The sequence below is a fragment of the Schistocerca nitens genome, chromosome 1 (assembly GCF_023898315.1).
Source record: "Schistocerca nitens isolate TAMUIC-IGC-003100 chromosome 1, iqSchNite1.1, whole genome shotgun sequence".
NCBI classification, from domain to species: Eukaryota; Metazoa; Arthropoda; class Insecta; order Orthoptera; family Acrididae; genus Schistocerca; species Schistocerca nitens.
The window spans coordinates 1,000,636,419-1,000,780,597 of record NC_064614.1 but is presented as its reverse complement, the minus strand read 5'-3'; the positions used below and the strand labels follow the sequence as shown (position 1 = coordinate 1,000,780,597).

Genomic DNA, 144,179 nt, shown 5'->3' with positions numbered 1-144,179 from the left:
GGGTTTTTCCCGTCCCTCACAGTTTTACTCGGCACGTACCTGTCTAAAACGCATTTTACGATTGCCTTGAACTTTTTCCATAAACACTCAACATTGTCAGTGTCGGAACAGAAATTTTCGTTTTGATCTGTTAGGTAGTCTGAAATCTGCCTTCTATTACTCTTGCTAAACGGATAAACCTTCCTCCCTTTTTTTATATTCCTATTAACTTCCATATTCAGGGATGCTGCAACGGCCTTATGATCACTGATTCCCTGTTCTGCACATACAGAGTCGAAAAGTTCGGGTCTGTTTGTTATCAGTAGGTCCAAGATGTTATCTCCACGAGTCGGTTCTCTGTTTAATTGCTCGAGGTAATTTTCGGATAGTGCACTCAGTATAATGTCACTCGGTGCTCTGTCCCTACCACCCGTCCTAAACATCTGAGTGTCCCAGTCTATATCTGGTAAATTGAAATCTCCACCTAAGACTATAACATGCTGAGAAAATTTATGTGCAATGTATTCCAAATTTTCTCTCAGTTGTTCTGCCACTAATGCTGCTGGGTCGGGAGGTCGGTAAAAGGAGCCAATTATTAACCTAGCTCGGTTGTTGAGTGTAACCTCCACCCATAATAATTCACAGGAACTATCCACTTCTACTTCACTACAGGATAAGCTACTACTAACAGCGACGAACACTCCACCACCGGTTACATGCAATCTATCCTTTCTAAACACCGTCTGTACCTTTGTAAAAATTTCGGCAGAAGTTATCTCTGGCTTCAGCCAGCTTTCTGTACCCTATTAGGGTATGTGCGGTTGAGATGGTCCCTCACAAGCAAGGTAACATGTAGAGGGGTCCCATCATGTTGAAAGCACATTCCAGTTCTTTTGGCTAAAGGAACGTCTCCCAATAGTGCCACAAATGAATTTTCCAAAACAATGTAGGTACCTCTCTCCCGTCAATCGCTGATTGATAATAAATGGACCCATCGAAAGGTTACCGATCATGCAGCACCAAACATTTATGGCAAATGGAACTTGGAAATTGCAATCCACTAAAGTGTGTGTATTTTCCCGTGACCATCGATGATTATTGCTTGTGTTGTTTTTTCCACGTCGTGAAAACTGGACTTCGTCAGTGAATAGTAGTACGAAATCAAATGACTATTCTTAATTACCCAGTGACAGAATTGAAGTTGTTGGGCATTTTGGCCAACGTGCAGATTTTCGACACGCTGTATGTGAAATGGGTACAGGTTTTCCGCATGTAGTGTTCTCCATACACGTGTCTATGGAACATTCATACGCAGGGACAGTCTCCGTATGCTCGTACTGGGACTTCGCTTACACTTGTGATAATTTCTTCCTGTTCTTGCAAAGTTTGTTAACGTGCACGCTCGGACGAAAATGTCGATTTGGAAGAGAGCCTGTTGCACGCAAAGTGATAAACACTTTGGTAGACACCCTGCGATCAGGTAATCGTCAAATCGATAAGCGTCAGTGGTATTCTTCTCTTGAAGCGGTAACACTACCATCTCAGAAGCCATAAACATACACCATATCAGCGTATTCCTCATTACTGCAGAAGTGTAGCAGTGTTAGCAGCACTTGTACGAACGCAGTTAACACCATACACTAAACAGCTAACCGATCCGTCGCCGCCGGCCGTGGTGGCCAAGCGGTTAAAGGCGCTACAGTCTGGAACCGCGCGGCCTCTACGGTCGCAGGTTCGAATCCTGCCTTGGGCATGGATGTGTGTGATGTCCTTAGGTTAGTTAGGTTTAAGTAGTTCTAAGTTCTAGGGGACTGATGACCTTAGAAGTTAAGTCCCATAGTGCTCAGAGCCATTTTTTTTTGATCCGTCGCCGGTACACTACACAATGTGGCTTACACACCACAACTGCGCGAACAACGGGTGAGTGTATTACGTACGTCACATGACCATAACACATGGTAATTGTATTGCGTAAACATGGCATTTACCCGTGCATTGTTGACAAGAAAATCACGTTATGGCCCAGTTGTATTGCGTATACGTTCACTTTGTGCACATCAGTTTTGCAGAATTAAAGTTCCTTTCAGTACCCATACCTTCATAACGAAACATTTGCTGGCCTATGTTCATATATAATTTTTTGTTCAGAATTACTTATTCTAAATAATGATCTTTCCTTGCCAAACACCCTTAATATGCTGCTGTCTAAGTCTAAAAACCATTGCAGTCTCAATCTGCTTCCGCCACCAGAATGCATCGGGCCGCCTTCCTCTCCATCGGTCAGTCTCAAAGCCATTCCACAGTGTAACAGGCCAATTGTGGGAACCTTCCGTCCTCGACTCCCACCTGGGGCTTCCTGGACTTGGATGATGGCGAAGGAGACTGAAGGACGGTACTGGTAGCTGCAGCAAAACCATCAGTAAACATGGCAGTCCTTTATTTTTCTCTTAGGCTTGAACAATTGTATTAGAGGGGCGTCATTCTGCATTGTCTGTGCATCAGAACGGCATGGTAGCATACAGCCTGGTAGTGGTGGCACACAGCGGGAAGGGAAGCTGCTTATTCAGACAATGCCGACACAACAGTTATGGCGATGGCCAAGTAAAGTACTTGAAACTGCTCTGCTGCTGCCAAGAGGCAGCCGGTAGCGTCATGTAGTGTTGTGGCAGAGGACGGCGTCGCCCAGTCTAACAGTGGACCAATGGCTGCAGAGGAGTAGTGTGCAGCTGGCAGAGCCCAGTGGTATAGAGACGCGTGGTAGTCCGTTTGTGCTTTAGACCACGAGGTAGTGGTTGATGGTTCGCGGTCCAGCAGAGGCGGTAGTGGCTGCGTCATAAGTACAGCGTCATCTGGCACAGCATAGTCCAGCTGTAGAGAGATTATTATTTCGTTAGTACAACAGTGTCAGTCTCACAACAGGTTGCACAGCAGGCATCATAACGCAGCCCAGTCATGTCACAACTTATTAAACTGGGCCATGGGTTTGAATAAAGTTTCCTTGGGCTGACCATGGGGAAGACATACTGTAACATTGCTGAATTCCTATATCACACAGGTCTCCTGAATGGATGGTCAGTGTCCTGGGACACTATTGCTTTGTGGATGGGTATGACGTGGAAGTGCCTGCTTCTGCTGCAGTGCTGTGTTGGCAGGCCATTGAATGTGGCAGTCCATGGTAGTTGTGTCATAGTCACAGCTCTGGCATCTGGCAGTGGTCTATGTTATTACAGTATACCATACATTCAGCGCAATGGTCCTCAACATGATCAGGTAATGCAGTCACCATGTCAAATGACCATCATTACCGAAGTAATATTCACCATGCATTCATTGTGATGGTAATCACCATGATTGTGGAGGTAATGACAGTCTCCTTGTCAAATGGCCATCGTTACCCCAATAACATTCATTTTTATAATATCAAAGAATTAACAGCAACAGGGTTAAGATAAACTGTGATTCAGTACGCAAATAAAAGAATTGATCTTATCTGATGCTTATCGGTAACTGTCAGTTTAATTGGCAATTTATAAGAGATTCGTTTGGACTCATTTTTACTTAAAGTGTGGCACAAGGACTGAAGTGTTGTTGTCGAGAAATATGCCCTAACCTGTAAGTTAGAACGGTAGTGCCAATAAGCGAAACATTCTTTGAAGTGGAGTACAGTGCCTGAATTTTGCTTGTTGTCAGAGCAGCTTTAGTGCCAATTTGCAAGCTACTTATATTTTTCTACTGATACAGAACACATAAACGGCAGCAGTAGTGACACATGTGTTTCATACTATTATACAGGGTGTCCCTCTCAAAGGAGGTCCCAGAAACAAACATTTACTTAAATTACACTTAAAGGCTTTGCATAAAAATTACAAAATTAAATGAACATGTAATACGTTGTTCGTGGGTTAATAAAAGAGAATCACAAAATGTGCTGGAAATGACCGCTCTTCAGGTGTAAACACATTTGAACATGACGCTGCAGGTTCTCGAATGTTGCTACCAAAACCTCTTGTATCACTGCCTGGATTTCACGGATGGTATTCTCTCATTAGTATTCCAAGTTGTGTGGTTTGTTTCTGTAGATCTTGCCCTTTAGGTCATCCCAGAGAAGAATCAGTGGTGTTAAATCAGGTGATGTTGCGGGCTATAGTCCTTTCGAAATCACTCTGGTGGGGAAAATGATTAGATCTCATCCATGGTCGCGCGAGATGTGTGGCATTTGGCGCCATCCTTTTGGTAGCAGCCGAGTGTAAATTATTCATCGTCAAACAGATTCACAAATTTCCAAAACAATACGATGTAAACTGCGCTTGTCACAGTAAACTAGAAAAAAATTGGTCTGATGATACGACGATGTGATATTGCACAGAACACACCAATCTTTTGTGAATGCAGGGGTTGTTTGACGAGTGCATGTGGATTTTCATTTTCTGGGAGTTTGTATAGGCAGAGAGGTGGAACCACACCTCATCACTGAACCTCGTGTACTGCAGTATCTCTGGTCTCTGAGAAATAATTTCCTGACACCAACGGCAAAATGTAATGCGTTTGTCTCTGTCATTGACATTCAGTTTCTGTAGAACTGTAAACCTGTATGGATGCATGCTGGCTTTCTTCGCAGCTCTGCGACATGTGCTCCATGAAATCCCAAATTCCTGAGATTAATGTCAAAAGACTTTGTAGGACAGGCCAACAGTTATTTTTTCATATCAGTCACTTTTTTGTCAGAAACGTCGATATCAATTAGTCGATTGCTTTGAGCTTTAAATGAAGGCCGGACGTTGTGACCGAACGGTTCTAGGCGCTTCAGTCCGGAACCGCGCTGCTGCTACGGTCGCAGATTCGAATCCTGCCTCGGGCATGGATGTGTGTGATGTCCTTAGGTTAGTTGGGTTTAAGTAGTTATAGGTTCTAGGGGACTGATGACCTCAGCAGTTGAGTCCCATAGCGCTGAGAGCCATTTGTCTATGACATAAACAAAACATGTAGTGTTTGCTCGTTGTATTCGGTATATTTCGGCCCTCTACTTGTGCATTACGAAAATATTCAGATTAAGTGATATAACGCATTAAAGCTCACGTCAAAACGTGCCATTTTTAGTAAAGCTCATTGTCTGAAGTGTCGGGTAATCTGACGTTGGTGGATAAGCATGTTAGTGGAACATAATTACAGTGATGTACAAGATCAAAGGTAATAAATAAGCTACATTTTCCGGTCAGTAAGATCAACTGTATTTTTCTTGGTGCATTATCTTCTTCCTTAGCAAACGGGTACTTGGCCAGCTGATGAAACTTAGTTTCTGCACCATGAGTAACATAGCTTCATTTAGGCATAAGTAGAAATTCCAATTATTACAACTACCACATGTGTTTTGTGCTATTATAGAACATATATATGTGATAATAATTTGGGACTCCATTATTCCTTGCACTAAGTGTGGTATAATGCTCGAACTGTTTTCATTGTTCGGTACAGTTTAACCTGTAAGTTAAGTGAGCAGTTTCATGCGTATTTTGAGACATTTTATATGTGAAAATAATAAAACCCACACGCTTAATATTTTTTCGGGAGATATTTTATGATTGGAAATGATATTCACTTAAACAATGTGTCTATTGCCAGCATATTTGTGAAAAATAATACAGAAATTTTACACATGCAAATGGAAGTACTGTAAGATGCATTAGTAATGTCAAGTATCTTCACGTATTTCTCTTAAATAATTCAAGCCATTCGGATACTTTTGAACAAGATGTCAGTTTATACAAGTCAGGTCCGCTGTCTCGGATTGTGACATTAGAGAGGTTGCAAAGAATGCTGGTTTAACCAACTCAGATTGTTTTAAAAACATTTTGTTAGCGCAGTAGGGTTACTTACGCCATCTTGGACTTTTGAATTTCCCACCACTGCCATTAGGGATTCCCCCCTCATGCATTTTTGAATTTCCCACCCCCACCATCTTGATACTGAAAAGTCACTGTGGGGACATGGCAGTCATGTGCGCAGGGACTTGGAATGTCTGTAGCCATACTATGACTGCGATTTGGCCCAAAAATATGTAGAAGCGTAGCAATTTCACCATGTAAATTAACAAGTGTTCTATCCTGCTGCATTTTATAAGGGATGTAATGCAACACCACCATATAGAAATAACAAAACCCATCATTTACTTTTTGTTTCCCATGTCCTTATCCAATTATATGAGCATAACCAGTTTTAATTCACCTACCTTCCATTATCCTTGTTTTACCTTTATTGATGTTCATCTGATAACCACTTTACACAAGAAGTCTTTCAAGGGATCTGCTGCCATATTTGACACCCATGACTACACTTCTCTTTTTCCTTATTCCCACATCTCATGACATTTTTTCATATAACTGTAATAGCGTTTGAGGTAAAAAATTGTAAAAATGGTTCAAATGGCTCTGAGCACTATGGGACTCAACTGCTGAGGTCATTAGTCCCCTAGAACTTAGAACTAGTTAAACCTAACTAACCTAAGGACATCACAAACATCCATGCCCGAGGCAGGATTCGAACCTGCGACCGTAGCGGTCTTGCGGTTCCAGACTGCAGCGCCTTTAACCGCATGGCCACTTCGGCCGGCTAAAAAATTGTAACATAAGACAAAGTAGAGTAAAGTATATTGCAGTGAAGCAGCGGAGATGGGTTACATGCCTTACGTCGACACATAATATCTTGTCATTTATGAGCATTAATAACATCAACGTCTGAATTGGCTCATGCTGTACAGCATTTTGCGAGGTAAACATGTTTGCCAGTAGGTGGCGTCAGAGACAGCATCTAGATGCCAATGATGACAGACGTGTGTGACATCTCAGTGCTTCACTCTAGTAAATGTAATCTTATGGGTACACATCAAATTAGGAAGTATAATGCATTGCAGCCAAAAACATTTTTGGTTTGTAAACCATCATTGTATTTATATTACAGTTTTGCCAAAATGCAGTACAATTTAACTAAATTCTATTCAAGGAATTAAGAATGCAATACTATACAAGTTGTGTAACAAACATACAAACACTGTGTTAATGAGCCCTTGAGTTGCGTTACGCACGACAGTGTAGACTAACCAAGAGAGTGAGAAACCTTTTTAATCTGAAAAAGACCTAATATCTGGGCAACAACGTCTTGGTCACCCTTTCGGAGCCCTTCATAAATATCCAGAAAATTTGGCCATCAAGTAGCTTTCCTTTTATGGACCTCTTTAATATTATTTTTACCCAACCTCCCTTTTAACATCACCTTGCAGGTGGATCCCTTGACTCAAGGTAGGTCTGAGGTAGTCGTAGAATGTCAATTCACCCCATGTTATATCTGGAACAGAATTTAGATATGGATTCAAAATGCGCTATGTCCGGGACAGAGTTTGGAGACGGATCCACTACACATTATATCGGGAACGCTGTCTAGAGGATGATCCACAATGCGATACGCCTGGGGTAGGATTGGAAGGTAGATCCACCAGCGAGACGCCTGGCTGGGGTTTATTGGAGCCATCCACGATACATGCATGGACATAGACATACAGAAAATAGAGCGAATGCATTGCATCTGTAGAACATTTGGTTGTGGGTCACTGGATGGACTCGGGTACAGCTATACTATACCACCTGACTAATGTGCTGTTCAGTCTTGTACATAATATTCACGGTGCCCTGTCACCATCGAGCACAAAAAATAGCGGAATTGGGATGATCATGTATTGTCATCATAGATCTTTAAAAGTATAAAAGGATTGTACTAGGCGCAGCAGGATCCATTTGTTTGTTGTCATTACTGGAGAATGTAGACAATATTTTATGAAAAATCGGTAATGTAACTGGTATCGCGGATGTTATACTCTATAGAAGGATGAATTTAAATGTGCCTACATCCACTACAGAATTGTTTTGCGAAGAGATTTTTTGCTATTTGCGTGGCTGTTGCATTGTCGAAAATAACGTATTAGTGATTGAAATCGAGACTTCACGATTGGTAATATGCATGCATGGTCTCTATATATGTATGTGTGTAGAGCTGTCAGCGGTAGACGGTTACAGCTCTAATCCATAACTTGCTAACTGTTCATCTATAAATTACGTTGCCTCGGATGTGCACGCTGTATGTAGGGAGAAGGGAAACTCTCACGTTCTCATTCCTTACCCCACCAATGCGCTTAAATTTCAACATTCTTTTGTTGCACCACATCTGAAATGCTTCTATTCTCTAATGTTACGATTTTCCCCAGTCCATGTCCCTTTGCCAAACAATGCTATGGTTATTTACACTACTGGCCATTAAAATTGCTACAACATCAGTAAAGCAGATGATAAATGGGTATTCATGGGACAAATATATTATACTAGAACTGACATGTAATTACATTTTCACACAGTTTGGGTACATAGATCCTGAGAAATAAGTACCCAGAACAACCACCTCTGGCTGTAATAACGGCCCTGATACGCCTGGGCATTGAGTCAAACAGAGCTAGGATGGCGTGTACATGTACAGCTGTCCATGCAGCTTCAACAGGATAACACAGTTCATCAAGCGTAGTTACTGGCGTATTGTGACGATCCAGTTGCTCGGCCACCATTGCCCAGACGTTTTCAGTTGGTGAGAGATCTGGAGAATGTGCTGGCCAGGGCAGCAGTCGAACATTTTCTGTATCCAGAAAGGCCCGTATAGGGCCTGCAACATACGATCGTACATTATCCTGTTGAAATGTAGGGTTTCGCAGGGATCGAATGAAGGGTAGAGCCATGGGTCGTAACACATCTGATATCTAACGTCCACTGTTAAAAGTGCCGTCAATGCGAACAAGAGGTGACCGAGACGTGTAGCCAATGGCACCCCATACCATCACGCCGAGTGATACGCCAGTATGGCGATGACGAATACATGCTTCCAATGTGCGTTCACCGCGATGTCGCCAAACACGGATGCGACCATTATGATGTTGTAAACAGAACCTGGATTCATCCGAAAAAAACGACGTTTCGTGCACCCAGGTTCGGAGTACACCATCGAAGGCCCTCCTGTCTGTGATGCAGCGTCAAGGGTAACCGCAGCCATGGTCTCCGAGCTGATAGTCCATGCTGCTGCAAACGCCATCGAACTGTTCCTGCAGATGGTTGTTGTCTTGCAAACGTCCCCATCTATTGACTCAGGGATCGAGACGTTGCTGCACTATCCGTTACATCCATGCGGATAAGATGCCTGTCATCTCGACTATTAGTGTTACGAGGCCGTTGGGATCCAGCACGGCGTTCCGTATTACCCTCCTGAACCCACCGATTCCATATTCTGCTAACAGTCATTGAACCTCGACCAACGCGAGCAGCAATGTCGTGATACGATAAACCGCAATCGCGATAGGCTACAATCCGACCTTTATCAAAGTCGGAAACGTGATGATACCCATTTCTCCTCCTTACACGAGGCATCACAACAACGTTTCACCAGGCAACGCCGGTCAGCTGCTGTTTGTATATGAGAAATCGGTTGGAAACTTTCCTTATGTCAGCACGTTGTAGGTGTCGCCACCGGCGCCAACCTAGTGTGAGTGCTCTGAAAAGGTAATCATTTGAATATCACAATATCTTCTTCTCGTCGCTTAAATTTCGCGTCTGTAGCACGTCATCTTCGTGGTGTAGGAATTTTAATGGCCAGTAATGTAGATGCAAAAGAAACATAGTTGCACAAGACAGTTTTATTTAATCTTCATATGTGACGCACTTCGCCCGTTCTAGGCATCGTCAGACAATCTGGAGAAATTACAGACTGGTAAAAGTGCCACCGCGATAGTTATAAAGTGGAGTGATTTTAATTGCAATGCTGTGCTCCAAATCTACTTTCCCAGATATTTCTTCCTCAAATTAAGGCCTATGTTTGATACTAGCATACTTCTATTGGCCAGGAAAGCCCTTTTAGGCAGTGCAAGACTTTTGTCATGTTCTCCTTGCTAGGTCGAACATGGGTTATTTTGCTGCCTAGGTAGTGAAATTCTTTAAGTTCCTATAATTCGTGATCACTTTTCTCAGTTCAGGCTATTCAGTCTATTCCGCAGACTCTTTAATTCTTCTTCACTTTCACTGAGGATCGCAATGTCATCAGCGGATTTATATCGATGTATCCTGTCACCTTGTGTTTTTGTCTCATTCTTTAACCTACTTCCGTCATTGCTTCTTCGGTGTATAAACTGAACGGGAGGGCTGAAAGACGACATCCCTGCCAATAACTATTTTTAATCCAAGCACTTTGTTCTTGTTCTTCCACTTTTATTGTTCTTTCGTGGTTTTTGTACATTCTGTATATCACCCATCTTTCCTATAGCTTACGTCTACTTTCCCGGAATATCGGACATCTTGTACTGTTTTACATCGTGGAATGCTTTGTTCAGGTCGACAGATCCTATGAACGTGTCCCGATTTATCTTCAGTCTCGCTTCCATCATCAACCGCAACGTCAGAGCTGCTTGTCTTGTGCCTTTACCTTTCCTAAAGCCAAATGATCGTCATATAGCAGATACACAGTTTTCATTTACATTCTTCTCTATATTATTCTTGTCAGAAACTTGGCTGCATGGGCCGTTAAGCTGACTGTGTGATAATTTTCGCTCCTGACAGCTCTTGCATTTTTATGTAGCCATTTTTATATTCCTGAATTTTCCTCAACGTTAATTCCCTCTCTCGTCGATCAACTGAAGTATTTATTCTGTTACCCGTGGTTCCCTCACATTTACCTTTCTTATAGATGCGCTTTTTCCTCCAACTTCTGTAATTGTTTTTTTTTTGGACACATCCAGTCTTCTTCAACTGGACAGCCTACTGTGCTCTTTATTATCGCTATATCTATGGCCCCAGAAAACCTCAAGCTTCTCTTTCCATTCCATAGTACTTTCGTATCCAACTTGTTTGCGTATTGAACCTTCCTGCCTAGTCTCAGCTTCAGTCTACTCTTCATCACTACCAAATTGTGATCTGAGTCTATATCTGCCCCTGGATACGCCTTAAATCCAATATCTGATTTCGATACTTCTGTTTCACTATGATGTAATCTAATTGAAATCTTTCTGTATCTTCCGGCGTTTTCCAAGCATAATTCCTCCTCTTGTGATTGTTGAAGAGGGTATTGCAGAAATCAATTAGTCTTTCTCCATTCTCGTTCCTACTATCAAGAATCTACAACCGCATTCCAGACCCGCATGACTATTAGGTTTTCCTCTCCGTTTACGTACTGAATTATCTGTTCAATACCCTCATATATTTTCTCATCCTCTTAATCTTCAGCTTTTGAAGACTTGACTTGACTTGGACAGGATTTGTGATTGGTGTAAAGAATGGCACTTAACTCTAAATATAGATAAATGTAAATTAATGCAGATGAATAGGAAAAAGAATCCCGTAATGTTTGAATACTCCATTAGTAGTGTAGCGCTTGACACAGTCACGTCGATTAAATACTTAGACGTAACATTGCAGAGCGATATGAAGTGGGGCATGTATTTAATGGCAGTTGTGGGGAAGGCGGATAGTCGTCTTCGGTTCATTGGTAGAATTTTGGGAAGATGTGGTTCATCTGTATAGGAGACCGTTTATGAAACACTAATACGACCTATTCTTGAGTACTGCTCGAGCGTTTGGGATCCCTATGAGGTCGGATTGAGGGAGGACATAGAAGCAATTCAGAGGCGGGGTTTGATCATCACGCGAGTGTTACGGAAATGCTTCAGGAACTCGGGTGGGAGCCTCTAGAGGAAAGGAGGCGTTCTTTTCGTGAATCGCTATTGAGGAAATTTAGAGAAACAGCATTTGAGGCTGATTGCAGTACAATTTTACTGCCGCCAACTTACATTTCGCGGAAAGACCACAAAGATAAGATAAGAGAGATTAGGGCTCGTACAGAGGCTTATAGGCAGTCATTTTTCCCTCGTTCTGTTTGGGAGTGGAACAGGGAGAGAAGATGCTAGTTGTGGTACGAGGTACCCTCCGCCACGCACCGTATGGTGGATTGCGGAGTATGTATGTAGATGTAGATGTAGATATGTATACCTGAAATATTACTGTCGGCGTTGGATTGGTGTCGATTATAATGTGAGAAACCCTGTCACTGAAGTGTTCACGGTAACTCACTTCCCGTCCTATCTTTCTCTTTACAAAGAATCCTACTCCCGAGACACCATTTTCTTCTGCTGTTGATAGTACGCTGTACTCGAATGATCAGAAATTCTTGCCTTCTCATTTCACTGCTCTGAATCTTAACATTTCGTTTTTAAGATTTTCTACCTTGCCAATTACGTTCAAATCTCTGACATTTCACGTTCCGACTCGTAGAACATTATCCTTTATTTGGTTATTCAAACTTTTTCTCAGGGTTACCTCCCATTCGACAGTCCCATCCCAGAGATGGGGGACTGTCTTTCGCCAATGGAGAGATCATCATCACTACACTTTCTCAATTACAGGCGACATGTCCTATGGGTACATGTTATGTGTCTTTAATGCAATGGTTTCCATTGCCTTCTGCATTGTCATGCCGTGATCATTGCTGAATCAGCCACCTTTAGGGGTAGTTTCCCACCCCCAGGAAGGAGAGTGCCCTGTGAACATCTGTCCGCTCCTCCGGCATCTTTGAAAAGGTCATTTGCAAAATGAGGGTGATTTCTTATGTCTGACCTATTCGGCCACCATTGTTGATGATTTTTATTCAGAGTTCAAGCAGGGGTAGTTTGAACCTGTAATGGAGGACGTTTTGATTACTAGTCAAAGACGTTACAAGGGCACGACCAAAAAATTAGATATAATGGTTTTGTTTTTGGTGGATTTTGATGTTAAGGTACATTGAGTCTTGCTCCAACGACCTGCATCTAACATGATGCTTCTTACCTGCTTAGATTTGTTCGTTGTTGAGAGGTAATGTCTCTTTTGGCAACCACTTACCTTTGAGTGAGCTCGTGACCTAACTGTTCAAAATAATCTTCATAGACAGCATGGACTACGATTTCAGTGGACATTTATACCTACTGCTAACTTGACATATTTATTGTCGCCAACGTAGGAAACGTCCAGACCGCTCCAAACAGCCCCCAGTGACCGTATAGCCGCTTCCTGACCTATGAAGCGAAACATAAAAACCCAGCCCCAATGGCGCAAGTAGAGAAATCTGCAGCCTACATGGTTGCAGAACCGCCTGAGCCTCTGATTCAGATCCTCCGCTCGGCTCCACTCGGCTTCATCCACAGTTCATTGAGTAGTATTCAATGAACTGTGGATGAAGCCCGATCAACAGGCATAACATGCTAACATGCATTCACCAAAAATGATAGTGCATTGAGAATGGCTAGTTTCTAGCTGAAATCTAGATCTGCCAATAAAAATTGAAATAAGGGCGACTGATAGCTGTAATCTATTATTTACAATTCTCGACATCTTAGAGGAATTCAAGCCCATGCTTATATAACAATGATAAAAAATAATGATAGCTTTTACCGAATTTTTCACTAAATTACTGCTGACAGAAAAGTGTAATGGTGGCTCCAGCAACAACCCACACAAGAAACGTAACTGTTCAAACGAACGAATTTGACTACAATTGTAGGTACTTACACTGTCCATTTACATGACGTCTTCAGGATGCTGTTCTTGAGGTGGTAATATCAGGTCATGTCGTACCTGCTCTTATCTTGCGCTGCACTCAGAGGTTGATAGGTTAGGTGCCAATGCTTGTATTTTGTGAAAGAAAAATCAGTAGTTCAGAAAACTTGTTATGAAGCTTATATTCCCCTGAATAATCAACTTCTTTCTGAACTTGCATTACACAATTAATTCCCATTATTAGATGGTGACCCATAAGCCTTTTTATTCACAGTCTGCTCTCCAATATGGTAACAGTCTCGCATTAAATTGTTGACAGCTTTGCGACTGGGTCGCTTGCTTGTACAGTCTTGACATAATGAGCCGACTTTTCTCGTAATCTTAGCCGGAGACTGCCAGCCCTGCAGCTGATATCTTGCCGATGACGGCAGCTGGAGCCCGCGTGCTGGAGAACGTTGTCGGATTCAGAGAAGCGTTGTGGCCGCCCCTGATAAGTCTATCACCGAACAGATTGCTCAATTTGTATCCTTCAAAGCCGGCCGAAGTGGCCGTGCGGTTAAAGGCGCTGCAGTCTGGAACCGCAAGACCGCTACGGTCGCAGGTTCGAATCTTGCCTCGGGCATGGATGTTTGTGATGTCCTTAGGTTAGTTAGGTTTAACTAGTTCTAAGTTCTAGGGGACTAATGACCTCAGCAGTTGAGTCCCATAGTGCTCAGAGCCATTTTTTTTTGTATCCTTCAACCACCGTTTCCATCATCATGGACGCGGCACAGTATCACTTCCTCCAAGCCTTTCCCTAACAAGAGACATTCTATTTTCCTCTTTGTCCACCATTTTCCTCCTTTCTAGTATTAAACTGAACTTTATAATAACTCATGATTTACTACAAAGCGTACTTGTTGAATCTGCCTCACCCCGTCTCCTCCAGTGACAGGTTCCTTTTTTATTACTCTCTCTTCTCCCTGCCTCAGTTCACGATGCAAAAGCTGCTACCGAGTCCATCTTTGGTCTCTTGACGCCGTATTGCATTTAAGTAGAAAAGTTCTGAGCACACAGTGAGAATATAGAGATTTCTAGAACAATAGTGGCTCCCGCCAAGTACGGGTGTCCGCTGAGAGGTTTAGCCTGATTTCATGCACCCCCACATGAAGTACCGGTCACGCGTTTACTTCTTCATGACAATTCTCAGCCGCACACAGCAGGAGAAATTTAAAAAAAATGGTCCAAGTGACTCTAAGCACTGTGAAACTTAACAACTGACATCAGTTCCCGGGACTTAGAACTACTTAAACCAAACTAACCTAAGGAAATCACACATATCCATGCCCGAGACAGGATTCGAACCCGCGACCGTAGCAGCAGTGCGGTTCCGGACTGAAGCGCCTAGAACCGCTCAGCCACACAGACCGCAGAGCAATTTCGATGGGAAATGTTTGATCACCCAAAATGCAGCCCGGACTTGGCTCCCCCTGACGTTCATATCTGCTCAGAGCAGCCCCTTTATATGAAGACCACGTTTTGGCACAACGAACTGCCGACGAGAGTAGAGAAGTGGCGGTAAGCACATGAGTTGGCCGTCCATGATCAGGGCATTTGGAAGCTGGTACAACTCTACGAAAAACGTCTACATCGGAGGGGCGACTATGTGGAGAAATAGCTGGAAGGTGCAGCAAACTGTTACAAATAAAATATTTTTGATTTTCATTGTGGTTTCCATTTCGCCACTGATCGACCCTTACTTCTAGATTGCCATCGTAAACGAGGAACTAACATTTGGTCTTGGTTTAATCATGGGACAAATGTTATTAGGGAGAGGAGAAACCGGTGAGTCAAGTCTTCATTGTCCGCGGGAAATTGAACTACTGTCGGTAATCCTGCACAGCGCCGTTAGCCGCTTTGGCGCGCGCTCACGGCCGTGAGCCCAGAACTCTGGGCGTAATCCGGCGAGGATGTTAGAGCCCCTAGTGCCGTCGAAGAGCGTAGAAGGGGCCTTCACCCGCTATCACCTGTCATGTTGCGGAGAAGTGTACATTCGTGTTAACGGCTGACTAGCTTCGCTCATGTTGACTGTGTGCTATGTACAGATATTTTTTGTTTTTCTTTAATCGAATGTTTTTGTTGTTCACAAAGTACAATATCTTCTAATCTTTGCTCGCTAATTAAAACCGGATATGCACGGTCTTTTCCGAAAATGCTTATGACCAAAAGTCGATTCTGCAGGTAGAGTCGAAGGTCTTTGTTAATCCTGCCTTTTCTGTTCTTGTGGTGATATTGACATAGAAACTTTCATCCCCTACCACATATTTCTTTAGAAGTCAAGTACAAATTTTCATAGATTTAGCTTTAAGAATGTTTTAATGCTACGAAATATTTTCATAAAATTGTAATCCACTATTTCACCTCCTTAGGAGCTGAATTTCCAAATACACTGAAAAACGACTTTTTTTAATTTCCCATAGAGAAGTCAAATATCAAATTTCGTAGTTCTAGCTTCAAAACTGCATTAACAGCTACATGTTTTCATCCCCTGCTTCACGCTCTAAGGGGTGGAATTTAGAAGAATCCCTTCTTAAACGATGCAAAAAGCACAAGTTCGGCATCCTCTCCAAATTTCAAGTTTCTATCCCTAGCGGCTTGGGCTGGACGGTGATGAGACAGTCAGTACCGACATTGCCTTTTATATCCATCGGGATGTGAGGCGGTTCTTCTGCACTTCGTAGTCACCTGGTGGTTGCATACTACTGTGAGTCGTATGCATCAGGCAATCGGCCATGTTTAGAGCTCGGCTTTACGTTAGGAGCGATCTAGGTGACTTCCATGCGAAATTTGTTAATGTGTACTCTAGTGCGTTTTTCGGAGCACAGTGACATCAGGCTTTGAGAAATCGAGTTTTACTTGGTAGTGGTATTTTCACAATTACATGACGTTGGTGTTTCGAAGATATACTTTTGTCTTCGCATGAAACTGCTTGGAAGCTAAGTCGCTAGTTGTAGTTGTTAGTTACTGAGCAGTTTCAGCTGTTGACTGACGCCGTTGGATCACATGCATTTGCATTGGAGCTCGATGTTCTTCCTTATACGGTGGCTGCGAGTTCTGTTCAGGCTCTGCATCGATGAAAATATATTCAGCACGTCTTGCAGATTTGGTTCTTGGTTATCTGAAAACCTAGAAACATAGTAAGTATATTGAAGGACGTGAATGCTTGGATTCTGTTTTATGTACGGTGGTTATCTAATTTCGTCTGTGGTGAGAATCCTTGAGAAAGTGTCGCAAACATGTGGGTGGAAAATTTGTTTTTGTTCATCTGGCTGTGTGACTGCTTGGTGTTGGCTCAAATGGCTCTGAGCACTATGGGACTTAACATCTGAGGTCATCAGTCCCCTAGAACTTAGAACTACTTAAACCTAACTAACCTAAGGGCATCATACACATCCATGCTCGAGGCAGGATTCGAACCTGCGACCGTATCAGTTGCGCGGTTCCGGACTGAAGCGCCTGGCGACTGCTTGGTGTATTTCAGTCATTTCGTCCTTGGTGGAGATTTTGCCTACCTGTGAGGGTTGGTTCTTATGCACAACATGCGTTAGTTAGTGCGATATACTCACCGTATTTAATTCCAAGTGAATCTAAAGGGAAAGGCGCGGTGTCACATACTGTTTGTCAGTGGCAAACAGCATTAGTACACTCACCAAGGACTAGGACGAAATTAAGTTTGTATTGTAAAAGTTGATTGTCTTACACTAATATCAGAGTGGGAAGAAAGGACTACTCCCCAAATTTAACTAAAGTACGTTTAGTATCGTGGGTACTGCAACCTTAGAAAAACAGGTTAGTGCCCGAAAGCTTAAGTAAAACTTAGTAATAACGGCCATTGACGTCTTCTTAGCGATACTTGGTGCTAAGTCACGAATCATGTGATGCACGGTATAGAATCTGCACTAGTTCTGTCATAGCAAACGGTTGTTGCAGTAAAGTTATGTTAGAAGTAACTTTAATAACTGGAGACACTGTAGAGTTATTGTGTTTGATCTAATGAACATTGTTATTAATGGTTTGATCGGTAGTCGCTTCTGTTGATTATCCGTTTGTGCTGCATTGTGCTAGTCTCTTTGTGTGTCGGGCGGTTCTTCGGAAAATTTTGAGATATTGTAAATACGTTGCTACGGCTTCAAATTCGCCGTCCATCAGAGACTTGAGTGATGTTATTGTGGGCAGTGGCTTCGGCGTTTTGGCGAAACGTGTTTGTTTTAGACAATGCTAAATGATTTTAGTGAATGGTTTAAATCGTTGCTATTCATGGGAGCTTTCTTGTTTTATGCTGGCACTACAGTTTGAAAATATTTCCAACTCTCAAATCCACAGCGGCGCCGTAAGGAGAGTGTCACATTTTATTTATACAGTTCTAGGTTCCAGAGCACACTGTTCCTTGTGTCTGGTTGTATTCCTCCCGCAGCCATTCTGCAGCTGCGCAATAGATGGCCCAGATAACTAGGAAGCAGTCGTCCCGAAGACACAGGCGGACTTCATTCTAGTAAGAAATGATAATTAAATCAAAACCTTGCGCTGTCGACAGGCGTTGATATACATCAACGGGGACAGTTGAAAATGTGTGCCCCGACTGGGACTCGAACCCGGGATCTCCTGCTTACATGGCAGACGCTCTATCCACCTGAGCCAGCGAGGGCACAGAGGATAGTGCGACTGCAGGGATTTATCCCTTGTACGCCCCCTTTGAGGCCCACATTCCCAACTTAATGTCCACACACTACTTTCGTAGTGCCACTGCCCACTACACTTATTACTCGCGGCAGACAATCTGACCAAGCCCTTAAGAGTTCGGGCAATGCGTGTGCATCCGCACAGAAGAAGGTCATGGCCGATTAGCCTGAACTATATATGGAGACGGTATCTGTTCTTTCGGACATGTCTGAAAGAACAGATACCATCTCCACATATCTTTCTAGTAAAGATTTAAATAAAAGAATCATTCAGCTCAACCGACTATCTGTCAATAAAACAACCATGTTCTATGGTACACCGGCAGGAGTACTGAAATATATGATTGGGGCAGAAATGAAAGCAGCTGTCCATAGTTGACGCTTTGGCCATTCGAAACCATATACAAAACCATTAAGGGCTTTAGCAGGTGTTTTCAAATCAAAATGCCGTCATTTCCACACAGAGAATTTTACTAATGAAAATTTTGAGTTACGAATTAACGTTACAAATGAAAATCCTAGGCCACCGGCGCTTTTGGCCGAGCAGAAAAGCACTTCAAAAACATTAGTTCCGCGGCTGCTTGAGCTCACATGAAATTTTTAGCGGCGTGACAAAGCAGTAAAAACTGTAATATGTTTATCTACCCCATACAGTACCGTTTCCCAGTTTGATGATGCATGTTAAGCATGAAAAAAGGAAGTGCACTAGGGGAAAGAGAAAAGTAATATCAAAGAAACAGACAGGAGAGCTAATGAAGGAGAACAGAAAGCAAAGGGCAGATGATTTCTACTTCCTTGCACACTGCTACAAATGAAACGGCATTTTTTCCCCTCTAGCAGATAATATCCATTTTTTCGTGACTATGTAAAGAGTGTCTTTCTCCTTTTAATAAATATAGGGAATGAATAGTATGTCATGTGAAATGTTTTTTTTTTTTTTTTTTTGTTTCATCTATGGGACAAGCTCGTGATGAGGTAGCGATTTGGCTTGGAAATAGTTGGGGACAGGCTGCATCTTGAGCGGGCACCTACCTGGAGTCAGTCTTATACGTATTTCTGAGCTTACTCTCTAAGTTTAGTCTTTTTCACATCAAACGTTCCCTACTTTGGTATAAGTATTGGCTGTTATTGTTACAAAATAAAGGAGCAAATATTTTAATTTCCTACATACATCAGTGTTTTTTTCACCCGAAAGTAAATTTTCCTGTTCTTAGTTCAATGTTATTCCACTTATTCACAAATTAAAATTAATCTTAAATGGTTAATAATTATTATAGACATCTGTTTCAATAAACATGCTGTTAATTTTCCCGCCATTTTATTATTTATTATTTTTGGTTATGTTAACCATTTATTGAAGTGGGACGAAAATTGGGCCTGGAGCCAGCTGCTGATATTGTACTATGATAATGGTCTAAGGTACTTTGTAACACTAATTCGAAATATGGAAATAGAGCTCAACAATAAAAAATTGCTACAATTGCTGATATTGCTTAAAAGAATACAAGTAATATGTTACTTTTAAATGCTTATTAACATGAACTCTTAGGCCTAGTTTGTTAACCAGAAAAATTACTTTTATGGATGTTTATTTGGATGTTCGGTTTATTAGCCCTATGCTTATGTTCAATAAAATCTGTTCATAATATATGACTTGATAACTTATTTTAAGCTGTGGCTTGTGGGCTCATGGTACAGGACCACATTCTACTTCGAGTCAAATGCAACATTTTGAAAAATTATCTACATGGTACAGCCTTTTATTAAATTGATTATGTATTGTGATTCTTTTGATGGAAAATAAGAGAAATAATAAAGTGGTTAGATCTACATCTTCATCAGTACACCGCAAGAGTACTTCGAGTACCACTAACTGATCCACCCTTCCTCGTTCCACTCACGAATAGCGCACATCAAAAACCCAGTTATTACATCTTCTCTGACGATTCAAACAAACATATTCAAGGTACAAACCCTTCCCGTATACTATTACTAACATTGCAAAAAAAAAAAAAAAACAAACAAACCCTCTCTTGTTCTGTTTCCTAGCGTAGTACACAGTCAGGTCCCTGGGAGAACATTGTCAGTGTTGCCCCATTTACGTATTAAAATCTGAATAATTCATGTTATCCATTAGCAGCGTCTAACCACAAGATACAGAATGACTAAAATGCTCATTAGAGTAATATCAACCAGACAGCTACCTTGTACATACCTTGTATATTGAACCGGGGACCTAGAAACGGTGCAGGCGCTTCGTCCTGCCGTAGCCCTCAGTGGTTCACAACTCCGCAACACGCCATTGTGCCTCCCCCGCCCCCTCCCCTCTCCCTCCTCCGGGAGCGTCTCATACCAGACGAATGTAACCCCAAATGTTTGTGTGGTAGAGTAATTATGGTGTACGTGTACGTGGAGAAGGTGTTTGCGCAGCAATCGCCGACATAGTGTAACTGAGGTGGAATAAGGGAAACCAGCCCGCATTCTCCGAGGCAGATGGAAAACCGCCTAAAAACCATCCACAGGCTGGCTGGCACACCGGACCTCAACACTAAACCGCTGGGCGGATTCGTACCGGGGACCGGCACGCCTTCCCGCTCTGTAAGCAGCGCGTTAGGCAGGTCCTTGGTCCCATATGTTTTTTGTCCCTATTCATCCATTTGATACAGCACGTAATTCTTTCCAGTACTATGACGGTTGTCGTTGGAGATAGTATTGCAGTTTGAAATGATCCGCTGTGTGGCGTTTTGTAAAGTATGTCAGGTATTTTCTGCTAATGATAGCAACTTGTATGTTGCTGTCAAGTAAAACACTAATTGCATCAGAAAAGCTTTGTGTTCTTGTGAAGGCGCGTACACACTAGGCCAACGAATGCCAATGAACGAGAACAAACGGCTTTGCTGGCAGAGATATGCTTAATGTGTACGGCTGGCGAACTGGAGCCAATCAAGCGGTTGGTCTTGGTTACGGTTCAAACTATCGGCGATAACATAAAAGCGTTGGCACTGGGTTGGCCTTGAGACGCGTCTCCTAGTGAAATTTCAGTTCAGCTTTGAGGTCAGACATTAATTTTGCCCCACCAACTGCTCCCTACTTTTCAAAAGAGAGAACGTTTGCCATACTCGTTCTTTTTTTCCGATGACATGCTACGACTGCTGAATTCTCTTCTTCCCTCATAATATCGGCCGCCGAAATTACAATTGACACGACACTTTATAAGAATAACAAAACGGAAGCAATCTCGACACAGTATCAGAGTCAACTGCGGTTCAATATGGCCGAATCCCTTGTCTCTAACCCCTTGGTTTGGTTAGGATGAGAGGCCGAAAGCCAAAACGGTGGTGACCAAAGCTCGGCCGAGTCCATTGGCAGGTGTTCGTTGGCCTTCGCTGGCCTAGTGTGTGTGTGCATTAAATAAATTATCGAAAACCTTTGGAATGTTTTACAAAGCGAAACATTTTAGCTTTGGATTAAGTATTCAGAGCAAGTCTTATTAGAAACACTTGTATTTCCCACAAGGCGAAAGTATGAGGGATAGTGCATACCGATCTCCGTGTTCCACAGCCTTAAGTTCCGAACTGAGCACGCACGGTGGAACAGCACTAAGCTCAAAAATACTGCTAATTGAGCTACCGAAGTTGTATAGGTCAGATGCAAATACTTCCACAGGATACGAATGAGCGCGGGTAAGTAGGTTTATTTAAGAGGATGGAAGGCTCCACCCGCTGAGTCACATAGAAAATGCAGAGAACTCGCACATTATCAGGGCCTCGTACAAAAATGTGCTCTAAATACATTGACAGAAAAAATCGTACCATGCCTGTTGCACTTGGTCGGTCGGTCGGTCAATACACGGACGGTAAATGCTGTTTGTGATGTCCCATATCTGGCGATTAAGCAGGCCAAGGTACCATTTCAACTCTCTGTAGAGTATGCTGGGTTACAAGAGCGGTATGTGAGCGAGCGTTATCCTGTTGGAAACACAAAAAATGGTTCAAATGGCTCTGAGCACTATGGGACTTAACAGCTATGGTCATCAGTCCCCTAGAACTTAGAACTACTTAAACCTAACTAACCTAAGGACATCACACAACATCCAGCCATCACGAGGCAGAGAAAATCCCTGACCCCGCCGGGAATCGAACCCGGGAACCCGGGCGTGGGAAGCGAGAACGCTACCGCACGACGTTGGAAACACATTCCATCGAATTCGTTCATGAATGGCAGCAGGTCGAATCGCCAGACTGATGTAAAAATTTGCATTCAGAGTACGTGGGATAACCAAGAGAGTTGCAGAGAATTTTTCCGGGTTGTCTGAAGACTCAGCACAACCAGGAGCACCGACGAAGATGACCAACGTAGCCTTGGACGAAACGTCAGGGACTGAAGAGTTCCATGGACCACGGCCATACAACCCGGAAAAATTCTCACCAGCTGAAACATCTGCTCATGAAAGCCTTGTGGTATAAACACGAGAGTGCTCCTGCCGTCAAACGGTATCGCTACCCGTATCGTACACTATGTGATCAAAAGTATCCGGACATCCCCAAAAAGACACGTTTTTCATATTAGCTGCATTGTGCTACCACCAGGTATTCCATCTGGGAGATCTCAGTAGTTAGTAGACATCGTGAGAGAGCAGAAGAATAGGACGCTCCGCAGAACTCACGAATTTCGAACGTGGTCAGGTGATTGGGTGTCACCTGTGGCTTACGTCGGTACGCGATATTTACACGCTGCTAAACATCCCTAGGTCCTCTGTTTCCGATGTGATAGTGAAATGGAAACGTGAAGGGACACGTACAGCATTAAAGCGTACAGGCCGACCACGTCTGTTGACTGACAGAGACCGCCGAAAGTTGAAGAGGGTCGTAATGTGTGATAGGCAGACATCTATCCAGACCATCACACAGTCCAGACTACATCAGGATCCACTGCAGCTACTATGACAATTAGGTGGGAGGTAAGAAAACTTGGATTTCATGGTCGAGCGGCTGTTCATAAGCCACACATCACGCCGGTAAGTGCCAAACGACGCCTCGCTTGGTGTAAGGAGCGTAAACATTGGACGATTGAACAGCGGAAAACCGTTGTGTGGAGTGACGAATCACGGTACACAATGTTGCGATCCGATGGCAGCGTGTGGGTGAGGCGAACACCCGGTGAACGTCATCTGCCAGCTTGTGTAGTGCCAACATTAAAATTCGGAGGCGGTGGTGTTATGGCGTGGTCGTGTTTCTCATGGAGGGGGCTTGCACTCCTTGTTGTTTTGCGTGGCACTATCACAGCACTGGCTTACGTCGATGTTTTAAGCACCTTCTTGCTTCCCACTGTTGAAGAGCAATTCGGGGATGGCGATTGCATCCTTCAACACGATCGAGTACCTGTTCATAATGCACGACATGAACACCTTTGGGATGTTTTGGAACGTCGACTTCGTGCCAAAAAAAACTTCCAGCACCTGATTGAAGGCGTGCCTGCGAGAGTGGACGTCATCAAGACTAAGGATGGGGCAACACCATATTGAATTCCAGCATTACCAATGAAGAGCGCCACGAACTTATAAGTCATTTTCAGCCAGGTGTCCGGATACTTTTGATTACATAATGTAACTCCAGGTGTAGTTCTAGTGTGTCTAGCATCCAGACAGGTTTTTTGTAGGTCCTTACCTAGCCTCCTTCTAACCAACACACTGCCATCACTGCAAGGGGCAGAACCAGCTTTCATCGGAAAAGCTCTCCAGCGAGCTGTTTCTTGACGCCACTTGAAGCCTGGGGGCCGTGTGCGTCCGAAGCCCAGTCTACTTGCGACCGTACCGTGTCCTGCAGAGAATGAGCTGGGATCAGAAAGACTCGTTTTGGACAGCTTCCAGCGCTGCTTCGTGTTGAACCTCATCAGGAGACTCAGGTAGTACCGCCCAGTTGCCGGTTTGCTCCTTACGAGAGTAGCCACACCCTGAAAGCCTCAAAGAAGAGTCAGCAGCACCTCACCTGAAGACGGTTTCGTGGCTCAAGAAGTCTTGGCTAGCCTGATACGGTAGGCTTTCCGAATGGGAGAGAGCAGTCGCGTAACCCAGCGGGTGACAAATTTTGTCACGTTTACATAAGGTGTTGAAAACTGATCCATGACTGATTTTCAGCCTTTACACTATCATCTCGACTGTAGTATGCCTGTAATAGAGCACCAGAACTTTTCTTGCGATTCTCGGTTCCTCACTGACAAGGAAGCCACACGGCAATCGGATTTTTGTAGTTTTTTTATCTGTATAGTACGTCAAGTTCAGAATTCAAGTAATCAATCTAACAAAGCAATTAAGTACAACTGCCAAAAATTCTCGAGAAAATCTACTGTGAAGTTTTTCTGAGTGTTGTTAATCCTTAAAGTAAGAACGATTTTTTTTCGAACAAGCAGTATGGCGCTGTGATAGAGTACTTGCCCGCCATATGGGCGGCTCTGGTACGATTCGCGGCCATGGTAAATTTTTAAAAGAAGATGCATGTTCTACGTGCATTTCCATGAAGAGTTAAATCAATAATGAAGAAAAATATTTATTTGTCAATTTTTCTTTTCTTGAAACAAACGTAATAACCATCTTTTATAAAAGGTTGGTAATTAAGAATTTATATTTGCAACGAAAACTCGATTTTTGTGTCTGATATGTATTTAGAAATAAGGAGGCGTGCATTTTATATGTGTTAACTATCATACATTTGACGAGTTTTATATTTAGATTGAAATGAACGTAAAAAAGACGAATAAAATAACAACGGAAAGGTGACTCGAATCAGAGATTACTAGTATGGAGGGCTGCCAACTTTTTTTATCATCTTTATGCATTTTACGCTTCATGGACTGCTCAGAAATTTGTATCACCCGGGAAGCGATCCCGGAGCGCCCACGTGACAGACGAGCAGCATATCACATAGCCACACTGCCTGTCGAAAATAATCAACCTTATTTCAGGGTACTAAACACAATCGGAAAAATTCGAAAGTTCAAAGTCAATTTTCTGGAGAATTCTTTGGACTTGTACCTAACTGCTTTTGCTAATTGATATTTGAGTTCTGAAATTCACATACCATAAACATAAAAGCTTACAAAAATCCCATTGCCATTTAGTCGCCTTGTGAGTGATGGACAACCATATTTTTCTTCGTCATTTGGACTTGTGTAATCACTACTGAATCGTCTACGCCTTCTAACAACAGCATCACGTGAACGTGCATGTGAACGTACCGTTGCACCAACGGAGCGTGGACTGTTGCAGCGTCATTCAATTCCAAATGCCGAAAAAGAATTATTGCACATTATTCCACATTATGATTTGGCTACCTCGCTTTGTTTTCGCACCTCAAGAAGCGTGCTGCAGTCCTATGGCAGAGGGATTTCAGTGTGTACTAGAACTGCAGACAAAGTAAAAATCAGTTATGTACATTTTTTGGAGGTGATTATTAAAACTTTAAGATTCATCGTTATATATCTGACGAATACGTAATTTGGGTTGATTGGACGAACATGCTTGGTTGCAGGGGATTTGAGAAGAAAATAACCATTTATCACCAGGCGCTCTGACTTTCATCTGTCCCCTCGTGTAAAGAATTCAGTTGCTGGAAAATGTTTTCAGTGCAACGAAGGCGCTACGTAGTAGCTGCGGGTATTGTACAGATATTCTAGAAGCGTGTTATAGGTATGTAATTTACTCAATGGAGAAACTCCCAACAAAGAGCATTAGCCTAAAAGTGGACTGCGCTAAAACATAAGTCACTCCTTTCACTATAAGACGGAGAAGGTTGCACCTTCTACTGGAACGACATATGGAAGTCGTGCTGACTTAATTAATTAGGTCTGATCCCTGTTTGTGAACTGTACTATCTTGTTATGACTGTTCATTCCTTATCCATACCAAATAAATTCAGGTAAGAAACTAATTAAGAAAGGTATCTGAAATTCAGCAATTGGGCGACTTAGGGTGCCTGGTAAGGCACACTTCGTCTGTTAGCGTCTATCAGTAAGGTTTTTTCGCTATCTCCTTATTACGAGAGGCACTGCAGTAAGTAACGGCTGTAAAATCTCTTTCTTCAGAGATATGTGTTACGGCGGTTAGGTTTGATACTGGAGCACCCATAAATTCTTTAGGTAAGTTTTTTTTATTAGTAACTTGCAAATAATTCATAAGTAAACATTAACGAAGCCGTAAACAGGAGTGATGCAACAGAACAGTATTGTAAATATAGTTCAAGATGTTAAATTTCACGCATTCTGTAAGAAAAAACGGGCACAATCGGGTATAAAATAATGCGTGTTGTTAGTAAATCCTGATACTCACAAATGTAATATTAGTGTAGGAAAGCTGTGAAAACAAGGATAATCATAGTATTGTATCTTGTTATTATAATCTGTAGTATTAGTACAATGTTAGATAATATTATTTTTTTGATTAATTGTAATAATGGTATATCCCTTCGTCCGTCGCAAACGCTCAACGCTAACACAGGCATGTGCTACAATGTTCTTGTTTGCGAGAAATGTGTGTCTTCGTCCCGCAGAAGTGGAAAACGTTATTCTTGAATTTACTTATCAATAACTGACGAAGCTGACTCGAATTTATACTTAATTCCTTATATCCGACCTTGAGAAATTTACAGTTAAAGAGAAACAGCATTACATTCCGCAGAAAAATATTACGATAAGCGTGAAGTCTAAGACGGGATATGATGTGTGAACGGTGGCTATCAGTTGTATATTGTCAATTTAAAGGTTGGCAGTGTAATTCATAATGTATAAACTGACAACATTATTTACTTTCTGGCATGAGACGCAGCTGGATTTGGCAGTCTAGAGATTACATTTCAATTCACGAAAGAATATAAATATTACTTCTCACTTCTCGAGCCACCACAATTCTGATATAGGTAATTTGGAGACAGATACTGAGAATCGAAGGCGATGCCTCTACATTACCGGTTGATGTTACTCTCTCCTGGCCTAAGAAGTAAGAATGTGTTGGCTCGAACCAGTAGCGAAAAAAATGTGTATGACCGGCGTAATGCATCATAAATTCTTTAAACGTGATGGTAACATATCATTAAAAAGTGAAGATACCGGATGCATAATTATAATGGAAGAAGAAAGGCAATTTTCAATTAACATACCATTATACGACAATAAATCACTAAAGAGAGTCAATGAAGTAATTAATATGTAATAAAGTACTTAATATGTAATTCAGTAATGTTTAATACAATTCTTTTGCGATTTTAGTATACGGAATTAAAAAGAAGTAGTAACGACATTAATATCAATGCAGAGGAATGTGTTGTCAGTTCTTGTTAAAAGAACGATATTTCGAAACTGGACTGGGAGCCCGTGTCCACTTTCTGAACGACTGAAGAACCACCCAAAGGCACAGTGATCGCTTCATTTGCCAGTGCCTTACGTATTTCTTTCTGTAAATTCTCTCTGTTTTGTTTATCTCTGTTAACAGTAAGAACGCATATCTTAGACATAAAATAACAGCACAGGTTGATAGTCCTATTAAAATGTCTAGTAAATCGATGTGTGGAGCTGGAGTAGGTTAACTGGTACAGGAGAGAGAAGGTTTTAGTTTTGAAATGTAGCTTCGAAGTCAGTATCAGTCGGGAAAGTCGAGATATAAGTATTCTTTTTTCTGAGGGTGGGGTAAATGTCGAATGAATGAGAAATACTGACAATTATAGAATACATGAACTATGCCCTCATGAAAGGGGTAAAAGATTACACATATACTGACATAGGAATCTGAACTACGTTTATGGATACTTTTACTCGTATTACTTTACTTTCGATAGAGTATAAACGTCTGGAGATTGCAGGAAGATTACAACTATCGCGAACTAACAAGGAGACGGCACGAGCGTGGGGTCGGGGATTTGTCCGAAATTTTGTGTGGTGAAAGAGGACTCCTAACACCTCACGTGGTTAAAATATTAGGACGAACTACCCGGAAAATCCTGGGAAAATCGATCCAAAGTTTCTTAAGTGCCTTATGAGTATAAAATGTTAGTCCACTGACGAGCCGCCGCCTGGCCTAGAAGTTTAGGGGCTCGGACTCTTACGCCAGAGGTCTCGGGTTCTATTCCTTCTCTGGCACTTTTTTTCAGTTTCTTTTGTTATTCCACCTATTATTCAGAAGGTTTCCCAAACCTACATTATCTTTAACAAGTTAGTTACATTATTGAATAAAAATTATTTCCTTTTTGTCCAACAACGCAATTCATGGCGGTGGGTTTTTCGTTTTTCATTGTAAAGTATATAAGGAGAATCATTGGGTTTTTAATCAGAATAACAAATTAGATTGGGAAACATTCAATTTTTATACATATAATAATTATAAACAAGAACTGCAGTGGTAATTATCGTAAAAACAAACAAAGCAATAATTTTTGCGACATCTTGCGCAACATATAAAAGCGGATTTTATACACTCACAGGGCGTTTGCAATAAATCGGTACAAAAATATGCCCCATTAACATTTACGAAAATGTTTTGAGTTTCTGACAATTTTGAGGCAAACCAGGCATATTGAATCATGTCTCGGAATATTGGTGACGATAACTGATGGTGAATTATAGAATTAATTTTTATACAGTCTTCCCGGGAATTGATTTCACGATTCTCCTGTAACAATACGCTGCAATTTTGCAAGCAACAGAAGAAAAAAAAGTGCCGGAGGAGGAATCGATCCCGAGACCTTTTGGGTAAGGGTCCGAACGCTAACCATGTAGGCCAGACGGCGGCTCGGCAGTGGACTAGCATGTTACACTCATAAGGCACCTAAGAAACTTTGGATCGATTTTTCTCGGGATTTTCGGAGTAGTGCGTCCTAATATTTTAACCACGTGAGGTGTTAGGAGTCCTCTTTCACCACACAAAATTTCGGACCAATCCCGGGCCCCACGGTCGTGCCGTCTCCTTGTAAGAGAATCAATATCCAGATAACGCACAACGTCATTTCCTTTTCGGAAATTACTCCTTACGATGGTGAAGTGTGTTGTCATTGGAGAACCGTTGAATCTTAAGTCATATATTCAGTCATAATTCGTACCCATTTCTCAAGTGAAGCAGTTTTACAGTTTGATGAAAACTCATTCGGCCTCCGAATCTACTGTATTTGTTTTTGGAAAAAAGCTAAAATTTTACCGAAGCAGGAGAGTCTCTCGCTCTGTCTCTCTCGCTCTTTTTCTCTCACCTTCACACCATTGCACATTGCTGCACATTGGTAACTCTCGAAACGCCGTCTCTCAAATGTAAGTGGAAGTGAGAGATCCCTTCGTGTGTGCGAGGGAAGGTAGAAGCTGAATGTTGATTTGCGGTGAAGCTTTCGTAGCGTGGCAGCACATATGGCAGATAAGTTGATATTATCAGGGAAGCAGGTGTAAGCTACAGGGAAAAACGGCTAATACATAAAATGTACTTGAGCTGTGGTGAAAAAATAGAAATAGAACAAGAACGAAGCGCTCGTATTAGAAACGATCAACCTGTACGTTGAAGGAAAAAGGAAAGGTCAGGAGTGGTATTCAAACTCAGAGTGAAATGATATCAGTGATAAGATTCGCTGGGAACATATCTACCCTCAGTGAAAGTGGGGAAGAAATGCAGAACTTAAGACCAAAAATTGTGATTCAGAATCAGATACAGTCTCTGCGGGAGGTCTAAACAGCTCATGCGTTGTGGCAGCAGACTGGCGAGATCTTGCGGAAAGTGGGATGTGACGATGCTGCGAGACGTGTTCAGATGATCATCACTTGCGAGCCTGGCCGCCAGCTGGGCTCTTCGGTGGGGGTGATGGGCGCGGTGATGGGGATGCCCAGGATGTGCACCTCGCGGTAGCCCAGGCGCGCCAGCTCCACCTCGCGGGCGGCCGCCAACTGCGGGTCGTAGTACTGCACCTTGGGCGCCTCGTCGTGCATGTAGCGGTTGTAGCTGTACACCATGTGCAGCAGGTAGAACTCCAGGCCTGCAACAAGTGCCGACCGCCGCTCAGTCGCGTGCGTCACCGCACTGTGCTACACGGCATCAAAAACACAACATTAGCACCACTACGAGAGTTTTCGCTAACGCTGAAGTCATCTACAGGTCATCGACATCTACATGGGTACTCTGCAAATCACATTTAAGTGCCTGGAAGAGGGTTCATCGAACCACCTTCACAATTCTCTATTATTCCAATCTCGTATAGCGCACGGAAAGAATGAACGCCTATATCTTTCCGTACGAGCTCTGATTTCCCTTATTTTAATGTGGCGATCGTTCCTCCCTATGGAGGTCGGTGCAAACAAAATATTTTCGCATTCGGGGGACAAAGTTGGTGATTGCAATTTAGTGAGAAGATTCCCTCGCAACGAAAAACGCCTTTCTTTTAATGGTTTCCAGCCCAAATCCTGTATCATTTCTGTGACACTCCCTCCCATATTTAACTATAATACAAAACGTGCTGCTTTTCTTTGGACTTTTTCGATGTACTCCGTCAGTCCTATCTGGTAAGGATCCCTCATCGCGCAGCAGTATTTTCAAGAGGGCGGAAAAGCGTAGTGCAGTTGGTCACCTTAGGTCTGTTACGTTTTTTAAGTGTCCTGCCAATAAAACACAGTCTTTGGTTAGCCTTTCCCCACAACATTTTCTATGTGTTCTTTCCAATTTCAGTTGTTCGTGATTGTAATACCTAGGTATTTAATTGAATTTACGGCTTTTAGATTAGACTGATTTATCGTGTAACCTAAGTTTAACGTGTTCCTTTTAACACTCATGTGGATGAACTCACACTTTCCGTTATTTAGGGTCAACTGCCACTTTTCGGACCATTCAGATATTTTTTCTAAATCGTTTTGCAGTTTGTTTTGGTCTTCTGATGACTTTATTAGTCGATTAACGACAGCGTCATCTGCAAACAACTGAAGACGGCTGCTCAGATTGTCTCCCAAATCGTTTGTATAGGTAAGGAGCAGCAAAGGGCATATAACACTACCTTTGGGAATGCCGGAAATCACTTCTGTTTTACTCGATGACTTTCCGTCAGTTACTACGATCTGTGACCTCTCTGACAGGAAATCACAAATCCAGTCACATAACTGAGACGATATTCCATAACCACGCAATTTCACTACGTGCCGCTTATGTAGTACAGTGGCAAAAGCCGTTCGATCTGAAATCCCTTGTCAATAGCACTCAGAACTTCATGCGAGTAAAGAGCTAGTTGTGTTTCACAGGAACGATGGTTTTTAAACCCATGTTGACTCTGTCTCAATAGACCGTTTTCTTCTAGGTAATTCATAATGTTCGAACACAATATATGTTCTAAAATCCTGCTGCATAGCGACGTTAACGATGTGGGCCTGTACTTTAGTGGATTAGTGCTACTACCTTTCTTGAATATTGGTGTGACCGGTGCAACTTTCCAGTCTTTGGGAACGGATCTTTCGTCGAGAAACGGTTGTATATGATTGTTAAGTATTGAGCTAATGCATCAGCATACTGCGAAAGGAACCTAATTGGTATACGGTCTGAACCACAAGACTTGCTTTTATTACGTGATTTGAGTTTCTTCACTACTCCGAGGATATTTACTTCTACGTTACTGATGTTGGCAGCTGTTATCGATTCGAATTCTGGAATATTTACTTCGTCTTCTTTTGTGAAGGCATTTCGGAAGGCTGTGTTTAGTAACTCTTATTTGGCAGCCCTGTCTTCGATAGTATCTCCATTGCTATCGCGCAGAGAAGACGTTGATATTTTATTGCCGCTATCATACTTCACATACGAACAGAATGTCTTTGGATTTTCTGCCAGGTTTCGATACAAAGTTTCATTGTGTATACTGTTATAGGCGTCTCGCATTGAAGTCCGCGCTAAATTGCGAGCTTCTGTAAAAGATCGCCAATCTTGGGGATTTTGCGTCTGTTTAAATTTGGCATGTTTGTTTCGTTGTTTCTGCAATAGTGTTCTAACCCGTTTTGTGCACCAAGGAGGATCAGCTCCGTCGTTTGTTAATTTATTTGGTATAATATACAGAAAAACGTCGATGGACGATTGTAATTAAATGGAGAGGATCTTGGGGAAAATTTCTGTGTGGTGTAATGAACAGCAGTTTTACAGTTCCCTCAGTACAAGACAGAGCCTATGAAAAAGGGAAAGAACTCAACAGCGTCCGATTACAATAATGCTGGTGAACATCTTAAGCGAATCATATCGTACGTGTACTTAAGGATAATATTAGAAACGATCTAAAATTTGTATCAGTAAAGCGAATGAAAGACAAATTTCAAATGACGAAAACTGCAACAGTTGCGTAACAATTATTTATTAATCACGACTAATTTCATGACTAAGTTTCCTTTAATTTACGTCTACGGTCACAAACTTTTTGTTAACAGATTACCGGTTTCGGTCTTTAATGACAATCATCAGATCTGCAGCAAAAATGGGAAAAACATGAATACACTCGCAAACTGTATACAGCTTGAGAACAATATATACAGCATAATGAAAAGTAGTACTGACAAAATTTACATTTGTGCGATTTAAATATGGAGAGGCATACCTGTTTCATAAAAACAAAGTCCTGATGTACTGCAGCCATAGTGGCATCGTCAAATGTTAAATGCGGAATCAGCACCAGCATAGTCAAATACATATAAATAACATCACATGCTAATGTCGGCATAGACTAGTTTTCAATAATTAATTGAAACGGCGAAAATAAGTAGGTTCATAAAAATATTTACAGCGCCATGTTAGACGAAACATGAAATCGTTATTGTCAGATGGAGAAACCATGAATAATACACTGTTATTATAGCGTAACTGAGCTGTGCAGTGGCTCATGTTGGTTGTTTATAGGTTTCTGTCCTCTGTTGGAGGCCAGACCGTATCGCTTAGCTGACATGGTTGCGGTTGTTGGTCTTCTCGTGTTAACTGGCGCCACTTGGCTTTGCAAGCGTCGCTTGCCCGTTAGTGGCAGCAGCGGCGGTTATTGATATGTAGTAACAGTCGCCCTATCTTTGGGGCGACGTCGTTGTTCTTCCAGGTCGTGTCAGTGTGCAGTTCGGTTGGGGACTCAGCAGGAGCCAGGTCCGCGCAGTGCGGGTACATGCTGGGACCGCTGGCAGCGTGCAAGGATTGCCGTAACCAATGGCCTGTGGTCACGAGAGGCACGACCTCGTCGTAAACCGGATCCTGCAATATTTAAGTTGAGTGCATTTGGATCCAAGTAGAGAAACCTCCAGCATTGCGAGATCTTACGATTCTCCAGTGACTTTGGTTCGTGTTGCTGCTCGTAGTGTGGCCGAGGCGAAGAGCACCGAGTGGAGTGCTTGGGGAAGGCGGATCTGATTGGCTTTCCTAGACTTCTAATTACTATTTTTGCGTTCAGTTTGTTACTATTTGTTAAGTTCAACAGTTCAACAAGCGGTATTTTTCCTGCCTCGTGGCCGCCAACGCCCCATTTACATGCTCTTGGGGTTGATGTATGTAACAGCAGTGTACGCTTCCTCGCCTTGCCGCTGATGTCTGGTTAGGCGCATAGTTTTGACAGCTTTCTTGATTTAGGTTGGTTGGTGATTCTTCTACCCTGGGGGTAGTGGTTCCACAGTGATTCCACAGTATTCTGTGGGCAGAGTCCAGACCGCCGGTTCCGGCTTTGGCGTATTTTTACATCTTTGCATTTGGTTTATTGGACGCCAGGTAGCCTCAGAAAGATTTTCATTAGTCATTTGTTAGACTGCGACCAGCATGAGTTACCATTTTGTGAAGTGATTGCAACTCTTGGCTGCCTTTCTCACGGCTCGCGAAATTGTTTTTTGCTGGACCTACTCACAGGTCGATTCCTGGTGCACCGTCTGTGACTGGCCCTTGTGTTTTATTATTTTATTTGCTGTTTTATTGATTCAAATTTTTCCATATAGCTGCCATTTTTGGCGTTTCAGCAGGTTTAAGTGATTGTGGTACCAAGTTTGCCATCATTTTGTCTCACCCGTTCGTGATCAGTCACCTGTCTTTCTTTTTTTTTAAAAAAAATGGTTCAAATGGCTCTGAGCACTATGGGACTCAACTGCTGTGGTCATCAGTCCCCTAGAACTTAGAACTACTTAAACCTAACTAACCTAAGGACATCACACACATCCATGCCGGAGGTAGGATTCGAACCTGCGACCGTAGCAATCACACGGTTCCGGACTGCGCGCCTAGAACCGCGAGACCACCGCGGCCGGCACCTGTCTTTTTAAATTAACCTTTGCTATTGTATTGCTCTTGTAAAATATGTTTGTAAATTTTTTATAATTGCCGTTCTTGGAGTTACAGGCTTTCAGCCGTGAGTGTGGTTACTTGCCTTAAAATTCTCATTTTGATCACATTCGCTTATTTTTAAAACATTATATGGTTCAAAAATGGTTCAAGTGGCTCTGAGCACTATGAGACTCAACTGCTGAGGTCATTAGTCCCCTAGAACTTAGAACTAGTTAAACCTAACTAACCTAAGGACATCACAAACATCCATGCCCGAGGCAGGATTCGAACCTGCGACCGTAGCGGTCTTACGGTTCCAGACTGCAGCGCCTTTAACCGCACGGCCACTTCGGCCGGCAAACATTATATGCTGTGTGTGTGTATTTTATGCCCATTTGGTAAATTGGAATCCACTGAAAGCTCTATTAATTACACAGTTGTTTATTCCTTCATTAGTAACGTGTGATATCTTGATTTATTGCTGTGTCTGGAATTACCGTTTTAAAATAAATGTGTTTAATTGCAAAAGGGAACCAATAGTAACTGATTACGGCCCCGTCCACAGTCGTAACCGAATTCTGCCTTCCTTGACCACCAGGTTTCAGTAATACAAATTACGACGTCGGGATCTAAAAACTGTGCTATCACTGAGTACATAATTTATGCATATTACGGTTTGATATCAGTTTTATCACCTGGAGATAACGATTTTACTTATCGCCTAACAAAAAGCTGTGAATACTTTTATGATCCTGTTGATGGTCAGACGACTGAGACTGCATGTATAAATAATTTTATTAGCAGGCGATAATATGACATTTTTCAAATATAAAGTATAGGAGCTGTGGCGCACCACCTCGCGAAAAAAAAAAAAATTCGTCTCTAACAATGTTGTTCCTCATGACGTAATATATCACCGGCAGACGTTAGTCAGGAAGATTTTGAAATACCATGGTATGTAGATGCAAATGTAGAAATATTTTGGGAACTGCTATCACATACAAGCTTGGTATTTCTGATATGTAAGGCTTTTAACTTTTCAGGTACTCCTCCGAAGCCAGACGTCCTGTAGCCTGTCTTCACGTGTACGGTGACCATATGGAAATCTTGTTGAAAAGCGTTCAAGTGCAGCTCTGCAGCAATGGCTCCTCAGGGACTCTGAGGTTTCATCTAAGAGTTGAGTAAGTCTTATGAGGGAAACCATTGGTTTATAGATCTGTGTTTACTAGGATTAACGGCTTGTTTCACTGTTCTTTAGTTTCGTTTGTACTTCTAATAATCAAACAGCCTGTAAAAATGGATTATTAGTCTCACTTATTAGTGTCCCTTATTAGTATCCTTCTTACCAGTTACTACCGATCTACTTCAGGGCATACATAAGATTAGTTCACGAACACTACGTTTTATTCGAAGTCAATAAAAACTACAAAATCTTCCCTAGGTTTTTCTAGACACCTTTCCCCAGTTATTCGCAGCATTGAACTGCACTTTTGTATGTTTTCCGCTTCTAAAGTTGAAATGTTCTTCATCCAATTCTCTCTCAACTTTAGATTGCAATTCTTTGGCGGAGTAGGTATTACGCATTGTTCTATATCACGAGAATTTTGTGGTTCTTTCATAGTTTTGGTATTGGCAGCATCATTGGTTTTGTGAAATCATCTGGCCACTCATCTTCCTCATCAATATAACACAAATGCAGTACATCCACATTTGCTTAGTTTAATACTTTGATCAGTTCAATCTGAAGCCCACGTAGACGTTCCACATTTTCTTTCCTTAACTGTCATCTGAGTTCCTTTCATTGCCATCTCAGTTTCTTTGCTAGTGATTGGAAAACTATCCTCTTCCAGTAATTATTTTTTGTTCCACGTATTAAAAGCATCTGGACGCCCTTTTGCCTCATATAATTAACTCTATATTCGTTTCTGTTTTGTAGGTCCATTACCACTCTCATCCTTCATCATCCACATATTGTTTCTCTTTCCCCTTCTGAATTTTTTACTTACATTATTGCTGTACATCAAACAATATCGCCCCTTCCTGTCTAGTGCCTAAATTTCTCAATATTCCTGTTGTTGCCATTCTTCCCCGTATTTATCAGTTTCTTTTTTGTAGTTGATTACTTAGAGCCTTATATAACTTTTTGTACCTTCTCCCGTAAAGGAATTTGTATATTTTCTTGTTTCTTCTATCTTCTCCAACCTGGTCTTTGAAGCCACTTGTTTCATCTGATGCTTTCGGTGTACAGTTTTTCGGACTAATTCAACAATCGTCGCTGTTATCTGGTGGGTTCTGTACTTGTATATCATTTTCCTCGAGTTATTCTTGTACTTATTTCCTTACCTTTTAAGTACTTGTTTATATAAATAATTTTATTAACAGGACATGAATTGATATCCACTCCTGGCAATGTCTTATAATTTTTCAAACATTTTCTCTTTCCTGTCTCAAAACGTAGTCCATGTGCTTCTTATTTGAATCAAGTGGACTACATGTGCATCATATTCCCACTCCCACAAGTCACCGCGGGGGAGGGGGGTGGATCCGTGCGGTCTAGGGCGCCTTGCCACGGTTCACGCGGCTCCCCCCGTCGGAGGTTCGAGTCCTCCCTCGGGCATGGGTGTGTTTGTCGTCCTTAGCGTAAGTTAGTTTAATTAGTGTGTAAACCTACGCAGTTTGGTCCCATAGAACCTTATCACAAATTTCCAAATTTCCCTCAAGCCGAATACTCTAGATAAGTAAATCTTGATGATATATTCAGGAAATAACAGCGCAGCCGTTAGAGTCTCTCTACTTAGACGCATCTGTATGAAGATCGAATATTCGCTTCTTAGGAGGGTGAGCAACGGTAGGTATTTCCAATGACTGTCGCGTCGAGAGTAAACTGGATTTATGTCGCTTCATATGGATCTATCGCCGAATAACAAGTGGTTAAGTGGACTGGTCTATATGCTACTGCTACTTGCCTAGTGAACGGGATCTATAATTATGTGTGGTAGTCTAACTGAACCTTAAACCGATCATCCACAGTCGGAGTGGAACTCCACAAAAGCCATGTAGCACTCGAACAGACATGTTAGAATGGCTTAATACATTTCATGCCCTTACACATTTGGGTTTAAATCCTTCCTACGTAGTAACCACGTAAACCTCTCATAAAAAGTCAGATCCAGAAATGGCACTGAACTTTTAAAATTGAGTTCCTTCATACTGAGGATGACGACGACAACAATGGTTGAAGAGCATTCGTAATGGCATAGACGCGATGACGCATGTTTAGTCTGATGGAAATAGTGGACAGAGGCGACCTGCTATGCTGGTAGTTTGCCGTACCGATATCCAGGAAGCCGGCGGAGACGGCGATGGTGGAGTGCGTGTTCCAGCCGTCCGCCGCGAAGCTGAGGAGCATGCCAAGCAGCCACACCACCAGGCCCATCACGACGTACACCAGCATCACCAGCAGCCACACCATCAGCATCGATCGGCTCCTCTGTCAACACAGCAACCGCGATTTCCAAACAGGAGAAAGAGCGCCGCAGGCAGGCTCCGCAAAGCACGCCGATGGCAGAGTATTCTGTTTCTATTAGAAATAAGTGGTTACAGTCAAACCTATATGTGACACAATACGCCAGGTCGTTAGTCTAGTCGAAAAATAAACAGTGTAAAGATGTGTGATTTTATACTTTCGTATCTGACGTAAGTAGTGTAACCAATGTGTGAAAATAATCACGTCCTTAGTACGGAAGATACTTACAAGGGAACCTCCCCATCGCACCCCCCTCAGATTTAGTTATAAGTTGGCACAGTGGATATGCCTTGAGAAACTGAACACACATTAATAGAGAAAACAGGAAGAAGTTGTGTGGAACTATGAAAAAATGAGCAAATTATATAAACTGAGTAGTCCATGCGGAAGATATGCAACATCAAGGATAATACCCGCACCGCAGCGTCGTGGTCCCCTGGTTAGCGTGAGCAGCTGCGAAACGAGAGGTCCTTGGTTCAAGTCTTCCCTTGAGTGAAAACTTTAATTTTTTATTTTCAGTTTATGTGACAAACTATTATGTTTTCATCAGTTTTTTGGGAGTCATTATCACATCCACAAGAAAACCTAAATCGGGCAAGGTAGAAGAATCCTTTTACCCATTCGCCAAGTGTACAAGTTAGGTGGGTCGACAACAAATTCCTGTCATGTGACGCACATGCCGTCACCAGTGTCGTATAGAATATATCAGACATGTTTTTCTGTGGAGGAATCGGTTGATCTATGACCTTGCGATCAAATGTTTTCGGTTCCCATTGGAGAGGCACGTCCTTTCGTCTACTAATCGCACGGTTTTTCGGTGCGGTCGCAAAACACAGACACTAAACTTGTTACAGTAAACAGTGACGTCAATGAACGAACGGACAGATCATAAATTCGCGAAAATAAATTAAAATTTTCACTCGAGGGAAGACTTGAACCAAGGACCTTTCGCTCCATAGCTGCTCACGCTAACCACGGGACCACGGCGATACTCGACTAACGCTCTCCTTGATGTTATATATGTTGCGCATGGACTACTCAGTTTCTATATTTTGCTTATTTTTTCGTAGTTCCACATAACTTCTTCCTGTTTTCTCGATTGATCTTTGTTCAGTTTTTCAAGGCCTATCGACTGTGACAACTTATAACTAAATCTGAGGGGGGTGCGATGGGGAGGTTCCCTTGTTAGAACTAGGCATCTGGGACATGGAAATTACAATAATTTTCATGTCTCACCAGCTGCAACATAGTCGCGAATATGAACAGTGATCCAATACTGTCAAATGTTTTTTATTCCAGTCTTTGATCACAGTACGAATTCCTTTGACGATGACCTGTTTCAGTCAGTGACCATCTTCAGATTTGTTCTACCATTAAGCTTTATCACTTTAGGAAATTGTGCCGAAAGATCTGAAGATGGTCATTACTGACTGAAACCGGTCATCTTCAAAGGAATTAATATTTTGATCAAATACTGGAAAAAAAACATTTGAATTTTCATCTCTCCATCATTGCTGACGACAGCATCTCATTAAAAAAAGATATAGCCGCGATACATTTTATTATGTGAAAATCACAGTGCTCCTTGTGCTGTACTTTATTGATACTGATCAGTTATACAACGTACATGATAGACTTCGGAATACATAATAAGATTTATGTAGGTAGTCTTGCAGACATAGAAGGCGCCAGGTTATGGGAGTGACAGCAGAATATTTCGCAGGTAAATTGCACTTGCGGAAGATGAAGTTAATCTGAGCTATATGATAAGAAAGCTTAAAGAGGAATACAATAAGGATGCCCTGAAATTGAACGAGGCTGTTGAAACGGTAAAAGTAAATAATTTGGAGATGGACGGAGCAGTAATTGCAGCCATCGAAAAAGCAAAATTTCTTCGGGTATTTTTTAAGGGACAGGGCACAAGTAATGATGAAATCACGAATAGGATTAATAGAGGGCGAGCTGTAACAAGGGCAATGAACTCTGTTCTGTGGACAAAAAGATAAGAAGAACAACGAAGAAGAGGATGTGCAAACTACAGTCCAGAGCGTACGTTTGTACGCAGCAGAAACCTAGGACAATAGCAAACAAAAAATCTGCTTGCCTGCCGCTGTAATGGATTACTTAAGACGAAGATCAAGTTGTACTAGCATTGATGGAATAAGAAATGGCGTAATCCGACGAAGAATGAAAATTGATAGGAGTATCTCTGACGACATACAACATAAACAGCTGATATGGTTTGGTCATTTGAAATGAATGAAGACAGAATACCAGAAGCTACTACTATGGGTACCACCATAGCGGATGAAAATGGGTCACCCGGCACACAACTGGAGGAGGCACCGGAAGCAAGGACGCTTTATTACAGTAACAAATCATTTTTTTTTTATATTGTTGGCGGTCAGGAGTGATTCCGAACACAGGCCCATGATATTTGACGTTGGAGCAAGTAAAAGATGGCAGAATCGATCAGTGTTCAATAATTGATTGCCTCATACGAAGTTAATTGACAATGAAATTAAATTTCTTGAAAGCAGGCAGTTGTATGTAGGCTGTAATTAATTTCCTCTTATAATCATTGGTGATTATTGTTAGGTTTGTCATGTTCCTTACTGCGTTAATACGGAGACAGTTTCTTTTCAAGGAGTTTTCAGGTACAATCTCTGTAGAGCCAGAAAATATGTCGAATGTAATTTTTGGTTTCTTGTTAAAGAATGGAGGTTTCTTAATTGGCCTCCGAATGTTTGCCCAGAATCTGCTGAACATATTAGAAGAACTTACTGTGTGATGCTGTTCTCTTCCGCGATCGAGACAGATACAGATTTGAGTAATTAAGTTGCATACGACATGTCAACAGTCTCACCATAAGCGGGGAGGAATGAGAGTCAAGTTCACCATTCTTCGTCTTCCCTGTAGAACGTTTGCTTCCAACGTCCTGTGAAAACTTTTTCTGCAGTATATTTGGGTATTCCTCACACTCCATACTGCATGTCAATCATCGATGGATGATTTTCAGCTTCACAGATGAAATCTTCTGTATTGACTTCCACCACTAGCCAACAATATGAGCTACACCACCGTACTACCACAGTAACAGAAGCAGCAAGCAATCCCAATACGTCACGAGGCGACTGTTAACATGCTGCCCTGCTTAGCCGGTCAGCGCTGCCACCGAGTGGCGTCGTGTGAAGCCCGCTTTTGGAGGCGTAGTTCCTCCGGTGGTGGCGCACTGGCGCTTCTGAGCTACTAACTACTAGTAACCGTAGTCCGCCAGTGAGCGTCGCACAAGATCGGTGGCGCTGCTCTTCCATTTAAACCGAAGCTTTTGCGAGCGGAAGCGCCACTGAGTAGCCTTTGTCAGTGGCTCCGTGTGAAGGCGGGCTTACGGTCGTGCTGATGCTCTCTATCCATGATCCAAGGCGGTAGGCAGGAGCGTGTGGCGTCCTGGGTTTGAACTCACAATACTCGAAGACTGGCTGGAGTGTCAGGCGGTGGCATACAATGAGGGTCCTCGCCTCGGCAGCTCTCGGTCGGAGCCTGGAACCATCAGGGATAGATGACGGCTCATAGAGAGTGGCTTTGTCTAGTTGCTGGTGCTGCTCGATAAGGCTACAGCCCTTTGGCTGCACATCTGATTGCGCTCGACGAGAACACGGCACCGATGGAATGAAGCTACCGGCTGAATTGACGACACAAGTGCTTGCCCTACCCAGGTGTGTCTTGACAAGTGCTCAGTTCCCGTTACGTAGCTGGCTGCGAATCGTTGCTTCATGCTACAACATGTTGCAGCAATCCAGCCCACACTTACGGTGGAGCACTACGCCGTCCTATTGCAGCGTTTAAGTGCAAAGTTACCTGGGCGACAGGCCCGCATGTCCCTTGGCTGATTGCTGTGTCCGCCTGAGACCGAAGCCACAAAACGTGACCCGCATTCCATCATTGTACTACGTGGTTCAAAAATGTTCAAATGTGTGTGAAATCTTATGCGACTTAAGTGCTAAGGTCATCAGTCCCTAAGCTTACACACTACTTAACCTAAATTATCGTAAGGACAAACGCACACACCCATGCCCGAGGGAGGACTCCAACCTCCGCCGGGATCAGCCGCTCAGTCCATGTACTACGTGGTAAAGGCTACCACTTGTCACTGGCTACCCATGCGTAGACGTTTTCCATTGAAGATATATAGCTGTGAATCGTTTCCTAGACAAATGTCGCGATCGAATGAATCATGTGACAGCCGAAGGAAGTCCGCAATCTTTCACACAATGAAATGAGTAAAAACCCTTACCGAAATAAGAATTTGAAATGAACACTTTCTTTCTAGGTAATCAAGGGTATAAGAAAGAAGAAAACAATGATGTACACACTTTCAAATATGTATCTCGTTCAACATACTAATGCTGAGTTTAGAGATGAAAAGTGTTTGCAAGAATCATTCTGCGGTTCAACTAAACCCCACTGACGAGTACGTGCTCCAGTTGAGCGGCGTGACGTTGTGGACCTGCGGGAAAGGGGATTGATTTATCAACAGATTGCTGCACATGTTGGGCCCAATACATCAACGATGTGTCGCTGCCTTCATTAGTGGTACGAGGAATTTTTCCGCACTTGTAGACAAATTTTTGGACGTCTGTGTAGTAGGGCTGCTGATAAAAATATCAATATATCGACATCTTTTCAAAACTGTTTACCCCATGTATCCATATATCGATATCAAAATGTCAGTATCGAGTACGGATTTTATTACTTTATATCAAAATTTTTTTACAATTTGCGGTAAATATTTGAAGTTCTTCTTTTGAAACTGTAGTAGAACATAATTTTACTTTCACTGTGTGAAGGAGTGTCATTACCTTTTGAACTGTCATCACATACAATCTTCCTCTTTGACTCTGTGAAGTAAGTGCGTGTGGCACGAAAGAAGAAGTCCGATTGCACTGGGGGTGGGGATGTGAGTGGAATAACAAGATTCCTGACGTGAAGAAATAGCACTCCAGTTGTGTCAAAAATTGTTTTGTTCAGAAAAAATTGCTGAAAATGATATCTGAATGACAAGACTGCTCATGACGGTGGGCAGAGACTTGCGAGGGGGAATGCTGACGTAATCGGCGCTCAGTGCTACTAGTAGAAACTGCAACGTTTAACATCACCAAGGCAATTTTCACACTACAACTGCTGGGTCGCTCGCGCCGGCAAAGAGCGCCGGCGGCCATCTTCGCAGGAAGCGAGTAAGTATTTCAAACGAGTTTAATAATTCTTGACTGCGTGTTTAAGTGCCTACAAGTTCTCGATAGTACATGATAATGTTAAAGCCTTTAGTTGGCATCATTTCAATTAAATATTGATTTCCCATGGGCCCTGCAGGAGTCGAGTGTCCGTGAAGAGTGGCGGACAAGGCCACTATAGTGACGTCACAAGAGCGTTACAGGGCCCATATATCTCGATGGTCCAGTTAGCAGGTATGCCAATATTTTCACCGTCGATACAACGATACTTTTCTTCGATATATTGAGAACCGATAATGATATCTTTTTAATTATCGATATACCAGATTCCCGTTATTTTTAAAAAATATTAGTCGGCCTACTGCGTATTGCAGACATACGTTAAGATCAGTGCGTTGTGCGAGCAGCGCTAGCCAAGCGAACATCATACAGGGATCATATCCGGGCACATGTTGCACCTGCTGTGTGATCAGGAACCATTCGGAACCATATGTTTGTAGCAAGATTAAGATGACGTGTGCCTCTGCCCAGGCTCCCGCTGATGCCACGACACCGCCAAGCACGGCTACTCTAGTGCCGTGAAAGCGTTGACTGGAGAGTGTAATGGATATCTGTTGTCGCTTCCCGCGCCCGGGTTCCCGGGTTTGATTCCCGGCGGGTCAGGGATTTTCTCTGCCTCGTGATGACTGGGTGTTGTGTGATGTCCTTAGGTTAGTTAGGTTTAAGTAGTTCTAAGTTCTAGGGGACTGATGACCATAGCTGTTAAGTCCCATAGTGCTCAGAGCCATTTGGAGATCTGTCTGTAACTGAGTGATGGCGTAGACCTGTTGTGCTTCTTACTCCAGCGTTCATTCAACCAGACACACAAGTTCCATCACAGGCTTCATTGTGTGGGGTTCCATTGTAAAGAAATTGCTTTCCCCGAAAGTCGATAATATTTTTTTTTTCTTTTGTGCATTACCTTGTCACAGTACGTATGTATCATTTATTTCAACTATTCTTTATTTGTTAATACGTCATATCGTTTCTTCATTCATTTTGCTACTGTTTTATATTTTACATATATGAATATTCTGGTTTTATATTCTTGGTTAGGCTAGGAGAAGTACTGTGTCAGAGAGACAGCGAACGACTATCGATAGAGAGCGTGCGAGTTGCTGTGGTATCGTGGCCGGTTCGCGGGTAGAGAAACGTTGCAAAGTTCGGCGTCAAAGACGGTGATACGCGGAGGACAAATTAATTACATACAGTGCGTCCGCTGTGTTAGTAGGAGATCGTGCATTATTAAGCGAACAGTAAAACCTGAAAAGTATATTGAGTGTTTGCAGTGACGATTTTACATACTGCGTGAACTTGTGACAATTAGCCGTGAACCAGACACCATTGTCGTGTGGAAACACTAACTGTTAGAATTGCGTGAAAGTGGCGCAAACCAAAATGTTAAGTAAACGAACAGTGCTGTGATATGATCAAGAAACATTTATTATATCATCCAAACTGCCTTAAAGACGACGACGTAAATTGAACTCATGTTTAACTCACTGTTATAGTGATAAACACAGTTGACTGTTTTCCTGTGACAACACAGTGAAAGAACTGTGCGAAGTATTGGCATTAACCGGCTATATATCGTAAATACTAAAGACATTGCATAATTCCGACCTACCCGCAGAGCGTGATAAATAAACTTTTAATAATAAAACGTCGCGCGCGTAACGACAACGCACACACTGGAACTATTATTTTGCACCAGTGCTACCAGCTGATTTGACTACAACGGAGACGTGGACCACCGCCATAACTGGAATATTAATGAAACAGGAGCATCCATCATTATCTTCACGCCACGAACCAGGATTAACTTCACACATCGTCCGCGCGAACCACCGCTGACGTCATCCCACTGCCTGGAGCAACAGTTAAGACATTAAAAGAAAATTATTACGCTCTCTCTCATTTCAAAATTAAAGCCAATTGCAGTTAAATTATCAATTTTAAAAATACTGTCACAATGTCAAGGTTCAAATGGTTCAAATGGCTCTGAGCACTATGGGACTTAACTTCTAAGGTCATCAGTCCCCTAGAACTTAGAACTACTTAAACCTAACTAACCTAAGGACATCACACACATCCATGCCCGAGGCAGGATTCGAACCTGCGACCGTAGCGGCCGCGCAGTTCCAGACTGTAGCGCCTTTAACCGCTTGGCCACCACGGCCGGCTGTCAAGGTTCAATTTTGTTTAGTTCCAATAAATATTCTTTCCATTATTTCGTCTTGTTGACAGTGTTGAAAACCCGCCAAATTAAAGTTCAATTAATAATTTTCTTTCAAAATTCTTCTCAGACATTTTGCTGCTCATCATAATTTAATTTTAATGTTTTTGTGTAACTTCTTTTGGAGGGAGTACATATTTTATTTTTTGTACATTACAATTAGCTACCATGAAATTACGTATATTACCAATTGATGCTATACGCCATTACTGCTTGAAAACTGACCAATAGTATTTTTGCACCTATTTTCTCATTGGCTGTCAGGTTCAAAACAAAAATACGTATTTCGTGGGCATCTAGCAGATGCGCGACGTCTATGTAGGTGCCTACAATATATATATATATATATATATATATATATATATATATATATATATATATATATATATATATATATATTTTACTTTTACAGGTTTACTGGAATTATATTGACTTTAATTGTTCACTTGGCGCCCGTTAAAGTGATTTATCGCATCTATATAATAATTGTACTGAATTACCTAATTTATTTTTTTATTATGTAAACATTGGCATACCATATTTAGATTAAAATTGACGTCTTATTAATTAGCCCCACATAAGATTCTGCACGTTCTGACAAAGACTATGCCAAAACTTTTTTTTTCGTCCATGACTAACAGGGGTAGTCAGATTCCTTGTATAGGTCATGTTTTTTTTTCAGAAGTAGAGAACCAGTTTCCTTCCACCATCAGACACAACAATTACATCTCGCGATCACATAAGCTGTTTCCGCAGGGCCAGTGCCCGCAACATTTCACGTGCTGCTGCCATATCTCCGACAGTAAGTTGATGTGCTTTATCAGGAGGACAATGCGCGTCCACATAAGACAGCTGCCTCGCAACGTGCTCTTCGTGTTGTACAACTGCCCTGGCTAGCAAGACCTCCGAGATCTCTCGCCAATTGAACACGAGTGAGACACAATGATGTGGTATCTATCTCGTTGTTCCGGGACTGCAAGAACTATAGTCGAGTTGCAATAAAAGGCGCAAGATGCTTCGGAGTCTATCGCAGGTTGCTATTGGGCACCTTTATGATAGTCTGCATGCACGAATACATGTCTGTGCTACCGCCAGGGGTTTTGTACACTGTGTTTCGATGTGACTACTTCGCCACCGTTTATCGTGACGTGTGTGTTACATTTGATCTCAATATGTTATCATATATACCTGTGATGATGAACTACCTGTCACCTCAATCCTCAATAAAATGACCTTCGTCTTCAGCAGGATCCAACATTTTATTTATTTATTTATTTATTTTTTGTCGACAGTGTATATTAAGCAATCTAGAGGGATTTCGTCACAGAATGCACCTGGTTCGTCGCTGTGTTCTTGTGTGTCAGAGATTGGTGTTGTGGATATCGTGATATCCAGAAACATATGTTGAAAACTAAAGGAATGAACTATATGTACTTTCTGCAGTAAAAGTTTTAAACCAGTAGTATTCATACTGGCTAGTTATCTACCGTGAATTATATAGAATTTTCTATGAATTTTGTACTGCATTATGCTGATATAGCTTCTCCTGTGGAACACCTAGTTCACATAAAGAATTCTCTTTGTAAACAATTTTTAATTTACTTCGGCCCTTCAAGTTTTGTTGACTTCATGCCCTAACTGAATACCATTCATGCGCAAAGTATAAACATAACTTATAAAGCATTTTGTAAGACTTTCGTAATAAGATAAAATGATCTGAAAATAATAAAAATAACTATTTCTCGCCACCGTTTGTGAATGTGTTTCAAGAGAGAGATGCGGCTATAACTGGTGGAAACAGGGTGCTGTACATAACTGCGTACTAATAACATAATTTGTGAATATGACACGCAGTTCTACAGCTGGAGACCTACTTCCCACAGCATGCAATTAACAGCACGTGACATGAAATGTTTGCACACAGAAGTGTTAGCTTTGTAATGACAGAAATGCGAAGTTCCTGCTTTTCGTGGCTGTAATGACATGCACACTGTCATCAGATAACTGAGTACGCTTTTCTGTTATTTACAAGCACTCAGTGATCGTATCTAGAACTGTTTGCATGTACTGCCAGGCAATCCCACTTTCGCTACACTTCTTTGCTACTGACGCCAGAGAATTATAATTTTTCACATTTTTGACGACTGGTGTGCAGGAGTCTAAGGAGATAGCACTCTAGAGATCATCTGGCTGAGATTTTAATGTGCCTGCTGTTCTGGTAAGTGGTGGGAGCAATACCAGCAGAAGATACAGTATTAGTTACGGCAAAAACACGTCACTGAATCCAGCATGACAATTCGTGCAGAATCGATGTGCAGACAGATAAATGTAGCTCTTAAAATCGATGAATGAACAATTGTTCATCGGCCTATTCTAGTTCCGTCCACGTGTGGCATGGAGGATCGCCGAAGCAGGTAACAGTCGGTAACGAAACTGATGGTAGCAATTCAGATGGGTTTCTTACAAAGCTGCTTGCTGTTTGTCGGTTCGACATAATGATAAATGATAACATTAAAGGTACACGGCAACAGTATATTATACTGCATCTAATAAAAAAGATAGAGGTAAGTAATAGGACTGACAGAGGATACCGAAAAAGCTGAAAGAGGGGTAGCTTCTTTCCTTTGTACTGCAGTCAATAACTGAGGGAGTGTCATGAATATGATATCCGAGTATGGGCGAAATCTTTTCACGAAATTCCATTCAGTAGTTTTTCGATCCAAATGCGAAAATATTTTGTTGTCGTCCACATTCATACGGAGAAATGATCATCGTTATAAAATAGGTATCAAAGCTCTCACGGAGAGCTTTAAGAGCTAGCTCTTCCCGGGCACTGTTCGAGAGTATAACGATAGAGTAGTGTAAAAGTGGTTCGACGAACCCTCTGCGAGGCACTTAAGTGTGAATTGCAGAGTAGTCGTGTAGATGCAGACTGTGCCGGTTGTCCGCACATTTCGAATTCGCCGCGCGGCTGATCGGCTGTTGGAAACCCGATTCCGCGCCACCTGGTGTGAATGGGTAGCTTGTGGGTGCCGGCACACGACAGCCGTTGACCTGGTTCGCGGACGCGCAGCACATGAACGAACGCTGTCGGCGTGCAGAGGAGGAACGGCGATAAAAACTAACAGCACAGGCGGTGGTGCAGCTGAAGGAGTCTTGATGCCGCACTGGGTGTACGCCGGTAGTGAAGCAGACTGCGGGCGGATAATTGCTGTTGTTCAAAGGGACGAGGACTGTTTGTTGCATGAGAAGTGCCTCTAAATGCCTCTGTACTCTCGATACGAAAGCCGGCTCCGCATGTACGAGGGTTGGAACTTTACTCGTGGCAACTATTTATTTGCAGCTCGTACAAAATAGATACGTGTTTCAAAGTTTTCGTGACCTTCAAAATAGTCACCAGCATTGTGTATAACCCGTTGCCAGCGATGCGGGAGTCGTAGGACACTCTTAGCAGGGCCAGTTGTGTTGACAGTTCGAGCGGTGCGGTCTATTGCCCGACGAATTTGTAGCCAGTTTTGAAGTGAATGCCGTGAAGTGTTTCCTTCAGTTTAGTAATCGAGTTGAACTTACGAGGGCTTAAGTCAGGTGGTATAGCAGTAGGTGGTATAGCACTTAGCAGCCCTATCAGTCAAACAAAACAGTAACAGCTTGCACTATCCTGCAAAATGATGGTCAGGTCCTGCAAAAAGTTTCATCACTTCTGTCTCTATGCTGTTCATTTTTGGAACACAACCTACGACCAGCTTGGAGACAGAAGTGATGACACTTTCTGCAGGACCTGGCCATCATTTTGCATGACAGTGCTCAACCACGTACAGTGCAAGCTGTTACTGATTTGTTGCCACTATTAAAGTTCCAACCTTCGTATTTGTTTTGTGGGCGTCAACTGCAGAAATCATATACCAGGCGGCCTCCGCTTTAGAGTACCGCATCACCCCTTTAGAATTGACCAGAGTACGCAAGAGGGGTGTGAGCATGGGACTAATGTCATAATTGTCTATGTCATAGTAGTTGCCGGCTGGTATTTATTTGACGAATGCCTGTACTACGTGATGTGTGACGGATTTGTTTGTTGGATCGTGTTTGATTGTTTGCGACTGAACTGGTTTATCACACGAGAGCAAGCCCTCGCTGTTCCACTGGTTCTAGGAAGATTAACTTAATTTTACGCTTAATGAAAAAATTCTAAGATCTAATATAGTTAGTTATCTTTTGGATAAATTGAAGAGACATTAAGAGTGTACTGAATTTCCTATTTTGATCAGAGTGAGTTTTGTTTTCTGGGTTAGACTGTAGCAGTATTTTATTAATGGGCCATTTTAACATCATTTGTTCCCTTTAAAAGAACATAAATTTTCATGAAAAACTGTATTTCCTCTCTTACGTAAATTTTGAAGATTGGTGTCACTGAGGTAGCGCCTCAATGTATGTGGCATTAAAAGAACTGCGCCATGTGAGCTTTATTAAAAGCCGGCTGGAGTGGCCGTGCGGTTCTAGGCGCTTCAGTCTGGAGCCGAGCGACCGCTACGGTCGCAGGTTCGAATCCTGCCTCGGGCATGGATGTGTGTGATGTCCTTAGGTTAGTTAGGTTTAATTAGTTCTAAGTTCTAGGCGACTGATGACCTCAGAAGTTAAGTCGCATAGTGCTCAGAGCAATCTGAACCATTTTTTATTAAAAGTATTCCTAACGAATGCTTGCACAGAATTAGGTCCAATATATGTGTCTGTAAATCAACCAGTGCACATCTCCACCAATTTTTGTTTTGTTTAAATGGCAAATATCTTAAGTTTTCCGACTAGTAAAGGAGTACATGTAGATGTAGATAAGCTTCTAACGATGGAAATGTCATCTGCTGTCTGCAACATTCTCGACGTCACAGAGACCTCGAAGATAATACAGACCCACCGGTCTTGTCCTGTCAGAAATATGGCGCCTGTTTTACAAATTAGCGGCTATGCGAACCACAGATGATCAGAAAATCATATCACCGCGTCAGGTGTTGCGCCTATATGACAAATATGATGTGTCAACTTTCGTTCTCTTAGGAAGCTCCAGATACGTACATCGTGACGCTTTAAACGGAACAGGGACTTCCCTCCAGAACATACATACAGCACAGTGTCACATCTGACATCTCGTAAGGTACTGCATGGAACAACCTAAAATCCAGCCACCGCTACAAGAACTATCATCTGAAACATTGCACACGAATGAGACGTCTTCTACATTTATTCATATACTGAAATTTTCACAGCTGTATAGCGTAGACTCGGAGGTCATAACATTAGTAAGAATTTTTAAATGAAGAGGTGTCTGTTTAGTTTTGCCAATTGCAACAGTTTTTATTTTTGTTCGAGTTATAATGAACTTTGCTACAACGTTTTGAATTAATTAATCTATCAGAGTAAAAGAACATGAAAGGGAAGCAGTATTTCAGAAGAAGTTTAATCTATCCCTGAGGCTATTCACTCTGTGTACTGAGCAAGGTGTATGGATAGAGGAGATGTAAACTGTACATGGGAATTAACAAGAAAAGCTTTGTGGAAAAGAGGAATTTGTTTACGTTTGTGTAAGATCTTGTTTTTTTGAGACATCAGTCATCTGACTGGTTTGATGCGGCGCGGTACGAATTCCTCTCCTGTGGCAACCTCTTCATCTCAGTGGAGCACTTGCTACATACGTCCTCAATTATTTGTTGAGTGTATTCCAATCTCTATCTTCCTATACAGTTTTTACTTTCTCCTGCTCCCTCTAGTACCATGGAAGTTATTTCCTAATGTCTTAACAAATGCCCTGCCATCTTGGCCCTTTCTTCTTTCATTTCTTTCCTTGGTGACTCTGAGCAGAACCTCCTCATTCCTTACCTTATCAGTCCACCTAATTATTAACATTCGACTGTAGCAGCACATCTCAAGTGTTTCGATGTTTATCTGCTCTGGTTTTACGACATTCCAATGCTGTGCTCCAAACTCACATTCTCAGTAATTTCTACCTCAAATTAAGGTCTATGTCTGATATTAGTAGACTTCTTGGACAGGAATGTCCTTTTTGCCTGCACTAGTCTGCTTTTTGTGTCGTCCTTGCTCGGCCTGTCATGGGTTATTTTGCCGCCCAGGCAGCAGAATTCTTTAACTTCATCTACTTCGTGATCACCATCCTGATGTTACGTTTCTCGCTGTTCTCATTTCTTCTGCTTCTCATTACTTTCGTCTTTCTTCGACTTACTCTCAATCCATGTTCTGTACTCATTAGACCATTCTATTCAACAGATCCTGTAAATCTTCACTTTCACTGAGGATAGCAATGCCATGTGAGAATCTTATCAGTGATATCCTTTCACCTTGAATTTTAATTCCATTCTTGAACCTTTCTTTTATTTTCGTCATTGCTTCTTCGATGTATGGATTGAACAGTTAGGGCGAAAGAGTATTCCTGCGTTACACCCCTTTTTAATCCGAGCACTTCACTCTTGGTCTTCCGCTGTTATTGTTCGCTCTTGGCTCTTACACATACTGTATATTACTCATCTTTTCCCTATTTTTCTGAGATTGTCAGTCATGTGAAAAGATTGGACTGTGGAAAAATTGGGACTTTGTAGTGGCGCTATGACCGCATTTGAGCGCCCCACAAACTAAACTTCATCAAACATAAAAAATAGAACTGTAAGTGTTAGGAAGTATTTCCGGAGGTATTTGGAGTGTAGCCTTGTGCGGAAGTGAAATTGTGGACGATAAACAATACAAGTCGACGACAGAAGATCTGAAATATAGTGTTGCAGAAGAATGCTGAAGAGTAGGCGGGTTGGTAGGGTAGTTAACGAAAAGGTATTGAATCTAATAAGGTAGAAAATAAATGTGTGGCAGAACTTGACTAAAATAAAGGATCGGAATTCTAAAGCGCGGAATAATGTTTGGCAACAGAGGGAAACGTGGTCGTGGGCGGAGGGGGTGCGGGTATGGTTGGGAGTTGGTTACAATTGTTGAATAACACTTGCACAAAGTAAGCGGTTTCAAATGGCTATAGTTCACTGCAGTTATATAGAGATGCAGAAGCTTGCACAAGACAGGCAGAAATGCAGTATTGCATCAAACTAGTACAATTAGAACTGAAGACCACAACAGACGTTCATTTATCGTGGCCAGAGTAGGACCATCAGCCCCTCTTACATATAAGCGAGCGTTTACTTCAGGAAAAGTCTCAGAAGGAGAATGGTAACTAGCCTTTATCCCGTATGGGAGTGGCGGACCAAGTGCCACAGTGTCAATAAACAGTCTCAGGGACGAGTTCCCGGATCAATGCAACCTCAAAATGCTAACACTGTGCACTTACTTCCATCCTTTGATAACACGGAAGCGATGCATCGTCTCTTTCATAGCACGAAAGGCAGCACTGAGATTAATTTCAAACACTGTCGTGGTGTAGGCAGCCGTTTAAGAAGTTAGTGTAACTGCACCAACGTAATAGAAGTCAAATTTGTTAATGAAGTTTATCGTAATGAAACCGTCACAAATTGGTTCCAGAGCTGCAAACTAAAGAGAAAAATTAAGATCGTTATTTTTCAGCAAACCTGTCCGAGACTAAGAAAGACGCTCAATACAATATTGCAAAAATCTTTGGTCATATATGAGATAGCATAAAAATATCTTACGGATATCAAAGGAGATGTCCAACCCAGAGAGAATTTAATTAGGACCTCTATTATTATAGCTTAGTTAAAAACTGGCACGTGAACTTAACAGAACACAAACTGTTTATTTCCGTTGTAAAATTTTTTTCACTAATGTGAATGATATCAAAAAGTAATGTTGGTATATATTTAAGTTATCGAGTTGCGTACTGACAAGTAAATGGCCTCGATGTAGACATACATACAAAGAAATCACGTATATGTCGTCATCCTTTTATACAATTTCAGTAAAAATTTTAGGTGATGTATAGAACATGGAACCGGTCAACGATAAGGATATAAGGATATTAACAATTTGAGTTCTGTACTATGTAGTCCTACTCTAATTATCACCATTAGCACTATGGATTTATTAAAAGTGTAGAGTTTGAAAGGTACTGAGAGAAGAACGTCAACTTATTAGATCTTCATTGGTGAAAGAATTGCAAGTTGGGATAGGAAACATTTTTTTACGGGTCGGGAAGAAAAGTTGAAATGTGTAGGCTCCGCTAAAGACACCGTGCGAAAGCCCCATTTTCTCTAAGGCTGTCAATATGGCTGTAAATGAGAATCGGTCTACAACGATACAGACGTGATGATACGTGAAAAAAACCTCATACGCACAGACACCAGGATAGGGAATAACCCTAGTTTTGCGAGTGACTTTGTGAAAAAGGGCGGAGAACTGGATTAGATTTAAGCACCTTGTTGCCCTTGAGTTAGGAAAATGCACCTAAAATGTGTAAGAATTAACAATGATCAACGACAAAGAAGAAAATGGCAACGGAGACTATGCTAAAGTTGCGTAACGTGTATCCACAGGATGTGTGACCTGTAATTGGAAAAATTGTCATGATGATATCTTCATTGGCAAAAGATTTCGGATTACTCTCCCACTCGTATCTCTGGGAAGGAATTATCAAAGGGGAGGTAACTGTGAAGAAAAGATTGAATAACCAACGAATGGATAACATACTACTAATCGAAGCGTGGTAACATACAACTAATCGGAGCGTGGCATGTAAGAAGTTTGAACGTGGTACAAAAGCTAGAAAGTCAGGATAGGTAAAGGCTCAAACTAGACATAGTAGGGGTCGGTGAAGAGGAGGATTTCTGGCCGACAAATGTACGGTAATATCAATGGAAACAGAAAATCGTATAAGAGAAGTAGGATTATTGATGATTAGGCATGAAGGTCTGTGAGTAAGATACTTTGAATAGTTCAGTGATAGGATTCTTGTCATCAGAATCGAGAGCAAACAAGCGCCAACGTTAATTGTCCAGGTACACAATACGACGTTACAAGCAGATTATGAAGAGACGGACAAGGTACGTGAGAACGTTGAATACACGATGACAAAAGATTCCTGACTAGTCTGGCATTCATATCTCTGGGAGGAGTTTGCCAAGGTGGAGGCGACCATGGGAAAAAGGCTGAATAATGAACGAAAGGATAGCGTTCTACGATTCGGGCTGGGGAATGTCCGAAGTATGAACGTGGTAGGGAAGCTAGAAAATCTGAAAAGGGAAATACGAAGGCTCAGTTTAGATATAGTGGGGGTCAGTATAATGAAACGGAAATAATACAAGAATTTCTGGTCATACGAGTATAGGGTAATATCAACAGCAGAAGGAAAAGGTATAACAGGAGTAGGATTCATTATGAATGGGAAGGTGCAAGGCAGACCAGGGAATGAGTTACTGTGAACAGTTCAGTGACAGGGTGGTTCTCATCAGAATCGACAGTAAACGGGTAGTTCAGTACGTAAAGGGAGATGAAAATCTGTCATGGAGTTTGGAATGCGGTTGTAGAGGAGGGAATAGAAGAATGGTTTATGGGAGAACATAGGCTTGGTAGCAGGAATGAAATATGAGATGACTAATTGAATTCTGCAATAACTTTTAGCTAGTAATAACGAATACACTGTTCAAGAATCACAAGATGAGGAAGTATACTTGGAAAAGATCAGGTGATACGGAAAGATAGCAGTTAGATTACATCATGGTCAGCTAGAGATTCCGAAATCGGATATTACTTTGTAAGTACACAGGAGCAGATACAAGTCAGGAAAATCACCTCGCAAAGAAGTGGCACACACAAAGAAAGAAATGAAGAGATAACTCTATGTTATATGACGTTACAGGTCCTACCACAATGAACTGGTCAGTAGGTAATTCATTTTAAGAGGAATAAACATCTCTAAAAATTGAAATCACACAAGTTGGAATGAAAAACAGGGATATAAGGAAAGCAGCTGCGAAGAAACATTCTAACAGAAGAACTACTTCAGTTGGTTGACCAAAGAAGGAAATAAATTGTTCAGTGAAATTCAGGAAGAAAGAAATATTAGTCACTTAGAAATTAAATAAATAGGAAGTTCAGGGAAGCTAAGGCGAAATGGTTGCACAAAAATTATGAAGAATCGAAAAAGAAATGAATACGCGAAAGACTGACGCAGCATATAAAGAAGTCAAAACAGGCTTCGGTGAAATTAATTGAAAGAGCGATAACGCTAAGAGTGCAATGGAATTACCACTGTTAAATGCAGATGTGGAGCGGATGGGTGAGAAGAGTCCACTGAAGGACTCTACCAGGAGGAAGACCTGTCTGCTGACGTAGTCGAAGAAGAAACATGAGTCGACAGAGAGGAGATAGGGGATCCAGTATTACAATGAGAATTTAAAAGAGCTTTGGAAGACATACTATCAAGTAAGGCAGATGGAACAAATATTTAAAAGAATTTTTAAAATCATTGGGGGAAGTGGCAACAAAACGACTGTTCACGTTGGTGTGTAAAATGTATTTGACTGTCAATACACCATCAGACTTTCGAAGAAACATCATCCACACAATTCCGAAGAGAATATCAGCCTGAAAATGCGACAATTATCAGCTTGACAGCTCATGTAGTCAAGTTTCTGACAAGAATAATATACATGAGAATGGAAAAGAAAAATGATAATCTTTTAGATGACAGTCAGTTTGGCTTTGGAAAAGGTAAAGACACAAAAGAGTCAGTTCTGACGTTGCGGTTGATAGACTGTACTAAAATCAAGATATGTTCATATGATTTGTCAAGTTGGAATAAGCGTTTGACAATATAAAATGGTGCATGTTGATTGAAATTATGAAAACAATAGAGATACCCAGTAGGGAATGGCGGATAATATACAATACGTGCAAGAACCAAGAGGGAAAAATAAGACTGGAAGACCAAAATAGAAGAGTTCGTATTAAAAAGGGTATAAGACAGTGATTTAGCCTTTCGCCCCTAATATTCAGCGTGTAGATTTGAGGCAATGACGGAAATAAAAGAAAGTTTCAATAATGGGATTAAGATTCAAGTTGACAGGATAACGACCGTAAGATTCGCTGACGACATTGCTATTATCAGTGAAAGTGAAAGGGGATTAGGGGATCTGTGAAATGGAATGAACGGTATAATGAGTGCAAAATGTGGCATGAAAGTAAACTGCAAAAAGAAGAAAGTAATGAGACGTAGCAGAAATGCTACCATCAGTGAAAGAGAAAAAGGATTACGGTAGCTGTTAAATGGAATGAACGGTATAGTGAGTACAAAATGTGGCATGAAAGTAAATTGAAAAAGACGCAAGTAAGGAGACGTAGCAGAAATGAGGATAGCGAGGAACGTAACATCGGAATTGACGACCATGAAGTAGACGTAGTTAATTAATTCTGATACCTAGGGAACAAAATGGTTCAAATTGCTCTGAGCACTATGGGACTTAACTTCTTAGGTCATCAGTTCCCTAGAACTTAGAACTACTTAAACCAGACTGTAGCGCCTAGAACCGCTCGGCCACCTCGGCTGGCACCTAGGGCACAAAATATCCTATGACGGACGGAGCAAGGATGGCATAAAAAGCAGACTCGCCCTCTCATAAGCGGCTCTCCTGGCCAAGAAAAGTCCACTGGATCAAACATATACCTTAATTTGAGGCAGACATTTCTGAGAATTTACGTTTAGAGCACAGCATTGTATGACACTGAAACATGGACTTTGGGGAAACCCGAGCAGAAAAAGTCGAAACACTTGAGATGTGGTGCCATAAATGTTGAAAATAAGGTGGACTGATAAGGAATGAGGAACCTCTGCGCAGATTATGAGAGGAAAGGAATGCATGGAAAACACTGACAAGGGGATGGATAATAGGTCATCTGTTAAGACTTCAGGAAATAAGTTTCGTGCTTATAGAGCTTAAAGCTTGTAGAGGAAGGCAGGCTCACATACATACAGGAAGTAATGGACGACGTATGTTTCAACTGCTACTCTGAGATGAAAGGTTGGCACAGGAGAGGAATTCATGAAGGCCGCACCAAAACAGTCCGAAGACTGATGACTCAAAAATACACATGATATGAAGAACGTAAAAATCTAGTAACCATTATGGGTTGGAACGCTGTAATAGGGGACGTTATGTAAGAAAGGTTTAGGGGAGAATATGGGATTCGTAGTAGGAGTGAGGAGAGGGGGCAGACTAATTGAGTTCTGCAATATATTTAAGCCAGTAACAGCGAATACAGCAAAAACCAAAAGACGAGAAGGAATTCGGGAAAGATGGCTGGAGATACAGGATGGGTCCAGCTGGTCATGGTAAGACAGAAATTCCGAGGTCAGTTACTTGGTTGCAAGGTGCACCTAGGAGCGGATGTAGACTTGTATCATAATGTAGTAGTCATAGCGTAGACTGAAGTTTAAGAGAATCGTCGCTAGAATCAATGTGGATAGGTGTTTGATACTGAAGTACTAAGGAATGATGAGATAAGTTTGAAAATATCTAGTATGCAGTTCATCTGAAGAGGTATGAACGCTTCAAAAAAGGATTATCCCACGCAGAAGTTTGGACAGACAGATATGGGTACAAGGAATTTAACTACGAGGAAAGTTTGGGTAACTAAAGAAGTACTTCAATTGACGGGTGCAAGAGGGAAATAGAAAACTTCGCAGAGAATGATAGTAGTACAGCAATATAGGCCGAACTCACTTAGAAACGACATATACAGGGAGTGCAGGGAAGCCAAGGCGATATGGCTGTGAGAGAAATGGGAAGAGACAGAAAAGGATATGGTTCGGAAGGAGTGATTCAGCGTAATAGAAAAGGCAGAGGCGTCAATATCGAGAGTGCAAACGGAATTCCACTACTAAACGCAGAGGAGAAAGCAGACAGATGCAAAGAGTACATTGAGGGTCGCTACGATGGGTAGGAACTCTATGAAGACGTGATAGATGCCGAAATGGGAGTCGATATTGAAGACATAGGGGACCCAGGGCTAGAGATTAACCGAGCTTTCAAAGACTTGCATTAATGTAAGATAATATCCCTTCAGAATCTCTAAAATCATTGAGGAATGCGGCATCTAAATGGCTATTAAGGTTTGTGTTTAGAATGAATGATAAAGGGGACATACAATCAAACTTTCGGAAAAACATCGTCCACACAATTCCGAAGTTACCAAGTTCAGGTAAGTGTCAGAACTATTGTTCTGTCAGTTTAACAGATCGTCCAAATAGCCAACAAGAATAATATACAGAAGAACAAAAAAAAGGTCAAGCATCTGACAGATGACGGTCAGTTGGCCTTCCTGACCCGTCATTCTGACGTGGCGCTTCCTAAGACATAAGAATAATAGAGACACGTTGACAGAAAAACCGTTCGAGAAGTTGAAAAGATGCAAGAGGTTTCGAGAAAAATAGGAGTGAGCTATGGAGAATGAGGGATAGTATACACTATCCGACCAAACGTATCCAGACATTAATGAACGTAAATATTCTGTCTGTCCACCCTTCATCTTTTTTATGACTGTAACTCTACTGGGAACTCTTGCAATGAGGTATCTGAAATTCTGAGAAGGGCCAGCGGCCCACCTTCCTCAGGAGTGGAAACCGGAATGGTAGTGATGTTGGACACTGGGGTCTGGAGTGAAGTCGATTTTCTACCCCAGCCCAAAGGTGTACCATTACTTTCTTGTCAAGACTCTGGGTAGACCAATCCACTACAGGAACGTTATTTTCCACAAATCATCGTCTCACAGATGCTCCTTTATAATAGGGTACACTGTCATCCTGATACAATTATTGCTTCCAAACTGTTCCTGTACTGTATGCAGTACAACACACTGCAAAAATTGTTCATATGCTTCCACATTTAGCGTTTTGTTAAACTAAATAAGGGAAATACACCGTAACCATGGAAAACACACCATACTATACTTTGTACTTGGCTGTCGCCAAATCCAACCCTTCCACTGGATTGCCACAGGGCCTAACATGATTCGTCACTCTCAGTTACTCATTTTCAGTCGTCTACTATCCATAGTCGTCGCTCTTCACACCACTTCAAGCGTCTCTAAGAAATGGCTACAGAAATTATTGACTTTTGCGCAGCTGCTCGAACCCCTTTCTTTTAAACTCTCTATTCACAGTTATCGTGCTACCTGGGCTGCTGATAGCACTTTATAACCAAAAAGTAATTCCTCCGATTTCATGTGATTTCTTACAACTACCCTCCCTGTCCTCCAGTGCACTAGATCTCCCTGGGGGGGGGGGGGGGGGGGAGGGGGCTCTGAGCACTATGGGACTTAACATCTATGGTCATCAGCCTCCTAGAACGTAGAACTACTTAAACCTAACTAACATAAGGACAGCACACAACACCCAGTCATCACGAGGCAGAGAAAATCCCTGACCGCGCCGGGAATCGAACCCGGGAACCCGGGTGCGGGAAGCGAGAACGCTACCGCACGATTCCCTGGTCTCGGCTTACCTGTGGTTGCTCCTTCGTGTATCACACCTCCAACAATCTACTTGGGCAGCTTTAGAGAGACTGAAATGTCCCTGATGGATGCATTACTCCGCTGACATCCGATGACTAGTTCACGTTTGAAGTGATTGAGCTCTCCTACTGTTACTGCTTCTGTACAGACAACATAATACTCCCCACCTCTTTTCATCCTGCCGGGTCGGCATTTGTGACAGCTAGTTGTTTATGGCGCATTACATAGGGGCGTCCGCACACTTTTGACCTAGTAGTGTACCGTATGTGTGTACAACAAGAGCGAACATTAAGAATGGAAGACCAAGAACGAAACGTTCTGATTGTAGTTTTTCGTCACTAGTGTTCAAACTATATACATCGCAGAACCAATGACAGAAATAAAAAATAGTTACAAGAATGGGATGAAATTCAGGGTGAAAGGATATCCACGATAAGATTCGCTGATGACATGTCTTTCCTCGGTGAAACTGAAGAAGAACTGTTGGACATATTGAACGGAATGAAATTCTAATGAATTGGGAATACAGATTGAAAGTAAATCGAAGAGAAGTAAGAAGTAGATGAAATGAGGTAAGCAATAAACTTAGAATCAAAATTGGTGATTACGAAGTAGACCATGTTAAGAATTACTCCTATCTAGGAAGCAAAATAACACATGACCGACGAAGCTAGGAGTACATGAGAAGTCAACTATTACAGACAAGGAGACCGGGCGTTTCTCGCAAAAATAACTATGCTAGTATCAAACAAGGGACTCAATTTGAGGAAGAAATGTCTGGTAATATACGCGTGGAGCGCAGAATTGTATGATAGGGAATTATGGACTGAGAAAAAACCGAAAAGATGTAGAACACAAGTGTCTGTGAGGTGATCGCATGGAAGGATGTTGAAAATGAAGTGAACCGATAAGGAATGAAGAGGTTCTCTTCAGAATCAGCGCAGAACGAGACACGCAGAAAACACCGAAAGAAAGAGGCGACAAGATGATACGACGTGTATTAGTAAAGCAAGGAATAATTTCGATAGCAACAGAGGGAGTTAAAGTTTGTAATAACTGTAGAAGAAGACAGATTGGAATAAATATTTTGGCGGAAGTAGTTGGATGAATGATTTTTCAATATGTAGAGACATACAAAGTCCAGTGAAGAACTATTGAAAAGAAAATAGCGCCTTGTGTGCTGTAAGTTTCATAAAAATATTTGCATTTATAATTTTTTATAATAATAATAATAATAATAATGATGATGATGATAATAAACTTACAAGGAAAATACCAAGCCACAGAAAAAAAGCGGAGATAATCAGCAACACTCCTGTCCATCCGTGTAAGACGTACTGCTGCTCCTTCGCTGAAAATAAAGGCCGTTAAATTAGCATATGTTATTAAACTTGACAGATGTTGGGTGAAGAAAGGAGGGAAAACAAATTGCATTACAGTAGGAGCATGTTCACTAGTCTGCACTTAACATACACATCACAGTAACTCACCTTCGGAGTAATGGCTAGATAATTTTCAAATTCTGATCAGTTTTTATGCTTTTCCTTTTCTTTGTGTTCTCGATTTGGAATAAGAGTTGCTCAGGTTACCTTCCATTTCGGAAACCTGTTGCTCTCAGTGACTGTTATACTGACTTGTAAATTATAGATTGCAGCGACCAATCCTTTTCTTAAATTTTATTGTGCAGATCTAGATTTCGCCTAGAAGCTAGTCATTCTCAATGCACTATTATTTTTTGCTCAATGCATGTAATGCCTGTTGGTCGGACTTCATCCACAGTGTCCGCCCCCATAGCTGAGAGGTCAGCGTGACGGATTTCCGTCCTACGGGCCCGGGTTCGATTCCTTGCTGGGTCGGGGATTTTCTCCGCTCAGGGACTGGGTGTTATGCTGTTTTCATCATCATTTCATCCCCATTCGGCGCACAGGTCGCCCAATGTGGCGTCGAATGTAATAAGACCTGCACCAAGGCAGCCGGACCTTTCCATGCTTTCATGCACAGTTCATTGAATACTGTATTCAATGAATTGTGGATTAAGCCCGACCAACAGGCATTACATGCTTTGAGCGGAAGTAATAGTGCATTGAAAATGGCTAGCTTCGAGCCGAAATCGTAATCTGCACAATAAAATTTAAAAAGGACGACTGATCGCTGCAATCTATAATTTATGAGTTGCTGTTCGTTTTGCGTTCCATCTGGGAAGTGATATGGATCACCTGCCGAAATATCCTCATTAACAGAAAAACCTTAAGCTTTTAGACTGAGATATAGAGTGAAACGCAACTTCTCTCACGTAGAAGTTATGTAATTTTTTTAAAATGTTTACAGAATTGAGTGAAATGAACAATTAAATTCGGAATACTGCCACACAGCTGGTCCTGTATTTATAGAGTTTTACACACCATTGGGATAAGACGAACACTGATTTTGAAGGGGATATCCCTTTATAAAAGTGGAGAAAGGGATAATGTAATCAATTTTAGACCTATTTGTCGGATCACGTGCTTCGATAAATGCCGATGTGATAAGGAATACCACTCAATCCATGATAAGAAGAGTGCAGCACTGCACTGATTCCAATGGTCATCACTTCGAACACCTTCTGTCAATGAACGTTCATGCCACCTTTCTGACCTTCGTTGACCTTCAAAGACCTTACTGTTGCACATCAGTGGATTCGATTCGATAGCCGCTGTCAGAAACTACGTAGCAAACTACAGCATCCGATTTAAAAAAACAAAGTTGACCTTCATATTTCTAACGGGACCCCACCTAGCAACAAAAAAGCCAACGTCTTATTATGACCCCCGTTGTCCCATCCAACATTTGTCCCACAAAGGTTTCAGCTACTATCATACTTTCGGAGTTATTCTAGGTGACAGTAGTTAATGACTCACCCTGTATAATGACTAGTCCACGTTTGAAGTCACTGAGCTCCCCCGAGCGACCCATTCTGCTGTTACTGCGTCTCTACTGAAAACACATAGACCCCTTCTTTCATACTGGGCGGTCACCTGTCGCGACATCTATCGGTGAATTCCACCTGACATATGGCTGTCCGAATATGTTCGATCAGATAGTAAACATCTTTCCAAAACAATGGCGGAAGATGTCCTCACTTCATGGTACCTAGATACTTGCAAGTGATTGTAAATCTTGTCAGTATGGGCATGAGATTCATTGCTGGAAATGATGCGATTCCTGTCGCTAGCAGTCTATGCTTCCTTGGTACGCCATCGCTCTGTATTAGCTGTTGCTTGGAAAGACGTAACGGTAGTACAGTTTTTGTTAGTCTCAGATCAGCGGTGTGGGATTCTATGGAGTTGCTTAGTGAATCCATTACATGTATGTCAATTGTGAGTGCACATCGGACCGGTCTAAAATTTCATTCTAGAAACATCCCCCAGGCTGTGGCTAAGCCATGTCTCCGCAATATCCTTTCTTCCAGGAGTGCTAGTTCTGCAAGGTTTGCAGGAGAGCTTTTGTGAAGTTTGGAAGGTAGGCGACGAGGTACTCGCGGAATTAAAGCTGTGAGGACGGGGCGTGAGTCATGCTTGGGTAGCTCAGTTGGTAGAGCACTTGCCCGCGAAAGGCAAAGGTCCCGAGTTCGAGGCTCGGTCCGACACACAGTTTTAATCTCCCAGGAAGTTTCGTATCAGCGCACAATCCGCTGTAGAGTGAAAATTTCGTTCAATATGGCTATTGTCTCTTCATATTAGGACTCTTATGACTTCCCCTAAATTTCCATCCAGTCCAACATCGAGCCAGTGTCGCACCCCAACGCCCAACATGCCTGAGTATTGCACGATTACATCTGTATGTCACGTACAGAGACACAGTGCTGCCCCTTTCAAATTCCGTCAAATGCTGATAACGACGTCTCATGTGAGCACATCTCATTCTTCGTAGTCCCCCTCAGTGTTCGACAACCTTCAGTGACAACCCATACTTCTTATAATTGCACTTTTTCAAGCCTAGCAACATGGTCACTTGGTCACAGCACTAATGCATCTCTAGTCATTTCTACAACGGTTGATGGCAAACAAGGACCATTTCTTCTACGTACTAATTTCTGTTTTTTACTTTTATTTGTTGTCAGTCAGTGACTATCTAGACAATCGTACTGCAGCTGGCAAACTCATGCAATCACGGAAGAGCCTGAAGTCCTCTTCCGCCTTGCTTCAGTTGCCTACCTCACTGTCTTTCAGTATTGGAACCACGACTTATGCATTACAAACGTGTTGATGGTTGTCAGACTTGGACAGACTGTGTCCAATGATCCCTTATTTGAGTTGGGGTACTCTCGAACTTTCTTATTCCTCTTTGATGACGAAGTGACTACTTTCACACCAACATTCGTAGCTGTCAGTTCTAGTGTAAAGAGACAAATAACATTTTGACCCAAAATGAAAATCCATTTCGAAATATTTATATGGTTATAAATATCAGCTTCCTAAATACTTTTTCTGGCGCATGTGCGGGGTTACATAGCTGACGGTTTCATGAATTTTTATTTAATTATTAATGTAGTAATTTAAAGCACGTTAACTTTTTGTACATTCATCTTCAATTTCAGATATACGGTAAACTAAAGAAAGCTACAAATCATAGCGAAAAAATAGCCATGCTAGACAGTGGTGGAATCACGAAAAAAACCGTGGAAGAAGTGTAGGTGTATCCCGGTAGAAAAATGATGGAAGAAAGCAAACAAGGGGGATTAATATTTATTGTCCCGTCAGTGTAGACTTGGAAGACGTGACCTTACCTCACGAGAGCCAGTCCAGCACCTTCAGCACTCCGCTGTCTCAGACGGTGAAAAGTGTCTCATAAAAGTTCACTATTCGTGTGCGTGTGAATATGTTGCGGGGAAACAATTTTCTTAAGGCTATGGCTTTGTACTGCTACAAACTTACAACAACAATTAACACCGGAATTGGACTCTCTAGAGGTTTCTGAATTAGAGAAAAACGACGTAGCCAACAATGAGTCCAAACGCGACTCTGATAGGTTTCTGACTGTAAGAGTTTCCTCTCAGGTGTCGTTTAATAATAATAATAATAATAATAATAGTAATAATTGTTATCACTATTACTGAAAAACTCTAGCGGTGAGAAAAGGAGATGTTTAAAGGTAATATAGAATACTTTTCCTACGTTCTACCTTCTGGAAGGTTCCTGAAAGTATCAGATTAGTATTTATGAAATATATATAATTCCGTTCGTTAATAGTTAAGTGTTACAACGGCAAATGATCATTTAAAACGCTTGTAACGCAATCCAGTAATATTTTAATCACGTGATGCAATTGTGATGCAAAGTGTCTTTTTTTAGATTTCATTGATAGTCGGGGTGAGTAAGAAAGATTAATCTAATTGAGAGTTGCAGAAATGAGATTAGCGAGAAACGTATCGAAATTGGGGCCACTTAGGAGGTGAAATGAAGGAATCTTTCTATCTAGGAAGCAAAGTAGCACATGACGGAGGCGCATGGCAGATATACAAACAAGACTAGCACAAGTAAAGACGGTATTGCTGATCAAAAGAAGTCGTATCACACATGAGTCTTAGTTGTTAGGGTAAAATTCCGACGTTGTACTTCCGAACCCACCGTTGTACGGAAGCGAATCATGGACTGTGAGGAAGCAGGAAAAGAAGATAATCTAATCGTTTAAGAAGTGGTACTACAGAAGGAAGTTCTCCACAGAACCTGTCAGGACAGCAACACACGGAAAGCGTTGCCAAGGAGGAAGGAGAGAATGACAGAATCTGTGTTAAGACGTCAATGAGTGAGAGCTATAGCGCCTAAAGGCTTCAAGTGCTGCTTTGCGATGAAGAGGTTGGCCTAGGTGAGCAATTCGCGACGGGACTCATGAAGTCATGACTATACTAAATAATGAGGATTTGTGTTAAACGGAATTTAATCGCTTAGTGTGGTTTGAACCGGGATACATTGGTGGCAACCGCTAGCTCAGAACATCAGTATTTTTGGCAGAGGCCGTGGCCGTTACGCAAGTTCTCCAGTTCTTTCAGCTGCTTGGACTGAACGAGGTACTGACCACATGTGACTTATTAAGCCCTATAGGATGTTAACACCCCAACAATATGGACAGACAACGTCTATGTCCTAAAAATTATAAATTAAAGATAAAAAACCACACACGGGCGTCCTTGCCAAAGACGAATCGCACCATAGGCGTATAATGACTACGAACAAGAGTGAATGCGAACACAATGACAAAGGGGCACCCGGCCGTTGTGGCCGAACGGTTCTAGGCGCTTCAGTCCGGAACCGCGGCCCGCCGGCGTGGCCTAGCGGTTCTAGGCGCTTCAGTCTGGAACCGCGCGACCGCAGGTTCGAACTCTGCCTCAGGCATGGATGTGTGTGATGTCCTTAGGTTAGTTAGGTTTAAGTAGTTCTAAGTTCTAGGGAACTGATGACCTCAGATGTTGAGTCCCACAGTGCTCAGAGCCATTTGATTTGAACCGGAACCGCGCTGCTGCTATGGTCGCAGGTTCGTATCCTGCTTCGGGCATGGGTGTTTGAGATGTCATTAGGTTAGTTAGGTTTAAGTCGTTCTAAGTCTAGGGGACTGATGACCTAAGATATTAAATCCCACCCACAGTGCTTGGAGCCATTTGAACCATTTTTGACGAAGGGGCCGCCGTTACGACGAATGATAACTTCAAAACGTTGTGGCTTATCGATTTTGCAAGCGGTAGACGATACGTAACGCACATATTAAGAATGCACTTTCACTACGAAAAATTACCCAGTTATCTCATTAGCATAGGCTTCAGAGGAACTCTTGCGAGTGCTGTAGTGAGCAGCAAGTAATTTTGTTCTTAAAACATTTGCTACTAGCATCATAAAATGCAGCAACTTAGATATTCAACAAGGTCTTTTATTCTATTTTTATTTTCTCTAAAAGAAGACTGTGACCGTCACATATTGCCATGCAACTGCGTGTCAGGCGACAGTAAGGATCTACGTATCCTTTAATATTTACCTTACAGACTCCACAATATTAAAGGAAGACTACGTAGCAATTTCGTTTCAGAACAAATTACTCTACAGGTTCTACTCTGCACCTTTCTATGCTCAACAATAGAATATTTGTCGCCTGTTACCTAGATGTGTTATTATAATCAGTTATCAGATGTTAAGTGCTTTGAACTTCATTAATAATCATCAAATGTTCAACTATGAAATAAGATGCGCGGCACCAAAGATTTCATTGCATTCATTCCCGTGGCAGTGATAGATTTTACTGTATCTCTGACGACATCCGTAAGTTTGGAAGTGATGAGTAAGATCCTTTTTCACTAAGATCAATGCTTGAGTCACTCTGTGTTATACGTTCTGGTGGCTCATTCGATAGACTGTGAGCGGCAAGTATTCAGATCAGATACAGCATACAGTTTTGTCACAAATGGTCGAGATCTATGTAACTGGCAGAACACTGGAACCACACACCGCCACAGTAAATGCATATACTTATTAAACAAATTATACAAAGATATACTTGGCACTAAATATCTAGCCGTGTTAAGGCCCCTGTGGCACCGCACAGCCAGTGGAGTCGCAAACGGCCCGTGCTGTGTTTCGGCAGCGCCACGCGCCTGACCCCGTTCTCATACAGGCGGCCAACAGCGGACGCAGCCGACACTCGATACCCGCTAAACTCTGCTCGCACATTCTCCGCTCCGCTGTTTACGTCGCAGCGTCCCAGCTGTGGCACGAGCGTTCGCCAGCGGCCCCAATTGTAAGGCAGATGAGAGCTACGAGCCCTTACCGTTTCTAGTGCACAGCTGGCCATTAAAGCTGCAAACCATCAAACGGCATGCAACAGATTTCAAGCATGCGTGAAACGTGGTACTTTCTTGGAAGTGCGTTTATTTCCATTTCAACGTAGCAGCACATAATAGTTAGAAGTAATGCAAACTACGCTCTGTACACAGGGTGATTTCGCTGCCCCTACCTATGAGTTTTACGCAACCCGCAACGCCTTCAGTTACCATGTGCAACTACTGCATCAAAGGTGATGTATATAAATTTGTTCTTCTTTAATAACTGGAAAACTGTAGCCTCCAGCGAAAACGTATGCCAATAGGAAACATGACTACAGTCCCCTTCTGACTGAACACACCGACTCCAACGGTGTTTCCGCTATTGGAAACATTCCTGGAAATTTTATTCCTGAAGTGTATTGAGGACGCTCTCCGTATTTGCCTGGATGTCTTCAATCGAGTCAAATCGCTTCCCTTTTAGAGAAAATTTCAGTTTAGGAAACAGGCAGAAGTCCGCACGGGCTAAATCAGGAGAATATGATGATTGTAGAAGCACAGGAATTTTGAAGTTGGTCAAAAATTCAACGATGGAGAATTCACGATGAAAATGGTTCAAATGGCTCTGAGCACTATGGGACTTAACATCTATGGTCATCAGTCCCATAGAACTTAGAACTACTTAAACCTAACCAACCTAAAGACATCACACAACACCCAGTCATCACGAGGCAGAGAAAATCCCTGACCCCGCCGGGAATCGAACCCGGGAACCCGGGCGTGGGAAGCGAGAACGCTACCGCACGACCACGAGCTGCGGACGATTTCACGATGAGTTGGAGCATTTCATAGTGTAGCACCCAACTCCTGTCCCTCTACAATGCAGGTCTTTTCTTCCGCACCTTTTCGTGCAAACGCTCAAGGACACAATTGTAGTATTCGTGATTAATTTTCTGTCCTCCAGGGGTAAATCCATGATGCACAATACCGGTAGAATCGAAAAAAATCGCCAACATTGTCTTCACCTCCGACCGACTTTGCCGTGCTTTTTTCGGTCGTGGTGAACCTGGAATGTTCCACTGCGAAGACTGCACTTTGGTTTCACGATCATATCTATATACGCACGATTCGTCACCTGTAATTACCCTATTTAAAAAATCTGGGTCATTTCTAGTCTGATTAATCAGTTGTTGGCACTCTTCAAGTCGGTATTGTCTCTGGTCAGTTGACAACACTTTTGGAGATCATTTTGCGGACACTCGACGTATGTTAAGATCGTCAGTAAAAATTGACTGAACTGCCTAAAATCTTAAATTAAGTTCATCAGCCATCTCCCTATTTGTAAGTCTACGATCAGAGCACACTAAGTCGCGAACTTCCACATTTTCATTCTTTTTGAGGTGGAAGGACAGCCGCATCGTGGTTCATCTTCAAATGATTCGCGGCCATTTTTAAATCTGTTAAACCAGACAGAAACATTTTATTGGTTCATACAATTACCTCCAAAAGCTGTTTTTAATAGTTCGTAAGTCTCAGAAGCTGATTTCCCGGTTTTAATAAAAATTTCACACAAACTCATTGTTCCGTTTTTATGTCCATTTTCACGCAGACAGAATCCGGCAACAAGCCCTAACAGACACTCACTCAACCAGGTACCACAACGAACTGAATAAAGGAAATGCAGTTTCCTGTCAGAGGGAATTCAAGGACAAGGCAATGACGCATTCACCACCGTCCGTGTACAGGCCCGCCAAAACAGTAAGCAGTAGCGGATCCATTCTTAAAACTTTCCAATCACACCTCATAGTTTGCGTGAACTTGGATGTACTAGCCATCCTAAAAGCACGATACTGACGAAGGCTGTAGTTATTAGTCTGCAAATGAACGAAATACAGATGTAACATTGTTTCACCCAGTGTAGAAACATACACAAATATGCAAATATGTGTACATATACATATAGATACACATCTTCAGATATATACATGTAAACACACACAAACACTAACATGCACACATACTCTCTCTCTCTCTCTCTCTCTCTCTCTCTCTCTCTCTCACACACACACACACACACAAACACACACACACACACACACACACACACACACACACACAAACTTCGTATGTATGCACATATATATAAGAGCATGCTGAAGAGGGGGGTGTCGAGGTCCGTATACATGACACTGATTAGACCTCTGGTCACGTACGCAGCTCCAGTCTGGGGATATGCATATGCAGCTCCTACACGACTGCGCCGCCTGCAGGTAATACAGAACAAAGTGCTACGAATCATTAGCAACGCTCCACGCTACACACGCAACGTGGATCTTCACCAACAATACCGCCTATATACCCTCAAGGAAGTATTCAAAAAACACACCACACGACTTTACAGGAACTCGAGACACTCGAACAATACTTTCATCCTCACTCTGGGAAACTACGATCACAACTACAGGTGGAAGCACAAGCGGCCAAAGACACTACTAGCTAGGACATAGCCACCCATGGTAAACTAACATACACAAAGAAACGAAAAACGTCGACAAGCCCCTGCACATCAGCAACACTGATTGGTAATTACCAGCTGCTATTAGAGCCGACCAAAATGCCACAGCAGGGACACCGACGAGCTCGCCCACTGACGCACAAACAAACCGCCAACATTACCTTACACTGTGCATCCGATATACGACGTATCTGACACAAAAACGATAGTAAACCTAACTGTTGCAGGTTGCTGACGCTGAAGAGAGCTCTTCACCGGCACCCAGCGCCAGCCTCCGAGCAACACAACCGCACAACGTCAAAGGTATCGACATGCATGATACCCACTACTTACAAAGCCTACCCTTGCACAAGCTATTGCAGGCAGCAAGACATCCGCTACTGCTCTTACCACTCGACCTAACTATCGCAGAGGTTTTTTTTCCGCTTGGCTCTTGCCTTGGCACTTTTTTACCTCTTCCCTTCAGACCACTACCCTTCGTTCGACTTCGACCCAATCTATCTCCAGATGAGCGCGTATTAATGGTTAACCTTAACCAGACGTACGCAAACATCGCAGTGCCCACATCCTGCGACACCTCACTTTAGTGAATACTGACCCCTATGCAGAGATGGCAGTAGACCGATTGAGTTGGCCATCATGCCGGTGTGGGCGTGGAGGGGCTCCACCTCTTTTTGAAAATGACTAATAACCCTGAATTATTTATGTAAAAGCTCTTAAAGCGAACGTTCTAACATTCTTTATTCTTCGTATCTATATATTTGCAACTCTCTGACGCTAGAGGGCTCCAAGCTGTAGTGTGTAACATGGCAGTGTGTAAAGTAACTATGTCGGTGCGTGAGAAGCAGCATGCTGTAATCGAGTTCTCGATTTCGTAGCATTCGTCCACACACCGAGCACCCTCTCCTGCGGCAAGACAATGTTGTTGTCCTCAAACAGTTGCCTCAGATTTTTATGGTAGGATACACTATGCATTTGATACACACAACCATCATCTCCGATGTCTTCCTCTTTTGTGCACAGTACACATGCTGCAGAATGTATTCACTTCCTTCCGCAATTTGCGTTTTCTCAAGCGCAGTAACGTGACAACATACTATCTACAAAGCACAAATCACATACCGTAACCCCACCTCAGGGTACTTCACTGTTGGCAGTACTCATGACAGCAGGCAAGGTTCTCCAGGGATTACTCGTTTCCATTCACACACTGCCCAGTGTTGTCACTCTTTACTCTAACCCAACCATCACTTAGCGCTGAACTACAGAAATTTGTGACTTACGAGGAGCTCCTCGACCATTGTACCTCATTCTTTATAACTCCCTTCCCAAATCCCGTGTGCTGCCTGGACTGCTGGTAGCATTGTGGAGCTCGCAAGAGATTCCTCCCACTGATATAATGCGATTTCTTACAGTCACCCTCCGCAACGCCGGACGGTCTCTTTCCGACAGTATACTAGGTCTGCCAGGTGATGATTTATCTGTGGTCGCTCCTCGGCGTTTCCACTTCACAATCACACGAGCAACAGGCGACATGGGCAACTTTAGAGGGTTAAAATGTTTCTGAAGGATTTGTTACTCATGTGACATCCAGTGACTAGTCCCCATTCGAAGTCTCTGAGGTTTCCTGATCCACCCACTCTGCTCTTACTGCTTCTTTAGTGACAATGCCGCACGCCTCCTATTACACTGGCGGGTCCGCCTCTCGTGACACTCAGAGCTCCGTTTCACATTACATAGGGATGCTCGAATATTTTGGACCAGATAGTGTATATTTGACGGCGGTAAAATCTTATACATTATGGGGTGTCATTCTTTGGGAATAGTTAATCGAGAGGCAAGAACTGTTTTAGACGAGCTTGATTTTGTGATGGCAAAATGCTTCAACTGTATTGGGTTCAATAGCACGGACTGCCTATGGTTTAGAACGGATAAAAGTTCATTTCAGGAAAGTGATATGAGAGGAAGACAGTTTTGATTTCTTCACGTCCTCTCTTCTTTGCATCGGGCTTTCTGTGCCAATACGTTTGCGAAGAACGGGGGCATTATAAAGGTAACCTCCTGTCATGTGTGCCAGCCAATAAACACACATGAAGAAAACTTTTGCATCACCCCAGTTCCCAGAGCTCCTGAAGATAGAAGTAGACTGTGGATATTGTACCACAGACACAGTCACTTGGCTGTTCACAAATGTCACTAAACCCACCCAAAGATTTAAATAACCATGTATGAGCAGCGCCTATTAGACAGAAGGGGTCCGACAACCAATCAGTTTCAGTCATTCCACCAGGTAGGAGGTGCACGGCTCGTGTTGTCTGTAGTTCAACCATGCCTAGACGGTCAATACCTCGGTTCGACCGCGTCCGCATTGTTACTTTGTGCCAGAAAGGGCTCTCATCAAAGGAAATGTCCAGGCGTCTCGGAGTCAATCTAACCGATGTTGTTCGAATATCAAGGAGATACAGAGAGACATGTCTCGCTCAGACCGCCCAAGGGCTACTACTGCAGTGGATTACCACTACCTACGGATTATGGCTCGGAAGAACCCTGACAGCAACACGCCACCATGTTGAATAATGCTTTTCGTGCAGCCAGGACTCGAACTGTGTGTAATAGGCGGCATGATACGCAACTTCACTCCCGACGTCCATGGCGAGGTTTATCTTTGCAATCACGACACCATGCAGCGAGGTACAGATGGGGCCAACAACACGCCGGGACCGCTCAGGATTGGCATCACGTTCTCTTCACCCATGAGTGTCGCATATGCCTTCAACCAGACAATCGTCGGAGACGTGTTTGGAGGCAACCTGGTCAGGCTGAACGCCTTAGACACACTGCCCAGCGAGTGTAGCAAGGAGGAGGGTATTTGCTGTTTTTGGGTGGCATTATGTGGGGCCGACGTACGCCGCTGGTGGTCATGGAAGACGCCGTAACGGCTGTACGATACGTGACTGCCATCCTCCGACCGATAGTGCAACCATATCGGCAGCATATTGGCTAGGCCATCGTCTTCATGGACGACAATTCGCGACCCCATGGCGCGCATCTTGTGAATGATTTCCTTCAGGATAACGACATCGCTCGGCTAGAGTGGCCAGCATGTTTTCCAGACATGAACCCTATAGAACATGCCTGGGATAGATTGAAAAGGGCTGTTTATGGACGACGGGACCCACCAACCAGTCTGAGGAACCTACGCCGAATCGCTGTTGATGAGTGCCTTGATGAACTTGTGAATGGTATGCCACGACGATTACAGGCATGCATCAATTCAAGAGGACGTGTTGCTGGGTATTAGAGGTACCGGTGTCTACAGCAATCGGGACCATCACCTGTGAAGGTCTTGTTGTATGGTGGTTCAAAAATGGTTCAAATGGCTCTGAGCACTATGGGACTCAACTGCTGAGGTCATTAGTCCCCTAGAACTTAGAACTAGTTAAACCTAACTAACCTAAGGACAACACACATCCATGCCCGAGGCAGGATTCGAACCTGCGACCGTAGCGGTCTTGCGGTTCCAGACTGCAGCGCCTTTAATCGCACGGCCACTTCGGCCGGCGTTGTATGGTGGTACAACATGCAATGTGTGGTTTTCATGAGCAATAGAAATGGCGGAAATCATGTGTTTATAAATCTGTGTTCCAATTTTCTGTACAGGTTCGTAAACTTTAGCAACACGGGTGATGCAAAACATTGTTGATGTGTGTACATCTCTTCGTGCAGTGCAGGGTCAGCCAGTTGCCACGCCGTTTTTGTCCATGGATGCCGACTATACACAATACTGTGCCATACAGTAATGAGAATGTGTGAGGACGGCAGAAAACGGGCGACCTATACCAGTTACGGTCGTGTGCTGGCGGCACTGGTGTCGGATCCACAGTGTCTACGGTGAGTATCGCAGCTGAGGAGGAAAGCATATCAGACTGGTCAGACACTTCAGGAGCTGCTGCAGGTTTTGGGTTGCGAGTAGAATGGTGGACAAGAAATGATGTTTATTAATGGGTATTCTGAATTTAAAACATTACTGTCCGATGGAAGCAACACATATGCGTCATTCCAAGAAAGAGAGAATGCAGAACTCCACATTTAGCGCCTTTCAGTGTGTTCTATTCTCTGCGGCTGCGAACATTCGGGAAAGATGTCATATTAATGCTACGTTAAACCGTGTTCTTGTTCCAAACAGCATAACTTGACTAGTTCTGGACCCCAGCTGGTTTTTGAAAAGCGTTTTAAAGGTGAAGCTTTTTAGTTGTTATCTAATGTTTATTTTTATTTTGCGTCATCGGTCTTGTTACTGATTTGATACTGCCGGCCATGCCTTCCTCTTCTGTGTGATCTTAGAGTGGTTCTTGCATCAAATACCCTCAATTATTTGTACGATACGTTCAAATTTCAGATATCTAGCCACACATTCACAATCGTTTCGCAAACGGCTCATATGTAAATCCATGTTTACTGGAAAGGTTTTTCTTCTATTATTGTATATTTTCGTCCTGGTCAATTTTCGCTGCTCATTATTATACGTTTCGTATACCACACTAAGTCGATTGTACGTAGAATGCGGCTCAAATTGTCGGCGTAACGTGATTCTTTGTACCCTTGTGGTCAACATGGAAGAGTGTAGTGCTATTTCTCAAAAACTTCCATGATCTGTAGAAATTATTATTGATAGCTGGCAAGCTATAACCACACGTTCCTTTGATCTTAATATGATTTTCAATAAACAAACAATGGCTTTCAGTTAAAGTAACCTATGTGCACCGAAATATGATCTATACGATACGTTGAACTTAATAGACAAATTTATTTTTTGTTAATCAAAATCTGCTCGAATATATTTTACAATGAGAATTTGAGACTAGAGATATATGTTGCAGAGAAAATACTTACAGAGGAAAAGTTGGAATTTGTAGGCGTAGAGACATCGAACAATGGGCGTTATCTCTGAAAAGAAAAGAAAGGATGACAGAGATTTGATATGTCTTGCAACATGTGCACAACAAACAAAAGTGTAATGTTTAAGTGATAGAAACAGCATAAAGCTACGCAGATGAATGAGAGCACTTTTAGTAGGAATCCTGATCGAACGACACGGTTCTGAGTTCCATTACCGAAAACCATAAGCATTAGTTTGAGGACGTTTATTACATCATACATTCCGGTGCAAAAGCGGAAGAATTATTCTCGAGTTGGCTTACAGGTTGCATCTTAATGATTATCCTCCAAAAAAATCTATTGCGGCACTGCTTGTATAATAAGGTAAGAAGGTACGGAAATGTAGCTCAGATCAGTTTGTCTCTGAGAAAATCTTTCAGTTTCCTTTTTTTTTTTTTCAATGTTGTTTCTTCCCTCCTTGCAAACAACCCACGACCAGTCATCGGCGCTTACAGGAATTATCTGGTGAGCACCTTGGCGTGTAGTCTCCACGAACTGTTAGTAGGAGCTATCCGCTGTGCTGCAAGATTCTCTGTGTGATATACATAACGAGTCAAAAAGGACTTTATAACTTTGGAATGATGTAGAAATTTATTGAGAAAACTTACAGAATCGGTAGATGTCGCATTTTGTAGCAAACAACCTCAAGTTTCACACAAAAGTGTCAAGGGTCATTTTTCTTCGATGTGACTTACATTTGTGATGCGGCAAACATTCCACCGATAATCAAATTCTTCCCACCCTTTTTGAGGCAAATCGGGTGTATCCTGTGTAATGGCAGCGTAGATTCGACTTTTCAGGTCAGCTAAATTGTTTGGTAGAGAAGGAACATACAAGAGGTATTTAATGAAACCCCAGAGGATGAACTCCAGAGGTGTGAAGTAGGGGAGCGAGGTGGCCATGCGACAGGCCTTTCATGGCCAATCCACCGATCTGGGAAGCTCTGCTCTGGCGCTTCTGTTAGCAGAATGGGCTATTGATCAACTGCATGAATCAATCTTGAGGTTGTTTGCTAGAAAATGACGCATATGTCGATTCTGTAAGTTCCGTCAGTAAATTTCTGTATAATTTCAAAGTTGTAACATCCTGTGTTGTTTTATGATTGAGTTAATCGCAGTTTTATTTAAAAAGTTTACTGGTTCCAACCTGGCTTGTTTACATTGCTAAGACTGTTTTTGTTGGAGATATTTGGGGCGGTTTTTCTGCTTTCGCTCTATCGAGTTCGAGCCCTATTGATAATTTATGAACATTTTATGAGCTGGTTATTTGTGATTTATTTTGTACTCAGGATTAATTTAAGTTGCTTGGGCACTTTAATGAGACAGCCGCTTCTAGTTTATGAGAATTCTAACAGTGATCTTCTGATTTACGTAAGTATCGTATGACAGTTCACGATACTCATATTTCAGGTCTCCAGCCGGAACATATCGTCATCTGGATACAATATATGGCGGGTTAGCGCGACGGATTACCCACCTGATGATGGCGGCCAGGTGGACCGCCGAAATATTGTGTCCAGATGACGATATGTTCCAGCTGCAGACTCGACATGAGAGAGTTTACGGAACCACATAATAGTTCAAATTTTTTTTTTTACAGCTGCATATTGCCCGTTGTCATCTGGTGTCAACCAAATGTTTGTTGATATTCTTTTCGCTAGGCAATATTGCGGGTATTTCGATTACCGGCATTTGAAGCCGACTGCAGAACGATTCTACTGTCGAAAATGTACACTGGTGTCCAAAATTAAATCAACAAACCTCTGTTTCCCCGTACTTTGTCTAATTCACGATACAACTGCATAAACAGCAGATGTCATTACGATCGTGTTCTGCACGGAAGATGGCATTCGATCAACGGGCAACCAGACCAACAATGACGTCTGGACACCTGTCAAGCGGGGTAGTGTTTGCGGGACAGTCCCACATGCACAATCGCTGTGTACACATTCACAGACGATGCAGTATGGCACAAAGAAGACGCCCACAGATTCTGTGCTGTGGAAGGCCACATAAAGAATGGAAGCAGGAGAGTCGCAAACTGACGTGGTCCGATGGCTTAATGTAACTCGTTTCTCGAATGAGGCGACAATTTATAGAGATCGAAACTGCATCCCTGAGCCCAGGGCAGGACAGACCACGTGTCACATCAGAAACAGGGGATCGTTATTTGGTTGTACGGGCACGATCCTACCGCCTTAGTACTGCACTGCAACTGTTATCTGACCTCGCAGCACCCCATGGACATATTGTATCGAGGGAAACGGTGTACAGAAGGCAGCAGCTGAGTGGTCTTTATTGTTGGACACCTGCTGTCTGTTTACCTCTTGCGTATCTTCACAGACGGAAACATCTAGAGTGGAGCCATCAATATGCCATTAGGGCGGTCTAACAGTTTGCCAATGCTCTTTTCACATATGAGTCCCGGTTTGGTCTAGAGAGTGATTCTCAACAGATTTGCATCTGGAGCACACGTGGAACACAGTTTCGAAAGAGAAGGATCCCTAAAGGTGTGGGCAGGGATTTTAAGGTGAATCAGAAAGACTTAACTGCTGTCAGTTACTGTGAGGGGTTCTTGAGATCTCATGCACCGTTGTTGCCAGGGCTGTGGACCAAGACTTCGTGTTGATGGACGGAAATGCTCGACCTCATAGAGCACACGGGTGGTTGATTATTTTTTGGAAACGGAAGATACTGAGCGCATGGCGGGGCCTCCTTGCTCTTCCGATTTGAGTCCCATAGAGCATGTGTGGGTGCACTAGGGAGACGGGATGCGTTACGTTAGTATCCGCCAATCACTCTCCAAGACTTGTGAGCTGTGCAGGAAGAATGGGCGTTATCGCTCCAACATGAAATTGATGACATCATTCACACAATGTCCAGTCGTTGTGAGGTGATCTATTGGTATCAGAGGCGATCCCATCCGATACTGAACACACTGTCCAGTTGTCAGAATGTGCGAGCAAACACGTTATGTTGAAAAAATACAAACATTTTTGTCTACCATTATGCGTGTTGCAGTTAATAACGCTCTGTATTATTTACAGTGTTTCTACTTTACTATCACCTGTTTATACTGTTTTGTGGAAAAATAAACGTAACCTTGCAAAATTTCCGTTTGTTGCTTTAATTTTGGACACCAGCATATATTTCGCTTAGGGGCTACGGAAGTGAGAGAAATTAGTGCTCGTACAGAGCCTTGTAGACAGCCGTTTTCCCGCCGCTCTGTTTGTGACTAGAACAGGAAAGGAAATTACCAGTAGCGGTATATGGTACCCTCCGGCATGCAATATACACTCCTGGAAATTGAAATAAGAACACCGTGAATTCATTGTCCCAGGAAGGGGAAACTTTATTGACACATTCCTGGGGTCAGATACATCACATGATCACACTGACAGAACCACAGGCACATAGACACAGGCAACAGAGCATGCACAATGTCGGCACTAGTACAGTGTATATCCACCTTTCGCAGCAATGCAGGCTGCTATTCTCCCATGGAGACGATCGTAGAGATGCTGGATGTAGTCCTGTGGAACGGCTTGCCATGCCATTTCCACCTGGCGCCTCAGTTGGACCAGCGTTCGTGCTGGACGTGCAGACCGCGTGAGACGACGCTTCATCCAGTCCCAAACATGCTCAATGGGGGACAGATCCGGAGATCTTGCTGGCCAGGGTAGTTGACTTACACCTTCTAGAGCACGTTGGGTGGCACGGGATACATGCGGACGTGCGTTGTCCTGTTGGAACAGCAAGTTCCCTTGCCGGTCTAGGAATGGTAGAACGATGGGTTCGATGACGGTTTGGATGTACCGTGCACTATTCAGTGTCCTCTCGACGATCACCAGTGGTGTACGGCCAGTGTAGGAGATCGCTCCCCACACCATGATGCCGGGTGTTGGCCCTGTGTGCCTCGGTCGTATGCAGTCCTGATTGTGGCGCTCACCTGCACGGCGCCAAACACGCATACGACCATCATTGGCACCAAGGCAGAAGCGACTCTCATCGCTGAAGACGACACGTCTCCATTCGTCCCTCCATTCACGCCTGTCGCGACACCACTGGAGGCGGGCTGCACGATGTTGGGGCGTGAGCGGAAGACGGCCTAACGGTGTGCGGGACCGTAGCCCAGCTTCATGGAGACGGTTGCGAATGGTCCTCGCCGATACCCCAGGAGCAACAGTGTCCCTAATTTGCTGGGAAGTGGCGGTGCGGTCCCCTACGGCACTGCGTAGGATCCTACGGTCTTGGCGTGCATCCGTGCGTCGCTGCGGTCCGGTCCCAGGTCGACGGGCACGTGCACCTTCCGCCGACCACTGGCGCCAACATCGATGTACTGTGGAGACCTCACGCCCCACGTGTTGAGCAATTCGGTGGTACGTCCACCCGGCCTCCCGCTTGCCCACTATACGCCCTCGCTCAAAGTCCGTCAACTGCACATACGGTTCACGTCCACGCTGTCGCGGCATGCTACCAGTGTTAAAGACTGCGATGGAGCTCCGTATGCCACGGCAAACTGGCTGACACTGACGGCGGCGGTGCACAAATGCTGCGCAGCTAGCGCCATTCGACGGCCAACACCGCGGTTCCTGGTGTGTCCGCTGTGCCGTGCGTGTGATCATTGCCTGTACAGCCCTCTCGCAGTGTCCGGAGCAAGTATGGTGGGTCTGACACACCGGTGTCAATGTGTTCTTTTTTCCATTTCCAGGAGTGTATATATAAAATCTGGAACGTTTGTTAGTTGAAATATTTCCTGTCTGTTGTAGTTGTACCTGTATTTATACTGTGGTTAGCTGAATTTATTTTGAGACAGAACCAGCTGAGTGAGGTGAGGCTCGACGCAATGTCACGATTTGAAATTTCAAATTAATATTGATCAAATTTTAATCGCCAATTGTTTGTTGCTGACTTTCTTGGTCTGTTATAAATAATTGCATTCATTTGCGTTTGTCAAATTTCACGTGTTAAATAGACTCCACATGACAGTTTTCACTACTTATTAAATAAAATCAATTTATTCCTGAGTGATGTGTTATGTTTCTTTCTGGCGTGGCCACTCGCAGCTCCTAGCTTGCTACCGTTTTCATACGTACTTCTTCGAATAAGGGACGTGGGTGGTTTCTGTGAATTTTTACACAATAAAAGTTTATAAATCAGAAAGATGCTACAAAAACAACGTTCTTGTGACTCATTTTATTATCATGCATAACGGAGAACTAAGCACATTTTGTGTAGGAGACTAGTCTTGATGAGTTTCAAGAGGAAAAATACCGTACAGAGGTTTGCAAAGTAAAGGACGCAGTTATCTTAAAACTCCACATACGTAATTGAGTGGTCAGTGCTTCCTGTTGCCATCAGGAGGACCTGGGTTGAATTTCCAGCACTGCCAGGCACTTTTCCTCGGTGGGAGGAGTGGAGCGCGGTTTAGTCAGACTCCTGATGTAAATGAGCAAATATTTGAATGAGATGTAGTGGCTCCAAGTTGCGGAAAATCTACAACGTCTTGGAGAGCGCTGTGCTAACCCAATGACCCTCCAAACCGTTTCTAAACACCGGAACAAGACAGAGGATGACGTGTCGGCCGGTCGGCATCGCACTGTTTTCTGAGCCTGATCACTGACTCAGTTATTACTAAAGAAGCAAGAGTACTAGTCACACAGATTCGTTGAAATCGAGGAAGCTTTTAATATTTGAACTTAATAATCCGGACTTTTCATGCAATGAAGGTGTTCACGGCCGGACGTCATAGTTACTGGCGAGTCTTCCCGGCTGTATGCCCGTGATCGAAGAAACTTTTCGGTTCCTGACGTTTCGTCCAGAGATGCATCGGATATCTCTGGAGGTGCTCCATGCGACGCTGAGTCATGCTTACTGACGACTCAGACGTCGGAGAACGAGATAAATACTTCCTAAAGCGGTGGTGAAAGAGTTCGCGCGTCATCAGCAGAGATAGCCTCTGTCAGACATACAACTTAACTACCGATTGTTGCTTGTTATGCCCACATTACACAGTATTTATCTCGCTCTCCGAAATCCGATTCGTCAGTCGGCATGACTCAACGTCGCCAGGAACACTTCCGACGATGTCCAGCGTAGCTCCGGAGGAAACGTCAGAAACCGAAAAGTCACTTCGACCACGGCCATACAGCCCGGTAGACTCATCAGCATGCTTGACTCTGTTTCGCATAACTATAAAAAATGAGAAAAACGGTTTGGGCATCGTAGTACTTACCATGACAGGCATCAGCTATCAGGAAAGAGGCGTAACACTGAAAAGAAACGATCGTAAGTAAAAATCGTAAAAACGTGTCATACATGTGTTGCAGAAAGGTGAGAAGACATACTAACAATGATGAAGAAGACCGTAGAGTAGGCGGAAGACAGGTGGTTGCAGGCGCAGAACCCGCTGTCGGCGATAGGCAGCTTCATTCCTGAAACACAGGAAGCCACGGCTGACGCTCATGCTGTGGGAAAGTACACTGCTATAAACTGAAGTCTGTCTGAACTTTTATGCTGTGCAATCAGAACGGAAATATATGCACTTTACAAAAAAAATGTTCAAATGTGTGTGAAATCTTATGGGACTTAACTGCTAAGGTCATCAGTCCCTAAGCTTACACACCACTTAACCTAAATTATCCTAAGGACAAACACACCCACCCAAGGGAGGACTCGAACCTCCGCCGGGATCAACCGCACAGTCCATGACTGCAGCGCCTGAGACCGCTCGGCTAATTCCGCGCGGCCATGCACTTCACAGGTCTTATGAACTTCGGGCGGTCCTTGTCTGTTAACAATATGCAACAGGTTCCATATTCTTGGATTTCCGGAAAGCGTTTGACACGCTGTCCCTCTACAGACTGGTAACGAAGGTACGAGCGTACGAAATTGGTTCCAAGATACTTGAGTTGTTCGAAGATTCATTATGAGATAGAACGCAGTGCGTTGTCATCGACGGCCAGTGATCGCTGAAGATAATAGCGCTATCACGAGTGCCCCCGGAAAGCGTGATACGACCCCTCTTTTTCTCCACATAACGCAAATGATCTACCACCTATAGTGTGAACAAAAATCTGCGGCTGTTTGCTGATGACGTCATTACGTACGTGAAGTTGTCGTAGTTAGGTGCCTGTAGTATAAAACAAATGACTTACGCCAAATTTATGGTTGGTGTGATGACTGGCACCTTATTGTGCATGTATAAAAATGTAAGTTAATGCAGATGAGCAGGGAAAATGGAACTGTGATGTTCGAAGCATTAGTGGTGTCCTGAGTATCATGTCGATTAAACATATAGAGGCGTAACATTGCGAAGCGATATGAAACGGAAGGAGCAGGTAAGAGCGGTAGTGGGGTACGTGGTTGGTTGTCTTCGGTTTATTGGGAGAATGTCGTCTGTTTATTGGGAGAATATCGTCTGTAAAGGAGAAAGCATATAGGACGCTGGTGCGACCTATTCTTCAGTACTGCTCGAGTGTTTGGGTCCTTACGAGGTCAGATTAAAGGAAGACATACTCAGAGGCGGGCTACTAGACTTGTTACCGGTAGGTTAGATCAGAACGCGAGTATCACGCAGATGCTTCGCGAACTCAACTGGGAATCCCTGCAGTGAAGACGACACTCTTTTCGCGAAACATCGCTGAGGAAATTTAGAGACCTGGCATTTGCAGTTGACGGGGAAGTTATTTTGCTGCCGCCAACATACAATACGCGTAAAGGATACGAAGGTAAGATAAGAGAAACTAGAACTCGTCCGGAGGCACATAGACAGTCGTTTATCCCTCGCTCTATTTGAAAGTGGAACAGGAAAGGAAATGACTAGTAGTTGTACAGGGTACCCTCCACCATGTACCGTACTGTTGCTTGCGGAGTATGTATGTAGATGTAGAGATGCTGATTTCTGTTATTTCTGTTAATCTTTGGGTATATGTATGGCATTTTGTGTCAGTGTGAGCGTGAAATAAATACTTCTTTTGTCGCAACGATGGCGCTCCCATCTTATCATTCTTTACTTAGCAGGCTCTGGATGAAGATCAGGACAGTGTTTGTGTATTCCTTGCATCTAACCAAAGAATACTGTATGGTACCCAGGAGCATATTGTGGATGAAGAGACTTTTTTTCATTTTTATATGCTTAATAATATGTTGCAAATCTTACACAGTAATTAGGTTACAGCCAACTTCAAATTCTGAGTGATGAGCATGGAACCCTCTCTCATGGGCAGCGAGCTGTCAGTACGCGGTATGTATGGAAACCCATCTTCAAAAGACGGAGAGCTCATGCGTCTTCATCAGAATGGACGACTGTCCGTTAAACAGTTGCCTTCACACGGATTTCTATGAAAATTCAACCCAGAATAGTCAATGAAATACTTCTTTTGCCTAAAGCGAACTCCTTTTTATTACACAGTTCATGGTCCTTAGTTTCAATCATGTACACTGCTGGCCATTAAAATTGCTACACCAAGAAGAAATGCAGATGATAAACGGATATTCATTGGACAAATATATTATACTAAAACTATCATGTGATTACATTTTCACGCAATAGATGCATAGATCCTGAGAAATCAGTACCTAGAACAACTACCACTGGCCGTAATAACGGCCCTGATAAGCCTTGGTATTGAGTCAAACAGAGCTTGGATGGCGTGTACAGGTACAGCTGCCCATGCAGCTTCAACACGATACCACAGTTCATCAAGAGTAGTCACTGGCGTGTTGTGACGAGCCAGTTGCTCGGCCACCATTGACCAGACGTTTTCAATTGGTGAGAGATGTGGAGAATGTGCTGGCCAGGGCAGCAGTCGAACATTTTCTGTATCCAGAAAGGCTCGTACAGGACCTGCAACACGCGGTCGTGCATTATCCAGCTGAAATGTAGGGCTTCTCAGGGATCGAATGAAGGGTAGAGCCACGGGTCGTAACACATCTGAAATGTAACGTCCACTGTTCAAAGTGCCGTCAATGCGGACAAGAGGCGTGTAACCAATGGCACCCCATACCATCACGCCAGGTGATACGCCAGTATGACGATGACGAATACACGCTTCCAATGTGCGTTCACCGCGATGTCGTCAAACACGGATGCGACCGTCATGATGCTGTAAATAGAACCTGGATTCATCCGAAAAAATGATGTTTTGCCATTCGTGCACCCAGGTTCGTCGTTGAGTACACCATCGCAGGCGCTCCTGTCTGTGATGCAGCGTCAAGGGTAACCGCAGCCATGGTCTCAGAGCTGATAGTCCATGCCACTGCAAACGTCGTCGAACTGTTCGTGCAGATGGTTGTTGCCTATCTGTTGACTCAGGGATCGAGACGTGGCTGCACGATCCGTTACAGTCATGCGGATAAGATGCCTGTCGACTGCTAGTGATACGAGGCCGTTGGGATCCAGCACGGCGTTCCGTATTACCCTCCTGATCCCACCGATTCCATATTCTGCTGAGAGTCATTGGATCTCGACCAACGCGAGCAGCAATGTCGCGGTACGATAAACCGCGATCGCGATAGGCTACAATCCGACCTTTATCAAAGTCGGATACGTGATGGTACGCATTTCTGCTCCTTACACGAGGCATCACAACAACGTTTCACCAGGCAACGCCGGTCAACTGCTATTTGTGTACGAGAAATCGGTTGGAAACTTTCCTCGTGTCAGCACGTTGTAGGTGTCACCACCGGCACCAGCCTTGTGTGAATGCTCTGAAAAGCTAATCATTTGCATATCACAGCATCTTCTTCCTGTAGGTTAAATTTCGCACCTGTAGCACGTCATCTTCGTGGTGTAACAATTTTAATGGCCAGTAGTGTAGTTATTGAGATTCCTGCAAAAGAGTAATCTACAATAAACACGATTGCAAAAGCAAGTTCTCGACCGTTAGTAGCTAAACATTCCATTTTAACCGGCTCCAGGTGTGTTCGTGTGTGTGTGTGTGTGTGTGTGTGTGTGTGTGTGTGTGTCCCGTTATTAAGGTAGATGAGTGGAGAGCATCGGCGGAGCAGGGCTGTGAGCTTCGTGCGGGATACTTGTTCAGTTCACAGTGTTGTATTTTATACGTAAGTATAAATCTTCGAAATGTACTTTTAATGGAGACGATCTCCCACTGCGCAAAAAATGCTTGTCTTGCCAACAGGAACTCAACGGCAGTAACACTAAACTGGCAGTACCACTTACGAAAAATGAGAGTGCCATTCTTTTCAGTGGCGTCATGGCAGACGTTCTACGTAGTACCTTTCCCTCCACCTTCTCTTCCTCCCCCATGAAAAGTTCATGCAAAGGCCCCAGGACGCTTAACTCACTGTTACATTGTAAACTTGGTTCATTGTTCACTTCGTTTTGTCTATTAGACTGTAACATGGTACTGGCCTGTTAATGAAGTGAATAAGGTTTACTTCACGACGATATCAGTTACAACTGTCAGAAGAAACATACGCAATTAATAAATTAACATTTCTAAAAATTTACATATAGTATTCAACATTTTCGTGTGATCGGGGATTATAGAGGCAGGATTATGGAGACACACATACCTATGTCTGTCCCAAACGTTCTCATTCTACCCATTTCTGTGGAACAATGTATAGCCAATAATGAAAGCTTCAGTAGTGGACGTTCCAGCCATTATTGTGAAGTTAAATTCCTCCAATTCAAACGAAAGGGCGTTGGATAATTTTTCAGTACTGCATATAATAACTGTATTTTTCAGGTTAATATGCCCCCATTTTGATTTTAGATCAATCCATTTTGCTCAAGGATTTTACTCTGGGTAGATCTCATTCCTGAAATTCTATTCTGGAAGGACTGCAAAACATCGAGCTACAGCTGCCACAATCTCCTTACTTGACCGTAACGGTTTTCCATCCAGAAATTTATACAAATCAAATTGCTCTGAGCACTATGGGACTTAACATCTGAGGTCATCAGCCCCCTGGAACTTAGAACTACTTAAACCTAACTAACCTAAGGACATCACACACATCCATGCCCGAGGCAGGATTCGAACCTGCGACCGCAGCAGGCGCGTGGCTCCGGACTGAAGCGCCTAGAAATTTATACAGATGCAGCGGACAGGCGCAAGTCACGATATCTTAAATGTGGTGAATAGGGTGGATGTGGCAGCACTTAGTACTTCGAATCCCTCGTTATCAAGGAACTCTTTATTCTTGTAATCAAAGATGACATTCTTCATTTACATTTCAGGCCCGTTGTGATATTTGTATTCTCATCCAGTTGGTTCAGGAGACTTCCGCAGCCTACAGCAGTTAGTGTTTTGTTTCAGGGTCCTATTAGAGCATTCTTCGTCGTTCGCTTAACTTCGTACAGTCAATGTGAGCATTTTCAACACACCCCAAATTCAAGATCTTTTGGCTTTCTCATGCTTTGATCGTCGTATTTGAGTATATCCGGATCTGACTGAGAATTATGAGTAAAGCTATTTCCCCATGGCAAACACCGTGATGTTCACTCAGTACCCAATGTATTTACAAGAGAATTAGGAGTATCTGCAAAGAGAAATGCATTGCCTATAACAGTTACGAAAGGGATACGAATTTAACATTTCTCATAGAAAGAATAATATTATGGCTTCTGAAGAAAAATAGAGCCTTAACGCTGCAAAATATTGCACAATGGTTACGTTTTAATAAAAAGAGTCACCGTTTAACCACTTAGTTTGTGGCGTGAGATACCAGCTTGTAAGTGACGTAGAAAATAAGTTAAATAAATATGAGATCATGTGTGATACAATACGAACAACATTACGCAACAAAGTTCGGAAAGAAATCAAAAAGATAGTTTTAGAAAGCAATGGGTACAGCTGTTTTGACATGTAGCTCAGAACGTGGATAAGAAAGTTAGACAAAACGCATGTACAAGCCACTGAACTATAATTTCTGAGACAAACGAAATGTTGCAGTCTGCGGGTTCAGATAAAAAATTCAGAGCTGAGTTCGGAATTTATTAAAATAAGGTTTAATGAAACAAATGAGAGTAAAATGACTGGAATATTTTGATAGGGTACCAGGAATATGCGTAGCAAAAGAAGAACTGAGCTACGAAACACAAGGAAAACGAAATCACGAAAGACCACAGAGGAGATGGCTAGTTTGAAATGGATACTGGCAAGGAGCCTATTTCTTGAAATCAGATTACTGTTTCGTTTCTGGCGTGAAGGGATATTCACTTCTCATCCACAACATTAAATCAGTGCACAGAATCAGTTAGCTCCTTTGTAAAATGGTCCAAAGACTGCAGAGAACTATTTTTCGTGTTTAAATTTAGTTACTACTGAACGGATAATAATTTAAACTCTTGCATTGATCTGTGTTTGTATATGACATACAAAAGGCCATAGGGCAAGGGAAAAACGCAATAAACGAAAACGCAATACTTTGCAACAGCACACTTTTACCGCTCTAAGAGAACTGACTCAGCACACAGAACAGGAAAACACACACACACACACACACACAGACAAAACCAATCCCCCATCATTCACAGAGTCATAGAGGTATAAATAAGAAACAGAAGTCTTCAGAACTCCCGAAACAATTTTCGTTCTACAGACACGAACAGCAAGATGGCGTAACGTTTTGGATTACTAGCAAGGTGCACAAGTTATGTTTTTCTATCTAAAAGTAGCTGCAAGGTGTCCAATGAACATGAGTACATAACACACTAAGTAACAACCTAGTACAAAACTGTATCAACGGCACTACCATAATCCCAACTGTATAACGCTGACATACATCAGTACACGTTTCTGTATTTGTTTACTGACAGCCACTCATACTGTTGCAGATGACATGATGTATGCCTAGAAAAACAACAACAAGAAACAGAGAAAATATACCGGAAACAGCGGCAACAATAGTAAAAACCATGCCGTGACGTAAGTATTATGAAACTATTCACAGCAAACAATATTTGGAACCAAACAGTGGACATACAATAATGTGTAAATGTTTATAAGAACTCTATTTTTGCATGTTTTAGAATCCTAGAACCTACTGATGACGGCGTCATTGTCACTGAAACTACTTTGCTAATAAATAAATGATTAATAAAAATGTTTTGCATTAATGCAGGCCCATAATCTCACATTGTTGTATTCAACGAATGATGCACATAGCTTACACAAAGCTATTGGTAATTAATTCTCTGCGTATAGCGCGCCATACTCATTATTATCACACCCAAGTGACTTATGCAGTTTTATGCACTAATCACTGTGAAACGTACGTGGCATTTCCCTTCGTTTCGCTGCTCATCATAAGTTACTGTACGCGATGTGTTCTAGAGGTGTCGTATGACCTACGTCTTGCACGACAATCTTCGAGCTGACATGTGCCAGAGCGACAGTTATGTTCCGAGGAGTTCTTCGAAGAGAGGCCCATCAGGGCTGGGATGGTGATTTTAGAGCTGACCAGAAGTAGACCTTTACGGAAGCATGTGCAGGGTTAAATGGAGGGATCGCATGACACTCTTTCGATTAAGGAACGCTTTGGTGTTATAATTTTCTGCACTAATTTCTGTCTACTTCAGTTATTTTCATACCAGTAAAGTCAGTCATTTTACTGACGTCTCGTGCGAAGCAGAACTCCTTGTTTTGTGAATGGGTTTGTTCTTCGTACCCACATGGGTGAGGATATCCACTCAGTATCTCTTCAGCAGCTGTTGCTTAATGCTTACGTGGCCTCTCTCGGCGGTAAGCATGTCACCTACATCTTTAGTAGCTATCTGTCGAGCGTTACCCCGAGTGTTGAGAAATATGTACTAAACGACTGTTTTTCTTCGTGAAACTGAAGCCCACGTATACGAATATTGAGCACAATTATTTACTTTCATCTTATATTAAAGTTTTTGAATAACATACGCTGTTACCTGTTAATGTCCCCATTGTTAGTAACCTTTCACGTCCACTTGATAGATTTTGTAAACTTTTAATGTGCGAGTCAACCTTACATATCAGATTTGTTTACAAATGCTACCAACTAAATCTGATCTCGTCCTCACCACTTATAATATATTATCAAAAGCTTACAACAGGTGGTGTTATGCATAAGATAGCATTTAAGTGAACTTTCCTTTCCAAATGTCTTATATTAGTATCTACGCAGCTAAGTATTTTAATTACCTGTAATGTTCAGGCCTACGAAGTACGTCAGCTAGCAGTGGATCAACTGAGCACGTGCAGAACATTTCTTTGATTCGGAATCAAGTCGCCTCTCCACACGTGCTTAATTTATATACTTATAATTTGCAGTATCCTGTTTTGTTTGCTTTTCAGTATATTAATATAGATTTGCATGCCGTACAGATTACACTCACATGATTCGTACGAGTGGAATGATTGACACCAGAAGCATCCAGTCAAATTAGTATTTTAAGATGTGACACCGCACAATTCCTGGCAGCATTTTACAAATGGTTTACCCTGGCAAGATGTATCATATGATTGAAAAAAAAAACACTAATGTTACGACCGATCGTCTAGTTCACTCTACGTACGTTCTCGATATTTTCATCTGTGCAGATATATGATGCAGCATGTGCCAAGTGTCTGCTCAGCTCTACGTTTAAGGATACTATTTGTTGGTTCGTCTCTAATTCAGGCATTGCAGAGTGCGTTGCTGCAGTTACTGATACAGTTTCGAAAAGGCTGCCCGTAATTGCATCACATGGATTTATTCGGGAAATAATAAATGACATATTCAGGAAATAATAAATATTAATGTGGGCTATTTAACTCATTTCTGTCGAATGTTCGAAGTGCTATTTTCAACAAGCAGTTAATTTTGACAAGATAACAGTATATGTACTCTATTGAAAATTTCAAAGTGTAGCGACTGCAGTTTTCTGTTTACCTAAGATGTAACGCACAGGATCCGCTTCAAACGCCGGTGGGGGCTTCGGCTTTGATTCCTGTAGGAGGTCGATGTACGGCGGTGGACGGTCTGACTGCGGCTTGCGAGAAGTTCCACCGTCTGGACCAAAATAAATGTGTATGTAACAGAAAACAGTCAGTGTAAAACATCCTCAAACATATTTATTCATACAAGCACACACGCAGCCGAATGTGCATGGAAGCATTCTATCTCTCCGCCGATTTTTATGTAAACTGTGACGGTAAAAAAAACTTTTCATGCACAGGCAACACACAACCCATTCACCCCATACATACGTACTACATACACCTTAAGGCAAAAAAAACGAAACACTTCAAAGGAATTATCCGAGTGATGAGAATTTTTCCGGGTTGTATGGCCGTGGTCCATGGAACTCTTCAGTCCCTGACATTTCGTCCAAGGCTACGTTTGACATCTTAGAAGGTGCTCCTGGTTGTGCTGAGTCAGTCGGCAAGACTCAGAACGACCAGCAGCAGCTCCGAAGATGACCAACGTAGCTTTGGACGAAACGTCAGCGATTGAAGAGTTCCATGGACCACGACCATACAACCCGGAAAAATTCTCAGCAGCTAAAACATCTGGTCGTGAAAGCCTTCATTGTATAATTATCCGAGTAGTACAAAAATCGGTAGATGTGCTATACTTGTACAGACAAACAAATAATTATAGTTTCAGAACAATAGGATAATTTATTCAAGAGAAAGTGGTTCACAAACTGAGTGAGTCAATAACGCGTTGGTCCACCTCTGGCCCTCATGCAAGCAGTTGTTCGGCCTGGGATTGATTCATAGAGTTGTTGGATGTCCTCCTGCGAGACGTCGTGCCAAATTCTGCCGAATTGGTGGCTTAGATCGTCAGAATCCCGAGTTGGTTGAAGAGCCCTGCTCATAATGTTCGAAACGTTCTCAATTGAGGAGAGGTATGGCATTCTTGCTGGCAAGGTAGTGTTGGCAAGGACGAAGACAAGCAATAGAAACTCTCGCCCTGTGTGAGAGGACATTATCTTGCCGAAATGTAGGCAAAGGATCACTCGCCATAAAGGGCAACAAAACAGGGCCTAGAATATCGCCGACGCACAGCTGTGCAATGAGCGTGCCGCTGATAACAACCAAAGGGGTTATCCTGTGAGAAGAAAAGGCAACCCAGACCATCTCTCCTGGTTGTTGGACTGTATGGCGGGCTAGAGTCAGTCCAGGTCGTCTCCATGTAACGTAACCTGGCCTTGAGTGTAAACTTGTCATGGTATGTGACTTCAAATGCGAGAAATTTTTCATACTGTCCATATGCTCGAACCTGTGGAAGCCATAATACTTGAATGTAAGATGAACCATATGTCAAAGTGCCAATGTGCAAAATCTTAATTTTGTTATTTACTTATAATCAAATGTTTCCCTGAGACATAGTGCCAACATGCAAAGGAAAAATGAATTGAAGTTTGTGTTGGGGAGGGCAGTAAGCTTAGGTAGTTCGTGCAGCAAAGTTAACCCCCGCGCTGTGCTGGTGTAATGGTAGCATTACTGCCTAACAAGCAAATAGAACCGGGTTCGAATCCCGGCCATAGCACAAATTTTAACTCATTTCGTCTGCTTCATTATTTGTTATTTATGTTGAGTTGCACAATACGTACTTGATGATAAAGTAATAGGCTGGTGCTTCCTTATTTTTACTGTATTCTAGTTCATAAAACACTGTACAAGCGTTAGGGTTGAATGGCCTCACATGTGGGTAGTGCTGCGTGCAAAAAGCACGGGCAAAGACGGAGTAGGAAGCAGTGGTGAGACGAGGCAGAGTCGTTACGGCAGGCGCACGTGTGCGAACGCGAGTGAGATCCGTCCTGGCGAAAATGTCAGGTGTACAGTTGTTAACGTGAGTGGCATGAAGACAAAGGAAGCGGGGTTGGATAATAGGAAAAGTCGCTCCGTAATGACGCAAACGGTCGGAGTGCAGGAATTTTTGATCATCAAGATAGCAACTTGACGTGTACCTAACCAGGGAGCGACGACGTAGAAATGTACGAAGGCGTGTATGTAACAATGGCTACCAGTACAGAGACGTGAAGTCATTATCCTCTCGTCCTGTCCATCTCAACTACGGCCTCTCAACTCGTGAAGACGAAAGGCAAGGCAGAAAACTTTCAGTAACTTTCAGATACGGTCAGAAACCGCCAGTCTGACATTTCAGTTTGTGATCACCATAGGAACAATACAGGGTGGGACATCGATAGCGACTGGGTCAAATATCTCACGAAATAAGCATCAAACGAAAATCCTACAAAGAACGCAACTCGTTTAGCCTGAAGGAGGAAGCCAGATGGCGCTATGGTTGGCCCGCTAGATGGCGCTGCCATACGTCAAACGGATTTCTACTGCATTTTTTAAAATAGGAACCCCCCTTTTTTATTACATTTTCGTGTACTACGTAAAGAAATATCAAAGTTTCAGCTGGACCACTTTTTTCGCTTTTTGATAGATTGCGCTGTAATAGTCAAAAACGTATATCTACGTGGTATCACGTAACATTCCGCCAGTGCGGACGGTATTTGCTTCGTGATGTATTACCCGTGTTAAAATGGACCGTTTACCAACTGCGTTGAAAGCCGATATCGTATTGATGTATGGCTATTGTAATCAAAATTCCCAACTGGCGTGTGCTATGTATGCTGTTCGGTATCCTGGAAGTTATCACCCAAGTGTCCGGACCGTTCGTCGGATAGTTACGTTATTTAAGGAAACAGGAAGTGTTCAGCCATATGTGAAATGTCAACCACTACCTGCAACAAATGATGATGCCCAAGTAGGTGTTTTAGCTGCTGTCGCGGCTATCTGCACATCAGTTGCAGACAAACTGCGCGAGAATCTGGAATCTCAAAAACTCGGTGTTGAGAATGCTACATCAACATCGATTGCACCCGTACAATATTTCTATGCACCAGGAATTGCATGGCGACGACTTTGAACGTCGTGTACAGTTCTGTCACTGGGCACAAGAGAAATTACGGGAAGATGACAGATTTTTTGCACGCTTTCTATTTAGCGACGAAGCGTCTTTCACCAACAGCGGTAACGTAAACCTGCATAATATGCACTATTGGGCAACGGAAAATCCACGATGGCTGCGACAAGTGGAACATCAGCGACCTTGCCGGGTTAATGTATGATGCGGCATTATGGGAGGAAGAGTAATTGGCCCCCATTTTATCGATGGCAATCTAAATGGTGCAATGTATGCTGATTTCCTGCGTAATGTTCTACCGATGTTACCACAAAATGTTTCACTGCATGACAGAATGGCGATGTACTTCCAACATGATGGATGTCCGGCACATAGCTCGCCCGCGGCTGAAGCGGTATTGAATAGCATATTTCATGACAGGTGGATTGGTCGTCGAAGCACGTTCACCGGATCTGACGTCCCCGGTTTTTGTTCTGTGGGTCAAGTTGAAGGATATTTGCTATCGTGATCCACCGTCAAAGCTTGACAACATGCGTCAGCGCATTGTCAATGCATGTGCAAACATTACGGAAGGCGAACTACTCGCTGTTGAGAGGAATGTCGGTACACGTATTGCCAAATGCGTTGAGGTCGACGGACTTCATTTTAAGCATTTATTGCATTAATGTGGTATTTAAAGGTAATCACGCTGTAACAGCATGCGTTCTCAGAAATTATAAGTTCACAGAGGTATCTGTATTCACATTGGAACAAACGAAATAAAATGTTCAAACGTACCTACGTTCTGTATTTTAATTTAAAAAACCTTGCTGTTACCAACTGTTCGTCTAAAATTGAGAGCCATATGTTTGTGACTATTGCAGCGCCTTCTACCACAAAGCGCAAAAATTGGCCCAACTGAAACATTCATATTTCTTTACGTACTACACGAATATGTAATAAAAATAGGGTTCCTACTTTAAAAAAGCACAGTTGATATCCGTTTGACATATGGCAGCGCCGTCTAGCGGGGCAAGTATAGCGCCGTCTGGTTTCCTCCTTAAGGCTAGACAAGTTTCGTTTGACCCCTTTTTCGTGAGATATTTGGCCCGGTCACGATCAATGGACCACCCTGTATACTAAGTCAACTGAAATTCTTGTAAAGTTATTTTACCTTAAACAGATTTCCCTTTCTCTAAAGTAAATTCAGTTTATTAGAAAGTAAAAGACGAAATTACGGTGCTATTGCTCCTTCAGAGCAGGTCAATTACTGAAAAGACAATATGGTTGATTTTTATAGCTCAGTTGGTTAAAAAAATTTATCATCCATTTCATGGAAGAAGTTATTGTTAAATATTATTGAAGATTAACATCAGTTCAGTGTATTTTTGGTCATTGTACATAACAATAACGTTGCATCAGTAGCATTTACACAAAAGTGGAATAAAAGTCCAGTTTACTTTTCCATATTGTATCTGAGTACACAAAGATATAAAATTTCACTCACGCAGGTAACTTTTCAGCGTAAGTGCACATGAGTAAAGTCAACTAAAGCTTGCTAAAATAAATTTCAACTTAGATTTTCAATACGTTCACGTTTCCTTTAGAAACGTAGAACAAAATTTGCTCCTGCAACCGACATTAGTAGAATTAGTTAAATTTTTTACAGGGAGTTATTCATGGTAAGTAATCAATGCTCTCATCGAGTCTTTCTGAGGCTGTGTACCGTTACTGCCGCTGGCTGGAATCCAAACACACGAAAGAGTGTGTTCGGTAGGAAGTGTAACTGGGTATGAAAAGTAGGGAAATGTCCTTTGTCCTTTCTAGGATTGAGCCTCCAATCAACGTTATGCTTTGATAATATGTTCAATTAACCACATATTTTGTGCCTCATCCTAATGAAATATTTTTATTAGGACCACATGGCATACAAGTTAATTAGTTATTATTTAATAACTGTATTAAATGACATGGGAATACTGTATTTACTGTATAACTAATGAAGTTAATTATGTATTGTTTAGTAACTGTATTAGATGACATGGTAATACTGTATCACTAATGTTCAACGGGGAGAAGTGAATGGGGAGAACTGTACTGGCAGCTTGCATTTTTGTGAGCGAGAGCAACGGGAGTGGCCACAGCAGGTAAGGAGTGGGGCAAATCGGGCTCGAGCGCATTTTGTTGGTGTGGGTTGCCTACATCAGGGGCAAGTATACATTCAGAGGCAAATCAATTCTTCTCTTTTGATTGACATGTCCTTAATCTGTTCCTCTGCTAAGAGGACTTTGATCCAATAATGATAATCCTTCCTTTTAACTCACAGTCCTAAAGCTATTGTTCCCCCAACCCTCCCGTCAACTCTAACCCTCCCCTAACTGGAAATTGGCGGCTGTCTGTTGGAGAGGATGGATCTCACGACAGAAAATTGAATTACGCAGCAAAAGGGTATATGGGATATTTGTAAAAAATTCAGTTTCCAGGGGTAATCTGCTATTTGGGGAGAAGCAAGTTTTGTAAAGAAGTAATTAAATCGATGGCATTTTATCCGATATGTGCATGGAATATCATCATAAAACACCCATCATACGTTGTTTCTCTGTGAAAAATCTTTCGGTTGCTAATTACACCGTTTGCCATCCCATGTCCACTGGCCTGCACTAAGTGCCAGCTCATACCACCATACAAGCAGCTCCCTCAAGGTTCTCTAAAGTTATGTGTACATCAGTGGCTGCACTACACGCCTGTTCAGGAGTGTCCATGTGGGGCCCCGCGACTGACAGGCTGGAACTTTCACCTGAGACTGAGAATGGGTTCTGCCTTGCGATCTAAGCAGCCATCTGTGCTGGAGAGAAAGCATCTCAAGACAAGAAATTCAATCATATAGTGTAGGATATACTGTTTAATTAGAAACTTCAATTTGCAGGGGCTGGATCTCACTTTCATTTGGTGGGAAATGCTCACATCCAGCAACTTCATGTAATAATTATTTAATTACACTGCTGCAGATTGAAGGTTTCATCTTACTGGAAGATTTTCCTGTGTGTGCTCACCTTGACATGAAGGGATCCACTGAGGTAGTGCACGGTGCCACTGCCAGCGGATGTTCCACCCCGTCCCCTCCCTCCCAACCCCTCCCAGAAAAAATTGGTAGGAAAACGACTTACACTGTGCTGGAGAAGAAGGATCTCATGAAATGAGACTCAAATCAAGTTCAATAATATGTTGCTACATATTCTTTATTTACTCAGTTTGCAAGAGACTGGGTTCCCCCAGTTGTGTAGACATCGTAACTGCACCCCCCCCCTCCACCCTTGGGCCCCATTACATAATAACTGTAATCACAATGGAATCCACCATTTGGGGTCTCTTGTGAGTGTGCCCAACGTCAGGGTGGTGCCACAAAGGTCAAAACAGCCCAATGTCCTAATTACAGATCGCCTTACTAAATACCATCGACCACAGATTCGATATGGGCCTCCTCTGATCTCAGTGCCCCAAAACAAAGCATCAAGTGGCAGCATTCTGCTGATCAGCAAATTCCAGACTCACTTCCTGTCTCTGTCGCTCTCAAGAAGCCACTCCCTGCTCGTCTGTGTGAACCAAAATCTACAGACACGAAGACAGAGATATTCACCTCTCCTCAGAATACTGTTTCTTTTTGGCTAATGCTGGACGGAAAGGAAAAGCCGACGCAATTTCGACATCGAAAATAGGGTTAAATAATCCATTTGCAGTACCCTGACAAATTGACTGTTTAACTCTTCAACAATTTCCGCCTTACAATGATCCTTCTTCATAATAAAACATATTTTAAATGTTTGAATATCTCAGGGAAACATACAAATCAAGTAATGAAAAGTCCGTCGCAAATAGATTGTACCGCTAAATATAGCTCTTGTACGTGCTCTCCTCCACCAGAACGTTTACACTAAACATATCTCCTGAAAAAGAATCCCGAGGGTTACACAAGCTACTGATCGCTAGGCACGCGCCGTGCGTCGACTGCAGGGCTGACCCTTTCTGCACCAGCTGAGGTAGGGAGACCCTACCTGGCTATGCCCACCCATACTGACCGCATGCATGCACGCAATACAACTATGGGAAACAATACATTGATCAATCGGAAATTTGATGTCGCGATTGGGTTTTTGAAAGTGCTATAGACTTCCTAAATCATTCTCTCGATTACATTCGGGAGGAGGGAGGAAGGTTCTACTGTATGATAGAATACAGACAACAGCAAATGCCACTGCAAGACAGAGTCCACTGTGATGCTCTGAGAAGTGCTGCACGCGATACAGTTCAATCATGATCCAGTCTGCGGCAATAAGATGCATAGCTCGACGTCAGATACAGCAGAAAACACTCACACATACCGCGCACTCAGCTCCTTGACGTCCACACACAGCACTCCTGTTCCCTTCATACATGGCCAGTGCTGATGTGAAAAGGTTAATGAAAATTACAGCTGCAGCTGCAGTCGTGGATGCACACGTATGCCAGAATACACCACGCCTGGTCATGGAGGGCATCTGGGGATTATTGGAGTGGTAGGATTTCGGATGTTATCAGCACGTCCACGGCAGACATCCATCATTTCGAATTTTCTCTTACGCTACACACACACACACACACACACACACACACACACACACACACACACACACACACACACACACACACACACACGTCCATTTCTGTCACATTCACCCAGCACATTGGTCACTTGGTCAGCCTCGCTGCTCTGGCCAAGATCTGACAAGTGTGCAAATTCTTTGTACACATCAAAGACTGAGCTAATCCATTACTTTCAATTGCCGACTTCTAGTAACCGCCCTAATAGGCAACTGCAGTGCACTGCAAAACAAGCAGCTGCAGCTTGGATGTATACAGTAGTTCATCCATCTGCAAAACAAGCAGCTGCATCTTGGATGTATACAGTAGTTCTAAACAATTCCACCCCAACACAGTCCCGCAAGTTTAAAAAATCTACTTTACCCAATCCAACATACCGATGTTGTATTCCATACACTTCGAATTTCTCATGCAAAATGTAGATTCCTCCCATTTATGCATTTTCGAACATAGAATAAAATGGAAAATACACGCGTTTTCGCATCGCTAAAGTGTCGTTACTTGGTGTGAAAATCCTGTACAGGAGTACGGCATCGGCTATATTCCCTCTAAGTATTCTTTCATCAGGTAGAAAAATATATTTTCTTATTTGTCATGTCACGCATCACAAGACTGGAAAACTAACCTCATTTTTGCCTCATGAAGGAACGCTAAGGTCTACCACTGTCACAGAATGCTCCGACTTTCGAACTCTCTCATATGATAACCAAATGTCTCGCCACATAGGAGGCCTCTTAAGGTAACAGCACAGAGAAGCTGTAAATATGAGTTTTATACTACGTATCACTTCATAAATACGGTACCACATCTGATTTTATTACGATGGTTGTCTCTCCATGTATCGGTGGACGAGTGAAATATTGTTAAAAGATATCGCCACAACGAAAGAAACGCTAAGTGAAGAATGATATGTGTGGTGCGCTAACCATCGTCTACACTTGCTAAGCGCCATGTGGCTTACATCAAATTGATAGGCTAATTCATTAAATTGATCATGAGAGTCACTTTGCATACGAAGTAATTTTTCTTTTTCAGTAGTCGGATTACAATCACCCGATAGTTCAAATGGGAATCCTAGGAGGGAAGACGATATTCGTTTCGAGGAGCACTGTTGAGAACCAACATTTGAAGATGACTAGAAGAGGACTCTACTGCCGCAACATACATTACGCGTAAGGACCGCATTATTAAAAACACGATCACGACTAAGTTGCCGTCACTCTGCATAAAAAGCGGTCTAGGTTCTACAGGCACACACGGGTGGCTTATAGTGTTACGCTTTCTGGTAAAAATGCTGTCTGCGGTTTGGAATCAAGTCTTTCCATTCAACCACATATATGTGTTGAATCGTATGGATAAATCTTTTCGGGACTACAGTCACTAGTGAATCATATTCGTGGCACTGTCATATCTAGTAAGGAGGCACCTTTTTCGAATCTGCTACAATAAAACTCCAACGTTAAATAGTCCCTCTGCATTTTGTAACTCTCTTCAGTCTCTCCCCGCCGCCCCTACAGCTTTGAATATGTGATCGTTTCAATTTAAGTCGGAACTGAAAAGATATTGGAGAGCGCTACTTCTACCACCTTCTGCAACCTGTGTAGAAACAAGGCAAGCTGAATTAATGCGACAGGCCCGTGTTTTGACTACTCGATGTAAATGGGAACATGTTGTCATAGCTTCGCCAACGGAGTACAATGTGTAAGGTCTAAGTCAAAACGACACATTCTCCTGCAACACAAGGTAGTATAAAAGAAAGTACTAGCAACTGCTGTGGTGTTCCTTATTGGGAAAATTAGAAACACTCCACATCATACAGGAACTAGATGAAGGATGACAATTTTGCTGCTGCATTGTGATATGTTTCCAAACTACATACAGATATTACACTCTGAAGGAGATCTGTGTCCCCCAGGGTGCATTCACATCTGTCACCCAAACATTCTATCATCGTAATTTTGTACCATCCAACAGAGAAAAACTACGAACTATAAAAGCTCCACTAACTTCATCTGACAGAGAACCCAATAAGATCTTTACAGCATCTCTATCTTCCAATATATCAAGAACAAATACCATCTGCATGCTGGCATCGAGCATATGCGGTGATCCTATTTAATAAACAGGTACTGATCCACTGGAACAGGTGGCCAGTGATTGACGTCACTTGCACAGATGAGTGTAAATTTTTGTAGGAGGACATAAATGGTTCTCATGGCTCTGAGCACTATGGGACTTAACTTCTGAGGTCATCAATCCCCTAGAACTTAGAACTACTTAAACCTAACTAACCTAAGGACATCAAACACATCCATGCCCGAGGCAGGATTCGAACCTGCGACCGTAGCGGTCACGCGGTTCCAGACTGTAGCGCCTAGAACCGAACGGCCATCCCGGCCGGCGTAGGAGGACAATATCCCACAGACTATAAATAGCAAGAGAGGGTCCCTGTTATGTTGTTTGGTACATTCTACTTTTCTGCTGTAACATGCTTTGTACACCACCATACATTTTCTTCTTCCCGCCACGACTTCGAGGTCTGTGTCAGGTTCTAAAATGTTGTTAACACGTTTTGATCCATTGGCTCTCACAGAAAACTGGACATCGCACGGTGTAAATCATGTTGCTGCTGCTGCCACAACATACACATTGGATGATTGAAATAAAAGACAGTCACAACACAAGGAAACTGGAAGAGTTCTGCGACATTGTGGAGCTTTTCCAAACTGCTGTCCGAAGGTGATTGATGACCTACGCGTTGCAAATCATCTTTTACAGTGGCGGGGTAGCTGATGGCTCAGTGTTGTCATGTATGCGATCACTGTCCCAGAAAGTGTTGTCCCTCCACCAAGACTCTTTCTCCATCTCAAACAAGCGATGTCAGTCAATCATTATGTGGTAATGAATAGCATACCAGTGGATGGATGGGATGGAAAAGACACCACCGATGTGCTGTAATAAGCAGATTTACTAGTTGTTTTAGAACGGTTACCAGTGACAAGGTAGCATACTTCCTATTTCTGTGTCGCCGGCCGAAGTGGCCGTGCGGTTAAAGGCGCTGCAGTCTGGAACCGCAAGACCGCTACGGTCGCAGGTTCGAATCCTGCCTCGGGCATGGATGTTTGTGATGTCCTTAGGTTAGTTCGGTTTAACTAGTTCTAAGTTCTAGGGGACTAATGACCTCAGCAGTTGAGTCCCATAGTGCTCAGAGCCTATTTCTGTGTCATCACTAAATCACCCCTCCCGTACTCTGTAAGTACCATTGTGAATGTACATAGACTGTGCAGTACGTCCATTCATTGTTAATTCTCGAACTTATTACACCAAAGTATAGCAGACAGCGATCTACATATTTCCAGCACCTCGATCCTAGGCCGTAATTTACGATTATGATTGCCTATCCAGAATGAGATTTTCACTCTGCAGCGGAGTGTGCGCTGATACGAAACTTCCTGGCAGATTAATACTGTGTGCCCGACCGAGACTCGAACTCGGGACCTTTGCCTTTCGCGGGCAAGTGCTCTACCATCTGAGCTACCGAAGCACGACTCACGCCCAGTCTCACAGCTTTACTTCTGCCAGTATCTCGTCTCCTACCTTCCAAACTTTACAGAAGCTCTCCTGCGAACCTTGCAGAACTAGCACTCCTGAAAGAAAGGATATTGCGGAGACATGGCTTAGCCACAGCCTGGGGGATGTTTCCAGATGTTTCAAATGGTTCAAATGGCTCTGAGCACTATGGGACTTAACAGTTATGGTCATCAGTCCCCTAGAACTTAGAACTACTTAAACCTAACTAACCTAAGGACATCACACAACACCCAGCCATCACGAGGCAGAGAAAATCCCTGACCCCGCCGGGAATCGAACCCGGGAACCCGGGCGTGGGAAGCGAGAACGCTACCGCACGACCACGAGATGCGGGCTTCCAGATGTTTCCTTTCGCGGGCAAGTGCTCTACCATCTGAGCTACTCATTCTGGAAACATCCCCCAGGCTGTGGCTAAGTCATGTCTCCGCAATATCCTTTCTTTCAGGAGTACTAGTTCTGCAAGGTTCGCAAGAGAGCTTCTGTAAAGTTTAGAAGGTAGGAGACGAGATACTGGCAGAAGTAAAGCTGTGAGACCGGGCGTGAGTCGTGCTTCGGTAGCTCAGATGGTAGAGCACTTGCCCGCGAAAGGCAAAGGTCGCGAGTTCGAGTCTCGGTCGGGCACACAGTTTTAATCTGCCAGGAAGTTTCATATGATTGCCTATCTTTCCCTTTGCAGTTGGGAGTCACAGAGCATTCTCGCTTTCTTAGGATAAAGTTACTGACTGAAAGATCTCCTTGCTTTGACCAACGCTCCCCGCAAAACTATTGCTTTGACCAACGCTCCCCGCAAAACTATCACCGATTTAATTTGCAGCTGACGAGAAGTAGGCCGCTACAGAGCGAACCGAGTCTGTAACTGCTGTCCACCACCCATCCTAGAGCACAAGATCTCTCTAGATGAGCGAATGTCGAGGAGGTTAGCACCCCTTATAGGTGTATAATAGATATGAAACTGTTGTGGTGATATAAGAGACAGCTAAAAACAAGAAACGGGTGGTTTTTTATGTATGTTGGAGCTCCATACAGATGGAGTTGGCAGCATTTTGCGTAAACCAACGGCACTATCAATTCTGAAATATTGTTATAGTGTCTAGGGTCAGTACCAAGAAGGTATTGGTAAGAGAGAACATGAACACATGCACCCCTAAGGCCAGACGGTTCCACACTTAAAATAGGCTATAATGTTAGAACGTTGCAGTTTCCGAGCTATTAGTCATGTGGAATAAAGCGCTGTTAATATTCTAATGAAAAAATATATTTCCAGCGCACGACATACTCTTATATCCTTCTTTCAGGTTTCTTTACCATGAACTATGGTGACAAACTGTAATAGACGTCGTGGACAATTTTAACGTGAAAGGTTTTGTCATTAAAACAGAAATTACAAGGCGCAACATACCTCGTATCTCGGGGGCGGGCCACAACACTGGTTCAATACATGTCTCTGCAATAAACATCCTAACTTGCTGCTCGTTGGCCCACAGTACGGTAGGAAAGCCACTGGCTAGGCTTCTGTCGATTCACAAGGCGTCCTGAAAGCGTTTGCAATGTTTTTACTGTAGCCATTCTCCCTGAACACATGCCTCAATTGCTGCATTTCAGACTGTAGGTGGCGTCGTCAGAAATACGATATGAGGCATGTTGCGCCCTTTTAAAGACGACATAGTGCCTGGTGTGTATGGTGTCCCTTGCGAGTGCGGCGGCAAGGATGCAGGCCACACAATTCGCACAGTTGCAGAGCGTTGTACTGAGCACAAGGGGCATATTAAGGAAATGGAACTCGACAAGTCGGCCATAGCTATTGCCTCTAAAGCCGACACAAAATACAGTTTGAGAACACGAGAGTCTTGGTTCATGCGTCAACGTAATGGGATTCCGTTATCAAAAAGGTGGATGAGATTAGATTGAACAGTAATATTTTCAACATAAACCAGGGTTACACACTGGGAAGGGCGTGGGGGCGGTTTTTGAATGTCTAAAGGTAGCAACGACTGATGCTTAACACTTGTAGAAAGGCGAGAGCGGCATGTTCAAACGTGGCGCCGTCCCCTTGCGCCACAAGACGTCATGCGGTCGTGCGGCGGGTCGGAGCTCCTATGAGCTGCCCAACTTAGATTCCATGCACGCGACGTTTCGGCCATCTCTGATTGGTGACAGCAGCCGTAATCGTTGGTATATAAGCAGGAAATAGTGCCAGCCCCGGAAGAGACAATAAAGAAAAAAATACCAGCCCCCAGGAATCAGTAATTTTACTCCTGACGACGATGACAGAGCTAGCCATTGAAAGCTCGAGAATTTTATTCGAATTGACGTGGCTTGATAACCGAAAAGATTTTAGTGGATCTACGTATATTATTCTTCTGTGGTGGTTCTTTCGATGCTTCCCTGAAACCATAGATCTGGACGCCTCATCTTCGAAACAGACGCCTGTGCAATCAGCATTATAAGCGAACAGAGGGTAGTGCATCAAAAACTTGGACAATTCCTGTTGTTTATTTTGTAAGTTTTGCCCATATAAATCAATAAATCGATTTATTATTAATATTTAAACCGCAACATTCGTTGATAAACGCCCTACGTATATCGAGTCTCCATACTCAACTTTCAATTCGACTTAAAACCGTTGCAACTGAAAGTAGAATAATGCTCCTGACTTAAAAAATTTTACTATTCATACCATCAATTTCTTCACGTGCTCCATAGGTGCAAATTTAACACAAAGTGTTTCTCTATGTACAAAACAATTTACCCAGCCTAGCGATCATTGTAATTTTTGCTATTTTATTAGCCAGCCGGTGTGGCAAAGCGGTTCTAGGCGCTTCAGTCGGGAACCGCGGGACTGCTACGGTCGCAGGTTCGAATCCTGCCTCGGGCACGGAAGTGTGTGATGTCCTTAGGTTAGTTAGGTTTAAGTAGTTCTAAGTTCTAGGGGACTGATGCCCTCAGATGTTAAGTCCCATAGTGCTCAGAGCCATTTGAACCAATAGACTGGTGCTTTATTGTCAACTAAATCTTTAAATCATTTCTGCATGGTATTATAATTTAGTTTCCTTGGAAATTTGCAGGACCCATTGCTTATGCGACTATGCAACTAAAACTGACAATTCTCATCCCTCTCTTCCGTCATTTCAATTCATCTTTAAAGGCTTGTGACGATGAATCCCTATACTGTCTCTTTTTGAGCAAACAGCAACTGGAACTGAGAACATCCTTCATAACGAGAACAAATAGTGAAGGGTAAACATCGAACATCGCTGACAACAAGATTCTGTTTAACTGAGGAGAGTTGTGCTGATCAAAAAATACAACACCGCAGTAATAAACGAAATGTCAGGCTCTACGGAATACTTCCTGAGAGGAACTAGTAGAGCTAACACAGGCTAAACTTTGGACGAGCTCACACAGACTAAACTTTGGACTATATGCGTCAGTAATAGCTCTACAGGGGTGTCAATCCGCTTTGACGGTTACCTATAATGGGGGGGGGGGGGGGGTGCAGCAAGCATACATTCAGGGGAAAACCTATTGTTCTCCTTCAACTGACAGTTTTTTAACCTTTTTTATATGCTGAGTGGATTATGACGACCTGTGCCCTTCCCAAAACCCCTACCCCTCCTCTTCCCCCTCCCTCTCATCCTCCCCCACCCCTCAGACAAATCCCTTGCCCATACAAGCACAATTTAATTGACTAATTAAATAAATCGATAGTTAACTAACTCCTCCTCCTCTGGAAAACCTCCCACCATCCCTCACATGGAAATTGTTTGGAAAAAGAGTCAGTTAACTGGCCATCGGGCGGAAAATTGGTTGCAGTGTATGGAATATTATTCAAACAATTTCTTGTAGATAAGACAATGTATGGGAAATTGTTTATTTAAGCAACTTGTGGGATGCAAGGCAGTGTTTGGAGTACAGTTTATTTATTTAATTGAAGAATACTGTCGGAATATGGACTGCAGTGTAAGGCATGCTGTTTATTTAAACAATTTGTGGGTGACAAGGCAGTATGGAATATTTAAACAATTGCAGAGCTTTTTTATTCTAATATTATCACTTTGGATGGAAACCCTGAGTGGGCTTAGTTATATTTGCTGCTGCACCCAGGGATGTTAAGGCACTATTTTTTATGATCCTCACTGTCTGAAGCAAGCTGTCTAGACATTGAAAGGAAAATCAGAACAATTAAATAGATAACAGTTCATGACATATTTCGAAAATCACAACAGATCGTGAAAAAAAAAACCACACACATACAAAATGCAAAACACTGTCCTCAAGACGAGAAAAATTGTTGGAATTTTCGGTGAATTTTCGATGTCCCACCAATTCTGGTATGGAGGCTGGCGGTTGGAGAGACAGCGCCCACCTGTCCGAACCAAAGGAGCCTGGTCTGCTTAGGTTTGTCTCTGAAGACTCGAACAAAGAAGGCATCAGGGAACTATCTATGGATAAATTGCTCTGCCACGCATCTTCTTTGGACAAGTCTGTAGAGACTCCACACACACACACACACACACACACACACACACACACACACACACACACACAGGATGTCTTGTGACCCTTGAACGTCATGGAACGTCCTGTGAATGGAGCATTCTGATTGGTTCTTCTTGAATTTACTCGCCAAATTGCTGCTGCTGATGTGGGAGTGCTGTACGCCAATTTCTTCGGATGCACAAATTACGAGAATTTTAGTGACAAACTATTTTGTACTGTCACCCCGACATAGAGCATCCAGTTTAAAAAATCCACTTTACCCAATCCAAGGCAGCGATGTTATTGACTATACGCCTCGAATTTCTCACGTGAAATGTAGATTGCTCCTTTCTATACACGTTATTTTCAAAGACAGAAGAAATCAGGGCATACACGCAATTTAAGATCGCTAAAGAATCGTTACTTGTTTTGAAAATCTTGTAACAGTATAGCATAGACAATATTTCCTTTAAGTATTTGCTCATGAGATAGAAAAAATCTGTTCAAATCATCTGAATATCTATTATGTCCCACATCAAGAGACTTTAATATTAAGCTGATTTTTGGCTCCTGACGGAGTGCTAAGATTTACCTCTATCACAGGATGCCTTCTCGCTTTCTAACTCCCTTAAAGTAACCAAATGCCTCGCCATATAAGAAATCTCTTAAGGTAGCAGCACAGAGGCATTGTAAATATCAGGTTTATATTGCGTTTCACTTGATAAATTCGGTAACACATCTGATTTTATTACGTTGGTCGTCTCTCCCTGTGTAGATGGGGGGGGGGGGGGGGGTGGCATTTTGTTAAAAGGTAATTAAAAGGTAATCGCTCCAACACAAGAACTATATCCAAGGTACCCTATCCATCGCTACCATCCACCAGGCGGCATATCTCTGATATCAAATTGGCAGGCTAGTTAATTAAATTGATCATTAGAGTCACTTTGCGTGGCAAGTAATTTTTTTCGGCAGTGTTATTACACTCACCAGCGTCTTAAATGAGAAGCCCTGGAAGGAATACGATATTTTTTTCGAGGAACACTATTGAGAACCGAGATTTGAAACTGACCACAAAAGGACTCTACCCCTGCCAACATACATTTTGCGTAAGGAGCGTGCTATTAAAAACACGACCACAACCATTATGTTACCACCATCCTGCATAAAAGACGGTCTTGGTTCTACAAACACATAGAAGAGTCGCTGATAGCGTTACACTTCCTGGTAGAAATGCTGTCTGCGCTTTGGAATCAAGTCCATCCATATACTTGCGTTGGACTCTATGGAAGGATCATGTAATGATTCCAGCCAGCTGTGAATTAAATTCGCAGCACCCTCTTATTTGGAAATGAGACGCCTATTTTGAAACAATATGCTGAGGATCCCATACAGCAAAACTCCAGCATGGCTGTTTTAGACAGTACCTCTCTATCTTTTAACTGTCCCTCAGTCTCTGCCCCCTCTCCCGTCTGTAGCTTTGTCTATGTGATATTCCTAATTCAAGTTGGTACCAAGAGCTTCTGGAACCCATGGAGAAACTGGGTGAGCTGATTTGGTGCCATGTTTTGACCACTTGGTGTAAATGGGAACACATTGTTATAGCTTTGCTAACTATGTACGATGTGTAAGGCCTTCGCCAAACGAAGCTGCAACACAAAGTAGTAGAAAAGACAGTATGAGCAATAGGATGTTTTTTTTTGATTGGGAAAATTAGGAACTGGAAGAAGCACAAGGATTTTGCTACTGGATTGCAGTGTGTCTCCACACTAGATACAGCTACTGCAGTCTAAAGGAGATCTACATCTCTCAGGGCACAATCATGTCTGTCTCCCAAACTCCTTATAAATTTCCTCACCTATACAGTAGGAGGCCCATACCCACAGATTATTAATCACAACAGAGTGTTTCTGTGTTGTTCTTTCATAAGCCCATTGATGGATTGTGTGTGTGTGTTTTTTTTTTTAAAAAAAAACTTCCAAGCAGAGTATGACTACAGCTTTGTACACTTACACAATTTGTTTTTTTCCACCACGACTGTGAGGTCTGTGTCAGAAGCTAAACTGATATTAACATGTCTCAATCCATAGGCTCTCAGTGAAAGCTGCACATCTCAGGATGTAAACTACGCTGATCCCACAATAAATTGAAATAAAAAAAAAAAAACACAAGTAGTGTCAGGTCTGTGTCAGAAGCTAAACTGATATTAACATGTCTCAATCCATAGGCTCTCAGTGAAAGCTGCACATCTCAGGATGTAAACTACGCTGATCCCACAATAAATTGAAATAAAAAAACACAGGTAGTGTTTCATATTGATAAAAATGTAGAAGACATCGTGGCATATGAAAACCTGAACATTTGTGGTATTGTGGCTAGATTCCAAACAGCTGCCGAAAGTGGCTGATGACCTCTGTTTAAATACATCTTCCACAGTGATGTGGGAGCAGATGTATAGGTGTTCCAGTTCAATTGATTCCTCATACTGCAGTCATGTCCATGATCATGGTTTCATGCAGGCCATACATGGAATCTGCTGCTCCCATGAAGTCTCGCCCCATATCAAGCAAGCGGCATCAGTCAATCATTATATGGTAATAGACAGTATATCACTGGACAGATGGGATGAAGAGACATTGTCTATATATTGTAATGAACACCACAGTTGATAGTGCGATCCATTTTAGTAATTGTACCAGTTTTTCTGCAATTTTAATCCTAAACAATGACATGACAACATGCTTCCCAGTTTCTGCATCATCACTAAACCACCCGTCCACTACTTTATGTGTATCATACAGTAGATTGCTTATGTAGATTAATGACTGTGTAGTATGTGCATTTTTGGTTAATTCTCGAACATATACATCGAAGTATACCACACAGTGCCATACACTGGCGCATTTAGGTGATTATATATATATATATATATATATATATATATATATATATATATATATATATATATATATATATATGTGTGTGTGTGTGTGTGTGTGTGTAATGTATGATTACAATTGCCCATCTTCCCCTTTGTGGGTGGGTCACAGAGCATTATCACATTCTTAGGATAAATTTGGAGATTGAAGGATCTCACTGCATTGTCTTTGACTAGACCTCCCAACACTGTCCTTGATTTAATTTGCAGCTACTCAGAAGTAGGAGGGTACTACACCTGCTACATTCTATACCTCATGAAGGAACAGAGCAAACCATGTCTGTAACTGCTGTTCAGCAAAGATTGTTACACACGTCTTACTCACGGTGCCCACCCAAGTGCACAAGATCTCTCCAGATGGGCGCTTGTAAAGCAGATTATGACCTTTTATCAATGTATAGTAGATATGAGTTGTGATGATATAAAATGCATTTAAGAAGAAATGTGTAGTTTATGCGTTATGGAGCTCCAGATGCGCACAGTTCGAAACATTTTACATAAATCAACTTTGGCATCAATTCTGAGATATTTTTCCAGTATTTGGTGTCTGTACCAACAAGATGTCAGAAAAAGAGAAATATTGTGGTACATAAACACATTCCCGAATCTGAATGGTTCTGCACATAAACATGCTATAATGCAAGAGCAGTGCTTTTTCTATCCTATTAGTCATCTGGTTTCTGTACAAATTGTAAATAGCCATTCGCTCCCTATATTTTACCCTTGCCACCTTTAGAATTTGAAAGAGAGTATTCCAGTCAACATTGTCAAAAGCTTTCTCTAAATCTACAAATGCTAGAAACGTAGGTTTGCCTTTCCTTACTCTTTCTTCTAAGATAAGCCGTAAGGTCTGTATTGCCTCACGTGTTCCAACATTTTTACGGAATCCAAACTAATCTTCCCAGAGGTCGGCTTTTACCAGTTTTTCCATTCGTCTGTAAAGAATTCGTGTTAGTATTTTGCAGCTGTGACTTATTCAACTGATAGTTCGGTAATTTTCACATCTGTCAACACCTGCTTTCTTTGGGATTGGAATTATTATATTCTTCTTGAAGTCTGAGGGTATTTCGCCTGTCTCATACATCTTGCTCACCAGATGGTAGAGTTTTGTCAGGACTGGCTCTCCCAAGGTCGTCAGTAGTTTCAATGGAATGTTGTCTACTCCCGGGGCCTTGTTTCGACTTAGTTCAATGCTCTGTCAAAATCTTCACGCCGTATCGTGTCTCCCATTTCATCTTCATCTACATTCTCTTCCATTTCCATAATATTGTCCTCAAGTACATCGTCCTTGTATAGACCCTCTATATACTCCTTCCAACTATCTGCTTTCCCTTCTTTGCTTAGAACTGGGTTGCCATCTGAGCTCTTGATATTCATACAAGTGGTTCTCTTTTCTCCAAAGGTCTCTTTAATTTTCCTGTAGCAGTATCTATATCTAGTGATATAAGCCTCTACATCCTTACATTTGTCCTCTAGCCATCCCTGCTTAGCCATTTTGCGCTTCCTGTCGATCTCATTTTTGAGACGTTTGTATTCCTTTTTGCCTGCTTCACTTACAGAATTTTTATATTTTATGATTTCATCAATTAAATTCAATACTTCTTCTGTTACCCAAGGAGTTCTACTAGCCCTCGTCTGCCTTCACTACTTCATCCCTCAGAGCTACCCATTCTTCTTCTACTGTACTTCTTTCCCTCACTGCTGTCAATTGTTGCCTTATGCTCTCCCTGAAACTGTCTACAACCTCTGGTTTAGTCAGTTTCTCCAGATCCCATCTCCTTAAATTCCCAAGTTTTTGCAGTTTCTTCAATTTTAATCTACAGTTCATAACCAATAGTTTGTTGTCAGAATCCACATCTGCCCCTGGAAATGTCTTACAATTTAAAAGGTGGTTCCTAAATCTCTGTCTTGCCATTATATAATCTATCTGATGCCTTTTAGTATCTCCGGGATTCTTCCATGTATACAACCTTCTTTTATGATTCTTGCACCAAGTGTTAGCTATGATTAAGTTATGCTCTGTGCAAAATTCTACCAGACGACTTCCTGTTTCATTTCTTACCCCCAATCGATATTCACCTACTACGTTTCCTTCCCTCCCTTTTCCTACTCTCGAATTCCAGTCACCGATGACTATTAAATTTTCGTCCCCCTTCACTACCTCAATAATTTCTTTTATCTCATCATACATTTCATCAATTTCTTCACCATCTGCAGAGCTAGTTGGCATATAAACTTGTACTACTGTAGTAGGTGTGGGCTTCGTGTCTATCTTGGCCACAATAATGCGTTCACTATGCTGTTTGTAGTAGCTTACCCGCTCTCCTATTTTTTTATTCATTATTAAACCTACTCCTGCTTTACCCCTATTTGATTTTGTATTTATAACCCTGTATTCACCTGACCAGAAGTCTTGTTCCTCCTGTCACCGAACTTCACTAATTCCCGCTATATCTAACTTTAACCTATCCATTTCCCTTTTTAAATTTTCTAACCTACCTGCTCGATTTAGGGACCTGACATTCCACGCTCCGATCCGTAGAAGGCCAGTTTTCTTTCTCCTGATAACGACGTCCTCCTGAGTAGTCCCCGCCAAGAGATCCGAATGGGGTACTATTTTACCACCGGAATATTTTACCCAAGAGAACGCCATCATCATTTAACCATACAGTAAAGCTGCATGCCCTCGGGAAAAATTACGGCTGTAGTTTCCCCTTGCTTTCAGCCGTTCGCAGTACCAGCACAGCAACGCTGTTTTGGTTATTGTTACAGGGCCAGATCAGTCAATCATCCAGACTGTTGCCCCTGCAACTACTGAAAAGGCTGCTGCTCCTCTTCAGGAACCACACGTTTGTCTGGCCGCTCAACAGATTCCCCTCCATTGTGGTTGCACCTACGGTACGGCCATCTGTATCGCTGAGGCACGCAAGTCTCCCCACCAACGGCAAGGTCCATGGTTGATGGGGAGGGGGGGGGGTGGCTACTGATGGGGGTGTTTATTTCCTCAAAAGACGTCACTGTACGCATTTTTGTCTACCGATGATCATTTTATAAGACTGTTGTGAACATATCATAATTTCTGAATCATACTCTGGCTTGCACTTCTTAAACAGCAGGCGTCATATACCTCTGGTAACCTATGTAGTATTTGTGTCACATAGAATCAATGGTATCTTTGTTGTGCAAGGTAGTAGTTTTATCACTTTACAGGTTTTCACCATAGTTTACCATACAGAACTTGCTTGGAGAATTTATGTCATGCACTGGAAATACATTTCTTACATTGGAATATTGATAGTGTTGCATTACACGCGACTAATAGGTCGGAAACCGCACTGCTCTAGCACTACAGCATGTTTACTTGCAGAACTGTTTAGCCTGATGCGTGTGTTTATGTTCTCCCTTACCAATACCTTCTTGGTATTGACTCCAGACACTAGAATAATACTTGAGAATTTATAGCACAGTTGATTTACGTGAGATGTTTCGCACTACATCTGTCTGGAGCTCCAGCATGCATAAGTCAAACAGTTCTTATTATCTGTCTTTTATGTCATCACAACACTCTCTTATCTACCATACACCGATAAGGGGTCCTAACCTCCTCAATATGTGCACATCTGGAGAGATCTTGTGAACTTAGATGGGTGCCATGAGTAAGATTAGTTCAGAACAGTCTTCGCTCAGCAGAAATTGTGGACATGGCCCGCTATCTTCCTTATCAAGACATGCAAGGTAGCAAGTATAGTACCCCCTTACTTCTGATAAACTGACAATTAAATCGAGGACAGTGTTGTAGGGACAGTTGGTTAAAGACAATGCTGGGAGATCTTTTAGTATCAGACTTTATCCTAAGAACGCGAGAATGCTCTGTGACTCTCATTCACATAGAGAAAGATGGGTAATTGTAATCATAAACACATACTACAATCGAAGTGCTACAAATATGTAGGTAATCTAATTGCACTGGTGTAGGTCACTGATATACTTTGACGTATATGTTCGAGAATTAACCACGAATGGGTGTACTGAACAGACATCTATCTACATTTGCAATGTACTATGTGGTACACACAAAGTAATGTAGGTGTGGTTTAGCAATAATGCAGACTCTGGAAAGCATGCTGTTGTGTCATTGGTCAGTGTTGAAATTATGGGAAAACTGGTGAAATTGCTGAACCTGATCACACTATCAAGTGAGGTGTTTGTGACAATACATCTACAGTGTCTTTTCCATCCCATCTGTCCACTGGTATACTGTTGATTACTACATAGTGATTGACTTATGCCATTTGTCTGAGATGTGGAGAGTATTGGCGGGAGCAGCGCCTTCTGTGGATGGCCTCCATGAAACAGAGATCGCGTGGATGACTGCAATATGAGGAATCAACTGAAATGGAACATCAAGACATCTGCTACCACGTCACTGTGAAAATGTGTAGAGGTCATCAGTCATCTTTGGGCAGCTGTTTGGAATCACCCCACAATGCCGCAAACTCTTCCAGTTTCCCCATGACATGATGTCTTCCACATTTTTGTCAATAAGAAACGCTGCCTGTGTCTTTCATTTCAACCATATTGTGTATTGTGGGAGCACCATTGTTTACACCCAATGATGTCCAACTTTCAGTAAGAGCCATTGGATCAAGTCGTGTTAATGTTTGTTTAGAACCTGGCACAGACCTTGAAGTCGTGGTGGAAAAAACAAAATGAAGGCAGTGTACAAGGCTGTAGTAATACACTGCCTGGATGTGTTACAGCAGAAAAATACAATGTATCAATATGAAAGAACAACATAGGAACGCTCTCTTGCTATTGATAATCTGTGGGATATGGTGCTCCTGCAGTACAGGTGACGAAAATTTACAATGATATGTGGAAGTGACTTCTATGTAAGGCCAAATGATCCAATGACCAATACTTGCATATTTAATAGGATCGCCACATATGCTCGATGCAAGCATGCAGAAGGTCTTTATATTCAAGATATTGGTAGACATTGGCACGGTAATAGCTTTTAGCGTTCACTACCGCGTAATGTTAGCAGAGTTTTTATAGTTTGTAATCCTTCTCTGTTGGATGGTACAAAATCGTGAGAAAGGAGATAATGTTTGGGTGAGAAACATGACTGCATCCACTGAGATGCAGACCTCCTTTGGACTGCAGTACCTGTATGTAGTTTGGAGATTCACCATAATGCAGTAGCAAAATCCTCGTCCTTCGTCCAGTTCCTATATTATGTGGAGCATTCCTAAGGTTCCCTATCACAAAAGCCATCCTACTCTCTTTTCTACTACCTCGTGTAGCAGGAGAAAACTTCGTTTGGCTCTGGCATTACACACTGTGCATGGTTGGCAGAACTACAATAACGTGTTCCAATTTCCACCAAGTGGTCAAAAACGGCATTACCTCAGTTCGCCCCGTTTCTCCATGGGATGCAGAAGGTCTTAGATACAGCACTCTCAGACTTACTTTCAGTTCCAACTAAAATTGGGATGAACACTTGGACAAAGCTGCAGCGAGAGCGAGACAGAGACTGAGGAACAGTTACAAGATGCAGAGGGACTGTCTAAAAAACCACACTGGAGTTTTGCTGTATGGGATCCTTAGCAGATAGGTTCGAAAAAGGTGATTCGTTTCGAGATGTGAGAGTGGCACGAACGTGATTCACCAGTGGCTGTAATCATTAAAAGTCGTCCCCAGAGGATTCAACGCAAGTATGTGGTGGAATGGAAAGACTTGATACAAAATCGCACACAGCATTTCTACCGAGTAGCGTAACATCATCAGTGACTCTTGTGTATGCCTATAAACGCAAGACCACATTTTATGCAGAGTGACGGTAACATAATCGTTGTCACCATGTTTTTAATAGGGCAATCCTTACGTGAAGTGCATGTTGCTTGCAGTAGGCTTCTTCTGTGGTCAGCTTGATATATCAGTTCTCAAGAGTGTGCCTCAATAAAGATATCGTCTTTCCTCCAGGGATTCCCATTTGAGATACCTGCTGAGTGTAATTGGACCACTCAATATGTTTAACTGTCAGTGCAATATGACTACTGTATTATTCTCGATCTATACAAAGGTTCTTTCTGGCGAAATTCTCCTAACTTGTGGGTCTGCTGAAAGCGGTAGACAGTGCTCCCACACCATCAGCAATTCTACAGGTAAATTAAGCAAACTAATCAGAATGCTCCATCCACAGGACGTTCCATGATGACCAAAAGTCACAAAACTTCCTTTGAAGGGGGAGCAGGGTCATATGAGCTTCTACAGACTGGTTCTTCAAAGAAGATAGGAGGTGGGCGGGCACAGCAATGTATCTAAAGATATTTTCGTGATGTCAGACAGTCATGTGATATCTTCTTTCTCCGAGGGTTCAGAGACAAGTCCAAGCGGATTAGCCTCCTCTGGTTCAGACAGGGAGGATGCTGTCCTCCAGCCGCCATCGTGGCTTTAGAGGATCTCCAGACCAGAATTTGTAGGCCATCGAAAATTCACCGAAAATTCCAGGCATTTTTCTCGTCTTTAAGACGTGCTTTGCATTCTGTTTGTGTGTGCGGTTTTTTTCAAGTTCTGTTGTGGGTTCCGAAATATGTAATGACTTATTAGATATGTAATTTTTCTTCTTTTCCTTTATATGTCTACATCTACATCTACATCCATACTCCGCAAGCCACCCGACGGTGTGTGGCGGAGGGTACCCTGAGTAGCTCTACCGGTTCTCCCTTCTATTCCAGTCTGGTATTGTTCGTGGAAAGTAGGATTGTCGGTACGCTTCTGTGTGGGTTCTAATCTCTCTGATTTTATCCTCATGGTCTCTTCGCGAGATATACGTAGGAGGGAGCAATATACTGCTTGACTCCTCGGTGACGGTATGTTCTCGAAACTTTAACAAAGGCCCGTACCGAGCTACTGAGCGTCTCTCCTGCAGAGTCTTCCACTGGAGTTTATCTATCATCTCCGTAACGCTATCGCGATTACTAAATGATCCTGTAACGAAGCGCGCTGCTCTCCGTTGGATCTTCTCTATCTCTTCTATCAACCCTATCTGGTACGGATCCCACACTGCTGAGCAGTATTCAAGCAGTGGGCGAACAAGCGTACTGTAACCTACTTCCTTTGTTTTCCGATTGCATTTCCTTAGTACTCTTCCAATGAATCTCAGTCTGGCATCTGCTTTACCGACGATCAACTTTATATGAGCATTGCATTTTAAATCACTCCTAATGCGTACTCCCAGATAATTTATGGAATTAACTGCTTCCAGTTGCTGACTTGCTATTTTGTAGCTAAATGGTAAGGGATCTGTCTTCCTCTGTATTCGCAGCACATTACGCTTGTCTACATTGAGATTCAATTGCCATTCCCTGCACCATGCGTCAATTCGCTGCAGATCCTTCTGCATTTCAGTACAATTTTCCATTGTTACAACCTCTCGATACACCACAGCATCATCTGCAAAAAGCCTCAGTGAACTTCCGATGACATCGTGCTTGGAAAGGCGAGAAAAATAAAAAATAAGTGCCTTAACATCCCTGACTTTAGCAACAAATGTAAACTAAGCCCACTGAGCGTTTCCATGGGCTATCAGAATTTACAAACACTCCTTTTTCTTAGCGAGTGCAGCACACTCGTACTGCCGTTAAAAATTACGTCCCTTTTCAGTGCTGTAGTAGAACAAGTGCATGCTGCTGTGAGAAATGGTTTTAAGCAGTGAAGATATTAATACCGAACTTCGTGAACTGATTAAACATGAACAACGGAGTTGGCACAAATCTTCCTAACATTCATGGAACGAAGGTAAAACGCAAAATGTATATACAGATACATTTGTCCATCGAGGTCGGTTGTATATAGCTAAATCAGGAATATAAAATTAAAGTTAAGCCTAATTTGTTTAAATAATTATACTTAATTAAGTAACTACGGTTTAATAACATTCCAGGAAAAACTCACTTAGAACAGTCTTATTTGATTCAAATTTCAGGTGAAATTGATAAGATTATGGCACGAAGGCGTGAAAGAAGTAGAAACGCTTCTGTATGATCAAGAAATAATAGAACCGCTTGTCACAATTGTGGAAAGCCCTACAGAAACGAAAAAGTAAAAGATGATTGGTGATTGGTTTGATACGCTGAAACGCGTTTCAGCTGACTGTGATGTAACATTAAGAGATGTTGTCTACTCGGGCGCTTGAAAAATCTGTAGCAGAACGGAAAACAGCCATTGGTTGAAAAGATGTAAACTGGTTGAAAATAAAGGAGTTGCCATTTGATAGCAAATAGGAGGAAGGGAGTGCCTTTCACCATTAAATTTCCAGAAACACACAATTCGACATCGGTTTCTGTTCAGCAATTCTCAAAAAGTGTCAGGGTCGCCCTATGCGTTCTCTAAAGTGTTCTTCAACGAGATGAAATATATGCTGTTAGAGGGCCAGTGACAGAAGAGAAGAGAAAGATTTATTTCTCGGACATGTTTTCTCTCAAAACGTGATTTTAAATACCAGATCAGGATGACTAGTCCATACCTGCAGCAGTGGACAAGATGATGATGACGATGATGAAGCACTCTATGACATTTAACATGTGAAGAACTGTATTCTCGTTTCGAGTTCACTTGCAATGACTGTAATATTCAGTGCAGAAGCATTGTAAGTCCACTCAGCTATAATGTTTAATAGTAACTGCGTAGTAATTTAGCATAGAATTGAATATTTGCAGCGTTAAAATATAATTATGTTTGTTGCTTCTATAAGCAGCGATGTCACAGATGAAACTGTGTAGTTGACTAACAGTTCTTATCTTTCCCCCTCATATTTTCGTGGCGCAATGATTCTCCATAAAATTTCGATCGTGCAGCCGAATAAATTTCGCTTCTTCTTCTAATGTTTCAGCTTTATACAGTACAGTCATCTTCAGAGACCCGTGGGTTTAAGAGGACGGAGCAAATGCTGGAGTGTCAGTCACCTCGGCTCACTCTGAAGATGACTGTACGGTATAAGTATTAGAAGAAGTTAAATTTATGCAGCTGCGGGTCCGAAATTTTATGGCACAGTTTTTAATATTTATTTTTTCGTACTTCTGTTATTCTCCAAACCAGTTTTTGGAAGTGCACCACTACTGCTCTGCACGCCTAACTTGTACTAACTTTGACAGTGTTTCATAATGGAGTCAGTGGTTGATCTTAACTAAACAATAACTTCACATAAGTCTCGTTTGTGGAGCTATGTTCACTAGTACGCTTTTGCTTCTCTTATTGTATACTTTTACACGTGTCAGCTTGCACTATTAATTACGATACAGCCAAGAGAAGTAGATACTTACAGCAATAGTTATCAGCCTCCGAATCTTCTGAAGTTGTAGTTGACGACGCATCGTCATCAAATGCGATTGTCATCTTATCCTCGGTGTCTGATTCTGCCGCATGTGTTGCTGGAAATCCCTTCTCCTCGTCTCGAGATGTAGCTGAGTTCCTGCTCTTCGCCTCTGAGCTCGCTGCAGGTGTTAGTGAAGTTCCAGTCAGCTCGTGTCCAAATACTACAGAGGTGCTGCTGCCGGCATCTGAACAGCTTGCGCTTGAACACGGGGGGTACAGTCTATCTTCTTCATGTACCAGCGCTGCTTTAGTCATCATGTCTGGCTGTGTCGCGTCTGAAGCGGGATTGTCTGGTTCTTCATCTCGAAAATTGGCCGGCATGGCTTAGTTTCGTTAGCTCGACTTTCTTGAGATTCTGGATAACCTATTGACAAAATTTTATCTTTAATTAGCTAACATTTTACAGTTTTCTGACAGATTACGATAACATCAGAATTTATTATAATAAATTGCAGCAAAAATATTTTGTACTAAAAGCGCAGAAAATGGAGTGTAATGTTTTGAAACATATGCTTCTGTTCCAGTTAGTACTTTAACCAACTCTTTCTTAATATTTTTGTACTTTCAACATTGGAGCGCAGTCAGCAATCGTGATAATCTAATTGTGGTGTCACCGACAGACACCACACTTGCTAGGCAGTAGCCTTTAAATCGGCCGCGGTCCGTTAGCATACGTCGGACCCGCGTGTCGCCACAATCAGTGATTGCAGACCGAGTGTCGCCACACGGCAGGTCTAGTCTAGAGAGACTCCCTAGCAATCGCCCCAGTTGTACAGCCGATTTTGCTAGCGATGGTTCACTGTCTACATACGCTCTCATTTGCAGAGACGACAGTTTAGCATAGCCTTCAACTACATTTGCTACGACCTAGCAAGGCGCCATATTCTTCAGGAATGTATTCTGAACAGATAATATTGTGATTCATGTACCGTCAAGAGCGACGTTCATCATTAATGGATTAAAGTTAAGTATCAAACTAATTACGTCCGCTTTCTGAATTCTAATTTCATGTTCGAGACCTCACGTCAGTATAGTTCTTGCCTCCTCACGCCAGCCTGCGTGAGGTAAAACGCGTGCATTTCGGCCTCCTCTCGTAACACGGTGTTGGCTCTTCTGCCAACACAACACTAATCTATAAGAAACTATCAGCCTCGATTGCCGTAATGAAACCAACCCTTACCTAGGTTTCAGCCGAAATAATTGAAGGTCTCAATTATTTGGGCTGAAACCTAGGTAAAGGTTGGTTTAATTACCGCAATCGAGGCTGATAGTTTCTTATATATCTTTCTCAATACCTGAAAGCATCTTATTGAAATGTGGATGAAAGTTTTGGCATTTTCTGCAACTCAATATCAGGTCTGCGTTACTTTCTGTAGGGTCAGAACCATTCCATCTTGTATATATAGGGTTGAAATTAATAAAACCGACAAACTGCAGGGACGGATTCGTGATCGGAAATGGAGGAAAAAAGGTTCTATGAACATGTGTCCGGAAATGCATCATTGCCAAGGTAGATGGTTCTGACTAATGAAAGTTCCTAGGATCATGTGGCGGATGTTCCTTGTGCGTTGCAGGATGTGTGATTGACGTAGCGTACAGTAAGCTGCAGAATGGTCCAGTATTCATGTCGGGAACAAGGCGAGGTGATGTCTCTGTGTACGGCCAAGTAGATGGAAATGGTTGAGAGGCAGCACCTCTATACCAAGACAAACACCCTCACACACACCAATAATATCACATGACATTTCAAGTCATTTTTGGGCGTTTGTGTGATCTTGGGTCCTTTCAGACAGACGAAGGTTCAAGGAGGCGGCACACGGTGCATACACGAGATTTGGAGGCCAGGGTTCTACTGGAGGGAGGAGGAGAGTAGTGTTTAACGTCCCGTCGACAACGAGGTCATTAGAGACGGAGCGCAAGCTCGGTTGAGGGAAGGGTGGGGAAGGAAATCGGCCGTACCCTTTCAAAGGGACCATCCCGGCATTTGCCTGAAGCGATTTAGGGAAATCACGGAAAACCTAAATCAGGATGGCCGGAGACTGGATTGAACCGTCGTCCTCCCGAATGCGAGTCCAGTGTGCTAACCACTGCGCCACCTCGCTCGGTGGTTCTACTGGATACGTGTGTTGAGATGAATCCTACTATACACTCCAGACAAGTGGCCTGCCAACATGGTGTAAGCCAAAGGACGATAATGTGTATCCTGCATGACAGGAATGTGTGAAAGCGTGCATTGCATCACATGGAGGCCACGTTGAACACCTGTTGTGACGTTGACGCGATGCAGTTTTGTTCTGGAACAATTTGTTGTCGTTGCACGCACAACGTCCATTTCAGAACACATGTTTAAAGGACCTTTTTTCCTCCATTTCCAGTCAGGAATTCATCCATGCAGTGTGCAATTTTATTTATGTTCATCCTTTATTATTAGTTTTTCGCTCTTATTAGGTCACAGTGCTATTACTCTTGGAACGCCGCCATCAAGCGGTGACAGAGGCACGAAGAAACATTAGCATGTACAAGATCTCTGAGGACCTCACAGAAAAAGTCCCAGGAACATTGGGTCACACACACGTTTATATGCTTTGAACCTATCTTTGTGAGTTAAGCACGTGAGAAATTCGTTGGTTCTAGAAATGGATGATAAGAATTGTGCGCAAAATTCGTTTTATTGAAATCATGTTCGAATAAATTAAACAGTTTATCGATGAACAACATAATTTCGTAATGAATACTGCCTGGTATTTGCTCACAAGTATTTGTTCACCAACATATTCACAAATCAATTTCATCCTGTCTCGAATTTCGACAGTGCAATGGTCGTCATCAGAATTACGAAGGCCTGCTGAAAAATAATGCCTGCTCTGTGAAATTACTAAACTATTCGTACATCCATATTTAAACTGGCTGAAGGTGGGACACAGCTGGTATAATTTTTATTAAAAATGAAATTCCTCCAGCTATACTTAAGTTTTTATATTTACTTCGCTACTAGTTTCGGCGTTGCGCCAACGCCATCTTCAGGTCCGTACACTTTGATAAAATCAATTGTGTGGCTCAGTCTAGTAGTCCGTGGTGAGACCAACACGTGCACCACATTGCCCGCCATCCTCCTCCAAGCTCTCACATTATAGAAAGGCACTGAGGCCTCCGTAAGTGCCCTCCGTTCCCACTTGGATACAGAGTGAATGGTCCCTTTATAACTAGATGTCTAGCAAATAGTCATCCGGAAGAAAGTGGCCAACAGTAGAATCTGAAATGCTGTACGGAAGTAACTATTCTCATTAAAATTAATTACAAAGGAAGCGAATGGACACATACTTTTACATTTATTCATTTATTTTAGACTCTTCAAAACTTAATTATTTATCCAGACTTACAGGCCTTGCTATCGAATAATCTTGTTCGACTAAAAAGTCACCTGAAGCCAATATTTAGTGATTATTATCATCCTTGGATTTATACACGACGACAGTTGTATTACAACAACGAGACATTAGACGCCTGAAATACATGAGAAACGAAAGAAAGGAAACATTGCACACACGACGAAGTCACGTAAGTTATTCTCGAGATGAAGTGGCCAGGTCTTGCAGTGTGAGTAAACTCTTACTTGACTTCGGCGACGTATCGCAGTTGAATGATACAAACGTGGATATTCTTGTGTTCTGTAGGGAAACCTAGCGTAAGACTCAAGGGCTTGCAGGTCTGGTCTAACATCCACCACTCCAGCGATCTGGACACAGAGAATAGTGCCGATAAAATTTGTGTGGCACTTAGTTCCACTTTCGGTTGCTGCGACTATAGAGGTTGCAACAAACATCTCACATAAGGATGGCTGTTGATCCTCTATAGGAAATAAATACTCGACCCGAAGGAAGGAAGATTGGGTTTAACGTCTCGTCGACATAGAGGTCATGAGAGACGGAGCACGAGTTCGGATTGCGTCAAGGTGTCAAGGACAGAGAAAGAAATCGGCCGTGCACTTTGAAAGGAACCATTCCGGAATTTTCCCGGAGCGATTTGGGAAATCACAAAAAATCTAAAGCTGGATGGCCGGGCTCGTGTTTGAACCAAAGTCCCTCCCCCCCAAATGCGAGTTCAGCCAGCCGGAGTGGCCGTGCGGTTTTAGGTGCTACAGTCTGGAACCGAGCGACCGCTACGGTCGCAGGTTCGAATCCTGCCTCGGGCATGGATGTGTGTGATGTCCTTAGGTTCGTTAGGTTTAAGTAGTTCTACGTTCTAGGCGACTGATGACCTCAGAAGTTGAGTCCCACAGTGCTCAGAGCCATTTGATTTGAACCGGAACCGCGCTGCTGCTATGGTCGCAGGTTCGTATCCTGCTTCGGGCATGGATGTGTGTGATGTCCTTAGATTAGTTAGGTTTAAGTAGTTCTACGTTCTAGGCGACTGATGACCTCAGAAGTTAAGTCCCATAGTGCTCAGAGCCAAATGCGAATTAAGTGCGCTAACCACCTCGCTCGTTACTCGACCCAGATTTACAATAAATGGATACTGCAGTAAATCGTGATCTTTTTTATGCAAAAGTTAAATGGATTAATTGCGGGAAAATGAGAAGACAATTGTTTTTATTTTTCTCAAGAAAAGTATTCTAAAATACTTTCTGAAGTAGTTTCTGCTAAAATTAAAAGCAAGACACCTTTGATTACAGACGATTAAAACGTTTTGATGCTTTAAAAATTAATGATGAAGAGAAGTTAATTGTACCATTAAAACCAGGGAAAACGAACATAGAGTATTATGTTACCAATGAAGAATTGTACAGTATACTATATGAAACTCACATCAGGCCACGGAGGAAGAACACGCATGCTTAAAGAGTTGCAAGTTAAATACAAAAATATTACATATGAAATTATTATGTTGTATTTAAATTTATGTCAACAGTGTCGAATGAAACACAGTGCACCTAAGAAAGGTATTGTTGTGAAGCCATTTGCTCGTTCTGAATTAAACTCAAGATGTCAAGTTGATCTGATAGATCTGCAGTCAAACAGAGATGGCGAATATGGGTTTATAATGGTGTATCAAAATCATTTAACTAAGTTTGTCCAGCTACGACCTTTGAAAACTAAAGGAGCTGAAGAAGTAGCGCATCACGTTTTTTCAGTATTTTTAACATTTGGTGCACCAGCAATATTGCACTCAGATAATGGTAGAGAATTTAGCAATCAAGTCATATCCCAAATATGCTCTATGTGGAAAGATGTTAAAATAGTTCATGGAAAGCCTCGTCACAGTCAAACACAAGGCTCAGTTTGAAGCGGCCACTCAGGATATACAGAATATGCTAACTGCATGAATGAACGATAACGATACAAATAAATGGTCAGATGGTTTATCCTTTGTTCAATTCGCCAAGAACACTACATACCACGAAGGAATACGCCAAAGTCCTTACGAAGCCATGTTTGGCGTTAAAGCAAAAAGACGCATAGCTTCGTCTTTTTTGCCTGGCGAACAAATCGCAAATATTGAAACTGAAGAACATCTCGAAGAAACTACCAATACTTCTGAAACCGAAGAACAGCTTGAAGAAACTGTTAACGCTTATAAAAAAAATTTGAGTGGTGGTCATACCGAAAACCATATTCCAAAGAAAAATATTGAAGTGGACCTACAACCTACGACGTCTTCACATCAAATTCTGTCTGAAAAACACGAGTTGATTTCTACAAAAAGAGCGGCCGCGAAAGAAAATCTTCTACTGCAAGCAACAAAGATTTTACGAACCTCACAAAAATAATTTCCTCCTGCTCAAATTGGTGATAATGTACGAATAGAAGTCCCTGATGTCGACCGTGGTCGTACAGATTGCCGAAATGTGTTAGCGGTTGTTGTTGGAATAGAAGACTCCGACTTCTATAAACTGGCAAGTAAAAATGGTACCCTCAAGCGGCTTTACACACGTAATCAGTTCGTAATTTGTAAAGAAAGGTTACTTTCCATTGATGAGATTTCTTTTCAAGAAATGCAGCTGAGAGAAGCAGCTGCAGCTAATTCGAGAAGCGGGGGACAAGGCTATACAAGCTGTCATTGCAAAAGGAAGTGTTCCAGAAATAAATGCAGCTGTAAAAGCAAGGGACTCTTGTGCAATTCAAAGTGTCATAATATTTTAAGTTGTTGCAATAAGTAAGATTTGAATCACATAAGTAAGTAATTTTTTATAACTATTATTTTCTTTTCTCATGTACGAGGGCAGTTCAATAAGTAATGCAACACATTTTTTTTCTCGGCCAATTTTGGTTGAAAAAACAGGAAATTTCTTGTGGAATATTTTCAAACATTCCCACTTCGTCTCGTATAGTTTCATTGACTTCCGACAGGTGGCAGCGCTGTACGGAGCTGTTAAAATGGCGTATGTAATGGATGTGCGTTGCAAACAACGGGCAGTGATCGAGTTTCTTTTGGCGGAAAACCAGGGCATCACAGATATTCATAGGCGCTTGCAGAATGTCTACGGTGATCTGGCAGTGGACAAAAGCACGGTGAGTCGTTGGGCAAAGCGTGTGTCATCATCGCCGCAAGGTCAAGCAAGGCTGTCTGATCTCCCGCGTGCGGGCCGGCCATGCACAGCTGTGACTCCTGCAATGGCGGAGCGTGCGAACACACTCGTTCTAGATGATCGACGGATCACCATCAAACAACTCAGTGCTCAACTCTGTTGGTAGTGCTGTCACAATTGTTCACCAGTTGGGATATTCAAAGGTTTGTTCCCGCTGGGTCCCTCGTTGTCTAACCGAACACCATAAAGAGCAAAGGAGAACCATCTGTGCGGAATTGCTTGCTCGTCATGTGGCTGAGGGTGACCATTTCTTGTCAAAGATTGTTACAGGCGATGAAACATGGGTTCATCACTTCGAACCTGAAACAAAACGGCAATCAATGGAGTGGCGCCACACCCACTCCCCTACCAAGAAAAAGTTTAAAGCCATACCCTCAGCCGGTAAAGTCATGGTTACAGTCTTCTGGGACGCTGAAGGGGTTATTCTGTTCGATGTCCTTCCCCATGGTCAAACGATCAACTCTGAAGTGTATTGTGCTACTCTTCAGAAATTGAAGAAACGACTTCAGCGTGTTCGTAGGCACAAAAATCAGAACGAACTTCTCCTTCTTCATGACAACGCAAGACCTCACACAAGTCTTCGCACCCGAGAGGAGCTCACAAAACTTCAGTGGACTGTTCTTCCTCATGCACCCTACAGCCCCGATCTCGCACCGTCGGATTTCCATATGTTTGGCCAAATGAAGGACGCAATTCGTGGGAGGCACTACGCGGATGATGAAGAAGTTATTGATGCAGTACGACGTTGGCTCCGACATCGACCAGTGGAATGGTACCGTGCAAGCATACAGGCCCTCATTTCAAGGTGGCGTAAGGCCGTAGCATTGAATGGAGATTACGTTGAAAAATAGTGTTGTGTAGCTAAAAGATTGGGGAATAACCTGGTGTATTTCAATGCTGAATAAAACAAGTCCTGTTTCAGAAAAAAAAGTGTTGCATTACTTATTGAACTGCCCTCGTATAATGTACTGTGTATTTTAAATTCTTGGTCATTCCTTTCAGAAAGAGAGGCGAAAAAGTTACGTCACCCTTGTGACGTTTTATAGTGACTGAACTACGCAGAAGAAAATATAAATCTCCAACATGTTCAACATTTACCATTAGTGCATGGTGAACGTCAACATTTACCGGTGTAAGTCAGAAATAAGGGTATTTAGCAAATATTTAGGACATACACTAAGCGATTATGTGAATGTTGACATTCACCGGTGAAAGTCGACATTCTCCAGATTTCGGTGTTTCACTGTAACTTGTATAAATGGATGACCTTTCTACCGGAACTGAATCGGTGAGCAGCTTCGTCTCCCTATACTACTACTACTACGTGATCAGGCCCAGTGGACCGCACGCATCTTCAAGTTTCCTCCTCCACTGTATTCTGTCCGTTGCTGCTATCCGCCATCCGTTCACATCTATTGACATTTGGTTTAAATTTTCATGGAGTCCATCCCTCCAACGCTTCTTGGGTCTCCCTGGCGGTCTCTTTCCTGTAGGTGTGAAATCCAGGAGCTTCCGAGGCCATCTGTGATCTTCCATCCGGGCCACATGGCCGGCCCACTGCATTCCTTTGGCTTTGACAGTTCCTGCTATGTTGGCCTGCTGGTATGGTTCCTCAAGCTCTTGGTTGTATCTGATCCTCCATTCCCCTGTATCTGTATCCAGAACCGGGCCAAAGATCTTTCGAAGCACCTTTCTCTCAAAAACAAGGAGATTATGGAAGTCCTGTTCCCGGATATTCCATGTCTCACAGCCATATAGAACAACAGACTGGATCAGGGTTTTGTACAGTCGAATCTTGAACTGACAAACTGCCTATTGGCTTCTGTCTCGGGTTCTTCGGCCGACGTTCATCTAATGATTTTTCTGACGTTTCGCCAGCACGAGTGGCTGGCATTGTCAAAGCTTCACCCTCCAATGCCGGTGGTGAACTGGAGGCGAGCTCGCGGCCGGCGCGCCAACGTCCGAGGGCTTCTCCGCGGTCATTTCCGGTGCGGTTCTCCTCTTGCTACCTGCGACGGTCGTTCGCTGCAGTACGGGAAGCCAGGATCCGTTTACCTTAAGGCTTTCCTCTTTCTTGTTGAAACTGTTCGCGTGTTTTTGTATTTCTACAGCTTCTCTGAACAAGCGCGTGTGATAGTGCTTCTCTACAGCTAGAACTTCCGTGTCGGCGAATTTTATTACGTGGTCGGTCTCATTCAGTGCGTGCTCTGCCACGGCCGATTTCTCCACCTGCCCCAACCTGCAATGTCGCTTGTGCTCTTTGATCCTGGTGTTAATTGATCGTCCAGTCATTCCGACATAAACTTTTCCGCATGTGCATGGTATACGGTATATTCCCGACCTTGCAAGTGGGTCTCTTTTCTCCTTCGCCGATCTAAGACACTCTTTGATCTTCCTTGTCGGTTTGAAAATCGTCTTTACGCCATGTTTGCGCAGTGTACGGCCGATTCTGTCCGTCACTCTGGGAATGTATGGCAGAAAGGCCGTACCCGACATTTCTTTTTCTGGTTCCTTACTTCGCCGAGTGTTGGGCTCTGTTACACTTCTAATGTAATTTGTGGAGTACCCATTGCTCCTCAGTTTCCAGGTGTTGCATTTCTCGTTTGAGGTGTTGCGGCTCACATATTCGTCCTGCTCTCGTTACAAGCGTACTAATCATGCCTCTTTTCTGGCTCGGGTGGTGGTTTGACAGTTTGTGCAGGTATCGGTCCGTGTGTGTCGGTTTTCGATACACGCTGTGTCCCAGGTTTTCGCCTTCCCTTGTGACCAGCACATCTAGAAATGGCAGTTTCTTGTCCTTTTCTACTTCCATGGTAAATGTTATGTTGGCATGGAGGCTGTTCAAGTGTCTTAGGAAGTCACCGAGCTGTTCTTCACCATGGCTCCACACCACGAAAGTATCATTGACGTACCTGTACCACACCTGCGTAACACGGAAGCCCTACCACCTCGGCTGTATGGAACAATTCGAAGCACAGGCACTGGACTCGGCGACTTGCGAACCTAAGGTGTGGTACAGGTACGTCAATGATACAGTAACAGAAATATACTCACCGCACCGTCTCAGTGGAGACACTGTCTAGACAAAGACAACTTATCGGGCTTAGTTTCAAGACGACACACACCTAAGACGTTGTCAATACATCTAGTGGAATGGACCACCAGTACTATCACAACATCCGAATTTATGACAGCAATCATCACGCACATATTGCAACTAAAATTTTATTGGAAGTTAGGAAGTTAGATAAATCTCTTCAGACTTTACTCCCTCGGGCACCACACTCACGTACAGACGTAAACATATTCAGATCTTTCTGGAAACTGTTACGCAACGCTGCTTACGTCTTTCGCTTCAAAGGTAAAGTCCTTCAGAAAACGGACACGACCGAAGAATTCACTGCAAAAGAGGTAGCAGAAGTCCGTCTCTATTGGGTTAAAACTGTCTAGTGAGAATGTTTCTCCTCGGAAATCGTAACACTAAGCAAAGGTCGTCTACGTCCTACCACGTCCAAGATAAAATGCTTGAGCCCATATTTAGATGGTGAGTTATTACGTTTAGGAGGTCGCCTGCAAAACGCTGAGGCGTCTAGCGGAAAACGTCATCCCATTATTCTAGGACACCATCACTTCACCAAACGTCTGATCGTGTAGGAGCATATCAGTCTTCACCATCGTGCAGTATGAGTGGTTCTTTTGCAAACGAGAGAACTACATGCCCGTCGTGCTATCAAAACAGCTCTCCGTAGTTGTCTTCCCTGCAAAATTGCACATAACATTGCTGTCCAACAGACAGAAGCGCCACTACTAGCTGATAGAATGAAACCTCACAAGCTCTTTGAGGTTTCTGGAACTGATTTCGCTGGGCCCCTATACTCAGAATCGAGAATTACTGTAAATAAATATTATATCACATTACCCATCTATGCTGTAACTGGACTGGCACGTTTGGGACTAACGACCAAGTCGACGACGGACCGCTTGTTCCAAAAGTTTATAGAGTGGCGTAGTATTCCACATACTATGCATAGTCATAACACCCAAACTCCCCACCGAGCGAGGTGGCGCAGTGGCTAGCACACTGATCTCGCATTCGGGAGGACGACGTTCAATCCCGCGTCCGGCCATCCTTATTTAGGTTTTCCGTGATTTCCCTAAATCGCTTCAGGCAAATGGTGCCTTTGAAAGGGTATTGCCGACTTCCTTCTCCACCCTTCCCTAATCCGATGAGCACGACGACCTCGCTGTTTGGTCTCTTCCTCGAAACAACCCAACCCACAACCCAAACTCCCCATCCAGCTAACCGAGAGAGAAATATGGATCGCTGTCTCTGCTGACAAGACACGCCAGGTCGTCGGACAAAAGGGTACCTCATGGAAGTGCATAACGCCACGAACGGCGATTGAGAGGATGGCGGTAGCGGTTGATCGGCTCAGTTAAACGATGCCTCCGCAAGAAAGAACCGCTGCAGCATTGACGAGTAAGTCCTACAAACTACACTTACGGACAAAGAAGCTGCCCTCAATTCAAGACTCATCACACGGTCTGACGACCAAGTGCTTGCCCTGCTCATTTTCCCGTGGGAGGAAGACTTAGAACCCTACCCACAGCGCCTGAGCTAACAACAGAAGCAACAGATCTGTTAAGCAGATCTGTTAAGACAATTTGTGCTGTTAGTGGTCGGCTTGTACTTCCTTACTTTCTTAACCCGACGGCGATACGTAGTCAGCCTGCAGTGACATTTGGACAGTTGTGCAGCATTATTCATTCCTCTGGGACTTTCTGAACTAGGAATCAGCCAAGATAGCGGGACTGGACATGAATTTAAACATTCGATAGCCACGACCTACAGGAATATTCAACAAAGTCCACCAAGAAGCAGTACACTTTGTCATGCGTAAGGAGAAAGGGTCGAATTACGGGTTCGAAGACGCGTCGTCACAAACGAAACAATGTTCTACTGTATAGCAAAATGTTTCAATCATTACACAGATTGTCTGGAGGAACAGACTGGGAATGAGAACTGATACCCGTAAACGGCATCCGATATTACAGCTTCGAAAAACTGTGCATAACGGAACTTCATCCAAAGAACAGTTATTTCTATCTTCTATTGAAAACTGAGGCCATCAGTAAAGATCGGTAAGTAATAAAACAAAACTTAAGAGCTGTACTTTTTTCTTTACAGTAAAAAATAGAGAAATCCAAATTAAAGACAAGAGGAAACACAAATCACACGCTGCAGTTTGTCCCGTACACGAAAAGTGTTAAAGTATAGATGGACATTAATTATGCAAACAAATGCTAACTAAATATGTATTTCGACCACAGTCATAATCAGAGTCACATTAAAAAACTAGATACGCAAGGTCTCGTTAGTTCACATGTAGAGTTGTAACATGATTTGATTATGGCTGTGGCAGAAACGCGTTAAGGTGTGTTTTTAAAAATATAAAGATATAATAGCCATCACGACCGTCTATTACAGTGACCAGTGATAATGACAGCAGGCTCGTACAATGATTTTATCTCATTTGCGGATAAAATAAATATAGTTAAAGAAAATATTGGAAGTGCCGTACATTGGCTTAGTAGCCCGATTAACATGTGTGTACTACTGACAAACACGCTCTCCTAGATATTTGATCCTCCTTCGCTGCCTGTAGTCGTATATCCTCATGTAGGTCCCTACTATAGTACGGGAAGGAAGACGATGAGGGTTTCATATCACCACAATGCAAGCGTTCGCAGCAGTACAAGTGCAAAAGGTTTATCCTATCGTCCGTTTCTTGCTCCATGCTCTTTTCACAATACCTCAAAGTGTTTTCTGGTTTAGTTAGTAACGCTATATATATATATATATATATATATATATATATATATATATATATATATCGCACAACAAACATGTTAATAATACATGAGAAGAAACAGATCTTTATGAATAGGATGGTGCAACATTAAACCTCTTTCTTGTTAGACCCATGGCAGTACAGCGTAATTAGATATGTGATGCAAAGCTTCTGAAAACCGTGTTTTTAGACAACATTGTGGCTTATAACTTAAATATTTCCTCAGTGTCTTTTGGAGTGAGTTTATGTGGCACTGTGAATTTTTCATCTAGGACGGAACGTGTTCATGGACTGAATGACGCAAAAAGCTCGACCAGATGGATAGAGAGTAGGATTGTGCCACGTCTTGCTTCGCATGGAAGAACTTTCGGGCCCTCGTGATGGAATGTGACACAGTATGTGCTATTAATATGTTTACAGAAGTAATATATAACGAAAAGGAATACGGATGTCCTGAACAAACAACACCTCCATTAGTTCCAGACGGTACCGTTTCCCTTTCAGATACGGACTTCGCTATATCTCGCAGTATCAGCAGTACAAAGCTCATATTGCACACAGCGAGCCTAAATTTACACAGTAATATATGCATCTTCATCACGACTTCTGCCGTTCAGATACAGGCACCGAGTTTCTAATGTACCAGTGCTGGAACAGGTGTTGAATGAGAGACGGCTAAAAAATATATGTCCCTTTCTGCCTATCCATAATTACATGTTCCGCTAACTTAAGGCAACACTATTTCGGTGCCTGTTCAGAAACATATTATCGACAAAACACTGTTCATATCTTCACTACGTGATAACGATGGTAATGTTACCGCCAACATGGTGTCGAAAGTGGAATTAGTAACAACGGTTTTACGGAATTATTGCGTTAAAGAAAGTAGAGCAAATATACTGGAATTCGAATCTGGAACTGTTGCCAACATGAGTAATTTCTAAGTACATTTCTTCGGTGTAGTGAATCAATTTAAATCACTTCATAAAGGAAAGTTGCCTTAGGAAGCCTCATTGTGAAATAATGCCATTTTTAGCAATCATAAACAATCGCTCTCTATACGAAAGGTCCGTATCTAAAGACTGCAAAGTGGACAGGTCAGATTAACACACGAGAAAGGAAACAGTAGTAATGCGCTGAATTATGGAGCAATGTCACTGACGTTGACGTGTAGCAGAATTTAGGAACATATCAGAAATACCTCAGAGAAAACATTATATCTTAACACATACAGTTCTCATGAAACACGACTGGCACTTCATAAATGTCGTGTGCCTAGGGCCTCCCGTCGGGTAGAACGTTCGCCGCGTGCAAGCTTTTCGAGTTGACCCCACTTCGGCGACTTGCGCGTCGATGGGTATGAAATGATGAATGGTTAGGACAACACAACATCCAGTACCTGAGCGGAGAAAATCTCCGACCCAACCGGGAATCGAACCCGGGCCCTCAGGATTGACATTCTGTCGCGCTGACCACTCAGCTACCGGGGGCGGACGGCACTTTATACACACGATATGACTGATGCTGTCGACAGGGGATCTCGAGTCCTTATTTATGGATGGCTTCTGACGCCTTTCCTGACGAACAGCTTCTACCCGGATTGTGTGTGACTGGATTCGTGCTGTCTTGTCACAAATGTCACAGGCGGTGCAGCGCGGCGGCTAGAGGCGCATGGTTGCTGTGCTTACCTGTTTACGAGCGTGCTACAGCGCTAGGGGCGAACGTTAGCGTTGCCGCTACTACTGTGCGCTGACTGGGACACTCGCTGCTCCTCTTCCGGCGGCGGCCGCAGTCTGCGTCAGTGATACCGATGTTTCCTGCACACATCCTGGCACGCAGCCCGATGACGTCAGCCGGTTTTCTCCCGGAAGATTGCGCCAAAGAATCTCAGAGTGTTTGTTTCAGTTTTGGCTCATTACTCTTCTGGCTGCTTTGGTGCGACTCGCCACCGTTTGCTCTTCTGCTTCTGTCTCTTCTTCACTTACGTCCTTAACTATTTGTTGTGTTTATGGACCGGCCGGAGTGGCTGAGCGGTTCTAGGCGCTACAATCTGGAACCGCGCGACCGCTACGGTCGCAGGTTCGAATCCTACCTCGGGCATGGATGTTTGTGATGTCCTTATGTTAGTTAGGTTTAAGTAGTTCTAGGGGACTGATGACCTCAGAAGTTAAGTACCATAGTGCTCGGAGTCATTTTTGTGTTTATGGCAATTAAATGAAGATACAAGATGTAAAATTGACGGCAGAAAAACAAAAAGAGAAATGATGAACCTCGTTCCAGAAGTAGTGTCCCACTGCTTGCACAATCGCAATGACGAGTCAAACAGATTGTTAGTGCTAGTGGCACTGCGTAACCTGAAATGGCTACGAGGGGTGTTCTGTTAGTAGTGCAATGCATTTTTTCTCGGTAAATTTCTATTGGAAAAATGTGGAATTTCTTTTGGGACATCGTGGAATATTCTCGCTTCAGCCCCATTAGTTTCATGAAGTTCCGATAGATGATGGTGCTATATGTAGCTTCCAAAATGACGTGTGTAGCGTACGTGCGTTGCAGGCAGAGAACAGAATTTCTTCTGGTGGAAAATCAAGGCTGCGCAGACATTGATAGGTGCCTGCAGAATGTCTACGGAGACGTGACAGTGAACAAAAGCACGGTGAGTCGTTGGATGAGGGATCTGTCATCATGGCTACAAAGTCGCGTAAATCTATCCGGTCTCCCACATGCCGGCCTGCCGCATCCAACTGTGGTTCCTTCAATGTTGGAACGTACGGGCAGTTGAACTACGGATTACAATCAAACACCTCCCTGCACAACTCGTCGTCTCTGTTGGCAGTGCTGACACACTCGTCCAACAGTTGGGGTACCCGGTGGGTTCCTCGCCGCCTAACACAAGACGTTAGAGAGCAACGAGGGACCATCTTTGCGGAATTGCTAGCGCATTGCCAGGCTGATTGTGAAAATCTTTTGTCGAACATCGTTACAAGTGATGAAACATGGGTTCAAACCACCTCTCCTACGAAAAAAGGTCACATCCGCACCCTCAGCCGGTAAAATCATGGCGACGGTTTTCTGGAACTCTGAACGGATTATTCTGTTTGATGTGTATCCTCATGGTGCAGCGATCAACTTTGAAGCGTAAACTGAAGAAGTGTCGGCAGCTTGTTTGTCTCCACGAAAATGCAAACGAACTTCTTCTCCTCCATGACAACGCAAGGCCTCACACAAGTCTGCGCACCCAAGAGGAGTTCGCAAAACTTCATTAGAATGTTCTGAATCTACATCTACGTGACTACTCTGCTATTCACAATTAAGTGCCTGGCAGAGGGTTCAACGAACCACCTTCAAGCTGTCTCAGCCGGCCGAAGTGGCTGTGCGGTTAAAGGCGCTGCAGTCTGGAACCGCAAGACCGCTAAGGTCGCAGGTTCGAATCCTGCCTCGGGCATGGATGTTTGTGATGTCCTTAGGTTAGTTAGGTTTAACTAGTTCTAAGTTCTAGGGGACTAATGACCTCGGCAGTTGAGTCCCATAGTGCTCAGAGCCATTTGAACCAAGCTGTCTCTCTACCGTTCCACTCTCGAACGGTACGCGGGAAAACCGAGCACTTAAATTTTTCTGTGCGAGCTCTGATTTCTCTTATTTTATCGAGATGATCATTTCTCCCTATGTAGGTGGGTGCCAACAGAATGTTTTCGCAATCGAAGGAGAAAACTGGTTCAAAAATGGCTCTGAGCACTATGGGACTTAACATCTTAGGTCATCAGTCCCCTAGAACTTAGAACTAGTTAAACCTAACTAACCTAAGGACATCACACACATCCATGCCCGAGGCAGGATTCGAACCTGCGACCGTAGCAGTCGCGCGGTTCCGGACTGCGCACCTAGAACCGCGAGACCACCGCGGCCGGCAGAAAACTGGTGATTGAAATTTCATGAGAAGATCCCATCGCAACGAAAAACGCCTTTGTTTTAATGAATGCCACTCCGTTCCACGTATCATGCCTGTGACATTATCTCCCCTATTTCGCGATAATTAAAAAGGAGCTGCCCTTCTTTGTACTTTTTCGATGTCATCCGTCAGTCCCACCTGATGCGGATCCCATACCGCACAGCAGTACTCCAGAATATGGCGGACTAGCGTGGTGTAAGCAGTCTCTTTAGTAGGCCTGTTGCACCTTCCAAGTGTTCTGCCAATGAATCGCAGTCTTTGGTTTGCTCTTCTCACAATATTATCTACGTGATCCTTCCAATTTAGGTTATTTGTAATTGTAATCCCTAAGTATTTAGTTGAATTTACAGACTTCGGATTTGTGTGACTTATCGCGTAATCGAAATTTAGCTGATTTCTTTTGGTACTCATGTTAATAACTTCACACTTTTCCTTACTCAGGGTCAATTACCACCTTTCGCACCATACAGATTTCTTATTTAAATTATTTTGCAAGTCGTTTTGATCATCTGATGACTTTACAAGACGGTAAATCATCTGGAAACAGTCTAAGACGACTACTGAGATTGTCTCGTATGTCGTTAATATAGATCAGGAACAATAGAGGAGCTATAACATTTCCTTGGGAAACGCCGGTATTACTTCTGTTTTACTGGATGACTTTCCGTCTATTACTACGAACTGTGACCTTTCTGACGGAAATCACGAATCCAGTCGTACAACTGAGTCGATATTCCGCCTGTCAGGAGTGGTGCCGAAAGCCTTCTGGAAATCTAAAAATATGGAATCAATTTGACATCCCCTGTCGATAGCACTTATTACTTTATGAGTATAAAGAGCTAGTTGTGTTTCACAAGAACGATATTTTCTGAAACCGTGCTGACTATGTGTCAATAAATCGTTTTCTTCGAGGTACTTCATTATGTTCGAAAACAGCGTATGTTCCAAAACCCTACTGCAAATCGACGTTAGTGGTATAGGCCTGTAATTCAGCGGATTACTCCTACTTCCCTTGTTGGGTATTGGTGTGACTTGAGCAATTTTCCAGACATTAGGTACGAATTATTCTGTGAGCGAGTGGTTGTATATAATTGCTAAATATGGAGCTATTTTATCGGCATACTCTGAGACGAACGTGACTAGTGTACAGTCTGGACCGGAGGCCTTGCCTTTATTAAGTGATTTAAGCTGCTTCGTTACTCCGAGGATATCTACTTCTATGTTTCTTGATTGTTCTTCCTCACCCAGTATACAGCCCGGATGTCGCACGTTTCCGACTTCCATCTGTTTGGCCCAGTGAAGATTGCGCTGCACCCGAAGCAGTACATGTATGATGGGCAGGTTATTGATGCAGCGAGACATCGTCTCTGATGTCGACCAGTGGAGTGGTACCAAGCGGGCATACAGGCGCTCTCGGTAAGATGGTGTAAGGCCGTCGCATTCATGGGAGGCAGCGTTTTGTGGCCAAAAGAGTGGCGAAAATTATAGTGTATTGGAATCCTGAATGAAACCAATCTATTATTAGAAATATGTGTTGGATTACTAATTGAATACTCCTCGTAGAATTTAGCAAATCTCCAGAGCTCAATAGGACCGTGATCAGATTCTGTATAGAATTTTCAGTTGAGTTAGCCCTCATTTTAGTCATGATAGAGAGTGTCCCAAGAGGAATGTTCAGTAATCAGGGATGTGACAGGAACGATCATTCGAAGTAAAAATGTCTAAGAAACATGAGCTCTAAAATGCATACCTTAAGTTAAGAACGATGAGCACTCGTTCATCTTTGCCACTGTCAAACACCTCTCTTCTACTGAACAAGTGCCCATAGCTTTAAGGCAAGCTTTTTAGAGCCCATGTTCATTAGAGATATGGAAAGTTTGCAGCAGAAGACATTTGTTTCACAGTTATGAAAATGAAGTAACGCTCGTAGCTCTTAAGTTATGCGATTTACAGCCAATGTTTACTAGACTTTTTGCTTCGAATGATCGTTCTTGTCAAATCACTGAATAATGCCCATTCCTCCTGGGACACCCTGCATACTGTAGATCAGATGTCGGTTCATTGGTAAAAATGTTCAAATGTGTGTAAATTCCTAAAGAACCAAACTCCTGTGGTCATCGGTCCCTAGACTTACACACTACTTAAACTAACTTATGCTAAGAACAACAAACACACTCCCATGTCGAGGGAGGACTCGAACTTCGGGCGGGAGGGGCAGCGCAATCGTGACATGTCGCCTCTAACTGCGCGGCCACTCCGCGCGGCGGTTCATTGGTAAGATCCTTGGAAAATGCAATCAGTCTACGAAACAGATTGCTTACAGGACGCTCGTGCCACCCATCCTAGAATATTGCTGATGTCTGTGGGATCCACGTGAAATAAAGAGCGGATACTAAATATATACACAGAGGAGCAACACTAACGTCTACAGGTTTGTTGTAAACTGCCAGACGTTTGAGCATAGATGCGAACTAACATCTGTAAGTTTTGTTACAGAGTTTCAAGAACTACCTTTAAGTGAGGAATCTAGGAATGTGCTACAGCACCCTACAATCACTGCTGTAGGTCACGGGAAGATTAAACTAGTTACAGAACGCATATTAAACTAGTTACAGAACGCACAGAGGCGTTTAAGCAATTACTCTTCCCGCTTCTCATATGCCAATGGAACGAGAAGAAGCTCCAATAATTAACTGACACAATCTTAAGTACCCACTACCACGCACTTCTTGAAGGAGTTTGGCATTTCAACTGCACCATCACATTGCTTATAATCGCTAATGAGTTTCGTCACAAATAACCCATTACTATACGAGAAGAATGCTTAACAGCAACATGGGAAAAATGACCCTTATTGCCCATTATTAAAGCTGTCAGAGGCTCAACAAGGCGTTAAATATGCAACAAAGTACGCACTAGTTTTTACTGGCATTAACAGGCCCAAAAATAGTTTCGTAATTAACGTTAACACTAATCATGTACATGCATCCTGTAAAGCGTCTCGTTCCATATAATTTCGACAAAAGACTGCTTTAAACGATCCAACATGTAACTAACTAACTAACTGTATCTATTGTACGTTACGCACTTATTCCTAATCTCGTTTCTGCTACTTCTCAATACTTTCATTTCTTTCTGAGCTCCAATCCATTTCATATTATTCAAGAGGTTGGCTATGTCATTAACGAATCTTATCATTAATATTATTAGTTGTAATCCTGTAGGAACCCTCGCGTAAGGAAATTGTTCAGGTTTTAATACTCACTCGCTTTCCGTAACAAATGTAAAGGTTTTTGACGGAATTTTGTAAAAATATGTGGAAAGGGTAATGTTTACTGCCTTAAAGGTGATGTTGTTCGTTTTATGATTATACCATCTCCGGCAAATAGACGTTCCTCTTTCTATCCATTTACACGTTTTGCGACACTTTTCCCGTTCTTTCAGTTTGTAACTGCCTGTTGAATTTCTCACATGGGCTTTGTCAAGAGACATTATGAACTTAGCCTCGGCCATTAACAAATTCATCCAGCGTCAGTATAAGCTCCGTAGTGTTGAGACTCTTTATTAGACGGCTGGTACGTTTTAAAGTCAATTTCAGCAATGACAAGCTTGGGTCTGCTCCTGCTGTCAGTTGACCCTTTGATAATAATAAGTCGATACGTTGCTGCACGTTAAGTTATATAAAGAACACACCCTATTTTGCTGGCCGTTATTGCTGACAAGGGAAGAATACAGTCGATTCCCTGTTCTAGGATGAAAAACGTATTAATGAGTTAAAACGTGTCCCCAATTTTATTTGCCTAGTTTATCGTGGGGGCTACGGTCAGCAATATTTCAAGCAGAGGCTGGTCGGTTTAACATGGTACTGAGCAGTCCTCTGGCAGAGGTCTTTGTCTTCTTTTATCTGCTGTAATTATCAGCGCGTTGAGTCGCAGTTTCCTCATTACTGGGCCAGCTTTCTTGCGCTGCGCGCTTCTGCCTCTCCTGCGAAGGCTAGACCCCGTTCTCCGTAACTGCCATCATGAAACTGGATTTCGTGTGAATGGCTGAATTTTATTACGCTCCTGCGTCTTGTATGTCGAGAACTATGCTTATAGACTAAAGTTTAATCTGAGAAGGACAAGCAGATGGCAAATGAAACAACAACCTCAGCCACAGACGACAACAGAGCTAACCATTGGATTTCTCTGGCAGTCTGTATCTACGTTTAAATGTATGTTCTACAACGCATTAAATATTCAGAGGAGAGAGCACATGTTAGCACTGTTACTTACTCATCAAACAGTTGCATTTGTTTGTGGACCGACGGAAGAACGGGCCTCCAGATGCGCAGTAAGTTGTTTTATTCTCATAATCCCCAAAGCCACATCCTCACGGGACGTGGAAACGTACGTGGACGAAGAGCTGGTCACGTCATAGTGTGGAATTCCACGCTTCACTGACGGAGGCGCTGCGTAAAGTGCAGATGATAGAGTTGTGAACTTTTTTTTTTGGTCATCAGTCTACTGACTGGTTTGATGCGGCCCGCCACGAATACCTTCATCTCAGAGTATCACTTGCAACCTACGTCCTCAATTATTTGCTTGACGTATTCCAATCTCTGTCTTCCTCTACAGTTTTTGTCCTCTACAGCTCCCTCTAGTACCATGGAAGTCATTCCCTCATGTCTTAGCAGATGTCCTATCATCCTGTCCCTTCTCCTTATCAGTGTTTTCCACATATTCCTTTCCTCTCCGATTCTGCGTAGAACCTCCTCATTCCTTACCTTATCAGTCCACCTAATTTTCAACATTCGTCTACAGCACCACGTCTCAAATGCTTCGATTCTCTTCTGTTCCGGTTTTCCCACAGTCCATGTTTCACTACCATACAATGCCGTACTCCAGACGTACATCCTCAGAAATTTCTTCCTCAAATTAAGGCCGTTATTTGATATTAGTAGACTTCTCTTGGCCAGAAATGCCTTTTTTGCCATAGCGAGTCTGCTTTTGATGTCCTCCTTGCTCCGTCCGTCATTGGTTATTTTACTGCCTAGGTAGCAGAATTCCTTAACTTCATTGACTTCGTGACCATCAATCCTGATGTTAAGTTTCTCGCTGTTCTCATTTCTACTACTTCTCATTACCTTCGTCTTTCTCCGATTTACTCTCAAACCATACTGTGTACTCATTAGACTGTTCATTCCGTTCAGCAGATCATTTAATTCTTCTTCACTTTCACTCAGGATAGCAATGTCATCAGCGAATCGTATCATTGATATCCTTTCACCTTGTATTTTAATTCCACTCCTGAACCTTTCTTTTACTTCCATCATTGCTTCCTCGATGTACAGATTGAAGAGTAGGGGCGAAAGGCTACAGCCTTGTCTTACACCCTTCTTAATACGAGCACTTCGTTCTTGATCGTCCACTCTTATTATTCCCTCTTGGTTGTTGTACGTATTGTATATGACCCGTCTCTCCCTATAGCTTACCCCTACTTTTTTCAGAATCTCGAACAGCTTGCACCATTTTATATTGTCGAACGCTTTTTCCAAGTCGACAAATCCTATGAAAGTGTCTTGATTTTTCTTTAGCCTTGCTTCCATTATTAGCCGTAACGTCAGAATTGCCTCTCTCGTCCCTTTACTTTTCCTAAAGCCAAAATGATCGTCACCTAGCGCATTCTCAATTTTCTTTTCCATTCTTCTGTATATTATTCTTGTAAGCAGCTACAAAGAGAAAAGTAGCAGATTTGAGTTTAGCTACTTCCAATTTTTTTATCTTTTCTTTTCAAAAAGTTTCTGCATCTTTCTTATTACTTTAAAAGAAATATTATCTGCAATATTTGATGTTATTTATTACAAACAATGTATATGCTGAAAATATTATTGCATAGGCTAACGTCTGGAATGTTTCCCCCTTGGCCACAAATTTTAACATGACTGTCATTCTATGTCTAAACGTAAACACAAGTTACACACTGGAAGTTACTGCTGTTATGAAACTTTCTGTAGATAATATATATGTCTTGATTGTACGGTCTGCCTCACCTTCGTATGCTGCCACTAAATATTTTTTTCCAGATATGATGAGCAGCTTCGAAAAATTCCTCCTCTTCCATTCGAAGCAATTACGAAACGAATCCTGAGTTTGAAACCTATATGAATTACGTTATTACAGAGCGATGGTAGTCAATAGAACATCGATATATGGATATTATGAATGCACAGACTGACATTAGACACCAAATTTCCACTGTATTCGATTTAAAAGCGAAAATGAGATGGAGATACGATTGGTTTAACGAGTAACTTATAGCAGTACGCACCTCACAACGTCGTATAACGTTATGTAGCGCGCCTCTTCCAGCATATCACTGTTCAAGCAATAGACGACTCCAGAATCTTTTTCTCCGTTTTTTCCACTCTCCCTCTACAATCTCTAAGAGTGTTCACACAACTATTTTACAAGCATTCATTTTCGTAAGGAAACTGCGTGACTTTCGAGGCCAAATGCAGCCAAGAACAGGCGTTGCAGAGCGGTGTGGAAGCAAATAATGACTAGAAGCATGTTATGATCCGAGAGACGTAGCAGGTCGTTTAAGGAGGAGGAGCAAGCACGATCGACAACACGTGTAGCGTGCTTCGTGATGAGAGACACGTCCCATGTGAGGACAGCTGAAACTAGTAATTTGATATAAACCGTAGACGCGCTCTGCACTCTCTACGGTGAATGGTTTCAAGAGAGCAACATCACCCTATTTCTAACGTTTTAATTTATTAAACATGATTGTTTTCGGCTGCAGCTGTCAAACAATACTTTATTGCGTCTGTAATTTCAAGAATTATCACCTCCAGACAGAAATCTCAAATGGAAACATGCACACAGGTATTAAGATAGCCGTTAGTGCCAAAACCAAGCGAGTATGAACGGTGTGTAAGCCACAGAGTACACGACTGTATATAAAACCACGTAAGAAAACACGACAGTAGAATGTTTCGAATGACCCAGCTTGACAGTCTGCAAGGTCGAACTAGGATTTAAATTTAGCTTAGAGCATAGGTCTTGATTTGAGAAAGAAATAATTGATAATGTTCGTTTAGAAGTGAACTGCGGACTGTAAGAAAAGCAAGAAATAGAATCAACGGGTTTCAGATGTGATGTTACGGAAGTATGGGGAAAATTAGGGGGACTGGTAAGAAACCAGAGGTTTTTCTATAGAATTGGCGATAATCGGAATATGTGGAGTAGCCAAACTAAAAGAAGTGTCAGAACGATAGGATATGTGACAAAACATTGCAAGGCTCCACTGGGGTTATGCTATACTTCACTAAACGTGTCTTTCATATGCACTGAGTATCTAGTCTCGTTGTGCAAGCCACCCAATTACGATTCAAAATGAATGGAACTGATGCAAGCCTAAGGAAACGGAAGGGAAGGATAGCTCTGACATGAACAGTAGCTGTGGGTCTGGTTTGAAATTAAGAAATGTAAGAGAAGCATTGGGGACATATGGCGACTGGAATTCAGAAGCGTATGACAATTTAGTAGCAAGTAAAAAATAAGTATTGTAACCCCCCCGCCCCCCCTGTCTCTCTCTCTGGGAAGAAGTAAATGCCTTACATGAGTTCATGAAATAATCACGTTAACTTATGGCTCATAAAACAACTGAAATTATTGTGGTAACAAAGCTTCAGTTAGAGTCCAATGGAATTTACAAGCGAAATTTTACTAATTGTGATGATTGCAGCGATTTGATAGTGAGTTGGATAAACGTCCGAGAAAATCCTACAACAAAGCCATGGCCAAGAGGTCTAACACAGACAGTGACCGATTAATACAACGGGGTCAAAAGGCACCTATTCCTTCGTGAGTGTTACTTGCTTGCCACGATGCTGCGTAAACAAGATGTGCTGCGGGTGATGATCCACCAAGAACGTGATGCATCAGCTTCTGCTCTCTGCTGTCCCCACTCAATTGTCTCTCAAGAAGGCTACCACCTACATATCTCTTCAACAAGACTCGAATGTTCTCTAAAGGAGACTCCGTCCCAGTTGCCTCTAAAATCTTGCGCTATTCACTTCTTATTTCACGATGCTGCCAAAAAGTACTTGCAAGGAAAACTAAACGAACTTCTCAAGGTCTTCGAATGGGAAACTTTACCTCAAAATAGTCCGATATGTTTTCAGGAAGTAGCCGATGCCAATGAATAGTAATCCAGCGTTCTCACAGTTTGTGAACGCCGACAAATCGTAACTCATCCACACTTTCACACATATAGTCCACGTGTCCTTTGTTTTGATAGCGGTCCCAGAGAAGTATCGGCAAACTACAGACCTGGTCCTAATGGTGGCGTTTTGCGCGATCTTATCTTCCCAAGAAATCGAAGAATCAGAGTAGTACGATTTTACGGCCTGCACACTGAACGACTCCGCGCACTGGGTGGGTGGTCAATAACAACGTGAAGACGCTCTGTGGAAAAATCTCGTCGTCGCGAAACTGCGAGAGCGGCTGTCGGACCACGCCAGTGTAGGCGAGGAAACGTTAAACCCCTCGAACAAAGAAACTGCGAGCCCACCTAAAGGACAATGGAGAAACGACCCATAGCCCTTACTTATAAAATGGCTTGCGGGCGACTGGTTGCTTAGACGCTGATCAGGCCTTCAGCCCTTCTAGAGATGCCCCCTTGACCACCGCTCTGCTGTCCTGCCTTCTACCTACACAGAGATACAGTACAGAAGATGTATTATAATGAGGAATGAGTAATCTTAGCACACAAGCCCCTTGATAATTAAGCCCTACATGATGTACAATGAGGTGACATAAGTCATGGGATAACGACATGCACATGTACAGACGCTGGTAACATCGCGTATACAGCGTACAGAAGTTCGTTGGCTGGACTGTCATTTCTACTCAGATGATTCATGTGAACAGGTTTCCGGGATGATTATGGCTGCATGATAGGAATTAACGTACTTCGAATGCGGAACTGTAGTTTGAGCTAGACGAGTGGGACATTCCGTTTCTGAAATTCTTAGGGAAGTCAATATTCCGAAATCCACAGAGTCAAGAATGTGCTTAGAAAACGTAGAATACGAAATTTCAGGCATTACCTCACACCAAGGACAACGAAGGGCCGACTGCCTTCACTTAACGACCGAGCACAGAGGTGTTTGATTAGGGTTGTTAGTGCTAACAGACAAGTAACACTGCATGAAATAACCGCAGGAATCAGTATGGGACATAGGAGGGACGTATCCGTCAGGACAGTGCGGCGTAATGTGGCATTAATAGTTTAGGGCAGTGGTTTCCAAACTTTTTTGTAATGTGACTGTTGTTTTACTGGAAACATTTTCGTGACTCAGTATATTCGTCTGTATACTGTGCCACTACAGTCATTATGTATTAGTTAATAATAATATAAAAATTATGTATAATATGAAACTGTACCTAGTATTGTATGAAAAAATGCTTTGCTGGGTAATAATTTTGAAAATGGTGAAGGAAATATAATGAAAGGAAAGAAACAATATTTTGACCCATAAGAATTTTTTTCATGCAAATTAAATGGTGAACTTAATGAGATTTGTGGTATTGTTTAGTCTTGATGTTACTGACACTTTCTACATCTGGACTGAAGCTCATTAGTTTTAGTCG

The 144,179-nt window shown here is 42.7% G+C and overlaps 1 protein-coding gene across 1 annotated transcript; it reads right to left on the bottom strand.

The window, feature by feature from the left end:
• Positions 1-27,477: 27,477 nt before the first annotated feature.
• LOC126195393 (uncharacterized) lies at positions 27,478-132,411 on the bottom strand. The gene is made up of 9 exons (XM_049933989.1): positions 132,281-132,411; positions 118,103-118,518; positions 90,161-90,280; positions 81,638-81,720; positions 81,522-81,558; positions 75,243-75,296; positions 61,317-61,402; positions 37,890-38,046; positions 27,478-30,291 (listed from the first exon to the last, which is right to left on the bottom strand). The coding sequence occupies exons 2-9, from the start codon at positions 118,473-118,475 to the stop codon at positions 30,065-30,067; spliced, it is 1,137 nt and encodes a 378-aa protein (XP_049789946.1). The 5' UTR covers positions 118,476-118,518; positions 132,281-132,411; the 3' UTR covers positions 27,478-30,064.
• Between the last annotated feature and the right edge of the window lie 11,768 nt (positions 132,412-144,179).

Coding starts and splice junctions, on each gene's coding strand:
- LOC126195393 (XM_049933989.1), bottom strand. CDS start 118,475: ATGCCGGCCAATTTTCGAGATGAAGAACCAGACAATCCCGCTTCAGAC. Junction 81,559..81,637: donor CTACGGTCTTCTTCATCATT/GTTAGTATGTCT, acceptor GTTTCTTTTCAG/TGTTACGCCTCTTTCCTGAT. Junction 61,403..75,242: donor CAAATTCCAACTTTTCCTCT/GTAAGTATTTTC, acceptor CTTTATTTTCAG/CGAAGGAGCAGCAGTACGTC.